The 144,179-nt window shown below is 40.7% G+C and overlaps 5 protein-coding genes and 1 long non-coding RNA gene across 8 annotated transcripts in view; 4 read left to right on the forward strand and 2 right to left on the reverse strand.

Annotated features, from left to right (window-relative positions):
- Positions 1–15,724, forward strand: part of ankrd50l (ankyrin repeat domain 50-like) — a 23,128-nt gene extending 7,404 nt beyond the window's left edge. For all 3 annotated transcript variants that reach the window (XM_042426226.1, XM_042426228.1, XM_042426227.1), the window contains exons 3-5: positions 9,899–10,116; positions 10,938–14,496; positions 14,871–15,724. In XM_042426226.1, coding sequence (XP_042282160.1) covers positions 9,899–10,116; positions 10,938–14,485 — 3,766 coding nt within the window. In that variant the 3' untranslated portion in view covers positions 14,486–14,496; positions 14,871–15,724. The remainder of the gene's footprint in view (positions 1–9,898; positions 10,117–10,937; positions 14,497–14,870) is intronic.
- Positions 15,725–32,854: 17,130 nt separating this feature from the next.
- fhip1b (FHF complex subunit HOOK interacting protein 1B) lies at positions 32,855–59,236 on the reverse strand. Its single transcript, XM_042426235.1, has 12 exons — positions 57,837–59,236; positions 52,576–53,069; positions 50,240–50,644; positions 49,490–49,720; positions 45,735–45,980; positions 44,924–45,091; positions 43,927–44,006; positions 43,180–43,349; positions 41,501–42,898; positions 39,613–39,791; positions 38,752–38,911; positions 32,855–37,907 (listed from the first exon to the last, which is right to left on the reverse strand). Exons 2-12 carry the CDS (start codon positions 52,702–52,704, stop codon positions 37,603–37,605), a joined length of 3,471 nt encoding a protein of 1,156 aa, XP_042282169.1. The 5' UTR covers positions 52,705–53,069; positions 57,837–59,236; the 3' UTR covers positions 32,855–37,602.
- A 1,202-nt stretch (positions 59,237–60,438) lies between these two features.
- Positions 60,439–69,575, forward strand: cnga4 (cyclic nucleotide gated channel subunit alpha 4). Its single transcript, XM_042426251.1, has 7 exons — positions 60,439–60,991; positions 61,645–61,746; positions 61,846–61,952; positions 62,489–63,072; positions 63,255–63,500; positions 65,868–66,033; positions 68,735–69,575. Exons 1-7 carry the CDS (start codon positions 60,837–60,839, stop codon positions 69,538–69,540), a joined length of 2,166 nt encoding a protein of 721 aa, XP_042282185.1. The 5' UTR covers positions 60,439–60,836; the 3' UTR covers positions 69,541–69,575.
- A 2,704-nt stretch (positions 69,576–72,279) lies between these two features.
- trappc10 (trafficking protein particle complex subunit 10) lies at positions 72,280–96,489 on the forward strand. The gene is made up of 23 exons (XM_042426234.1): positions 72,280–72,476; positions 77,043–77,124; positions 78,524–78,659; positions 82,395–82,594; positions 82,750–82,945; positions 83,052–83,163; positions 83,354–83,601; positions 84,061–84,207; positions 84,552–84,666; positions 85,030–85,106; positions 85,349–85,440; positions 85,953–86,093; positions 86,540–86,649; positions 87,268–87,800; positions 87,984–88,125; positions 89,347–89,505; positions 89,672–89,901; positions 91,429–91,529; positions 91,754–91,877; positions 92,241–92,405; positions 92,615–92,795; positions 93,683–93,877; positions 93,991–96,489. The coding sequence occupies exons 1-23, from the start codon at positions 72,416–72,418 to the stop codon at positions 94,236–94,238; spliced, it is 3,795 nt and encodes a 1,264-aa protein (XP_042282168.1). The 5' UTR covers positions 72,280–72,415; the 3' UTR covers positions 94,239–96,489.
- A 2,811-nt stretch (positions 96,490–99,300) lies between these two features.
- On the forward strand, positions 99,301–102,351 carry gdf3 (growth differentiation factor 3). Its single transcript, XM_042426260.1, has 2 exons — positions 99,301–99,716; positions 101,241–102,351. Exons 1-2 carry the CDS (start codon positions 99,323–99,325, stop codon positions 102,092–102,094), a joined length of 1,248 nt encoding a protein of 415 aa, XP_042282194.1. The 5' UTR covers positions 99,301–99,322; the 3' UTR covers positions 102,095–102,351.
- A 34,266-nt stretch (positions 102,352–136,617) lies between these two features.
- LOC121906996 lies at positions 136,618–142,704 on the reverse strand. The gene is made up of 4 exons (XR_006098779.1): positions 142,609–142,704; positions 141,719–142,029; positions 138,192–138,407; positions 136,618–137,100 (listed from the first exon to the last, which is right to left on the reverse strand). It is a non-coding gene; the product is annotated as an uncharacterized LOC121906996 (long non-coding RNA).
- Between the last annotated feature and the right edge of the window lie 1,475 nt (positions 142,705–144,179).

Genomic DNA, 144,179 nt, shown 5'->3' on the forward strand with positions numbered 1-144,179 from the left:
TTTCTTAAAGTTAATCCACACCTTCTAGCCAATCAGAATCCTGGATTTTCAGTGGCCATTGAATATGACACTATACACTATGAGAAATGGTGTCGACTGTCAGAGATTCTGCTATAACATTTATACCGAGGTAGATATCTTCTTTTTGCATCAATGTGATGAAGTACTTACATGTGTCAGGTATTTAATTTGCTGAATCGGCCCAAAAAATGTTCCTTTGTTCCACATTCACATATTAACACATATCATGGAGGCTTTTATCCATATGACCTGCTCCTAGATACTGGTATATATTACCATATAGAGAATGTATTAAAAAAAAAAATCATGAATAAAATCAATCAAACTGATGCATGAAAATTTTTTGTAGGTTGTTGTAAAACTAAAATAATTTGAGCTTTTATTTACAGTTTGACATCACTAATATGTATACACTAATGATCAAATTCCACTGAAAACTGATAAACAGATTAATTATCAGCCACAGTATCAGCAACACTGCAATAAAACGCCCATGTAGATAATTATAAAAAAATCTGCTCTCTGCCTAGAAAAATGAGTGAGTGAGTGTCAAACACATTGGCAGCTCCTGCTCATGTCGTGGTAAAAAGCCTGAACACTTTCCTAACCCATAAAAGCTTTAAGGCTGAAACCATTTTCTTCTAAATAGAGGTGATTCTCTGCAGGTGTTTAGACTGTCAACAAGCTGTCAATGTAAAGCCATGTGGTTCACTATCAGCGAAGTAAAGACAGGCAGAGACAGTCACAGGAAAAAAGACTGCACCACCTATTCTTCCTCGTCTTATATTTATTCCTCCTCTCATAATGCAGCCCATTCACTGCACACACAATGGGCCTCCAGTGTGAATGAATGCTACAGTGTTATTTACGACACAACATCCTTTCAGAGAGGGGGGGAAAAAAAGAACAAAGAGGTGAAAAATGCCTCCCCTACCCCGGTGACTGTCTCAGCTGCAGTCAGTGAGGTCACCCTCCTCACCAGGACTTTTTCACTCTCTCCCGGTGTGTTTACTCTGCGATGAGTTGGAGCCCTTTTACACTCCTCCCGTGTTTGCTCTTCTCTGGTGTGAAGTACCGAGCTGGATTCCACATTCCCCTCAGACTGGCTCACAGCCAGCAGCTGTTTGTGTTTGGAGCTCTGCGGGCGAAACGCCGCCATGTGAGAACAGCCGTTGACAAACTGATGAAACACAGGCTTGAATTGGCAGTGAAAGGGCGTACATGGGCCGTATGCCTTGAGCCCGTTGGTAGCTCTCTGTAGTCACCAACTCGTTAACCCTTCGCTGAACTTTAATGTAATGCCTGACCCTCTGCCTGGAAGCTTCTGCCTTTAGATTTAAAGTTCAAAAGGTTCCTCTCTTTCTGGGAGTTCAAATCATAACGGCAGAAACTCTTGTGCTTTCTCCTCTGATTGCTGATTTGGGTGTGATACAGGTCACTTTCACACCTATACTGTAGTTTGGTAAATCTGGTTCATTCTGTGAAGCTTCCTTCTTGCAAAGAAATAATTGATTATGAGCATAGTTGGCAAGACTACAGCTGGACTTCATACTGTACAGTATGTGATAAATAGTGATGTGAAAATCCTCACAGTCATGTGCTGACATACATATCTGATGCCATGGCTACCATGTGATCTTTCATATTTTTATAGATTGCTTATTCAGATGGTTTTCTTTTAACTTCACAGCAGTTGATTAAATAATGGTAAAATCACATATCTACTATCATAAAATTTGGTAGTTGGACTATTAAGCTTTCACACCACCAATGATTTGCACCAGAGTTTGCTTAAAAGGGTACTCCACTGATTCAGCGTTGCTCTCCTATAACACTAAAGATAGTCTTTTTTATTCCGCACATTCTTCTTCCTTGTCAAATCCTGGCGCCTACATTACCCACACTGCTGACAGTTTGATTGGTGATTCGGGTGTGTTATGCTCGTAGTGATTAATATAGCCTCAAGTGCTAAGTTCAAGCAGAGATGAGGAGCAGGCTACAGAGGGCTGGCAACCTCACTTCTTTATAACTTCACACCTCGACATTTTAAAAAAAAAAAAAAAATTAATTTTCAAGCTTGTAATCTTCAGCCCCAAATGATGCAAGTTATCAGATTTTCTACATCTCCTCTGGAGCTACAAAAGGCTTTATACAACTTTTAGGCAGTAGTACACCTTGAGACCTGTAAACAAACTTTGATGGGTAAAATTGGTGGTGTTCTCCTTTTAACAGCTATCACACCAGCCTAAATGAACCAAACCAAACAGACAAATGCACCAGATTTTGTTTGAGCTACAGCTAACATGTTACTGTAGGTGTGAAACTCACCATTTTGTAGACTCTCCTCCTGCCAACTCTGCTACCTGGCTCGACGAGGTTTTCAAATGTAAACATTGAGGAAAAGGTGGAGTGTATGAACACCAGCTATGATCCCAACCACACAGACAAGCTGGACCATGTCTGTGTTCATTTCTGCATCCATCTCAACATTGGAGGAAACACCAAGGTAAACGTAAAGGGATTGAACACAAGCTGTTATTCTGGCCACATGGAACTTTTCTCAAGCATCCTGCTAGCCACTGTACAGGTGTTGGATAATAAACCAGATGACCTCCGTGCACAGATCAGTTGCCAACAGGATATCAGGAACTGTAATGTCCTTTGGTTCACTGAAACTTGGCTAAATCTCGGAATACCGGACAGCGCCATTCAACCAGGTGACTCCTTTTCTGTATTTGACAGAGGATTCTGGCAAGAAAAAAGGAGGAGGCGTGTGCTTTATGATGAATAAAGATTGGTGTGACAATGGGAATATTGAAATGCTATCCCATTCCTGCTCACCTGATCTGGAGTTATTGTCAATCAAATGCAGACCGCACTTTCTACCAAGGGAATTTACATCAGTCGTTATCACAGTGGTTTACAACCCACCACAGGCGAGTACAGAGGCTGCCCTGTCGGATCTTTGCCGAGACTTGAACTGCTCACAGATTGGTAATCCTGATGTTGCGCTCATCATAGCTGGAGACTTCAAACAGGCTAACCTTTAGAAGGTTATGCCAGACTTCCATCAACATATTGACTGCGCCACAAGGGGAGTAAACACTCTGGATCACTGCTACACACCATTCAAAAATGGCTACAGAGCAGAATTGCTACCTGCGTTTGGGAAAAGCGACCATGCAGCCATCTTGCTGAGGTCAAACTATGTAAACAAACTATGATGCATGCCCCCAGTGATGCGAGAGGTCAGGAAATGAGGAGGCCAGTCAGCGGCTGCCCTACAGTCTGCACTACATAAGCGGTCTTTAGCACGTCCCAGGACACCACTGTTGACGTCACCGATGACATCAGTGGATTCACTGAGTCTGTGGTGGATTTAATTTGTGAAACAACAGAAGCAACTGTACAAAAAACTACAGTTAAATCATTCCAGGACCAGAAACCATAGATTACCAAAACCATCTGGGATGCCATAAACACACACACTGCAGCCTGTGACTGATGGACAATTATAAAGCAGCCTACAATGTAGGAAGAGCAGTAAAGGAGGCAAAAGGGGACTACGGGAAGAAAATGGAACTACAATTCCAGGAGGGCAATCCCAGAAGCATGTGTCAAGGTCTAAGAACTACAATATGACAGATAGTGGACTTTGGGAAGAAGCAGGGAAGGAATTATGCCCCCCTCAATATCAACGGGTCCTCAGTGGAGAGGGTGGACAGCTTCAAGTATCTTGGTGTCCACATCACTGAGGGGCTGACCTGGGCACTGCATACTGACTCGGTGGTGAGAAAGGCAAGGCAGAGACTGTTTCAACTCAGACACTTCAGGAAATTCCAGGTATCCCCTCAAATACTGAAGAATTTCTACTGCACCATTGAGAGCGTCCTGACGGGGAACATCACTGCCTGGTACGGAAACAGCACCGAACAGGACTGCAAGGCCCTGCAAAGGTTCGTTCCGCTGAACACACAATAGGCGGTGCTCTACCCCGCCTAAAAGATATTTACACCAGGCGCTGCAAGAATAAGGCTAAGAGAATTATTAAGGATCCCAACCCGGATAACGGCCTTTTCTCCCTGCGGCGGTCGGGAAGAAGGTGCCGGATACATCAGGCCAGCACTGAGAGGCTCAGGAAGAGCTTCTGCCCTCAGGCTACTAGGATCCTAAATGAGGTCACTGCCTAAGACTGCCCCCCCCCCCCAATCACATACATATATTTATCACTATTCCTATTCTATTTAAACTCTTGCACAAATTGAAGGAACTGACATTTACTTTTAGTATTTTTATATTGTTAGTCTGTGACTCATTGTTAGTGCTGCCTATCTTGACCAGAGCACTTTTGAAAAATAGATTTTTTTTAGATTTCTTTCATCTGAATAAGGCTCTCCTGGTCAAGTATAGTTCAAATAACAATGGAATAATAAAATACATGCATATCATTAAACGGTGTAGTGTTGCTAAAAAGGAATTTTATTGCCAGGTCATCTCTGCCTGTAAAAAATAAGAAATAAAAACAAATCTATAGTTTTCTCACTGATCTTCCCTCCTGAACTTAGCTCAATAGCAATGCAATTTTATGTATATAAAACCTTAAAATGCATGTAACATGTATAGAAGAATATAATAGATTAATTACAAGAAAAAGCAACAGTTACAAAAGAAGAAAGGATACAAGACAACCCCCCCACCCAGCCAAATACAGTAAAGAACCAGACTTGCACAGATACACATATACAGTCAGGTGCACACAAACAGTAAGTCTTCATGAGTCTGAGGAAACAGAAAAGCTTTTGTTTTTGTTTCTTGAGAACAAGACCAAAGTAATCTGGGTCTAATTCTAGGTTAGAAGTTAGAAGATGACTTAAGAGGTGTGACTTGGCTGTAGTCAGTGAGCAGGTCAGAAATAAACTGGGCAAAGTTAATTCTGTGTTGCACTAGGAGCCAGTGAAGTGATTTAAGTAATTGAGTGATATGTTTGGCAGAGAGCCAGCCTCCTTATTTTGAGAGGTTTGATTGTAACATGCTCCTCTGCACAAGTCCAGATAAAGTTGAGGGTCACCCACAAACCCACAATCAGGGTCATGTGGGCTAGATGGAGAGGAAAACCTCTAACAGCAATAAAAGGTTCACTTCCTCTTCTGTAGAACTGAGTATATGCCTGGAGAGGGAGTGTCACTTTAATCAGATGACTAAAGCAAACAGAGGTATGATAAGCTTGTTGTGACCCAGAAGTAGCTGTGACCCAGGGCAGGGTTTAAAGCTGCTTTTAATTGCAGGATATGCTCAATGATAAAAGTCAAGGCTATTGTGTTGTTTAAGTAATGAAATGATTCACTGACATTAAGGCTTGGTCTTTAAATATTCTCTAAAGAAGTTTAATGTGTAAGTAACTGGCTAAAGAAACATACTATACATCAGGATGAATCATGTTTTGTACTGAAAAAAGTAAATTATTTTAATTCATCATATAAATTAAGCAAACATGTCAAACATTTGCTGGATCCAGTCTCTCAGATTTGAATATTTGTTTCTTTTCTCTGTTTTACGTCATTGTGAATTGAACATCTTTGAATTTTGGACTGCTGGTTGCATAAAAAAGGCCATTTAAAGACATTACCTTGGAATGTGGGAGCTTGGGGTGGGCGTTTTTGGCTGGACCGCAACAGCGCGGCCAACCCTATAACGCATGTCCTTGAGTAAGTGACTAAGTGAATGATGAAGTTACTTTGATCTCAGTTTAGTGAGGGGCGGCTGCTCTGAAGGTGAGCTTGATTTTACTGTAACTGCGATAACTGGACGGAGGTAAGCCTCCTGAATTTGCGCCCAATTTATAATTTCCACTCGACTGAGAAAGAGGCAGAAAAAAGGCACCCAGAGGCATGAGAGAGAGCGCAGAGTTAAAGCACCCCAAATAACAATCACTCTAACAAAACACTCAATACAGAGTGAAAAACAAGAGACATCCGCAGAGTGAAACAGATGACAGAGCAGGGGGAGTTAATAATAATTAGAATACTTATAATTAGAAGTAAAATCAGTTCTCTTTCAAATCAAACATCCCAAGATATGAGTGGAAAGTGTTGTTCTTGCAACTGCATTTATAACCTCTTTTTTACTCAAATGTAGCTTAACCATGTCATGTGATATGTTACTTCAGTACACTTTAACAATAAATATTACTGAGACCACAACAGAAAATTACAGATGAACATTTAATATCTAGGAATTCACATTATTGACACTACCACTGACTGTCCCTGTAACACACTGGCCACAATCACACAGCCATATACTAGGTTTTGACCTAGTCTTGTTTCAATAAAAAACAACATATCAATAGATGAATCAGTAATGAAAATATGCTGCCAAGTAGCCTCAATGAGATTTTAAAAAAAATGTTAATCGGAAGTGTGAAATGACCACAGTGGTTCCCTTAGTTTTTTTATAGGGGTGATGGGCTACCTGGCTTGAAAGACCACCTCTACTAACATCATAAAAAAAGTAAAATATATTAACCTTCAGCAGAAAAGCCCAGAGGCAATATATCACATAGTTAATGTCATATATTTAAAGAACGTGGCTGTTGTGTAGGCTGTCATCCAATGACTAAATTCATCGTGAAACGAGATGCGTCAGGATATGGGTGGCTCACCGCCTCTGCTGAATCATTTCTTGGTGATATCTTATCACCAATAAACGATGCAGCTCTTCCTAACAAGTGACATTAAATTACATTTCCAGTGTGTGGGAGTCAAATATATAAATTGTATGTATGAAGTTGAATGGACCTCATTGTTCTTTGAGTCTTTCAGATCGAGGTGCAATTACTAATGTAAGAATTTTGATTGCAACTCAAACAAGGCCGATTTGATTGAAGTATCATTTACATTTGAAGTCTTAATCATTATGGATGACTCATCTTACTGTACCTACTCCCTACGCACATGTTAATCCTGAAACTGATATGTAGTTACTGACCTCAGCGTGTTCAGTTGATGATCCTGCAGCTTTAAGTTACTCTTTCAGTTTCACAGCTTTCCACATTAGCCAGCTAACGTTTTCATGTATTTCTGGCATAGCAGCTTTGTTTACAGCTCAGATGACCTCTTTCCAGCGCTTTATAAACACTTCTGGAGCTGTTTCCTTCCTGCTAGTGTAACCGCATATTCTGCTTTTACAAAGTTGGAAACTTTGCTCATTTGGATATTATTAGGCATTAACATCCCATATGCAAAATGCTCTGTTGATCATTTTTAGGCTGAAAAGTCTTTTTTCATACTATGTTTTTCACAGATTGAAGGTTGTTTCATTTTTTCTTTTTAATCTTTTTTTGGTGACTAAAGGTGACTGGACCCTTTAGTCATTCTTAAACATAGACATTAACACTAATAACAGTACACATACACACACACCCTATGTTTATTGCAGGATAATTGACGGGAGTTCAGCCTCTATGTAACCCATTTATACCAGACTGCTGTCACAGTTTAATTGCTGTTTGTCACCTTTAAAACAAGATCCTCTTCTGCATGTGTTCTGTACAAATCACTGCTGAACAGAACACAGAATTAAATCAGAGTCGGTGCACATATATTAACTAAACTTGTAGTTGACTTTCTAGTCAGTAAATGTGATGTTTGTAATGGAGAATCAGCATGTCACTGTGCTGTAGGTACAGTGGTGTCTATTTGTTTATTGACACTAATATATTCATTAAATGCAACGTATCAGATTTTATAAGGGACTCCGTTGTTATCTGTGGTGTTTTTACAGTCCACCAACCTCTACCAAGATAGACAGTCAGTCCATGTCTGACCTGAGAAATACTGGAAACTAACAAATAAGAAAGATAAACATCAGGAAATTTAAGATTTTTCTTAATTTGTTCATTTCATGAAAAGATTCTAAAAGCTTTGATGCTTGAGGATGTTAGAAGTCAATGTTAGTTTTCATTATAGGATTAGAATCAGTAATCCATTAATTATATCTTCTCAACCCTGACCAGGTCTAAGATCTCCCACTGCTTAGCTTTGTTAGGACAGGGTGAACAGCGCTTTCTATAATAACTAGGATTACTGCATACTCAGCACCAGTGTAGGTGTTAGAAAACAGTTGATTTTTGGTTTTGGCTCAGGCACATTTCTACTGCAGCAACAGTGGCCATCCGGCAGACGTTATCTTCGTTCTCAAGAGCTCCCACTTCCTTCATACAACTCACACTTCCATGATGTTGTGATGAGGTTTTCATTCTCCAGCAGCTCTGTACCTTATGTTAGCTGCAGGATTTCATTCTCCTCATTTAAACTTGCCTCAGGTCTTAAGTCTAGGTGTAACTGGAATCCAAGAAACCCTTTGTTGTTTGTGCTTCTACACTGGGTTCATTCATTCATTTTTACATTCAGGACTTGCATTGCTTGTCCTTCCGCTCTCTCTCCCTGCCTTTCCTGCCCCGGATCTGTCTAACAAGAAGCAGGAAAGACAATTCTGTAAACTAAGATAATCAGTTAATCAGTGAATTCCACCTGCATTATATACAATGTATGTATTATGTTTTTATTTAATTATTGTATTGTTTTAATATTTTAATTGGTTTGTGAAGCGAGTTTAGGCTGCAACTGTGCATGAAATGAGTTACTATTATTATATTTGTTATTTGGTCAGGAGTAAAAGGAGTTACAGTAGTGTACAGCTAAGTGAGAGGAAATAAAGCTTTGACTTCGAGCATGTCACACTGAGGAAGTTTAGGATTTAAAGGTCAGGAAATGAATGTAGTCTGTGGGAGGACCTCAAAGAGAGATATAAAAGTATGCAGTGGTATGTGAAGATTGTGTGTGTGTTCATAACCTGTGTACACATCAACCCACATGTGTGTATGTGTGTGAGTGTGGCCAGGGTGAAGCAGGACATTTCAGAGGTTCCATTAACCTGAGTCACCATCAGATCACAGCGGGACGTTGGTGCTGATTATGCTCAATAAAGACAGTTACACTGTGATTTCATTTTTTGCCAAACTTAGCATTTGTTTCTGTTTTTTCTTCTTCTTCTTCTTCTTTTTTGGCTGTTTCAGTGCTTCTCTCTTAGCCAGATCTGTCTTGAAAAAAAGATTTTAATCTCAACGAGACATTTACTTGTTTAAATGGGGGAACATTTTAAAATAAATTAAATCATGCTCTAATGTTTAATTGCAGTAGAAGATATTACAGTATTTTACATCATAGCTGTTTTATAAAGTTAAAGGTTTGAGGTAAATGCTCTTACAGAATCTCTCACAGTGCCCTCAGTAAAAAGGAGGGTGCCAAATTCAAGCCATCACTCGGGCTAAGGTCAGTTGTTAATTTCGTAAACTATAGCTGATAGAAGCATCTTGCATTGATTGTCAGTTGGCCCTCTTGTGATGTTTGTTCGACCGGAATTAGGAAATTAGTGTAGCTCTGTGTAGAGTTGTTTTATGCTATTCACACTGACTGTATCTAAAAGGCTGAGAGGTATGCTAAGATTGTTTCTAAAATATCTTAAATGGAAAATGAAAGTAAAAAGGCAACAATACCTGTCTGTGCTTGAATTGGAATTGCCTGAAGTCATGGCAAAACTGCTGCCTGCATAGTGATGGAATGATTTCATGTAGTGTCACTGACTTTATATGCGAGAGGTTTGACTTGCTGTGTTTATCTGTCATGTAATCACACTGCAGTCAGTATAAAAAAAAAAAACAGTCAGTTTATGTCTTTTCACTCTCTATCGCTCACCCACCTCCAATTTTTGACTTTCATCTCCCTCATCTGTCCACGACTCCTGCATTTTTTTATACGGATGTTTTAAATCTTTAATCTCTTCCTCTGTTTCTGTTTCTTTTCTCATATGTTCATAGATCAGTTTTGGAACCCCTGTTGGACCTTCCTCCTCCTGCCCAATCGCTGATGCTTGTGGTGGACTCCCTGGATGTAGGATATGGGATGGGAGAGGGAGATGGAAAGAGCGGCTCTATCGCAGAGCTCCTGGCTGCCAATCAACACCTGCTGCCTGGCTGGCTGCTGCTGGTCTGCTCTGTCCGCCGCCACAACAAGGCTATCTGCAAAATGTTTTCAGGTATGAAGAAAGAATGACTCATCTTATAGTGTGTTGCACTTTAAGATAATATATTGTAAATATGAGTCTGTGAGGGGATAGTCACGTATGTGGTAGATATCAGGCAGTCATGATCAGACGGTGAAATCACTATTTGAAATGATTGTTTTCTTATTTGATCAAATTTGATCACTTATCAAGTCATTTTTAATAACTATGGATCGACATACAATACACAAACAATAGCTCTAAAAATTACTGTCAAGGCACACGGGAGATAGCCCTGATCATGATGTCCACATTCTGTTTTACTCATCATGATAAAATCATTATTGCAGGTGATCGTAACATTCACATTAACTCTGCATCCAATGATTGTGCAACTACTGATTAAAAAATACAGTTATATGCTAAGGCTTAAATCAGTGGCTACAGTTCTGATGAAGCAGGTTTGTGTACACATCCACATTTTGAAAAAAATGTAATGGCCTTAAAAAAAACAGAAGATAAAAATACCATTATATGGTTGTCAATAAGAAATGGATTAAGAAATGGATAGAAAGGCCATGCTAGGCAGAATGAGGAAAGAAAAAGCAAAAATGCAGATCCTAATGTTATTTCATACAGTAGATTCTGGTGATTTTAGCATTCCCTGTGCCATCTGCTTTCTTATTTTGGTAGTTTTGAACAATTTGTTCACAGTATCACATGGTGATTATCAGTGAGAGACAGATTGAAAAACCAAATTAGCATAATGTAGGACTGATAAGAGTCTATACCAGACAAATATGCAAAACTATCTTTCTGTTTAAAAAAAACTGTTGCTATCTCCTTTGTTGTAGGTTTTCGTAAGCTCTGTCTGGATGATCTGCGGAAGCCCCCACCGGTCCGCGATGTGCAGCAGTATATCCTCTGCCGGCTGGATGAAGAAGCAGCACTTCGCCGCCAGCTCACCCCTGACACTGCTGACATGCTGAATCTGCTGCACATCAAGAGTGGCGGCTGCTTTCTCTTCCTTGAGCGTGTGCTGGACGGCGTGGCAGCTGCCCTAGTGGGTCTGCGGGAGATCCGGGACATCCCCGGGACTCTCAATGGCCTCTACCTTTGGCTGTGCCAGAGACTCTTTCCCCGGGGGCTCTTCATCTACATAAAGCCACTCCTTAATGTGCTCTTAGCTGCCCCGAGGCCCCTCACACCCCAGCAGCTGTTCACAGCAGCCTGGACACATGACACCTCTCTCAGCATCCAGGACTTCCAGAACAAGCTCCGGACACTCTCTCCACTCTTAATTGATGGCCCTGGGGGCAGCAAACTACTTTTTCATGCCAGCTTTGCTGAGTGGCTGACAGATGTCAAATATTGTACACAGAAGTACCTGTGTAGCAGAACAGAGGGTCACAGCATGCTCGCCATGGCTCTGACTCTGCAGGGACCCCACTTGGACATTGAGGACACTTGCCAGCTAGCCACACATTTAGTTTGCTCAGGTCACCATAAAGATAATCCTTCATTATTGGCACTGTGGATGCTGTGGGCAGGTGTGCCTGCTGTTACTCCTAGCTGCAGCAGTGCCCTCAGTACATCCTTAACTCAGCCTCCTGTTGTGGTCAGTCAGGAAGTCCTCCAGCTGTTAATGAGGAGCGGGCTCATCTCTACAGCCTGTTTTACAAATGCACACCCAAGTGTTGGAGTGCTTTGTATAGGTGAAGATGGAACTAATGGACAACAGGTATTTGAAAGGGAGGGCTCTATAAAGAAGCTGCTGGACAGTGGGGTGTCTGTAAACCAGTTTGGTTCTACAGATGGACAGAACTTGCTGGCCAGTGCAGCCCTCGAGGGTTCTGCAAATGTAGCCAAACTTCTCCTGACACACGGATCTGATCCACTGATCAGTGATCATCAGGGTCAAACGCCACTGACCTTGGCCTCCAGGCAGGGCCATGTTGAAGTTTTGTCTGTGCTTCTGGAATGGGCCAAGAACCAGCAGCCAGAAACTGCAGTGCGGATGATGGAGCATGTCGACAATGAAGGCTGGACAGCACTGCGCTCTGCAGCTTGGGGAGGACACAGCGAGGCAGTTAGGCTTCTGCTGGATGCACGAGCAGATGTGGATGGATGTGACGGTGAGGGCCGGACTGCTCTCAGAGCTGCAGCCTGGGGGGGTCATGAGGAAACAGTCCTGACCCTGCTGGACTATGGTGCACAGGTTGACAAAGCTGACAGCAAAGGCCGGACACCGCTTATTGCTGCTGCTTATATGGGACATCATGAAGCTGTGGAGATATTGCTGGACCACAATGCAGAAGTTAACTTAGCTGATGGAGATGGGCGCACTGCCCTGTCAGTTGCTGCCCTCTGTGTCCCTACAGCAGCAGGGGTCAAAGGTTATGGGGAGGTAGCAGGTCGGTTACTGGAGCGTGGAGCAGATCCAGGACACAGAGATCATGATGGAATGACACCACTGCTTCTTGCAGCCTATGAGGGCCATGACGACATAGTTGAGCTTCTGTTAGAAGCTGGTGCTGATGTAGATGAGACTGCTGGCCCTGATGGCAATGCCCCAGCTGCAGCTGCTGTTACTCCCCTGCTGGCTGCTGCAGCAATGGGCCACATGAAGACAGTGTCACGGCTGCTTTTCTGGGGAGCAGCTGTGGACGCCATTGATTGTGAAGGCAGGACGGCACTCTGCCTGGCAGCAGCAAGGGGCAGCACTGAGGTTGTCCGCGCCCTCCTGGACCGAGGCCTGGACGAGAACCACAAGGATGACCTCGGCTGGACTCCACTGCATGCTGCTGCCTGTGAAGGTCATCGAGCTGTGTGTGCTGCTTTGACAGAGCGAGGCAGCATGGCACGTGTCGGAGAGATGGACATTGAAGGACGTACTCCTCTTATATTGGCTGCCCAAGAAGGTCACTGGAGCACTGTCAGGCTGTTGTTGGACAGACGTTCTCCTATTGACCATAGGGCGTACGATGGACATTCTGCTTTGAGTGCTGCTCTGCTGGAGAGCCATGCTGAGGTGGCAGAGCTGCTCATGAGGCGAGGGGCTGACACTGATGTCCGGGACGCTGAGGGACGGCCTTTACTCTACCTCCTGGTGTTGGAGAATCGTCTTGAAATGGCTATGCTCCTCATTGAGAAAGGGGGGGTGCCCCTGGAGTCCCGAGATTCTGAGGGCCGTACAGCGATTCATGTGGCCTCCTGGCAGGGATGTGTGGAGATGGTAGACCTACTTTTGAAGCATGGGGCGAACCCCAATGCACAGGATACAGAGGGGAGACCACCAATGCATTCAGTGGCTTGGACAGGGCATGCTGAAGTGGGATGTTGTCTCCTAGGAGCCAGTGGAGTCAATATAGACCTTGCTTGCCACCAGGGAGCAACAGCTCTGAGCATCGCTGCCCAGGAGGGACATGCTAACATTGTTGCAATGCTTCTGGAAAGAGGTGCAAATCCCAACCACATGGATAAATATGGCCGTAGTCCAGTCAAAGTGGCCGGGAAACACAGGCACTTCAATATTGTCAGGCTTTTGGAGAACTATGGAGCCAAGCCATACCTAGGCCTGCTGCCTCACTCCAGTACTGTCTCCCCTGCAAAACCCAACAAGATCCCTTCCTCAGGCATCTCAGAGAGTAATGGAGGTGAAGCCGCAGCTGCTACCTCCTCCTCTTCAGTATCTTCTCCAGGCTCCACTGCAGAACGATTTCACTCCATGCAGAGCTCCCAGACCTCATCTACCTGCCACTCGCTAGCCACGGTGCAGACAGTTCCAGCTGACAGCCTCAGCTTTATCCAGCAGATCCAACAGCACTCACTGCCCCGCAGTCGTAGCCGTCCGTCTACCCTCCCTCCAGGGAGCTCAGGCATGGGCAGCCTCCATGGAAGCAGCCAGAGGCATCCCAAAGGCAGCCCTCCCCCTACTGTTTGCACAGTGACTGCCATAGTGCACAACTGTGAACTGCCTCAGAAAGGCTTGTCATCTGGACTTGAATATCATGACAAAATGAACAAACAAAACTTAATAACAGCAGACAGGACTACTTACACAGGTGGTAAATGGCACTCAGTCATGGCTTCCCTGGGGATAATGCCAGGGCAAGACAGCCCTGCAGTAGGTGCTAAAAACAGAGAGAATCCCCCTCTTGGCTACCCATACAGGTTACAGAGCCCACTTCAAGGGGAAGCTTGGGATTCTTTACCCCAGAAGAACATTTTGTCACCTTCTTGCTACAGTTTTACGCCAGCCCCACCTTGTAGTGCCTTGCCAGAGGATGTTATGGTCACTATGACAACCACAGACCCCCAGCTTAATCTTAAACAGGCCATCAAACTGCAGTTTGAAGGTCCCACCAGTTCAGCCTTATACAAAAGAGAGACACCCTTGTGACTGGTGCTCAAGTAAGTGACTTAAGTTAGTCATTGCTATACTTTCTTCACATACATTTTTCTTTTACTTTGTTAGAATATGTGGATTAGTGCTGAAACAATTAGTTAATTGACAGTAAAACTGCCAAATACTCTCTGGTTCCAGTGTCTCCAATTTGAGGATTTGCTGCTTTTCTTAATTTTAAAAATGATAAATTAGGGTTGAGTGATTTAGTTATTTAGAAAAACGTAATCAATAATGAAAATAATCACTAGTTGCAGTCCCAGTGTTGTTCTTTACAGGTTATTTTGTGGTATCAAAACAATAATAGTTTTCTCTGGTGGCATACATTCAGAACATTCTAAGGAGTCAAATATTTAATGACATTATCTTGTTTTTTTCACAGTTAAGGGGAAGGTGGTTTTCACCATGTACAATGACTTTATGGGTTCAGATGAGAGAGGAAGGAGAGAGGTGATCTCTTTCTCCACCCACCTTCAGAAAACCAGAGGAAGAACGAACTGAATGACATCAAAGCTTACTTACATTCCTGCCTTTCCATTGCCTGTTGTATATGTTGAACAGGGCTCTCACAGACAAGATGATGCTGATTTGTTTAAAATGTAAAGCACAACTGTGTTCATTTTCAATGTGGATCTTATTTTCCCATTTTTGTCATAGTGTCATCAGCACCAGAATGACAAAAAGACTTTTTCTTATTTTGTTTTAATTTATTTGGCCCTATAAGACTGAGTCTAGAGCCATATGTTTTTAACAAGACACTGTTAGCTCTATAGTGACTCACTGTTATGGGGAAAAGTCTCCAGGTTATGTTCTGAATTGTTCAAGCAGTAAACAACTTTGTTTAAGAGCTTTAAGCATGTGGCCTTGATCTTTATTGAAGCCTTTGATATTTACTATAAACTGGATTACATCCCCCATACATCCTTTGCTGACAACCAAAAACAGTTTGCAGAAAAGCAAACCAACCAAAGCCCAACCCAGTGCGGGGTTTATGATACAAACTATAAAAGACAGCCAAGTTTACTGAACCAACTTGGCTCTCTCACAGTGTGCCTGTGAGCAAGCTGGAAGGAAAATGAAAATTGGACTATAAAAACTGAGGGTGGATGTAGGAGGGTTGTTAATTCCAAACTCGTATGTGGCCTAAAGACATTTCTAGTTCTTTATCATTTTTCATTGGATTAATATTTAAATACATTCATTAATTAAAATGGCAAACTGTGCCGTAATTATCTACTTTGCCCTGTGTGCTTATTTGAGACTGCATGTGCAAATGTGTACTCTTATTGTATTTCATGCACTTTACTACTAAATGTCATGGAGGGCTTCTGATGTGGTAGCACCAAGCAGAGATGAAAGACTGGCAGCGGGCTGATGGTAGCCACCTGGGATGATACAACAAGCACTTCTGGACAGTTTTGAAACTGAAGAAAGGAAGGCTCTGGGCACAGGTCCAATAGTTATTCATCCTCAGTTTTTGTGATATTTTGTATCAGTAAAACCTTTTATATATTTGGACCTTTGGAACTACGTTTCAGAACTGCATTTCCCATGTGTACTTGCATGAAAAAGTGCAGGTGTGTTCTATTTGATGTCATTAAAAGGTTTAAGTTCCTCTTTTGTCAAACATTTGCCCTGCCCAATAAAAGTTCAGCTTTATTATTTAATACAATGGAAACCGCTTAAAGTGATCGCATCTGTCCGGCTCAAATTGATCACTATAAGCAGATGATTATTATAACCAAATCTTTTTTCTTTTTCTTTATTTCTCATGCAGATTGCCATCTAATTGGCATTTGTATATTAATTACATGAATATAAAGTAATGAAATGGACAGCATTGCTATTTACTGAATTTAATGACTGTTTTGTCTGTTTTGTTTTTGAGCCTGAAAAGCAAACCACTTAACCGGCAAGCTAAACTGCACTCCCACCTAGTCGAGCTGGAGACTGCTAGACAAGACGCAAAATGAGCACTGTAAGCGGACTACTTGATTACTATAAGGAAATTATTTTAACAGCATTTGTATAGGAATGATTCTGTCCCAAGCTTTTTGATCCATATAAGCGGTTGATGACTGCAACAATGATCACTATAAGTGGTTTCCACTGTACTGGTATTGGACTGAAGTGTGCAGAGCCTTTCTTTCACCATATTTGATGCTTTTGCCCTTCCTGCACTTGACATTGTGCCCTGAGTGCAATGATCTTCTCAAAAGGATAAAGGTGAAGTTGAAATACTGCTCTTAAGAGTCATATCTTTTCACTTATTTACTTAGCTCCAGCACAATTCATCATACACAAGAGATTTTTACAGTCAATTGTACATATGACCTGGTCAGATCCTCTGCTTAGTCTCAGCACCTACTCTTAATGATGAATTATTTTGTGTTTCAGAATAGCCTCCCCAAGCTTTCAAACCTCCCCCTTACTTAGCCTCTTGCAAGGCTCTGTCCCGCTTGTAATTCTGTATATATCTCATTCATCAGTCTCTTTGAAAAACTGAAGCTTTTTTCTGAGGTAAAATTTGAAGACCTCATCACTGTAACTGACAATTACTTTGTTAGTCATCCAGTTAACATTCCCCACAGTCCCAAGAATTTGGCCATGTTAGCTGTAGCTTTTGGATGTGAACACAATATGAATTACTATTTTCCAATAATGTGTCATTTTCTGTCCAGTACTGTAGTAGATACCCATTTAGCTTAGACTAAATGACTATATGAGAAAGCAAATGGACATTGCACAAATATATTATAATGACTGATTGAGGGTCATAAAATGCTGCTTGTGAACCCAGGCTAACAGTAATGACCTATATTTAGACCCTTAATCAAATCACAATTTTACTGCACAGCTGTCTGAAAATGGGCATGGCTTAGCTAATACAGTGCGATGGAGCTACAGAGAGAAACTGAGCTGTAGAGGACCGTGGCCTCCACACACACTTCCCTCACCCGTCCTGCTAGCTACTATAACCCACAAGTAGTCAAGTGCAGTTTTATATCTAGTTGCCCAAAATCACATTTGCCTGGATACATTTTTGTATAATTTACACCCCTGAGGACGTAAGAGAATCATAAAATAATAATAATTCTATTTGTATAGCACTTTTCAAGCTAGGAGCACAAAGTGCTCTCCATAGACAACATAAATAACTATCACAAATATAAAAAGACAAACACAAGAACAGCTAAATACAAGCACACAATTAAAAAGACTATAAAAGAAATTTACAAATAAATCATCCAAAAAAAAGGTAAAAAAAAAAAAAAACAAGTGAAACTATTACTATAAACATAAAATCAGGTGGTTGCACAATAGATCTGTGTTATGTAAACAAAAGACTAATTGTCATGCAAAAGGAAAGTCTGTAAAAATGTGTCTTACAACAGGATTTAAAAGCAGCAACAGTGTCAGCAGACCAAATACTCACTGGAAGACTGTTCCAGATCATCAAAACACAGGGATTTTGATATAAAGATACTCAAAAAATGATTTTTTAACATATATTTGGTATGTAACAAGAGATAAGTGAACAACACAGGGACACACTGTGTTGGTAAGGCATGTTGATGACACCTTGTGTTGTGTGATTGGCCAAATTAAGCGATCACAGAGAGATGGAGGCAGAATGTTGCTGTTTGTTACACTGAATGCAACCGTATCTGTGATGGTTATAAGCCATGTGTTTACCAAAAAGCTCTTCTTCCCTCGCATATTTGTTCCACTCTGATGAGCATTTTAAAAAGTTCTGTTTCAAGGCTGATATGTGGTAGGAGGGCCAACAACTAGAAAAAGATGTGCTTTGAAAATCATATACTTCAATGAAGACATAGTTTTCTGTGTGGCTTCTTGCTGCATTCAGCAGCAGTGTTTACTGCCATAGCCAGCACTGTCACCAAGGTGACAAAGAAATAGCACCGTGTACGTGCTGCAGCCTACGTTTGTATGCATAGGCAAGTCACTCTACTCCAAGTCGTGCTGACAGCTGTGTTCCTGCTTTTATAAGGACAAACTGGAAAGGTCAGCAGTATCTTTCATCCACTCTGCCTCCGTTTAATCCCTCTGCAAGAAACAAACTGTCTGCATGTAAGGTAAGTACAAAAGACTTGTTTTGGAAATGTGTTTGTGTGTATTTGTGAAAAGGATCACATGACTTGCTTGATAGGATCTAAAGGTAAACAAAAGGTGTTTGCAGGTGTACAGAGACTAAAGAACACTATGGGAAACAGACTAGAGCCTCTTACACTATGTTTTATGTGGGAGGCCAGTCATTTCCATAATTCTTCCTCCACAGCTCAAGTGTGAATTAAAGCAATAACATCAATGAATATAGCATGCACAAGGTTATAATGTTACATGCACTAATCTGTACTGTAACAGTGTATTTACTTTGTATAAGACAATACAATCAAATTGTTAGCCAATCAACTGCAAAATAAGTTTTAAAATCCAGAATTTAAGCAGCTTATGAGAGAATTATGAGTGATCTCTTTTGGTGTAACTCATTCTCTAGCTGTGCTGCAGCTGTAGTGAGCAGGAAAAAGCTAATCTCTGCAAAGATTGGACAGATTTTTTTGGCTAATATTAGGTGAAAGGTGAGGGGGAAATTATCTGGAAGCAAATGAGCTTTCTGAATAAGACTATGGACTTGGTTAGGGAAAAGTGGATAGCTACAGTAACTGAGGAACAGGAATGCTAGATGGTGGACAGACAGGATGAGCAGCTGGCTAGGAAACAAGGCTCACTGGAGAACAATGAAGAAACAGGATAGTTCATCAGTTAGGAAACAGCGAATGGGAAACAGGTGGACCTGCAGACAAGGAAACAGGAAGATTTATTCTGCAGAGAAGGAGATGCATTTCACAGAGAGAAGAGGCAGAGAGACATTCTGCAGACGAATGATAAGAGGGTTGCTATTAGTGAAATATGTCTCTTTAGTAGGCAGTGGCAGGAAAATACGACAGTGTGGCCTCTCTTTGCATCCCCCCCAGTGTGCTTTTTAACCTGGCCTGAGTATTTTGTATAACAACCTGACCAACCTTCACTTGGAGGTATCCATACCACCACCCCAAATTGACTTTGGTGAGGTAGTGCCACAGTGCTTGACCCAGCAGTAAGAACTAAAACTAGCAAGCCTAATATTCAATAATATTGATATAATCCAGTGGTAGAGGCCTCTTAATAGCATGTATATAAAATACTCTATACATATAAAATGTAATGTATATAAAATATATATACAAAATACTCTACTTTGAATAATAATTTGTGTGTGATATGATTTTTTAAAAAGTTCAGTTATCATGTTAAATTCCTTCAAATGGCATCTACTCCTCTTCTCCCTCATTAAAAATCCCAGAATATATCAATATGCAAATATATTTCATTTCAGAAGTTTAATTGCTGGACACAAAACGTCTCCCACTTCACTGTAAAGTCCATTCTCAGTGGCTTCATGTTTCCACATCACACTTGTTTAAGTTGCATACAAGATCATGATTGGCTCCAAACTAGTTGTGATGTCACGCATTCACATACATCACTCTGCACAGTGAAGTTCAACTCAAACATCCAGCTGAAGAAGAAAAACATATTTTCGGGTGGAAGGGGACTTTAAGTAAAAGTACATAAGTATTTGCAACAAAATGTAGTGAAAGTGGTGGTTTGGTCCCTCTGACTGATATATTATTATATATGACAACATTAAATTATTAATACTGAAGCATCAGTGTTAGAGCAGCATGTTACTGTTGTAGCTGCTGGAGGTGGAGCTAGTTTCAACTGAATCTGACAGTCAGCAAGACATGGCACAATTAAAATACTGTTGGATATTTTTTTGTTTTTTTTAAAGATGCTGATATTTGCTATGTTTCATCAGCAATGACAAATATTAGCTAGCTAGCTCATGTGTCTACTGCTAGCTACAGCACCTGTATCTGTTGGCCTGCCAAACAAATATAATGGCAACCCTAGCAGTGCAGAGCAGATGGTGTATGATGGTGCAGTCCAGGGGGACTGTGGAGCATTCCCAGCAAATACACAGAGCTGGATGGTTCAGGGGTTCTGAGGATGTGGAGCCTCTCCAGGAAATACAAATAGCTGCCTGTCTTGAAAGCTTAAAACTATTGAGGTAACAGAGGGGTGACTTACACTGATCCCATATTGATACATTTTATGGAACTGCACCAAGAACCAGTCGACATTACTGCTTGCACCTTTCAAAAACAGACCTGTTTGGGTCCAGGAGCACAGGGTGGGGAGGAATGCTAAATCCAAGGAAGTATCATTGTTTGGGTTCAAAGTGGCTAACTGGCTGTAGGTGTGGTAGCACAGTGCTAACCCAGCCTCTACTGGCCATGATACTTGAGGACGGTGCAATTCTTCACACTGTGTTTGTAATTCAGCTTAGGGTGCGTTTTCGACAGTTATGTGAAATATATAATTTTGTCTAATTACTGTAGTTAAATACCTGTTTTGACCTGCTGTTACGACTTGTTACCCACTGTGCACAAGATCAAGAAACTTGTCTGAACTACACATAACTGTACAGTACAAACCATAGTTCAAAAGTTTTTTTGAGGAAGAAGACTGTAATGAATGAAATCTCGGCTTATGTGCTATTTCGTTTGCACTGCAGACATTACAGTAGCTTCAATATGATAAGAATGCAAGTGCCCAAATGCCATACTGCTGTTGTTTGAGGATCAATAACCTGTTGTACAGAGTCATTCTATAGCTGGGGGTACATTTCATGTCCATTGATGATAATTATATTTTTACTCACTATTTTCTTCAAAAATATATTTTATTTATTTAGGAAAGTCATGTTATAACATCACACAAATATTCTGTGCACTCTATGTTTCATTTAGCTTGAAATTGTCATGATGTTCCTAAACTGACAGTTTTTGCCATGTCCGTTTTTTCAGTTGAGTGACACTTGGTTTTAAAATAATAGAATAAATACAACTAGAGTCAACATTATCTAATTTTTTTATATTTCAAAATTCTAAATACTTAGGCTATGGATAGTTTTTTTTTTTTTAAATTGAGTTTCATAGTAAAATTAAGTTAATAGCTTAGTTTATTAATGTTAAAACAGAACACTGCTCTGCAACTAAAAAATAGTTGTCAAAAAAACATGTAACCAGAGTCAAATGATGTCATTTTCACCAGTAGTGGACATTTTGAACACATTGTGTTGAGTGTTGTCTCTCTCCTTTTTTTTTCAATATTTGGCTATTTAGGTACATAGTTATGGTTTACAATTTTTTAATGATTTTAATTCAAATATATCTTCAAATTTGAAGAAAAATGAAAATGACATGTGGTCATCAAGGCAAGACCTAACATTGAATTTTTGGATCAAAATAGGTACATTGTCAACTACAGTATGTTACCTGTCAACTAAGTTACCAGTAGGGCCAACTGGGTCACATCAACTATGTTACCCAACAACTATGTCACACCTGATTTTTTTCACATTTAAATTGAGTAAAATGCTGCTTCTTATTTGTGATTTTTTTTAAAATCCTGTCCTTAATGAAAGCGCTGAACATATTACATGTATATCTGCAAAAAACACAACTCTTAAAGTTGTTTTAAAAAATTATTGTACATGTGGCAGAATAGTCCTTAAAATCGTATGTTACTCGATGTATAGGACTTAATAAATGTCTGTTATGGCATACAGTTTGTCCATAACATAATTCAAACTACCTCAGTAACTCAGTGAGGAAAACAGCCTTTTCCATGTTTCCAAGTTGTGAAGAGCGCATAGAGAGCGAAGTGCTGAAATGCTTATTAACAGCTGCAGGGGGAGTGAGGGGGTGTTTCATCTGTGGAGGGATGAGTTCCTCAGATGTGCAGGAAATTGACTGAAAATGCAAACAAAGCCCTTATGTTATTCTTCACTTAGCAGTATTGTATGAGTAAGTGGGTGTTAGACCCAAGAGATTCCTCCTTCAGTTCTTTCTCTGTGTGCAAGATCATTTTATGGTTATTCATTTTCATCAATATTAAAACTGTAATTTTAGTTGTGTACTGCAGATTTTGAGTCATGTTTTCACACTATAGTGCAAATGATGGCAGGCATACAGTATGTGTGTCAAATCAATTATGTAAAGTGATGTATGAGTGACATTTGTAGAAAATGCTTGATATGAAGTATTGAAAAATAATGATACTTTCTTCATACTGTAACTTATCGCAATATTCACATAAAGCAATATCCAAGTGACACCATACACAAATTAACTATAACATTTTCAAATACTACAAAAGGGATGTAAAACATGTCTATAATGTTACATAGTCAATTTTGACAGAAAAAATCATGATAATGTTTAATATATTTTTTATCTTATGGCTCCACCATTGTATTTCTGCAAAGACTTGTAATTTTGATGCTGTAAACTTACATTTTTGTTGACACTCCTGATGATAAGATTTGATAATACGAAGATTTACTACATTTGTTTGTCATATGACACAAAACAGCCTAATGAGGAAAAGATCACATTAAAAAGACAAAATTTGAGCCAACATTTTTTATTTACTGTTAACATGCAAGTCATCACAACAGTAGATTATCCTGGAATAAACATATCTTTAACACAATAATCTCCCTTCTTATCTTATAGTAATAACAACGAAATGACAACATATGAAACCAGCTTGTCTTTTCTAATAATGGCTCACATCCACAACTGTACACCCTGCTGATATATCGTGTCTGTCTCGATGTGTCATGGCTTAATCTAAAACAGCATGGGAGTAGAAAAGCACTCCAAACATTTACTTAACTAAAAAGTCATCAATACCACAATGGAAAAACAAAATACTCTATTACATACATAGTTTTTGTATTAAAAATGTTATTTTAAAAAGTAAACAATCAGTAGAAGTAAAAAGTAAAAAGAAAATAAATGTACTGACAGTGAAGATTGGTTTCTGTAACTGTGTTATATAACTTCTGCATTCATATTTAAGCAGTATTTTTATGTTTTACATCTAACTACTTCATGATACTATTCAGGGATTTTTGGACTACAGCAATGTATAATATTGTTGCTGTTGGGGGAAAACCTCAAACTCAAGTTGTGAGGATTTATATGCTTTGAAAACAGTCGAAGAATTATAGGGTCCTCTTGAGAAAAATGCCTAACCTCTTTCCATTTCTAAAACTCAAGATAATGTCTTAGGGATAATGTTTTATTCAGGGCTTGACATAGTGTCCTAGATTTTTTACCCAGCAAAATGATGTGACTCTTTATCTCATGCTGAATGTAAAATCTTCAGCTGAAAAGTAATGAGTAACCACAGTTTTTAGAGTGGAGTGAAAGGTACAACATTTCCCTCTGAGTGGTAGTGGAGTAAAAGTAGGCAGTATTCCCAAAAGGAAATGCTCAAGTAAAGTACCATTACTGCAAACATTATACTCAAGAATGTTCTAGGGTGAATGTAGTTAGTAAGTTCACACCTCTGCCTGATCCCAAATAAGCAATGGTCTCCTGAATGAAACATCTGCTTTAAACAGATATACCTCATAAAAGCTCATTTGAATGGCAGGTCTGGTTTTCATTGCTGATTATTCACCCACCCTGTACTTTCTGGCAGCAGTATATCCACCTGTTACATACAGAATCTATCAGTGGTGAATATGCATGACAGACACTGCTGGTGAAAGAAGGGAGTAGGAGGACTGAAAAACACCACTGTGGTCCTCTCGTTCTCAGTACAGATCAGTGACAGCGTGAAAAATTGTACACCAAGCAGGAATTACTTAAATCAATCGTGACAAGATGCCACTGAAATATTTAAACCATTCTGGTTTCAACACATCAAACTGAAAATGCCATGCTGGAAAATAAGGTAATCTCTGCCCCTTCTCTTGAAATTCTTAATTCAGTTCTGTTCTGTTAAGTTATGACAGCCTATGTGTGTGCATTTGTATTTCTCTTGGATCTTATGATCTTAGGGCTCACAGTTACTTTGTCAGTGCCCATCTCTGCAGATTAGCAGCTCTGGCTTAAAACTATGACAACAGGTGATGTGTCCTGGAGGGAGAAGGCAGAACACAGAACAGCACAGACATTTTATAGACTTACCAATAAAGAAACTCAGTTCTATTTGAACTTGAACAGTTAAGAGCAGCAGCTGAACTAAACCAAACTAAACTAATGCTACACTGAGCATTTTCAGTTCAGCTGTACCATTACAAGTGCTTTTTCAGTGGTAGATGCCTGAAACCTCAATATATGTGTCATTTCATGCGCGACTAAAGCAGAGTGGAGTCATGCAGAAAGGGATTCAGCCATGCACAGACTATACCCTTGGCTTGCATACTTTGACCACCCTTAAATATACACTGTGGATGCTTTACCCCAGATATCAAAATGAAAAGTTCATGAGAGCATAGTGAGTTTATGGCTGAATCAGCATGTGGAAGAGGAGAGATTCAGACATGACGGTATGAGACCACATCAGACGTGGAAAAGGGTTTGCTTCTTTCATGCTAGGAGTTTTAAAAACTTCTTTGTCTGTACACACTAGACTCTATTTCTAGTCCTGGGTTGCTTTGTAGTGATAAATCTTAATGCAGTGGTGCATGCTGTCAGACACAGCTAGGTGGCCCTCAGGCAGCAGGGTCAGGCCACGTGGACTACTCAAACCCTGGGTTACTATGGGCCACCCCACTCCCTGTGCTGGGTATAACAGTACTCTGTGCTGCTCCCCCCAGTCTGCTACCAGCACATTCCCATCTGTATCTATACAGATGCCCCAGGGGCAGACCAGGACAGGTCCCATTCCAGCACACACACCCAGGACTCTCACTGTGTTCCAGCTTGGTTCTAGCACTTTGATGCAAGGCACACGACCTGTTTCATTGCCCCTTTCGGACACAGCTACCATGCCTGAGCTTAAGCAAGCTGCCACCAAGTAGGGCCGGTGGAATCCAGTTACCACTGTGCGCTCAAGACGGGAGCCTGTCTTAGGGTCAAGCTTTAGGGCAATAAGGGTACCTTTCCGGATATCAGCTACCAAAAACTCATCCAGCCTTGTTACCGTCACACCCCTGGGAGCCTCAAGCTCATCTTTTGCAGAGCCCAAGCCTGACCCACCAAAGGTCTGGAGCAGGCGACCATGCCGGTTGAACACAAGCAGGGCTCGCTCTGCTGCACAGCTTATTGCAATTAGACCCTTAGCATTCACAGCAATGTCAAAGTAGTTCCTACATCGCCTGGCAGAGCCATCAGAAGTTGGGGAAGTCACTTGCTGGAGGACATTGCCCTGGGGGTCAGTCACCTGGTTAAAAGATTACATTTTATTTTCAAATCATTGGAACTACATTTGCTATAGCACACATACTGCTTGTTGTACATGTCAGAAACACATTTAACACAACACATACCTGAACACGTGCATTCCCACAGTCCACTATAAAGAGTTGGCCTTGTGGAGTGGCATGGACACCACTTGGCAGGGTAAGGTCCGCACGACCCGAACCCTGCTTCCCAAACCGTCTGATCAGATGGACTCCTCTGGGGTTGAATATTGTCAAGGACTGATCACCCTCCTCCTCTAACTCCACCAGGGCTGGCTCTCCTCTCTCTCTTCTGCCTCTCTTTGGCTCTTGAGAGGAACCATCTATGACAGACATGGATAAAGACCTACCCACCAGGGGTTGTTTTGAGCTAGCCACTGTGATTTTCTTCTGTGGCTGGTGCAGAGTATTATGACCTTGATGTGTAGGGTACGAGTGAGCTTGCCCCATATCAGAGACCCTCAGCCCCCTACTGAGAGTTGGTGAGGGTGAGCTTGACATGGAGTTGAAGTTGTTACACTTCACCCTCCACACTCCTATGTGCTCATTTGTCACACTGCTGATCAACGGACGTGTCTTGTGTGTCAAGTCCACTGCAGACTTTGATAGACGGCAATTGTAGTTCAAAGAGCCTCTGTTCATGCTGTAATCATGAGATGGGCTAACGATGAAGGTGTAGCTGGAGTCAAGGCTGTCTGTTGGGGATGGTGCTCGGCCAGAGTCACCAAGTGTCCCTAGAGAGTGTTCATCAGAGGACTGGCTGAGGCAAGAGTGAGGTCGGCCTCTGGAAGTGAGGTCTAGGCAGCTTTGGCTGATCAGAGTCTCTCTTGGACTCATCCTGGGAGATGTTAGGGTACTGTTGCCATACCTAAAATATCTGCTATTGGAATCTTGATTAACCTTTCCTTTATCTCCCTCCTGGATGTCTAAACTCAAGCAGTGACCAAGCTTAGCATGCTCACGTCTTCGTTCAGTTGAGGGGGACGGCTTCCGGCCAGAGACCACAGTAAGTTGCTTCCTCTGGTTCCTGGGAGAGTAGTGTTTTCCATTACTATTCATTTTATACACATGCTCCTTGCCTTCAGTATCCATGTTTTTGAGTACTGTAGGGACAGCCAGAAATACATCTTCCCCTTGTGGCTCAAAGGAAGCTGATTCTGTCTCATCATCCTGGGATGACTCCCAGTCAGACTGTTCAAACTTGGGAGGCGGGCAGAAAATCTTTGGTGAGGAGAGCATTGGTTCCTGCTCTGATTCCAGATCACATCGGGTAGAGAGACTAATCTTTCTGACCACCCTACCTGTTGGTGAGGTCCAACCCTGTCCTTGGGTGTTTTGCTCTTCTTCAGCACCACGCTGGCTTGTGTCCACACATTGCATCTCTTGTGAATGGAGAGCACACAACTGCCCCTGTGGCCCACAGCCTCCAACATGTAGGCTGAGGCTATGTTCTTGCACACGAATATCTCCAAAGGTGACAGCATTTGGTTGGGAGCTAGGTTTAAAGTTCACTTTCTTTAAGGAAACCGAGATTTCCCAGGGTTGAAGGAACTCCGTGACCTCCTTCAGCAGCAGGTTCTGGTTTGGCCCACTTTGATCTAGGCCTGACTGCTGACCCACCTCCTGGATTCGCTGCTGAAGAAGAGCTAGTTTACGAAGCCTTTGGTCCAACAGGGACTGGCTGACCCTGGCTGCTGCCATGTTCTCCCTCTGGATCTGCTCCAGGTTCCGTTGAGTGTCCCGATGGTCTTGCTCCACCCTCTCCAGCAGGCGTCGCTCTTCTCTGCGTGCTCCCAGGACAGCCCGCTCTACACCCCGCTTCACAGATTCTGTCTCAGTTGCATGACGCTCTTGCAGGCGATGAAGCTCTGCCTCTGCCTGGGCAAGGTCGCACCGTGCCTGTGTTACCCAGCAAGGAGGGGACTGAGGCAGGAAAGCAGGGGAATTGCCATCTGACTGACTATCAGAACCGGGGCTGTGGGGTGGAATAGGGGAGTTGGGATTGCTACCCAAAGGAGTTCCCACAAACATGATGGATGGATGGATCTTTACTTCTTTTCTAGCATTCAATTTAAGTTCCTGCGGAAAGAGATAATGAGGGGAAAGGGAGGATAAATGCACACACAAATGACAAAATCATGAGTACAATGGGTGCCTTATGAACCATGTTATGTCAGGTAGATTTTTACATGAAGATGATATTAGAATAAATCTGTACATAAAATGATTTTGATTTCATGCTGGAAAATCTCTGCTGTTTCCATTTTTGAAAATTCTCAACTAAATCAAAATCAACCAAAAGGTTTAGATAATGTAACCAAAGGAACTCTCCCCCTGAAATTTGATTGCCCAACTTGGAAATGACAAGCTTTGCCCACTCATATATGGCCCAATTACATTTACAATAGTTAAATATATTGTAGTTCAGAAGTGGTTCTTAAAACTCTTTAGTACTTTTTGAGGCTGTAACTTGTAGTTGGAGTGTGTAGCATATGAAACATTTAATTGCAATGGACATGACCATAGTCAGACATGAATTTCTCTGTAGTTTACGTGACAGACACACTAACAAAAAATACAGTTTACCAAATCCAGCATGACACCATATTTCCAAATTCAGCCCAGCAGAAACAACTGAGCAAGCACCTTTTCAACTACTGGCACCAGACAAGTCTTTTATTGAAGCTATTGCAATGCTGCCAAGTGAACAGCTGCTCATGAAAAGATGATACAGCTATGAAGGAAGGCCATAAGAGAGACAAAGCCGTGGACAGAAAGAACTAACATTGAGGAGGAAGACAGATTTGAGTTTTGCACCAAGAAATCTATTAGCATTTCAAATGGTGGCAGAAAGCCAGAAGCATCCAGAGTGAGGGCGAGAGTGGGAGGTAAAGAGACGTTCCAAGTGTCAACATAACAATACTTTTCAACTTCCCAGTTCTGCAAATAGACCCTGCTTTGATATTTTATTCATAAGCAGATCAAAGTGTTGTAGAGAAACAGCAGTGAAAGATGTCTGTCCTCTGTGTGATGTATGGTGATAATACTGGAGCTCCAAGGAGCCACCATATAATTAACAGAAAGTAGCATTCTTATTTGGGAATAAATCAGGATATTTGTGGCCCTAAACATTTTTTTAATGAATAGGAATGGGTACTGTTCCCAGTTCTATGTATGAATACTATATCATATTTTTTTTACTTTTTTATTTTAAATTTTTTAGAATTTGAAAAAAATAACAGATTACCTCCTTTAACAATTGTATTTAACATTGCTGAACAAGAACAATGCCTGTAATATATGCAGTCTAAAATGAACAAAGTTTTGACTCCTATTGCAAAATATCTATTTAAATATGTTGGTGTTTAACACTTATTAATACTCAAGGGTTTAATTTGGTCCCTCAGGTTCTGAACTGAAGAGTTTCAGCTTTGTAATTTCTGAGCTTCATGAAACTAAATACAGTATACAGCCGCAGCTGGTGAATGTGGAGCCAGGGATGCATAAGTATATGTGATGTGCTATTGTGTGTGTAGCTTTGTATTTTGTATTATGTGTCTTGTGTGTTTTTTGCTTCGTACTGTTTGTTATTGTGCTGTTATATGTTTTAATTGTGACCTGCCAAAGGGACTGCAGATGAAAATGAGCTATAAGCTAACTCTGGTACAGTACATTTCTGTTAAACACTGTACATAGTCCCAATAAATACATAAATAAAAATAAGTGCTATTGTTATGAATGTAACAAAAGCGAATTGGTATGCCATAGTGCTCATTTTGAACATGCAATGGAGATTATACAATAACTGTAAAAGATTATAGCAGTGCTAGAGTTGCAATAGAGCGGTGCAAGGTTAATGTATCATTTAAACCACAAACCATCAAATTTTTCATAATGAAAGACTAATCAGATAGTATATAGAAATATACTGTATTGTTGATCTAGGAAATGCACTGATGATTTTTCTGTTTTCAGCTGCTGGTTATAGAAACAAGATATTATATTTTGGAATAGTTCCTCACTTTCACTGACTGGACATGAACCCAGAAATGTTTCAGATAGAATAACTGTAAAGCTCTGAAAGTAACATGCAGGTTAACTCATGTATCAGACTATGTGAACTGTGGTGCATTTGGTTGAGAAAGAAATGTTTTTCTTTTAGTGTTATGGTGCACCCTATTGGCCAACCTGAAAGTGTTTTCCCACACATACAGCCTTTTTCAACCTAAACCAAAGGTCTGAGTTATAACTGTAGTTTAATTCAGTGATGTTCAACAGTTTAGAAACAATGAAGAATGTGCTAGATAAGAATAAAAAAGAAAAATAAAAAAAAGAAGAGGAGTTGTTATATTCTGTATATTTAAAATGGTTGTATATTGTGGTACAAAAAAGAAAAAAAAAATACAGTTCAGTGGGGGTGCAAAATGTTAGTCTGAACCTCCAAACTCTAGTTCATCAGCTATTAATCTAAACTCAATTTGACCTATGGACCCTATTTTCAACCACAAACTTAACTGGTAGATGTACTCTTAACTGCCATCTAGATCCTGGCCTTATTATCCCTCTAAATCAGTGATCAGTGATTTTTTTTCAGCTTTTATGGTTTTATGTCAGTGTTGAGTAGTCAGAAAGGCATTTATGAGGGGATTTTGAGTACATTTTCCACCACCACTGCCGGTCAAGTCATTTCTGTTGGAGGTAACTGACAGGCGTATCTGTGCCAGTCCCATCTCTTTGTGAAATAGACCAGGTCTCTGCTCACATTACCAAACTACATTATAGATGACAGGGGTCCAGTTGCTCATCCTGTGAGTGCTTGTTTGTGCGATAACTGAGTCGGATTAGAAGCACAGTTATTAAGCAACTCAGTCTTACTACTACATGTCTGTCTTAAAGAATTTGACTAATTTATTTGGCAAAACTATGAACACATTTAAAACTGTTGTAAATAATAACCTGTCCAAACTCTTTTCACGCCTACATTTTCATAGAAAATAGTAATGAAATCAGGGAAAACTAAATTCAACTGTACTTAACAATACAACCATTAAAGATCCCTCCAGACATGTTTTAGGAAATAATAACTTGTGTCAGATATGTTTTTTCCACAAAAAAGTTAAATTACCTTGTTAAAATCCTAAGAAAAAAATACATCTACCCCTTTTCTCTAATTAAAAATACAGAATCTATAAATATGCAAATATTCAGATAATATAAAAATATATTTCAAAAGTTGAACTGCTGGACACAACATGTCTCCTACTTCACTGCTGAGTCTATTTTCAGTGTTTATGCACTGGAGGCTTCAAGTTTCTATATGAGACTTTTGCAAGTTGCATTCTGGATGATGATTGGCCCCCAAACTAGTTGCGATGTCACAAATCATGTTCAAGTTCTATGTCTTAAACTCAAAGTGCGCACAGTCAAACTTTGCCTCTTCAGCAGATGAATGTGAAAACCAACTGCACATCCATCATTCTGCACAGTGACGCTCAATCATTCAACTGAAGGAACAAGAGGAAAAACATATGTTTGAGTGGAGGGGGCTTTAAAATATAATTTTGTAGAATAAAAAAAAAACACCACTGTGTCTTACCTGTAGTCAGGTGCCAGCACTGCTACAACCCCATGCTCCTCTATGGTTTACATCTCTTTACTCCCTCGCTTTGGCCCTGACCCTCCTTCTGTGCAGTTTCCCTATTTGTTGGCTGTTGCTAAGAGACAGCCAAGCCAACTCCGGTTTCCATTATATGCAAACTCAGAATGCAGTGTGTGCATCAACATGTGGCATTTCTAGTCTTCCCACTGTGTACTACTGTATATGCTTTACTCTGAATACTGCTGTATGTTTTAGAGAATGCACTTTAAATAAAGAGTCATTGGTGAGTGTTGTGAAAACAGTGTGCACTTTTGGTTTCCGTGCACTAAAATGGTAACTTGATACGGTTTAGTTCTGGTGGGGGTTTACTTTGCCATCTGCATGAATCATTGATTTCAAGGGTCAGTTGCAGTCTCACTATTTTGCACATCCTCAATTCTAAGTTTGAGCCGTTCCTTTCTGCATGTTCCTCATGTGATGTACTAGTGACTGACTCATTACTATTTTCATGAGCAATTGATTATTGTCTCAGTTGATCGATTGATTGATCATTGTCGGTCTATAAAATGTCAGCAAATAGCGAAAAATGCTCATTGAAAGTTCCCAGACACTCTGATGATGATGATGTCTTCAAATGTCTCCTTTTGTCCAACAAACAATCTAAAACTCAAAGATATTTAGTTCACTATTACAGAAAAAGAAGTAAACAAGCTTCTAACAGTAACCCATCCATGTCTGTCATTTCTGCACAGACTTGCTTCAGCGGATGAGGATGTACCTACTTTAGTATATGGTTGCCTGGACTCTGCTGCATTTACCACTCTGCTATTTTCTTCTCCATCTCTTCACCAGTAATGGAAGATGAGAAGAGGAGCGCCGAGTACATTACCACTGCCAGACGTCATCGTTAAAGCGTTTATTATATATTTTTGCTTTATTTAGCGACTACATGCGGTAATTAGAGTCGAAGATGCATCTGCACACACGGCAGACAGAGATCAGAAACACGGATAAGGTGTCGGAACAGTGTGTTGCTTTTTATCAGAGTAACCCTGTTTCTCATAACCGGGGGGCTTCTTCTGGTTTCTGTAACCAGAATATGATGTTTACATGTGCAAATAGATAAGTGGGATACTTCTAATACAACCTGGTATTTGAGCAGGGAGTATGTTAACATGTTAACTTATCAGTCGTTCACAACCTTCTCTTACATAAAATTATGTATATTTTTGCTTTTTTCCTTTGTGAAATACTGGATATTTTCAACTCTTTGGTTCAAACTCATGACCACACTAAGGCCATCGTTTGTGATGGGTAGATAATTTCTTAAAACACGAGCCAAAAAGGTTTGGACCCACTGTTTTTACCAGACTGGATATATGATGAGTTCATACAGTCATGAGACAACAAAGAAAAGACACCAGGACACGTGCGATATTGCTAGGCAAAGAATTTATAAATTAATAAAAACATTCCCTTTGTAGTGTTCTTCTGACAGCTTTTTCCCCACATTGTATTTTTGTCCTTTTTTTTCCTAATGATTTCAAAATATAGAAAAATATTTCTGACAACATTCATCGTTACATTACTTGAGCATGATTTTCATTCTGTCCTGTTGGTTATGTCACATACCTCTGCATTTTTGACCCATTGCTTTTTTTTTTTTTTTTTTACAGTATTTACACATTACACCAGTCCACGTCATCTCGTCTGCTTCAAACAGGGGACACCAGAGCATGTTTTGCATAGATCGCAGGGGAGAAATGTCAGAGGGAAAAGTCAAAGCTTTTCAAAGAAAGAGAGAGAGAAAAAAAAAAAAGAGAAGATGCTGTACATACTGTACATCCCGTGATAAGCATTACAAATCAACACATGACACAAATCTACATCAAACATGGCACAAAGTGTACATAATGTGGAAAGGAATCGACTGCAAGAGCAAATTCTAACCAGAGTCCTTCAGGTTTTCAAAATAAAACAGCCATAACGGTTTGAGTTGTAGCATTCATACAGTCGAAATGATTGGAAGAGATAAACTGTCTAACCGTTTATACCTGCAACTGAAACTGTGAAGTGAAATCTCATGAGTTGTGTTTGATTTCGTGTTGTGTCGGGGCGTTCCAACATCCAAAATTCAAGTGAAAGTCAGTGATGGTTAACCGCTTTGGCTTGCTGTGTGAAATGCGTGTACCCTTGAATATACTCACAACATGTGAATGTTCATCTGAAGGATTCTATTAGATCAGTTGTAGTGTTCAAACATCTGCCTAAAACACACAACAACAACAACAACAACAAAAAAAAAAAAACAGCAAATCTGTGACACATTACACATTATTTTGTGAAGCTTAGCTTTGGGTTTACTGCTCGCTGCTCTCTTTGTCGGTTAAAGTCTGGAAATCAACGTTTTATCAAATAGAGTAGAGCTGAGTAGAGCTGAGGTGGGACAGGGGAACAGCAACCGCCACGGCTGACTGTGATAGGCCAAGACGCTTGGCCTTGATATATTTTTGAGGCCCTGACTGGTTACTGTGAACAGATTATACATCTAACTATTTCTAAGAGAGTTTTTGGTTGGAATTTGGTTTTCTCAGTCACTTCATTACAGTGAGGTTTCTAGTGGCCATTAGAAGCATCGGCTTCAGCATTCAGTCGTAGTAGCTGCTTGGTCTAAAACTAAACACTTTTATTTCCCAAAAGTAAATTGAAATGATCAGTAATGGTGTTTGTCTGTCTGTCACCATGATTCTAACTGGTTTCTACAGTTGGAGGGTTCACTTTTCCACCAGCAGAGGAAGCCATTTGCTGCCGTTCAAATATGAAAAACCAACGTTGATAAAACTTGATAATCCGTCGCAATAAACATGAAGCCTTCATTACATTTGCCAGTTACATGTTTGCATATCAGCGCTGCCCAGCTCTGCTTACTGTGAGTCTGACAAGTGCAGGAGGAGATCAAAGTCTCTGGCAGGATAATAATGCCTTATAAAATCACCCCGTTACAAACTTTGTCACATCAACATCTTTGTAGTCTTAAAAATGAAATACAAGCAAGTATTTCTTTAAAAAGCAATGAGTGTGCATGGGCTACAACCCCAAAATCAGAAAAACAAAATCAGTAGCACAGGACCAATGCTAACACTGAGTTACTCCCTTTTTGTCATCAGGGCTGAGCCTCAGCAACACACCTCACCCTTATCTTACTGTTGTAGGTCTGGCCATTGGTTCTATTATTTAACTATGTCACAGCAACATTACTGGGCAATTTACCTGCTGAGAGCAGTGGTATTATAATATCTTCTGTCTTATCCTTAACATTTTCCTATAAAATTGTAGAGGGAGGGTGATAAAAAATACATTTTGTCGTGTTTGGCCATTTCACTTTTACTGTAACAGAATTAAACCAGGTATTGGCACCTTTTTTGTGTTTGTTGCATTTTCAACAGTTAAAAAGTGCTTTCTAAATCAGGTTTGTTCCAGTGTTCAGATTGTGTAACTTTAAGCTGTCTATGATTGCTTAAAACAGAGAAACTGGGAGTTTCAGGTATTCAGAGAGATTGTCTTTGGTGTCTACCGACGTATCACAGAAATACAGATAACTGACTGATGTATGAAACTGCTTAGTTACAATGTCCGACCTGTGTAGTAACTGAAGAAGAAGCTGAACGTTGACTTCAACAGAACTTCTAATAAAAACAATCTTGACAGTAAAAGTGAGGAGTAAGGCCCTCTGCCTTTTTTTTCCTCTGTGCAAGGGAAAAAAGGGAATCAAGGTTAAATGTTAATCTTGTTCCGAACACATGGATGTACTGTAGACTAGGTGAACAGATGGACGGACGGATGGCAGTGGGTAAAATACAGAAGATTTTTCTACTGTACCGATTTAAAATCAGCCGAGAGCAAACGTTCAGCCGCCGCTGATCTCTGCAGGCAGCCCGATGACTCACTAAACGCTACTGCATGGAAGCTAATTTGAGCTTGGCACTGTTGCACAAACCAATAAAACTTACCCTACACTACATTTAATTAAACACCTGGCTTTAACTGGCATGCAAAAAAAAAAAAAAATCTTCAAATGGTGCTTAAAAAACAAACAGTGGGGTGTTAGAAAATGTGTAGAAATTCCATAGAAAAGTGAGTTACAGCAGTGATGGAGAACATTTACAAAGATGACCACCATGGCTATGGCTTTGACAAGTTGGGAAGACCTCAACTTGTTGAGAGAGTCAAAACACTTGGAAACAAAAAAAAGGAAAAAAAAAAAAAAAGATGGCATGTTCATATGGGTCGATTTCAGTTTTCAGATGTAAGACTTTTGAGGATGGCAGGCAGTTTCTCTACTGCTAAAAAGTTGAGAGAGAATGGCTAGTATGTGCAAAAAACCTCATTATTTCACAAAAAAGCTGGGTCATAGGCAGGTGGATTTAAAATGCAGTCATCAGCTTTATTTTACAGGTCAGTCGTTTCCTAATCATTCAGTTTCCTGGATGAGTTTCTGAAAAAGAACTGGGAAACGATCAGGAATGATTAAGAATTGACATACCTGTAATATAAAGCATAGCTGTCATACAAAACTAACTACTACCGATGCAAAGCTTCTAAAGGATGCTTCATGTTGAGGAAGAAAGACGAGAGTTGAATAAAGTGAATACTCCTGTCCTGCCGAAAGCTTTTTAACACTGTGTGGCTGCACCTTCATTCAACCTCAGACACGAAAAATAAATTAAATGCCGACCACGACGCTGGCACCAGTTCCTCCACATGCTCGCATACACATTTATACTCGGTACCTATCAAATGAAGAGATCGTAGCTATTAAAAATGGGTGTTAGTGTTAAAAAATAGCAGCATGTTAAGTTCCGAGATGAACAGTCGTGTGTTCAGGTTGGCCTGTCTCACCAGACAGAGACAAAACCTTGAAGGTAGGGAAAACAACAAAAAAAAAATGGGAAAATTGAAATGGCATCTTAAAAGCTTCTTTTTTTTTAGCTCCCAGCTGAACAGACAGATCAGTTTAAAGAAAAGTCAGTGAATGCCTCATCAGGAGTTTTTTCAGCTGTCACTTTAAAGGGAATGGAAATCATGCCAACGCTCCCTAAAAAAAAACAAAAAAACAAATCTTTCCCTTCTCTTAGTGTTTCTTAAAAATACTAAATGACACACATTGTAAAGCAGTGTTGCCTTTTTCAATCTCACATCCTCTTTATGGCAACAGGTGAACGGCTTCCTGATGGAAAGGAGCCGTTCTTTAAAAACAAACAAAAAAAAAAATACACGACGACAGACACACCTGCTCCCACATGTTGCTGATATGTCTAGAAAACGGTGCGATTGCAGAAAACACACAAAATAAAATATATATAAAAAAAAAAAAAAAATGGCATGAATTACTTGAAATGTTTTTTTTCCCAGTACATTTGTGTTGGTCGTGTTGATATACAGGAGTGGAAGTGGCGCTCTCCCTCTCCGGTTTTTCCAGTTTTTCCATCTCGTTCTTTGATGACCAGTCTTTACAAGCATCGCGGCCCCTTTTTCTGTGCGCTTTTCTCTAAAATCGGCCAGTTCTTGATTGAGGATGAAAAAACCTCTGTGACGAAAGCAAGATGAGCTTATCGTACAGAGATGGCCGAAGCTGATTGAGCTAACTAGCCTACGCTTTAAATGCCAAACTATTTTTGGTGTCTGTCGTGAGTTTGTTGAGGATAAAACCTCCTCTGCTGTGCCGCCTGAAAGCACCCTTTCAACTTAAAACCTAAGAGTATCGACTAGCACCAGTATGTGCACCTATTTCTTTTATCTGTGGCTTTACTTTGTCGCTTTTTTACCATGAATATGGTACCATGGTACGTGTATATACAAGATCCCAAATCTCAAGCTATCTACTGAGATTTTCTGTGTATAGAATGTAAATATAATACATGATATGCACAATATCATTAAAGTTTACAGATGAGTAAAATCTCTCCAGTCCTATAGGTATCCTATAATGATTTTGGTACAAAAATGCCACTGCGTTCATCTTGCTTTTGTCTGTCGTAGCAGACAAACACTTCAGCGACAGAAAAGTCTCAGTGCTCCAGTCTGTCCTCTGGCCATTAGAGAATCCTTTATAACTCTGTTTACAGCTGAAACAAAAAAGAAACGGGGGGCTAAGAGCTGAACTGAGGAGTCTAATGTTTACGTCTATTCCTCTGGCTCCTGGCTGTGAGGGAAGGGTAGAGTGACAGCGTGCTCTTGAGCCAATGCAGCTAGCTCCTTGAGGAACTCACAGAAGATAACGGCGCAGTAGACGGCGTTCTTCACCCGAAGCGCCTCAGCTTGCTTCTCCAGGCCGGATGCGCCTCCACCTCCGCGGAACAGAGCGCTGTGCAGGGATTGGCCGCCGTCCCGTACGTGTGCCAGGGCCAGCTGAGCGGCGTGTCGAGCCCGGGTCGGGCTGTTGGTGTGACGAAGGATAAGGTCTCCGAGAGATGGCTTACGACTCTTCACTGGAACCAGAAGACATGACGTTCGTGAGTCATCGCAGCGCTAACGAGGATGTTGTCAAGTCAAGAATGAATGTTTCCACTTATGATACAGTATTTGACATTTGCTAACAATTTACAGCAAAACTATACATCTTAAGCTAAGCCTTCTCCTCTCAGATTAACCTTCAAAACTCAAAAAATGAATTCAGCTACAGCAGTGAAATAAACTATTTGTTTCCAATTCACTGATTCAGAAACTTTGCATCTTGAAAAAAGATAAAATAAGAGAATTCATATCACATAATCAACAGGACTCACCTCATTACACTTTGATGTTTTATTGCTTTTATGTTTTTGTATTTATTTATCAGGCTTGCATCTAAAACTATATATGGGTATGTACAGAATATTATGTCATTTAATTTTATTGCTCTTATGTCAATAATTTGTGGGTAAATCTCCTGGTTATATTTTCATTATTAAAGTTAATTTGTATGTGAAGCACTTAGTAACTGCTGCACTGTATGAATTGTGCAACAGTCTATAAATAAAATTGCCTCGACTTTAAAGGAAGATTTTAGATTAAATAATACAAAGATAACTTGTTACATCTTTTCTGTATTGTGGGGATGGAGGCAGTGACTGGTTGTATCAATCATCACATGTTTTAGTCTTTAATTACTATGCAAAGAGGTTTCTTACAAACTGTAGCAGGAACCGGATTCTGTTGTGGTTTAATGGCTGATAGAAAAGGCAGAACCCAACAATCAACCATCCACGTCTGCCTGATCTGATATCAGCAACATACATACTAAGAACATACAACACACGAACAGATAAGATAGTGTCTTGTTTCCATGCTCACCCAGTGAATCAGAGCGCCGCAGGGTGGGGACAGCAGGCGAGTCGGTCCAGTCCACTTTGCCTCGGGCCACCAGGTACTGTTGGGCTTTCTTCAGCATGGCAGGGAAGTCCTCATGGGAGGCTGCAAACGCCTCGATACGGTTCTTCACAGAACCTAGAACCTGAGGAGCGTTGGGGAACAAAGCTTCAGATGTTTGATTTGATTGTTTTTAAGGCCAATTCATTCTGTCTGCTTCCACAGACAGCTGCGGACTTGCACGCAGACCGCGGACGTGGTTCTGTTCATCTGCAGACACAGACCTGTTTGCTTTGCTAGCATGTGCAGCTGGCTTGTACAGTCCTCACGGTCACAAATATTGGGCTGTGCACGTACGTCCACAGAGGCGTCTGCACAGCCATGTGGACGTGGAGAGTATGAACAGGCCTTCAGTGATTCCTCAGTCAGTGTTGAATAAGAATAACCTGTGTTATGAGCTAACCTCAGAACCTTACAGCAGTGATGAGTGAGGACAGTTTGTCCTGACAGTGGAGCAACAGAGAAGGCCGCTGTCATTCAAATCTAAATAGTGGATCATTACTGTGCTCAGCAAACTTCATGTGACATACAGTAGGAGCTCTCTAGAAACTTTTTTTTACTAAAAAAAAAAAAAAAAAAACTCTGCAAAAATCATTGTGGGCCTGATGCTATTGGAACACAAGCTAGCACAGAAGTGAGGTGGGCTGCAAGAGGACAGTTCTGCCTAAAAACAGAAAACTCAATCACTTCAACTACAAATACAGAAACTATTTTGCTCAGACTTGCTTTAACAATGTAACACACTTGAAATGAAAGTTATAAGGCATTTCATAATGGGTGCGGTACCTGGATCAGTGACTTGACACTGGGCTGGAAGACCATGTTGGTGTTGAGCAGGAAGGAGCGTAGGAGGGGCTGAGGATAGCAGGCCAGCTGGGCTACGATGCCTGTCAGCAGGATGTTGACGTACAGCGAGTTTTGGAGCATGTTTTCCAGCTTGGCAAACAGAACCACCATGAACGGACCTGCAGAGAGAGAGAGAGAGAGAGAGAGAGAGAGAGAGAGATGGATGGTAGGAAAACACGTAACTCAAGCTCAGTTGCATGTGAACAAACTTGGGATGAGATCAGATGTGTGTTTGACAGCTTTTTTTAAATAAGTGCGGTGGCGTGGAGGCAGTCAGACTGTGAGATATAGATAGCAGGGTGTGCTAACAGCTTGTATGTCAAATGGGGCAATTCTTCAGCAGTGCTGCCACTGTGGTGCCACCTATGAACTGTGGACTTTGACTTCATGGAAAAATGGAGAACTGTACATTTGAAGTAAGATTATTACAAAGTACAACAACTGTCTTGGGGTGGATAGTCCTGATAGAAAAGTTATTCAAGTGCTGTTGAAGCATGAAGGTGGCATTCCTCACCGCTTCAGCTTTCATCATTTCAACCAGAACTTCCCCTCAGTGTAATTTCACAACTGCAAAACCAAACTAATCAACCGACTAACTTTAATTCTCAAGGTCTGAATCAGGTTTCTATCTCGTTATATGCATCATACACAAAAAAGATTTATTTATGGTATGTAAAGGATGGTACGGAGACGGCGATTCTGCCAGCCAATCAGTGCGCTGGATCATGTCAAAATCTTTTGTTATGTTGATAAACCTCAAACAGCCGGCAGTTTATCAGTGGAGTCTGCTAATAAAAGACTTCTAATGAAAGTATATGACTACCATGACAATACATGAAGAACAAAATCATCATCATATCCATTTGCTACAACGATGGCAGTAAGGGTGTAAAGATGAACTAGTCAGAGATACAGTATCAATATAAAAATCACTGATAAGAGATATTTCATGCAGAATCTCGGCCATCAAACACACAGTTCAACAAGTTGTATCATATAATGAATGATACAGCTGTCAATAACTCCTAACTCTCTTTCTCTCTGTATTCAGCGTTTGTGTGTGTGTGTGTGTGTGTGTGTGTGTGTGTGATCCGCCTCCTCTCACTGTAGCTTGTTACTCTCCTCAATCACATAAAGTTATCAACTCAAGGCAAGTAACACTGGTTATAACAGTTAAAGCTAATTCTGACTGGCACCAAGCTCATCATTACTGCAGGCATGAGCTGTTTTATTTGCGGCAACATGCGTCAATGCAGTGTTAATGAATTGATTAGAGATGCAACGATTGCAATTTTCTTGACCGGTTCTGATTTATTAAAAGTCTGACCTGCCGATTCAGATGTTCTTTCTTTATGAGAATTTAATATTAAATATTTCTATATATTCTTTCTAAGAACTATAATCAACAGCATCTACAAACATTCTTGTAACTTTTCTTCAATGCAATACTGAAATTCAACTGTTCATTAACTATTTAAATAACTTATAATTTTCTTCTTGAAATGGGACACGTTCACCACCGTGATGGTTTTTAAGTGTCTGATTCACTTAGTTGTTCCAAATGTTTTCTAGGTTGTTCCTCCATGGCTTATTCTGGACTTAAAAGGTATTAAAAATTATGAGCTTTGTGTCTTCTTCACTCACAGTGAAGAACTTCCACACCAACGCCTGTTGTCTGTTGCCTACTGCCTGTTATGTGTGTGTGACTGTGGCTGTCTGTGAAAGAATGAATGCATTATTTTGTGATTTTTTCATAACGGCTACGTTATGAGGCACAAATAAACACCCCCATAACCCTGCGGGAAGGTGCCAACATGCCTGATCTTACCTGTGTATGGCTGAGAGGCAGGCTGATTGAGAAGTCTGGGGGGACTGCAGATGCTCACTACAGAACTATCTCCCTTAACGTCACTGGTCAGCTTCACCTCCAGGCCCGAGGGCAGCTGTTGTTCCTCCTCCTGCCGCTCAGCGGTCAGGGACACTCTGGTGCTTTCCTCCTGCTGGCAGGCTGCTCTGTTGCGTTCTCTCACCCGGTCCTCCAGCTCCCTCAGCTCCTGGCTGAAGGCCTCGATGCTGATGCCCTGGCCGTTGGAGTCTGCTGGGAGCTGTGGATCTCCTGGTGCTTGCTCCAGCAGCTCCTCAATAAGACTCTCTACAGATTGTTGTGTCTGGTTGGCTTCTGGAAGATCTGAGGATGCGCTGTGCGGGTTTGAGGTGTCGCTGGTCAGCAGCTTGGTGTCCGACATTGGCTGTGTGATGGAGCTCGGAGAGGGAATCTGCTTAGGGCAGAGAGATTTTGCATCATTCATGTCACTGTTGCTAAATATTGACTGTGGGAGAGCAGTGCAGCTTTGGGAGGGGCATGTGACCAGGGATCCGTTTTGATTTGCATTTTCATCCAAATACTGCTGCTCGCCCAAGTCTCTCTTCACTTTCTTTACCTCCAGTCCTCTATCCCGACTGTCTGAGCAGCCATCCCCCGACCCCATCGTCCCGTTGTACATGGCCTGGTAACTAACAGTGATGGCAGAGGTTGGAATGTGAGGAGCCGGGGACGAGGTGGGGTGGGAGGTCGATAAAGGGGCGGCTGAAGACGAGGAGGAAGGGACGAGAGGAGGCACGGGTTTTGGCAGGAGCTCCTCTCTCTGCAGGCTGCGTTTCTTGGAGCGTGGCGTGAGGCTGATGCAGTTGTTTTTGCCGATGGTGACGTCCCACTCTCCACTGTCCCGCTCTGAGCTGCTCCATTCGGACCGTGCCGCCGCCACGATGGCTGCCCTCTGCTGACCTGGAGATGTGTTACTGGTTCCTCCTTGCTGGAAAGAGAAGTGCTCAGGGACCATTGCTATGGAAGGAGTGGAGGTAGCAGGAGGCGGGGGTGGAGGGGCCGCGTTCGGGGAGGGGTTTTCTCCGTCGTAAGGCGCCGACCAGTCACGGCAGGCCCAGGAGCAAAGCTCGATGCCTCGCCGGGCATCTTTGAGGTACTCTAGGTAGCCCGAGTCCCAGTCCAGACACTCTGTGTGGGCCTGCTGCTGGTGCATCGGGCTATCAGGGGACATTGGGTGAGGGCTGGGAGGACCCTGCTGCGGCGGCTCCACGCTGGTCGGGGTAGAGGGACCCCCTCCTCCTGATCCGCCCCCACTACTCTGTTGGCGAATGAAGAAGGCTAAGCGGGACGGTGTGCTGGGTCTGGGCGGGGCTGGAGACTCTGTGCTGGGGCTGTTCAGCACTGCAGGCAGACAAAACAGAAGCAAATGTGTCAGAAAGAAAAACATAAATGTGCAGGAAACACTGAACTTTTACCATCCTTTCCTCTCATTGGAGTCACCATGAAATTGACTTTTAGTAGGGAGGCAATCTATGACTCATCATCTTCACAAAAGGTGGCACAGAATAAGAGACGGATGCAGTGGCGGCAGGATTGTCATTAAAAATTAAAAATGTTTTTGGGGTGTTGACATCCAGTTATAAATGTCAAATATTCATTATTCACAGGCGTTTGTTGGTCACCTTTGCCCCAGAATGCAGAGTCCTCGTCCCGCTCAGCAGAGGGCACTGCACTCAGCCGGCAACACTCTGGGATCAGTGCCAGGAACTTGTCTGCTGACTTTCCATACATGTCAGTCTCCCTGATGGCACGACGCTGACTCAGCATTACATGGGTACAGGGCAGCAGATACCTGGTACCAAACCACACACACACACACACACACACACACACACACACACACACACACACACACACACACACGCACACACACACACACACACACGCACGCACGCACAGATGCACACACAAATCTTTAATTTGATTTTAGGTAGTGCAGCCCATTCAGGCTCTCAGATAAAAGTAGTTATTTGGATCTTAACTGATAACTGTAGTTATTGTGTCTATCAAGATTCTCAATCATCCTAATGATGAAACATTCATATAAACTGGATTTGCTGACAAAATATTAGTAAAAATTCGAAAAAAATCTTCTTTTCAAGCATTTATCTTCCAATATGTAAATGTATTTTACAGATAAATAAAACTGGTGAAGCTAAATAGCCAGACACACCTTAAAAAAAAAAAAAATCAAATGATGGAGGGACAAAAATACTAGAATTGTACACACTGCTGTACCTTCCAACAACTCATAGAGAAAGGCTGAATGACTGAGTATGTAGGCGAGATATTTTCCACATTATGTTTTGCATATAAAAATAGAAATAAAAATAAAACCTTTAGGAAGACTTGCTCAGATGTGCACGTACCTGAGAACAAGCTGCAGCATGATGTCTTCGCAGTTCAGGGAGAGAAGAGTCCTGAAGAGGCTCAATGATACCATGCAGAGCTGCAACACAGAGGTCAGAAGTTACAGTTATTATCCAGAGACTAGATCATGTATATCAAAACCAATTTGACCAATGCCAACCAAAAACCAATGCACTACTTTTACTTTCAGAAAATAGGGAGAGACAGCAGGTCAACAGTATCTGTCACATAGAAGTGATATACATCATCTGAAAGCTGGGAGCCTGAAGATTGATTTGAGATGCAGCTCAGCACTGTGTGTCACAACAGGGTCATTTTATACAGTGAGGTCAAGTTTAAAAAAAAATGGTTTCACTACAATGAAATGACTACTTTGGGGACTAACACCATCACACAAGAGTCTCAGCTTTCCAGTCATACCCAATTTATTTTTATTTATCTGCGATTAAATAAGCACATATACTGTATATTTCCACCCCTTAAAGTCTCCATGCCAACCGTTTGCCATGAATATTTCTATAGATCTGCTCCTGCCCACGCTGTATAAATAAAGCTTGAATGAATGAATGAACCGATCATAGATTTTCAACGTCCACTTTCAAAGGGAGAAACTTGCAACATGATATCAGGATGAATCATGTGTTTTTTTTCCTAAACACACGACTGTTTCCCAGTGACTAGAATTTGTTTATTTTGAGGGTTCAGAATTTATTAAACTGAGGACTGTGTGCACACATTTGACTGTGGGTTGATTTACCAAATAAGAACAATGTGCAACAACCAATAGAAGCAGCAAACTTGATGACATTTACTTTTCTGTGTTTGCTCTGAAAAAAAACAAATACTTCTTTATTCTGCTGGAATCATTTTCAATCAATTTTTTTGTTTGAAGCCCACTCACCACCCACGCATCTAGGTTCATATGAGGTCCTCAAGGCTCCATCACAAACACACACACACACACACACACATATATATATATATATATATACAGACCCTTGAATTACTGCTGATGCGTGTGAGAAGTGTGTCCAGGATGGTATCGTTGTCGTGGCGATGCAGCAGGATGAAGCGCAGGAAGGTTTTGAGGAGGGATGTCTCCGTCACGCTCCGCAGGAAAAGGTCCAGGTACGCGGTGCTAGCGATCATCTCATCCACAGATGACTATGAACCAAACACACACACAAGTTTGTCTCAAAACTGCATAAGAAGGCGATTTGACAACGGTCCTCTGAATAAGATGAAGTCTAAGATTAAAAACATGCAGAAGGACAATTTGTTCAAACATTGTGAAACAGCTGTTTGCTTTGATTCTCTTGAGTCATCTTTTGAAGAAAGTCCAGCAAACAAATCTGTTCACACAATTGTTCTTACTCTCCTGCAAAAAACACTTCCACAACAAAAGAAGGATTCCAGTAACTCAAGAGGAGCAATAACAAAGTGGTCATCTTCAAATATGGCACATCATTTGTGGTACACCCCACCCTGTTTTCCTTAAAGGATCAGTTGACACAGTTCTCTGTTTTCACACAGAAATTGCACTTTTTCCCCACATACTCCTAGTGGAATCTAGTAATGCAGATAGTTTCTGACGCACAACAGAATTTGAAAGTCTTAACATCAGTGTGTCTTTCTGGGAACAATGTCCAAAGAAAACTCAAAGACCTCCCTAACATCTGTTAACCATAGCAAATATTTTCAAACAACAAATTAGTCACTATTCCAACTGTTGACAGAGAGCTCTGTGATTATCCAGAGGAGTCTTGACCTTGTTTCTGGGAAGACCTGCCACTCATCCCTTTCCTACCTTGTGCAGGGCGGGACCCATGACGGGTACAAGGAAGCCGTTGTGGAGGTAGTCCAGAAGCTGGGAGCGGACCAGGGGATGAGAGACCTGCACCACAGCATTGCAGAACTCAAGCGAGTTCATGAACAGCACGAGTGACGACACGCCCATCCAGTCCTCCCGCCGCAGGGCGTGCCAGTCGTCACCTCGAACCTCAATCTTCCTGGGCAGAGAGGAGTAGAGGGCGCTGAGGCCTGTGGCCAACACCTGAGGAGAGACACAGAGGCTACAGGTCAGACCGCTGAACCTCGACAGCCCCGGTGCAGCTGGTGAGCATAGAGTTCCCATGGAAACATGTGTGCATCCTGGTGCTAAGGAGTACAACTGCATACGTCGAAAAGGTAGTATAAAGCCTTTTGTGTCTCCAGAGGGAGCCGCATGAAATCTGATACATTTCCTCAAGTGATGTCACTTGAGTCAGTGTTGGTTGGGGCTGGAGACTACAAGTGTGAAAAATGAAAAAAACCTGGGGATGAGGAGTTAGAAAGAAGTCAAGTTGACAGACCTCTGTAGCCCATTCTTCTTCTGTGCTGGAGGCTAGCAGCTCCAGGCTACATTAGCTGCTACTAGCAGCATAACACACCTGAATCTCCAACTGAACTGTCATCTGTTAAGTTGCATCATGGGTAATGTAGGTGTCAGGTTTTGACAAGGGGACGAATGCATGGAATAAAAAATATGATATCTCTGGTTCTGCTGCATCAATTTTGATATTTCTTTTCCAAAAAGTGCCATGCTAAACCAGCGGAGACTTTTAAGGCTCGTTGTTTTCAGTTTTTACAGATTTTCACAGATAAATACTTGGATTTTTTTTATACAACAACAACAAAAAAACCCTGAATGATGAGCTTGATATATCCTAACTATTATCTAAATATTATCACTGACAACTGAAGAGACAATTATAATTGATGGACCGCATTTACTGTATAAAGCAATATACAACAGGTCTCTCATTCACCCACGCACGCACACACACACACGCACGCACACACACACACACACACACACGCACACACACGCACACACACGCACACACAGTCATGAAGGTGTCCTGGTATTTGGGCTCAGTGTCTTGCTCAAGGAGCTGGAGATTAAGACAAAAGATTGCTCAACCCCACCCTCCATGTTTATTCTAGGAAACGATATGTTTCTAATATACATAATACTGACCAGTGTTCTCTTGTGTCTGATGAAAACACAGTTTGTTTTAATAACAGTGTGAGTGAGTGTACGGGCAACAACTCAGCAAACTTCAGTGGTTGGAAAATGGAAGTTGGACATGCAATAAGTCTTCCCAGTATGAACTGTCCAGAGGTAATGGAAGAGTCCCGATTTAAAGCCATCTCAGGTGAGGCATACTTTAGTGTGTTGACGACAGCAGATAATTTTTATTTTTGCTTGCATGATATGTAAAAATAAATACAATGGGCATAAAAACCTGGACCTGGTAGTGGGAATACTTCATTGAACCCAGCCCATTAGAAAAGAGATGCAGTGTGTGTGTGATAAACACTGCTCGCTGTGCACTAAGAGGTCCATTATGCTGGTCTAAGAATCTACTGCTACATCCTTAATGTCAAAACAAGGTCGACTGCAGAGTGTGAGAGAGAATGCATGGGCAGAAAACAGTGTGATTGAGGCAGAGAGGAGCATTTGCTCCTTGATGCCACCTCCACTGGTCTCTCTAGTCAGTAAGTAGGTCAGACTGAAGCTGCTGGAAGGAGGACGAGCAGAAAATAGCTGAGCCAGCTCTTTCACAGCACAGTGTACAGGCAGAGCAAAAGATAAGAGAACTGACCAAAGCATTAAACCACACGCATCATAGACTAGATTGGATATGTAACACTGTTCACTCTCATAATGCAGTTTTGAAGCTTCGATGTCGCTCCGTTGCGACACTTTAATTAGACATACAAGTGCAATCAGTGAAATATGGCTCCTTAGTACCTCCCAGTGGCAGCTGGAGAGAACTACAACAGGCAAACACTGGTACTCAGTCTTCCTTCACAGCCTTCTTTAATATTTTCTCTTGTTTACAGACCATGTGATAAAACACTGAGTGTATGTTCACCACTAGAAACCCAAAGTTCAATCCTGAAATTTAAATGATCGTTTAAAATACGATCATCATTTGATTGTTATCATCTACTAGGAGCCCTGCAATATCCCATCATGTGGTTAAGTCTCAGTGAAATGTTGATTAGCTATGTTGGAAGTTTATACAGTATTTATTTGTGTGGTGCAGCAGCAGTAAGGAGTTCTACTAAAGACAAACACAAGCAGCTTGTGAAATTCAGTTAGGTGGTTCTTTTTTCTTTTTTTTTTTTTTTTTTTTTTAGACATTTACAGGAAATGTTCAAGGTTGAGACAGAGCTGAGAGGATGTAGATAAGTATTAATGTTCTGTCAGAGTCATCTCCTTCCCCTTCCATTATCACATGCCATCTCTAATGCATCAGAACTACACAGCACGCGGGCACACACACACACACACACACACACACACACACACACACACACGCACACACACGCACACACACGCACACACACGCACACACACGCACACACACACACACACACACACACACACACACACACAAGTTTGCCCAGCTATCCTTGTTAGGACATTGCATTGACTTCCATTCATTGTGGACAGCCTAACCCAAAACCTAACCAGTTCATGCCTAACCCTAACTTTAACTAACCTCAATTCACACTTTACCCCTAACCTTTACCAGGAAATGGCGTTTTGCCTCATTAGGACCAGGCTTTGGTCCCCATGAGGACTACTGGTCCTGACAAGATCGGTGTTTATACCGGAAAAGGTCCCAATGAGGTGACAAAAACGTGCACACACGGCCCAGAATGACATCATCAAATTGCCTCTTTTGTCCGAGTGACAGTCTAAAACCCAAAGATATTTGATTCACAATGACACAGAACAGAGAACAGAACAGTAAATCCTCACACCTGAGAAGCTAGAACCAGACACTTGACATTTTTGCTTGATAAATACCTACAATCATCATCTGATTATCAAAATTGATGCTATTTTTTGGATGACTGACTAAACAATTAATCAGTTTTGCATTATTAAAGCATGGGTCATATTCATGTGTATATCTGCTTGTAACCCTCTTTGTGTTCTGGTATAAACCCTCAGTGTGTTCTATGCAATCACAAAATAAGGAATATGTTAAAAACAAGTAAACAACATATAAACAAGTTGTCCCGACAGGTGGAGTCCATTATCACCCTTATACAACGGCCAATTACTGTGCTTCAATTATCAGTTATAATTAACTTCTAAAATAGCAAGACATTTTAGTAGTGTTGCTATGGTTACCTGCAGTTTGATATACCCTGCACATATTATAAAATGGAAGTTAACTATTGAACAGAACTATGTTTACTGGATCCCAATGTATAACCTCTACTGCTACCTGCCAAACATTCAGAAATGAGGATTTTCTGTGGTCTTGGCATGTTGGAATTATCTTTCAACTTTACTTAAAAATCAGAAAATGAGAAAATATGCAATCCATCATAACTAAGTGACAGGTAGTTACAACCAGGTTTTTATAAAGGCTCAACCCTAACCCACATGTTAACCACACTCTACAAACCCCCCAGTTAACATCTAAAACACAACACTTTCCATGACCACATAGTTTGTTTTAAAAACAAAACCATTTCATGAGCACCGTTCCTCACCGGGCAGAAGTAGGAGTTCTCAGCGATGTAGCGTGCCACCGCCTCATGGCTGGCCGAGGCCGCCATGACCAGCAGCAGTGCGTCTCTGGCCTGCTGTCCGATGGCTCCGTCCCGGTGGATGAACGGCACGAGGAGGGAGAAGATCAGCAGATTGGTGGAGCCCTGCTGGGCCGGTGCTGCTCGGAACAGCATCTCTAAAACCACCGGCTGCCGGGCCATGGACACACAGACCTGACGGGATTCACGGAGTCACAATTAAAGACCGCAGTATGAAAAAAAGTGATGAAACAGTGATACAAATTCTAAGAATCTTCAGCCATGGTGGCGGCTCTGTGGGGCTGTACTTGGGCGCAGTAATGATAACATCAGCATGCTAACATCCTCACAATGATTATAATAAATAATTCTATTTATTTCATCAGATTTTAGTGCAGAGCCACAATGTAGCATTCTCTTTCCTGTGCTTTTTCCATGCATACTGCTGCCAAATTACAGAGGCAAACTCCCTGCATGCAAACGTCCACCAAGTGTTCTCCTTTCCTCCTTTCTGGGGTTGCCTAGCGACACAACTCGAATCAAAGTCTACTTCAGTCATTCAACATGTGCTCCTTTCTGATTGTCCTTCCTGACTGTGTGAGAGTAATGTGTGTGTGTCTCTAGTCTTTGTGGGTTTAAATAATCTTTTCAGGTCTGTTATTTTTTTTACATGTAGTGTACACATTAGAGAAGTAACAAACAGTAGGAGTGTACCTGATTAAGCAGCAGTACCAAGCTGTTTTCTAGGGCTGAAGGACAACCGAGTTCTGGGTCGGCACATGCTCCCAGCAGCCTCAGCAGGGGATGGAGGACGGCTGTGTGCTGCAGCAGGGGCTGCTGGGACTGACCGATGAGCATTTCAAACAGCTTGAGCAGAGCCCCCTGGCTGTCTGGGTCCAGGCCGCGGCGGAGGTGCCACTGAACCACGCACTCCAGAATATTCTCAGTGACCACCATCTCCAGTATGGGGCCCATGGGTGTCACGTTGGCAGCGCCCTCCGAGCCCTCGGCGGGCCGTTCTTCCGCCAGCAGACATAACATCTGATCGGTGTGATTCCTCACCGCTGTCAGGTCATCGCTGGAGGAGGACGGCTCGTGCTGCTCCAACACCCAGGAGACCTGAATAAAGGAAGAGAGAGAGTTTGTTTTGGTGTCATGTTCAACTCTTAACACTGGCTGTCCTACTGTGAGCCACTACAAAATAACTAAACTCTTACAGGACTTTTATTCCATTTTAATTATGTTTAACAACTTCTGGGTTGTGTAAACAGACAACAGTGGGGTTATTAGACTGGTTAAGATCCTTTAAATGTAGTTTATTGTCATGGCATATAGAAGAATCTCAGAATCTTCCTTCCTTTGATGTGTTGGCTGTACCTTCCACCCTTAATAACAGATGTAAATTATTACTATATTATTAATATAGTGTTATGTCATTTACAGATATTCCCAATGCAATAAAATCACATTTTGATGGATAAAAAGTCATTCCTGGCACTAAAATACATATATTTACTCACATGCTATTCTCCACAAAATTAGACAAAATAAGAGCTGCAACTATTATTTTTATTATTGATTAAGCTGCTTATTTTCTTGATTCATCGATTAGTCGTTTGGTGTATAAAACGTCACATTTGAGAAGCTGGAATCAGAGAATTTTTAGATTTTTTTTCTTAAAAAATTACTCAAAATGATAAATCACTTATCAAAATAGTTGATAACTGTTGCAGCTCTACGGAATAACGAAGCCAGGGTTTCATAACATTTACTGAGAGGTCTATCAGTCAGTTTGACTACAGCTATGATGACTGTGCTCATCTGCGTGCAGATAACAATCATGTATGTGTGGTGAATATATGAGCTGAAAGCCAGAGCCTCATGAAAGACCATGTTGCTGGGAACCAGTTTGGTGAATGTTTCGCAACCGACATGCTTGTACAAACACGCTTTCACACAAAACCATTTGTTATATTTGTTTTATTTTCTCATATGCAACTCTAAAGCCTTCTGAAAAATATAATAATAAACTTTATTATATAACACTTTTTAGAGCTTAAAAACTAAAAACATGGCGGATTGACATTTTAAGAAATTGTTAGGCAGTGACAAGACTGTGTAACCTATAAAACTATCAATCAGTGATTGGACATCAGCCAGTCACACTGTTAAAGTACTCTGATTACTCTCACCGGCCCCCCCGGCGCTGCCAACTGAACGTGTGAACATCCACAGTGCTGTAGGTGTCTGGACAGATAATCATTCACTAAAACAAAGACGGAGCCTGAGAACTCCAACTGCTTTCTCCTCCGTTTACTATTCACAGAAAGTGAACTTTTACCTTTTTATCTCCGCGCTGCTCTACACACGGCAGAGACGACTAAACATGCAGCATTTTCTTTCAACTGTTGTAAATGACTTTGATAGTGCGGGGGTGTGACAGCTTTACTGCTGTAAACCAATCATCAACTGAAAATCCATCATTATTTATCCAGCAAAAACAATATCTGGTTCTGGCTTTTCAAATGTGAATATGTTTTGATTTTTTCATCATTATCAATTGAATATTTTTGGACAGTTGGCTGAACAAATCACATCATTTGAAGTCACCTTGAGCTCCTGTTTTCTAACATTAAATAGACTAAACAGTAAAACAAAATAAAATTATTGTTATTTGCAGGCCTAAACAGGTTAAATTCACTGCAGTCTGACAGCTCTGCAGCAAAATAGTTGAGCAATGCAAGCAGTGAGACATTAACACAAGTTTTTTTTTAAAAATGCCCATTTACCGTAATCGTCTAAAACACTTCTTTTGAAATAAAACAAAGATGATCACACCGTGTCCTACTGCATGCACACACAATTACAGTGAGTACTTTCAAATAAGTGGTTTGGATAATATTGCTCAAGTGTTTGCAAGTGTGAAGTATGAAGTTGGTGAGTAAAATGTTATTCTGCAAAACTAGCATCGAAGTTGAGCCCACAAATGATCAAAAACTAAATATGCAGTTTCATGAAAATCCAAGAGAAGAGGAGCATCTCCAGCTCACCTGTCTCCAGTGGTTCTCGAACACCATGAGGCAGGTCTCCGGGTCAGCGGTGCAGGGGCTGGAGGGGGTAGCGCTCCGACTGGACCGACTCCCGGGACCCCGCGGGTTCAACCTGCTCAGCCAGCTCATACTGGAGCGCGGTGGGAGGCAGGTCAAAGGTCACAAGAACTCAAGAGGTGAGGAAAAGGGAGCTCCGTCAGAACGGTCAGAGGCGACGGAAGACAAAAAGAAATTAAAAAGGGAAGAAAAGGAAAAGATGATGCGGGGAGGAGGGGGAGATGGGGAGACGGGGGAGGAGAGGAGGGGGGAGAACGGGGAGGGAGAGTGTATCCACACGGAGAGAAGGAGGTCGGCTGTCACTGCCGCTCAGTGTACGTTTAGGAAAAGCCCGCTGCTGCTTTAGAAACTGTGTAACCCTGTCCTCCCTGTAGACCCTGTCATCCAGTCTGAAGCCAACACCACCCCATAGCCAGTCAGGACGGGCACTCTGTGCTCTGTAAACAGACAGAAACAAACAGAACATTCAACATGTTAATCAAGACTTTTCACAACCTTTCAGACTCTTATTATCATGGATGATTTGGGTTTTGATTGTTGGTTTAAGAAAAGAAGTGATTTGAACGCATCATCTTAGATTATCTGATGGGCATTTTTCACAGTTTTCACACATTTCTTAGATTTAACTATTGATAGAAAAATTATCTAACTAACTGGAAATTGACACAATTGCTAATTACATCCCTAAAATCTGTTCAGCAAAAAGCCTGACAGCTGACAAACTTCTATCATCTCTCAATCATGTCATCCAAACACCCATCCATTCACAAATCCATCATCTGTACCCAAGAGCATCTGCGTAGCTCAGCCTTACAGTATGCTGTTACCACGGAAACCATGCAGTCCTTCAATGAACAGCCAATTCACCTTGTGCATGCAAAACCCAAGCAAATTCAGTATTTTAATCATAACTAAAATTTAAAAAGTTAATTATTTCATTCAGAAATATTGGCACCGCTCAGTGTTGCTGCTCGTACTCCAACTGCCCTTTTTGACCCCAAAAAAGATAAAACACAACAATTCATCACAAGTCACAGGCTTTACCAGGGTTTCCACCAGTGCATCGCAAGCCCAGCAGCCCAGTTGACCCTCCACTCCTGGCCTAAACATCTGGGATTTTTTTAAAAATGTATCTTAAGATGTTTTCTAAACTAAAATGTGTTATACAAATAGCATAGCTCCTTCAAGGAATATCTCAGTGCGTAAGGAGTGTGCGGTCTAGAGAGAGCGAGAGCGTGTGTGTGTGTGACGGTGAGGCTGCAGCTAATGGAGCGAGCCGCCTACCATCAGAGAGCAGGTTGAGCAGTTTCTGCTGAAAACATGCACCGACACCCGGGATGACATGAGAGCAGCTGACCAGATGTCTCACTCTGCTACTATGTGCTGCGACCCACCCACCCCTCCACCCCGCCGGGCCTGACAACTTTTCTAGCAGAAAACCCGAGCTTTACTAAATTTGATGAGACTCTACGTGTAAGGCACTAAACAAACCCATGTCTCAATCGACTAAAAACCGTTGTAGCACACAGATGATATCAAGTAGAAACATGGAAGCTGTTGCCTGAGAGCAGATTAAAATCTCTAAATCTATGCGGTCAGGGCTGAGGACATATGTAAAGTGTGTTTGTGATAACTCTTACTAAAATTTGGTGGATCGGTTTTACATAATATCGCAGCGGAGTAATGATAACAGAGGAAGCGGCCACGGTGAACTGATGAAGAGCTGCAGGCGACGGGCGCTTATTTAAATCCCCGACATGTCATCGTTATCACTGACACCTTTCCTGTCTCACTTTTTTTGTTATACTGAAGATATACTGACTGCTGGAACACCGGCACAAATGGAACCAACGTTCGGCGGATGCACAAATACTGACTCTGACACTGCGCGCTGTCTTTTAATGTTAACTATCCATAAGCCCTTAGTTTACAAGGACGACTTCTCCGATGGTTCTGTGTAACAAAGCATCTGGTGCGTCAGGTTAGCCGAACATCTTGTAAGTATCAAATGCTCTCCACCTGATGAGTTTCTCCACATCAGAGATACATGCATCACTCCTGTGTCTCTGCTCCACATATCTGCCAGAAGTAGTGTACTTAGTGATTTATTGTGAGGATTATTTGGGACCCAGTGAACAGATGGATCCAGAGTGGAGAAGTGCATTATGCTGCAGGATTGTTTTACACATTTTGATGTCCTTTTTTTTTTTTGTTTTGGAGTGATTCTGGGTCTTCATTGTAACTGCTGTGAATCCAACCTGACCACAGCTGCTGCCCCCCCTTGAAGGAGCAAACCACAAATATTCACCTTTCAACACTACAGGCCCGTTTTATACTCAAAAGATTTTCAGCAGTGTATTCCTATAAGAGAAACCCAGTTATCACAGTTAGATTTCTCTCACTGTATTACATTTAGTTCAAAGTTCATGTCAAAAGCGTCTCTCAATGGCTCTTGAAATCCATTTCTATGAAACTGTTTGCTTTCATTCTCCAAGTTACTCTGGTGAGTCAAAAGGACAATGAATGGGTTAATGAGTTGAGTGCCACACTGTTTAAATGGAAGTGTAGATAAGTGGACTTTTAAGTGGATTACAAAAGTATTTGTTTTTACTTGTGGCCACATGATGTGGACTGAAGTCACATGACTTGGTCTCGGGTCAGACACGAGTAACAGATTTGATGACTTCTGGCTCGGCTTTCCTAAATCAATAAGTCTCCATGTTTTGCTTTATTGAATTTCTCATACAACAGTTATATGAGTAGCTGAACACAAACAGCACTGAAACATGCAGCTAAAATGTAACATCCAAGCTGGGTTTTTTTTTAATAATTAACCCTCCCTCAGCAGGTGAGACAAAGTTAAAGATACTGAGAGAAAATCCAATCATTTCTGTGAATACACCGAATGAATCCATACCCAGACAAGAAAGCAGAAAAAACACTCGACCCGTAAAGAGTCAAAGCAGATACATCTACAGCAAAATGACTGAAAACGAGCTCACAGAAAACACAGGCTAACTATGATTCACCATAAATGCAATTACCTTAAATACACGTCAGCCTTGTCTGCCTCACCGTGAGACTTCTGAGATATCCTGACATGCAGCGCTCAGCTCACATGAGCTTTTATCACAGGGAAATTCAAAATGTGTTTTATTTTTCAGGTCACACACTTAAGCATCATAAAACCAGCTCAAAGTTCAACTACAGATTCCAGCATAGGGAGGCTGCCTTCATAAAGACAGTGTATTAAAGGTTAGTGATCAAACACACCAGACCACAGCTCCTCTGGACTGTTATCGTATCACACCAAAAAAAGTCTAAAGGCCTCATAATATTCTCTTATGTTAGGAAAGTGGAGCTTGTTTTCCAAAAGTTTCTGTGGCTTCCTAATATCAACAAACTAACAGCCGTGCATGCTTTCTGCAGGAACTGTCCAGGTGTGCACAGGTGTGAAAATGTCCTCCACATTCCTCACATTTCTATTGCTGTCACTGTCCATGTTAACAACTGAACCACACCGATCACCTCTGTGTTTGCAGCAATAGAACGAGGGGAGTCTTCAGAGGGGGGGGGGGGGACGGGACAAGAGCGACCAAAATCTGGATCGAGTTCTGACGACGGCTGCGACAGATACGAGCAGATGTGGTCTTTCCATTCACCTACTGTGCATGTTAAATCAGTGGCGAAGCTGATCTTAAACACAGCAGAAAATGTGGATAGCTGTAAAAGGAATATTTGACTTCCTGTAGCCTGTTTACTGATCCCAACACGTCCGCTCTGTAACCACCACCCCTCACTATGACAACCAGCATCTCAACCCCAGCTTCAAAAGGTAGAAAACCATTTACAAAATAATGTGCAACTTAGCTTTTCTGATGTAGTCAACAACATCATCCAAACATATTCTGTTAGAATAGATTTCTGCTTTAAAGTGCACTGCTATGGCAAACCACTATATAACAGAAAACAGGCTATAATTGTCATAATCTACTTAGTTGGGTACCAATACCAAAACTTTTTCTTTTAATATCTTATATGTTTTTATTAAAGAATCCTTATTTATACTCAACAAAGTAAGTCAAACCTCCCAAATGCTTCCATCTGTCTTAATAAAACAAAAGCTATACAAGAACTGACATACAGACATAAAACACAGTCTATGGTTGATCAGTCCAAAATCCAAAGATAATCAATTTCCTATCACAGAGGACAAAAAAAAACAATCTGGAATCAGTATTTTTTTTGGCATTTTTGCTTATAAAATAACTTAATCAACAATCAGAATTGTTGCAGATGAATTTTGTGTCAACTGATCAATTAATAGACTAATAATTTCAGCTCTGACACGTTCTAAAAATTAAAATTGAGATGTGGTTGAAAGTTAGTTGTAGGTGGACCTTAAGTTAAGATTGTCAAACTAGAAAGAAAATCATTTACCTCTTTCCTATCAGGAAATATGTATTCATAGTCAGGAAGAGTCTGACCAAGCATTTACTGCTTTCCATACTTGAAAAGTTTTTAACACTAATGTGAGTGGACACTCAAAAAGTATTCATATTAGATCCAGATCTATGCTTGAGTGCATTCATAAATGGATCATGATATTATCTGTTAAAGTACTGTCATCAGAGTGTAACTTTAGCCCTCAACGCCTTTGATAACGAGAATTGATCCACTCAAGTGTTCAGGTGTCTTCAGATTGCAGATTATTGAAGAGTTCATTGCCATTGCTGCAGCTGACAAGCTTAAACATAACAGCTAAAGCACTCCTGGTACCAGAGTTTCAAGGAAAACGATATCCAATTATTTCAGTCAGGACGCGGATCATGCAAAGTCAGGCATCAATCACTGCAGTGTTTTGAGTCATGTGTCCCCTCCAGCCTGACAGACTGTTAGCGCACCTATGGCTCCTGACTGCAACCACAAAATAGTACGACAAATGCAATGACCTTGCCTTTAAACTGGCTGGTTTATTCAAGTTACCTTAATCGCATTTGTGCTTTATTTACCCCTGATCTTTAAGTCACCATCCCACAGCCAGATCTCACATTAGCCAGGCGAAGCTGGCGAGATGATGTAGCAAGCTAGTTGGTACTGCAAAGATAATTAGCTGGTTACGAAATGTCAACCATGGATATAGTTTATTCATCTTGTTAACGTGCTGATGCTCTTCTCTACTAAGTTATTAAGAAGTTACTCACCTTATATATATGTAGGAGTCTCAACAGTTGCTGCGAGGTGCTGATTTCCACGGGTACCTGCTAGCTGGTTGCTAGTAAGTTAGCGCTGGTGGGTTGCTAACGACTAGCTGCTAATGAATTCCACAATGTCAGAGCAGTTAACGGATGGACAGCGCTCAAGTTATCCGAAGACAACTGGCGAGCTAGACAATACTGAGTCGGGCAAGCTAAAACATTAACCACTCCTTCATTCGGGCTGCTGTGCATCCTGTTAGCGAGAGATAAACATCCCATTTGATGATTTCTCAAATACTCTTCCCTCTCCCGCAGCCATCTTACTTAAACTCCTCCCACACGACACCCACAGCGACGCCGCTCCTCGCCGCTCCTCAACGCTCCACATCGCTCCTTACAGCTCCTCACCGCTCCTCACCGCTCCTTACTACTCTTAACCGTTCCCCGCCGCTCCTCACCGCTCCACGCCGCTCCTTGCCGCTCCTCACTGCTGTATGCCAAAAATTAAAGAGCAAACACTGTGACCCAATTCCATACTAACTCTATCAAGTGTACGCTGTGTACTAGTGTTGACAGGGCACCATTTTGACAGTTAGTGCACAAGAAACTAATTTAAAAAAAGATAAATCAATTCTGAATCCAGTTTATGAGCATCTTGGATATAGCTAGTAGTATGACAAAACTATCCAAGTCAACTTAATAGCTTTTTGCATAGCTTTCAACTGTATCATTCATTTTTCCTCAGTTTGTCAGTTTGCTTGGTTGTCATGGAGATAGACATAATGTTTGGGCAGTTGCTGTTGTGATTCCACAGGCTACTTTTAGGCTGCATTTCAGCTGGCTTAAAGGGGCACTCCAGCTATTTGGTAACGCACTATCATAAAGTTGGGGGAACACACACAAGACAGATTAAAAGTCAAAACTGATGCTGTAGAGGCTGATACCCTGCCCATTAAGGCCAACACACAAGCTCCAAAACACTTGATCCTACATTTCCCATAATGCAACGCTATAGTGTCTTTTATTAGATCCTCTCTGCCCCCTAAATACCCACTTCTTTTAAACCCCTCACCTCCAGTTTATACTGCAGGTTTCCTGATTCCTGTTTAAAAATAGAGATGATAGAGATATATAGATAACTGATAACATGTATGTCGTAATTTTTTTCACTTTGGAAAGTACCCCAGAGAGCGACAAAAGACATTGTACAACAGTTTTCACAGGTTGAATAGTGCTACACGTGATGGGTAAACTGAACTACATGTGAAAAAACAGTGAAGTGCCTCTTTAAAAGTTAAAAAAGTTCATTCTTGAGTTTGGAAATAGTTTGACCAACTGCTGATGAACTGTGTGATATTGCTGAAAGCTTTGGAAAAAGCTAGTAAGTGGAAGTGAAAGCTTTGGAAAAAGCTAGTAAGTGGAAGTGGTAAATGAGTTAGGATTGTTTCTGTGAAACTTCTTATGGTGGTTGGTGGTATGGTGGTAGAACAGAACAGAAATATTGTCAACAAAGCATACAAACGTTTGAATGGTGTAAACAAGCGGCAACCTCTGGGGCTGAAAAATTAAGCCAAAACTGCAGTTCCTCGAATGGCCACTGGAGACTGGCTCCAAAAGTGAGTCAGTCCCCATAGACCCCCATGTTAAACTGCTCAACTTTACAGCAGAAATTAACATGTTTACAGCCTGGTACACAAAACAGTTTTGGTCTCTATAGCTAATTTCCCCTTTCATGACAACTGTACGGGGGGTGAATTTTCAAATTACTCACCCGTTTGAATTTCATTAAGGCTTAAATTTGAGTTACACGTGGGTGCCATTACAGGCAAGTCACTACCACAGCGACAACATTGGTTAAGTAAGGTAACCATGATCCATATTCACAGGGTATAGGCGTAGCCGTAGCCGTCATTATTTCAGCGTGTTTTCTGTTAATGAAAGTTAATTGTAATATTTTGGTCACCTAAAAAGTCTTGTTCAGCATTTGGTTGTACTTAAAGACCTTCTAAGGAGTTGGATGTTCAGTTTTTTCCAGTAAGTACATTTAGTTTTAATGGTTGTAAGCCTGTTTTTTGCTGGCGAAAATTAGCATTAACATTGACATTATTACTGTTAACCATAGACTGTAATCGAACCGTGCTAACCAAGCTAGCAGCTAGCGTTAGAGTCAGCTCCACCCTCTCCTCCAAATATGGTCACTTCTGGTTCCAAAAATCCAAGATGGCGATGGTCAAAATGCAAACTCAAGGCTTCAAAACACAAGTCCACAAACCAATGGCTGATGTCATGGTGGCTACATCCATTACAGTCTACAGGTGTTACTAGTCAAGTATGGATTTAAATCCGTGGTAAAAATGGAGCAAATTTTAACTAGATTGTGTTGCATAAATGTAAATGTATTTTAATTCCTCTTAAGATGTAATTAAATCTTTTCATTAAACTCAATTTGTACATTTCCACACCAGCATATCCACATGCTTATATGTCCATAACTTCTTAATTTCCATATCAAATTTACTTTTTTCATTCTTTTATGTGAACAGTTAATTGTGACCAGACTTTTTTCTATTAGAAATAAAAAATATTTTCTTTCTTAATGTAGCATACGTGTAGAACCGACACAGTGCATTCTGTATATTTTTATTGACAGTGACACATTTTCTGTCATTTGGGCTCTATACTCCAGTCATTGTTGTCTAAAGCAGTCTCTAAGATGTGTAGAGGAGGACTTCTCCCTTTTGCTAGGGGGGGGAGGAAGAAATTCCCAGAGGACACATGGCATCTGTTGTGGGTTTCTTCCATAGAGACCAGCATCACGAGGCAGTGCGTAGGTAGACCTGGTTTGTTGTTAGGTGAACCACGTAATGATGTCTGATGCACATCAACACATTGTCTGAATTATTGTCCAATACGTTTTAACGCTCAGGCAGAAGGGAAACCAAAATTAAGAGCAGTAGCCATACTCACTTTGAGAAAATGTTTTAGTTGAGGACAAAAGACTGCAGAATGGATAAAACAGGTGATGTAAGTATTAGGAGTAATGAATGGCAGAGACTGCTCAGGTGGCATCGGAGGCAGAAAGTGAAGGACGAAGGAGAAGATGGCGTCAACAAGGACGAAGGGAAACGTAGCAGCAATCTGGGTCAGAAGTTGAAAGTTAAGTGAGTAATTAAGTATGGGTTAGACAATTTTGGAAAAAAAAGTTTTATTCTTTATAACAATTCTTAATATGGAGATAAACAGATGATAGTAGTAACTGAAGACAACTAGATTTAGTGTGATGATACTTATTTACATAATTTATTCATTTATTCAGACTTCATCACTTCTGAATTGGTGAAGAACTAACCAACCTCTTGTGGATGAGAGATTAAAAACTCTTAAGTCCAGCTACCTCTAATGTACTCTAAAAACATGTCCTTCAATTGTATATTCTAACATTGTTCTTGGATCTTCAGGATTAATTATGGGATAAAAAAAGTATGCCAAATCATAGGCTTTCTAGTGTTTTTATGGCATGTAAGAAAGAATTCAAAATAACCAAGTTAAAAGTTAAAATCATGTTCATCCCACTATGGCAGGTGTTTTCATTTTAGAATTCAACTAGAGCAAAATCCTATAATTTTCAGATACAGAGATGTAATTTCAAGCACTTAAGATGTAATTTAGATTTTTGTAAAAATTTAACTAAATTCATTTGGACATGATAACTATGAACCACAATACATTTGTAATTCCCCTCATGTATGACTGATCAGGGAGTAAATCTGTGTCATTTCCCTCTCCCTTGTCTCCTTCATCATTTCTCACTCAGTTGGAAAGAATGGATGGTTGATCCAGCAGAACAGTTTTATTATGTCTGGCTACAGGTCATGATCCTCCCCATTGTCTACAACTGGGTGATCATCATTTTGAGGTACATGCACGGAATATGATGAATATCATATAATAATCATATAACCTGTAATCATTTGACATCCCCTGAGACCGATTCTTATTGGTTATGTTTTCTTAGGACATGCTTCACTACAATTGCACTGAGCTACCTACCTGTGTGGCTTACACTGGACTATCTGTCAGACCTCATGTATATGGCTGACATGATCATCACTGTTCACACAGGTGAATTATTTATTTTTTAAGATTTTTGATTGATTTGATTTTTGTCACATTGTACAGTCATACTAAATATGAAGTATAAAGTAACACTATATAGAAGAAAGTGTAGATACAGTCAAAAAAGAAGCAATAGAAAATCAGGTCATGGACAACACCAACATGTCCTGCAAAATGATGCTAAATAATACGGAAGTGCATGAGAAAAAGCAAGCGGGCATGCCTCACGTCAGCTAAAGTCCATGGTTCAAAGTAATAAAGGTAATACAAATTAAATGGATATAATGCCTTATAAATGCCTTATAAATGGATAGAAATAACCCTCACATGTCCAACTCTTCAATAATACAACTGTCTTGAGTTGTTAGATGACTTGAACACTTGAAAGTTAGAAACATAGGAATTACTATTGCTTTCTTCCAATCATGACGTGAACGCTGTTTATTCTTGAAAATGAGGTCAGCCCAAGCTTTGATAGGGTAATTGTAACAGCACTGGAGGTGCACAATGGGATTTGTTAAACCTTGTGCTTCCCTCTCCAGGCTACTTGGAGCAGGGTATTCTGATCAAGGACCTATCTCAGCTGAGGAAGCACTACCTGCACTCTAAGTATTTCTTAAGGGACCTAGCCTCCTTGCTGCCCACTGACTTCTTCTACTTTGTCTTTGGCATCCAAACGCCAATGGTGAGGATTAATCGCCTTCTGCGTACGCCACGACTCAACGAGGCCCTGGATCGCATGGAGACGAGAACCTCCTACCCTAACACCTTCCGTATCTCCAAGCTCATGATCTACATCTTTGTGTTGATCCACTGGAATGCCTGTCTCTACTTTGCACTGTCCAATTACATCGGCTTTGGAAGCGATCGTTGGGTATACCCCAACATCACTGACCCAGAGTTTGCCTCCATGCGGCGTCAATACTTTTACTGCTTCTGGTTCTCTGCCCAGATTTTCACCACAGTGGGAGACACTCCTCTACCAAAGCGAGAAGAGGAGTACTTGTTTATGATTACAGACCTGCTTATTGCTGTGCTGGTATTTGCCTCAATTGTTGGCAATGTTGGCAATGTCATCACCAGTCTAAGGGACCGCGATAATGTCTTCTTCCCTAACCATGAGCTGGTAAGTTGCATAATAGAAACCTGCCTGCTTCTCAAATGGCTACACCACAGGGTCATTTTCTTATCACACAAAGTAAACAGAAAGAAAGGAATGTGGAAAAGCTTCTTATCTGATGACATTTCGTAGCTAGCTGCTTGTTATTCTTATTTTATGGAAAATTATTTCCTCTTTCCCTCTTTCAGGTGAAGGGTTACCTGCGTAGCCATCACATTAGCAAGGAGCTTCGACAGCGCATTGACAGCTGGTACCAGCATCTTCACATCAACAAGAAGATCATGCGAGAGAATGAAATCCTGCAGCAGCTGCCTGTACATCTGAGGACAGTGATTGCTGTCAGCGTTCATCTTCCCACACTCTCCAAAGTCACCATCTTCCAGAGCTGCGAGAAAAGTCTGCTGGAGGAGCTGGTGCTTAAACTAACACCTCAGGTCAGGGGGGAAAAATGATGGAAATCAAAGGGCACAAGTGGCTCAAGTTGTAGATAGTGAGTGTTCAGAACAGGATGTTGTGGTGGGGATATGTACTCTAGCTATGGGTACTAGAGAGGAAACAAAATAACATGAGACAGGAGTGTATGAGGGGTTTGCATTTTTGATGCAGTGTCAGTTTGAACTAGGGACATGTGATAATATCGGCATGTCATTGGTATTGGCCGATAAAGACTTTAAAATGAAATATCGGCATCGACCCAAAATGAACATTTCTGCCAATATGACAGGCCGATTCGTCACCTTCTCTTCTGCTGCCGTTTCAATCTTACAGCCCCGGAACTTCCTCCACAGGCTCCACTTCACTCAGCTGCCTGACAGACCCGCTGCTTCTTCCCACGTTAACATGAACGACAAACGGGGGGTCATTACTTCAATTGGATCCACACAGAGAGCTGGGGCTAGCAGGGAGGCTAGAAAAGGCTAGCTGGCGGTGCTTCCCTCTGGCCAAGCTGCGGCTAATGGTCCGCTACCCTCCCAGCTCCAGTTTGTTATTCAGGTTAAAGTGAGAAGAAGCAGCAGGTCTGTCAGGCAACTGAGTAAAGTGTACAGTGACCAGATGTCCTGGTTTGTCAGGGATTGTCCCGGTCTACAATTAAAATAATAATTATAATATTATACTTGTTTTCAGCGCTTACGTAGACATTTATCATGTTCTGTTCCACTCATTATTACCTAATCCAAAATAAAAACAGAAACAGTGCATCTGAATTCAACACTGATTTGTCTGTATGTGTGTCAATTTTTTGCTTTGTACTGTTTGTTATTGTGCTGTTGTATGTTTTGATTGTGGGGGACTATGGATGCAAATTAGCTTCAAGCTAACTCCAGTGCAGTGCATCTTTAATGTTTAAAACTGCACACTGTCCCAATCAATTAATCAAATCAAATTGTCGAGGCTGTTGTTGCTAGCCTGTGACACTTGCTGCTCTTTCTGACAGAACCTGTCAGTATGCTAACGGTTCGCTATCATGCCAAGTAGAGATTTGGTCTTTTCTAAAGAGCTCCAGGAGGCTTACTCCTTCCTTCATCAAGTACTCGGCAATGAAAATTCTGCATTCTGCATACACTGCAACAGTACATTTTCAGTCACCACAAAGAGATTTGTACCTTGTTTTGTTTTTTTTTTAAAAAAAGCTGGCAGTGAATGTGTCACAGTCGGCCATTTAATTAACTGCGCTTGTGCAAACTGACAAATATCTTGGTGGATTTTCGAAATTTTTATTAATCCTGTCTGTCTGATAAACTTAAAGAAAAGTCTGCTGCTCAACCCACTTGGCAGGTTCATTAAAGTTTTAATGCTGATGTCCTGAACTCCAGTCTTCCTAAGTTCTTCCTCCATATATTGTCTTTCTTGATCATACCTAGTATTATCTATGACTGCATGTGTAATAGTCTCCTCAGCCAGGTGGAAAAAAATATGTACATATATCGGTATCGGCATTGGCAATCTGCCACAATGAGTTAGAAAATATCGGCATATCACACATCTGCAAAAAATCCAATAGCATGTATCCCTAGTTTGAACACATCCTTGATGATCCATATGTGCGAAACACTGTTGATATGTAATATGTGTGGTGACTCTTTCTTCCTAAATTAAGTGCAATTTCCTGCCATTTCATTCCATTTCAATTATGAGCCAACTGTACCATTGTCCCATTTATACAGTTCTTTTTTTGGAAAAAAAGAGAGATTGCAAGACTGAAAATGTTGCACTGTGTCATGGGATGGGAAAACCAAGGCTCAGCGCTGCACTAGAGAATTCACCTGACAATTGGTTTACATGCTGTAGCAGTTTTAGTATGAGTTCATATTGATATGATTCTTTGCTCAGCCTAAATTTCGGAAATCACAGGCTGTTGGACCCAGATCTGTAGACTCACAGCTAAGAGTGGTTCAATGTAGGTTAAAAGAGTTGCCCAAACATTATCAATATCTAAATATGTGTCCTATCATGTTTAGACAGATCAGAGATTAGAGATTCTTTAGGTAGAAACTCTGTAATAGTCAACATGGGAGGTAACAATTTGGGAATGGAAGCAAAGATGTGAGACTGGGACAGAATGAGATAGCAACAACAAAAACCATGGGACCCAGTGGAAAGGGGAAGGGACCAGGCAAGGCATTGTGTTGTGATGCTCTTTGTCTTCAGCTCTGTCATAAAGTACAATTTTAATGTTCCTCTGTGAATTTGTGTTCTTTTTTTTGTGTCATTGCTTCTACTTTGTCCACACTGTCAGCCTACATTGAGAGAAAAAAAAGATGTTCAAGTTTGAAGAGATTGTCATGTATTTTGTCTTGCAGGTGTTCAGTCCAGGAGAGTATGTTTGCAGGAAGGGAGATGTGGGTCATGAAATGTACATAATCAAAGAGGGAAAACTTGCAGTCGTAGCAGATGACGGGGTCACAGAGTTTGCTGTGCTGAGTGAGGGGAATTTCTTTGGAGAAATTAGTATCCTCAATATAAAAGGTAAGTCAAGTGTTAAGTACTATGCACATATTCATATAACATTTATCAATTCATGTAGGAAGGAAAAATGATCCAATTCATGACACAATTATAGCAAAAAGCTGCTGCTGAATAGCATTTTATTTTAGTTGAAAAAAATACACTTGAAAAAGGAAGTTTAGTTGACTCAACAGTGCAACAATTAAGAACACTAGACTATTACAGGTGATTCAAACTGAAAAACATTATTTGGTACCAAAAGAAGAGACACCCTGTGGTGTATGTATTAGCAAGGCTCAAACCTTGCCCACTGTGTTAAAACTGGTCAAGATTGGAAAATTTGGCAGCTTGTAGGTTGTAGTTGATCTTGGTATTGGTCAGAGTTTCAGAGACTGTGCATGGGAAGATTCTGTACACAGCTCATAAAAAGGAAATAACTAGTGTATTGAGGTGGAGCAATGAGGTTGGGGAACCAGCGTGCAAATGAAGTGTAAAATAACATGAGTATGTGGTGTGAAATGCATGTTTTGAAATAGGAAGATGATATTCATTTTGTCATTAGTGCAGTGAAGTTGAGAAAGAGGAGTTGTTATGCTTTGATAGGATACACACTGTGGCTCTTAAAAATTGGACTGAATTAATGGCCAGGATGAAACACTGATAAAAGAAGGTGCCCACTTGATAACCTCAATCATTTTCCCACCTTTAAAGCTTGAATAAGTGAGTGGTAAATGTTGCTGCCTGTCTTACAGTTGGTACAGTTGGAGTTCCACAAGGTTCAATTCTTGGGTCTCTGCTATTCAAACTCTATGTTATTTTCTGATTTATATGCTTATTATATGCTTTACCCCAACTCATTCAAGCTGCCAACATAACTACATAATACAGCTCTTAGGATTTTGAAAGGTGTACAACGTTTTATTTTTAACAGAGGTGTGAAGCAGTTTCCGCTGATGAAATTTAATTTATTTTTAGTTTCATTTACTTCTCCATAAGTGAAATAGACTTAAATTGTTAACCAACTAATTTTCAACTGCAGACCTTTGGCAAGATGTTGTAAAACCAATGAGGACAGGTTAAGACACTTAAATGACAACAATAGCGACAAAACCAGCATTCTCTACACAGTGCACAAGCCCTGCAGAGCAACAGGAAGCAGCAAAACATTGCATCAACAAAGCATAAATGCGTTAACCACTTTAGCAATGCAGAGCAGCAGTAAGCATTGATACTGTAAAGTACAATGTCAACAACCATAATATTAATTTTAATAAAATGTAAATAGAAATAGTTTGAAAGTCAGTAAAATGATACCATCCAACATTAAACCTACAAGCCATGCAGCACAGAGTCACAAGACACAACTGTTACAAATATTAATAACATATTGTAAATAAAATACTAATAGATACAGCCAATTAATATTCATCCTTTTGTATTGACTTAAATATAGCTGTGTACCTTTAAAGGAAAGGTTCAGGTTTTTCAGGTCTGTCTTAATATAATAATGACGTGCCCATATGTATGTAGAAAGAGGTCTTCATCGCTATAACAATTCCTACTCTCCACACTGACCCTGAAGCTATTCCCCAGGAATGCAACTAAACTGTAAGAAATAGGGGACAAAATCCATAGCCCTCATTCTGTGCAAAAATGGATTCCAAAGTTCAGCTGAAGCTAATATTGCTTGCTTCAGCAGTCTGACTCCCAAAGTTACAGTCTGTTTAGTATGAAAAATCACTCTTTTTGTCACTCCAGAACGTTCCTTGCTAAGCTATGACGGAGAGATACATTCTAGTTGTCATGTGGAGATTTGCTGTTGGAATCAGCTTTTTACTCATGTTACAAAGTGAACCACATATTTATTTACACTTACCCTTCGTCAGCTGTTGTCAGCCAGGGATGACACGACCGTGTTCATCAGGTGTTTTCTTAAAACTCCCTATTCTACTGACGCTTGCAAACTCTGTATTTATGTTAATTTTGGCAGCTGTTGTCATCTCTTGTTTCTTTCACAACACCTCAGATAAACACAGACATGAACCATATTTGATGTCAGGCTCAGAGGCAGGAACAATTCAAGGTCTGGAGGACAACAAGAAAAGCTGGAGATCGGCTCTGAGGTGTCACATACGCACCAAAACACTCAAAGAGTTCAGAGCGGGTTGTTACCAAAATATTAGTGTCCAAAAACACTGCAAAAGTACTCTATCAATGCTATCAAATCTGCAAAGAAAAAGACTCACTTCAAAGTTTTCTCTGAGCACGTCTCCAGTAGTAAAAGCCGGGTAACATCAATAGACTTACACACAATACCAGAATGTATCCCTCTACCACAGCTCAGCGAGGAACTTCATTCCACAGAAACAAAAAGTGGGAATTCCTACTAATTTAGCTAACTCAGACTGCTGAAGCCTCATATTAGCTTCAGCTGGACTTTGGAATGCACATTTGTCCCTCTTCTCTTACAGTGTAGTCAGAGAGAATAGCTTCAGGGCCTGTATGGAGAGTAGTAAGACCCATTTCCATGTACATATGGACATGTCAGTATTGTATTAAGAAAGACTTGCAAAAACCCAAACTATCCCTAACCTCTGAAATGGGTTTGTCTTGGATAATGGAACATGGGTTGCTCACATCACATCCTTTTCATTGATTTTTGTTTTTTAAAAATGTTGCTGATTATTTCAAATTTGAATTAAATGACAACGTTTTGTTTTAGGTAACAGGTCAGGCAATCGTCGCACTGCCAACATCCGAAGCATCGGCTACTCTGACCTGTTCAGCTTGTCCAAAGAAGACCTGACAGATGTGCTGTCCGAGTTCCCTGCAGCCAAACGGCACCTGGAGGAGAAAGGCAGACAGATCCTCACCAAGATGGGCATGTTGGAGGAGAGCGGGGAAGCAGAGGAGGGGGAGGCAGAGAAAATCGAAACCAAGATTACAAGGCTGGAGAGCAACTTGGAGATCCTACAGACGAAACTAGCTCGACTTATGGTGGAATTAGAGTCAAGCAACCGCAAGATGCAGGCCAGGGTGAAGCAGCTGGAGTGGGAGGTGGCAGCCCTGCACACCCAGCAGCCAGAGAAGGAAGATGGGGAAGAAAGAGAACAGGGAAGATGTGAAGGTGTAGGAGGGGAGGTTGTATGGGAGCGAGAAGAGGCAGAAGGAGAAGAAGAGGAAAATGTAGAGGCAAAGGTTAAAAAGCAAGGGCAGAGAGAGGATAGTAATGACATCACCAAAGAGGGTGATGGAGAGAGCACTAAAAGTACAAAGGAAGATGTGGAAAATATGATGGAGGGAAATAAATGTGGGGACCTGGGTAATCAGGAAAATAAAAAAGGGAATAATGGGGAGAAAAACAGAGAGAAAGGTGACGACAGACCTGGGAAAGGGGATGGAGCTGAGGTTGTACATGAAGATAAAGAAGAAGAGAAAGAATCTCAAGAGAAGATAGAAAAGGCTAAAGAAGATTCAGAAAAAAGAGGGATGGGAAAAAAGAAGGATGAAGGGCAGGAAGATGAATAAAAAGCAAAGTAACTGAAAGAGAGAATGAAGTAAAAAAAAAAGACTATGTGTGTTTTTTTTTCTGTTTAATTTTAATAAAATATTCGAAACCTCAACAATCTTTGACACACTTCCTGCAATACCGCTTTATACACCTAGATGGTAGTATTGTATGCAACACTGTAGAGAAATCAAGTACTGTTTGTTTATGCACATACAAGGACTCTGGTTTAGTGGATCTCAGTGTGCTTAAACAAAATAACAGCACAACAATCTTCAGAAATGTACACAAAGAATGACTATATACAGGTGAAACCGTTTCTGTGAGTTGTAAACAGGATACAAATAGTGCAAAGAAGTGAAGAGTGCTGAGAGAAATATTAAATGGTAAACAACTTTTTTATTTTATACACATATAGAAGGTGGTTATGTACAGTATATACAGCCTGTTCAACTATACAATAGTGAGTGAAATGTATTGCACATTTTGTATTTAAGACTCATTAAATATATGTAATTTGTAGGTACATAGGGTATTATAGTGTTTCTGGGTTATTGCACAGTGCCACAGTCAGTTCACTGTTCATAAGTGTGACGGTGAGAGGGAGGAAACTGTTCCTGTGTCTGGAGGTTTTTGTTAACAGTGCTCTGCAGCGCCTACAGAGGGGAGTGGATGGAGCTGTTTATGTCCAGGGTGTGAAAATAGGCTGATCAAACCAGCAGTTTGGTTCTAGTTTACTCACTGTGCTCTTTAGCAGTCAGCTCCCCCTGCTGTCCATAAGCTGCCTCTGCACCTCAGCCGTCTCAAGCCCGCCCTGCAGCCTTTAGACCACGCCTCCTCATTTACATACAGCTTGAAAAGCCAAACGTCAAATGGTAAAGTGCAAATGAAAATAAATAAATAAATGAATAAATTAGTTTTTTCTGTTTAATTTAAGTATTTACATTTAAGTTTTTCCATTTTGAGTGTCATATTTGATGTTTCTCTTTTCCTATTTCCATTGCCATTTTCAATTTCATCTTTACAATTGAAGCTTTCTGTCTGAGTATTTCTATTTAAGCTTTTGCATTATAAATTTTACTTTTTTCATTGTCGCTTTACATTTTCAAATGATCGTTTTACATTTTAAATTTGCTTTTTCCTTTTATGTTGAATTATGCCCTGATTATTTTTATTGGTGCAGTAAAATAATAATATCTTTAATTTGATCTCTTTTACTTTTCTAATTGGACTTTTAATTTTAATGATGACCAAAAAATATCCACTATACTCTCAATGGTGGAGATGAGCCATGCTAAAAGCTGTTGTAATTTTCGCTGTAGGACATGTCACTTTATTAAGTTTGAATATTTTTTTCAGGCATGAAAGTATTCATGTAGATTCCCAATATGTGGTCAGTTTATCCAAATAACACCTGCTTCTTAAATCTGCTGCGATACATTTGGGAGCTGCTGGCAGCCTGACTCCGCTGATCAGCCGGTCAACATCCGTCATCATCCCTGGGAGAAAATGATCTGATGAACTGATCTGCAGCTCTGATGATTTACCGCTGGCTCTGATGTCTCTGCAGCATTTTGATATATGATATAACTCCTTTAGGAAGATAAATGTTGGTTCTCACAGATGAAATATAACACTCGTAGCTGCCACGTTAGTTTGTCTGAATGTAAAGTGAAGCTTCATGTTTTAACTGGACAGAACAACAGTGCTGCCTCTGGGGCTCTATAAGTACAGATATCATCACATTTACATGAATATAAATGTATTAAAATGAACAGATCAGTCTATATTAACTTTCGCTTTATTTTATTAAGCGCTTCACTGAAAAGTCCATTCCCAGTGTGTGTGCACTGGAGGTTTCAAGTTTCTACATCACACTCGTGTCAGTTGGATACTGGACCATGATTAGCTTCCAAACTAGTTGTGATGTCGCAAATCATGCTCATAGGTACACGCCTCAAAGGATAGGTACATTTTTTTTTTTAAAGTCTGTCTTAAAACAACAGTCAGGTAACTATTAAAACAGGTTTTTCTTGATGTAATAATTCCTGCTGTTCATACTGTTCATAACAAATTAGTCTCATCAATGGGATATCTGTCAGAGTTACAGCCTATTTAATATAAAGTTTCCTCTTTTTGTTACTATCCTTCCACTGCAGCTCAAAAGGGAAACACTGTCTGGGAAACACAAAGAGGGAACTTAACACCAAAGAGACTGTTACTTTATCCACTTTATTTGATAAACTCAGATAAACCTTTTAATACATTTTTGCACTATAGGAGGTGTATTAGGAAGGGATCTTTTTATATCCCGTTTTAACAGGTGGAGTGATTGCAGCAAGGAAAACCTGTTTCAAAGCTCATATGGGCATCTGACTAATATTTTAAGACAGATTTTCAAAATTGTGAGTCTGTCCTTTAAACTCAGATTTAAGGTAAGGACATAGACTGTAAAAAAAATAAGGTTAGAGAGGGTTAGCACAGCACAGCCAGACTCTCTCCAGAAGATGAATATGCCAACTGCCCTCTAGTGTCAAACTCTGAACATTCACAGCACAGTGAAGCTCAAACATCCAACTGTAGTGACAACAGAAAAACAACCATTTTTCAAAGGGGGGCTTTAAGCAAAGGATCTCAGCACTGTTTCCATCACTGTAAGAAAGACAAAAGACCTACATTTTAAGTCCAAGTCAAACTCTTTAATAATACACCTGTAATTTAGAGTGTCAAAAAAATCATAGGTTGGTCCTTTAATGACGCACAGTTTACGCACTTCCCGGAAGTGCAGTGGGGGACACAGGCCCCGTCGATTCAATGCAACTGCACACATAAGCACTTACTAATAATAAAGCCCTGTTTGTATGTCATTTCCATGGAGTGCTGCCGCTAACACATATGGAGTGTCAAGAGGAAAAGCCGATCATCTATACTATGGAAAACAAGCCGATTGTAACATGTGAGTGTTTATTAAACGTCCAGTCTTATTTTTTCAGGTCTTGACAATTAGCTTGCTGGCTATATTCATTAGCCTGCGTTAGCTACGCCAGCAGGTAGCACAGTACTAACGAGACACTGCGTGTGTGTGTGTGTGTGTGTCTGTGGCGTTTGGCTGCTTAATTTCTGCTTGTCAATGCTGTATTATTTGCACACTTCTACACTACACTGCTGTCTGTGCTAAATGTACTAATTGACGGAATCTCTCAGCTAGCTAGTAGCGAGACTGATTAACAGGCCTAAGCTAACGATATAACGTCACGGCTAGTTGCTGCAGCTTTGGGAAGGATATCACCTTGTTCTCCGCTGGACAGCCACAGTTTCCCCCTGTAAACAGCTCAGACAGCAGTCGCCGTTGACGTTTGGGCGATGGGGTCAGTTTGCCATTCATAATCCCCCTTGGAGTGTTATGGAAGCTGCTTGTACAGGTTATTTTAAGAGCCGACCCTGGCAGTGGGCACCACGCTCCGCTGCACCCCGCAGGCTGCTCCATTTTTAGGACAGAGTGGTCCAGAGGTGCTCCAGCTCAGAGGCACCGGGGAATCTGAATATGAAAAGAAGTCATAGGTGTGACAGTTAACCTTAGGCAGTGGGATTTGTTGGTAGATTCAAAGTCAGTCAGTCTAAGTCAGAGGTTGCTTAAAGTGAGATCCAGGAGCACCTAGATTCCCTGACGGGGTGTCAGGTGTGTGCCTTTCGTGTAGTCATTGTTTTCACATTTGAGACATCCCCTCCAGACATGTATTAAGGCATACAGACATACTCTGCTTGGAACAATAATGTGTGTCTGATATGGGTTTTCTACACATCAAAAAAATTCTTAAATTGGCATCTACTCTCTCTCCCTCATTAAAACCCCAGAATCTATGAATATGCAAATATATGTCATATAAAAAGTTTAACTGCTGGATACAAGATGTCTGCTACTTCACTGTAAAGTCCATTCTTAGTGTATGCGCGCTGGAATCTTCAAGTTTCCACATCACACTTGTGTATATCAAACATCTAACTGGAGGAACAAGAAGAAAAACATATTTTTGAGTGGAGGGGGACTTTAAGTATAGATGGTTATATTGGCATCACAGAAATAAGCCACTGAATCCCAAATAAAAACAAAGACAACCTGGCAGGTCGTATAAAAAAACCTGACAACAATAAATCCAATTAAATTGATGCATTTGAATTTTTGATTTTGTTTTTGTGAAATTTTTATATCATGAAAATCAAGTTAGTATAACATGTTTTGTCCTGAAGCTTAAACTCCACTTTATTGAAGCATTTGGTACTGACAGTCCACAGCTCTATGTGATAACCTGCCTTTTAAAAATATGCACGACAATAACAGCCTTGGGAAAAAGATTCAAGATGTTAACCCCGGTGTACAATATATAGAATATTAACCAATTTCTTACAACTCTCCATCCTTAGGTTGAAGTAAACATATCAAACTTTTCTCTTTTCCTGTTGCTGTCTTTGATCAAGGAATGGTGAAACTGGCAACAGTTGTGATTCACTTTACTCTGGAGGAACTCTGTTTTTATAAAGGAAGGGTACAAATTCTCAACTGTAATAATGATGATTACACGAGAGGCTTAAACTAGGGTTGTGGTAGACGGATGCTCTGGTGACTCGGAATATAAAAATAAATTGTTGACAGTTTATCTTTGGCTGTGGAATTTTATTGTTAGTTTTACCAAGTATGTGACTGGCTGGAGACAAGAAAACACCAGAGTTGTGTGAGGGTGCTGCAGGTGTTGGAGGCTTTTCTCAGCTATCTCATTGTTTATGTTGGTTTCCCTTTGAGATCAGACTGCAGACTGTGTATGTCACTCAAATGAAGGGCGGTGTTTAGAAACTGTAGGAGGGACTCGCTCATCTTCTTCTTATTGTTAATATGTACGCTGAAGTCTTTTGACGTATGCCATACTACGGACCGTGTTGCACGCCACACGTCAAAGCTATTTATCCAGGTGTTAAAAGTAGAGAGCGAGGCTAATTGATTTACGCTGCAGTCTTTATGTGTCAGCGCAGTGAAAGGTTTTTGGCTTTACTGAAGCTCAGTGGATTCAAATGCAACAGCGACTGTGAGCTTTAAGTGCTGACTCTCACCTCACAGGATACTTGAGACTGTTTACATCCATACTGGCTGAACTAACAGTGTAGGATTAGTAGTCCTGTGTGCCCTTCGGGGTGTATTTATAAAAAGGGGCTTCTGTTTAGTTCATGAGATATGTGGCCTAGTTCCAGTAGTAGCTTTAGAAAACGCCTCAGTCCTACCAAGACACAACAATACAGTCAGCGCTTATCAAAACACACTCAACAGGTTGAGCGTTTTCCGGAACAGGACACCAGCTGTCAAATTAACAGCAGTGATAGGAGGCGAGGTGAGAGCCTGGTCAACAGGATTGATAGTGAAACATACGGGAGAGAAGACTGACTGAAGATGAACATCAACACCCTTATCTCATAGTCATTATTCCATCAAATGATCCGAGCTCAAGCGCAGCGCCGACGACAAAACGGTTGAAATGCTTAAAGACTAGATTGTGTCGTATTGAGCAAGTGGATTTTTACTTCAAAGCAAAGATGTCGGTGAAACAAAGTGTTGCTTCACTTTTAAAAAAAAATAAGGCCTTGCTGTATGGGAGGTGTCCTCAGGACGGCTCTGGTTAGGTGTGAGCAGCAAGTAATCTGGTGAAAATGTTTGTCTTTCTGATGGGAATGGCTGATACAGTTTGTGTGGCTGCAAGGCTGCTATGAAAGGACTGAGCAATATACTGTAATAGCAGGTGCAGGTAGGGGGTATTTTTTATTATGATACCAGCTTTGTGATGTTAACAAAATGTGAGGATAGAACGTCTGGTGGTGTAACAGTCTACTAGTGCTTACAAATTAATGTCACAATATATCATGACACTGTCTGGCACTGTGGTGTACCAATATACTGACACTTCTTGTTAGTGAGGCAGAAATATTTCTTTTACTGCAGACGTTTGAACTCTAGACGTTCCTGCTTTCTGTTCATTCAGACTTTTATAGCTTTTGCTGTGTGTGTGTGTGTGTGTGTGTGTGTGTGTGGGTGTGTGTGTGTTAAAATGGCTCTGACTCTGTGAACTTTTGTACATATGTACCGCACATAAATGTATAGCGATGACGCAGTGGTAAAACAGTGTCTAAAGATAGAGGCTGTTGCATGCTGTGCAAATTAAAGCCCTGAGACAATCATGTTATTTTGAGCTGTGATAAAGGTGACTTGAACCGAGCTGTCGTCACAACTGAAAGCTCTTCATCACGCAGCCGATATATATATATATATATATATATATATATATATATATATACAGCATAGATTTAACTCCTGCTTCGTATAAAAGAGCGATACCTCACAGATGTCGTCATGTATCACATCACACACGTGGTTCTATTTTGGTTTGAAACAGCTGTGCAGAAAAGTGCATTTGTCAGTTCAGCCACACGCTGTCAGCACGAAGCACAACAACAGCAGGAAGCATGAAATGTGCAGAGACGTATGAATGGATTGAAATACACAGACTGTTTCTAAGGGTTTTTTATATTTGGGCATTTACCAGACGGTTAGCAGAAAAGACATAAATGACTGGCAAAAAAAATCAATAAATAATCAGTTACACAGTTAAGATGAAAATATTCTAAATGTGTTGTTGCTCTGTGATGTCAGTTGAAATGGTTCTTTTAAATACGGGCTTCCAGACTAATTTAGCTAATTAGTCTGGAGCCTTTATTCTGTTGTAAGTGACAAAACTAGACTTGTCAATATTAGAAAGAGGAAAGTATCCTGACACACACCTCCATCAGTGGTAAAACAAGTTTAATCGTTGGAGGAAGCTCATCATTTAGATCTTCCTGTTCAACAGGAGAGCAGATGAAGAGGCAGAGAGCACTACAGGACGTTGACCCGTACATGGTCTGATGGACTCTGGGCTGTAGGATATGAGTGCAGCAAATCAGACACAGTCATTGCCAAACAACATCCTGGACTACATTGTCAAAACACGTTTTTTTTTGGCCAACAGTCCCATCATTTCCTTCAGGCTCGCTGTTGTTTTGGAACTTGATGGCTGGAGTGTGAGGAGAGCAAACACAAAAACCGCTGTTGTTTGTGTCAAATCTGCACTTTGTTCACATATTTTCTTTCGTTGTTTTACTTTTTAGCGTTTCCACCTTTTCACACTCTACCCCACTTTTCCCTTCAGTCATTGGATAGTTTCTTTCTAGTTGCATGATTATAATAACGTGATGTTTCATTTGTAGAAAATGAGCTCTGCAAGTGCTTCCCAATTATGTATAAACTTAATTTGCCCAAAATATCCTTCATTTTCCTTTCACTTTCAACCCTCAAGGAGTGGAACTATTATTTATCAAAATCAGGGAACATATTTTCCTCATCATAGTTGATGTGAGAATGACTAGATTATATCTCAGGTTTTTGTGAGCTATTTGAATTCTCCATTTTTTAAAATTTATATCTTCAATCCTCTTTTCCTCACAGGTGCTGGAGACCAGGGCTTGTTTACGTCTCTCTATACCTCATTGGCCCAACAGCTTCCCAGGGAGCCAATGGAATGGAGGAGGTGAGTGCTGAATATGTGTTGGAAAAACAGAGTGGCAAATATCAGCGCATGAATAGCCTCTTTATATGAAGCAACTGAAAAACACGATGTGTGTGTGAGGTACTTTTTCCTCGCCCTCGTTCTCTGTGATTTAAGTGATGTCATGAATGTGCTGGTGATTTTGGATGATTTATATGATAATGCACTGGAGTCTAATGCGGTCTAAATGGGGATAACACACTGTTCAGGATGTTTTACATGATGGCTAAGTGGAAAATAAAGCCTTGAATTTTATAAGCTGAAACAGGAAGTGAAGTCGCTGTATTGATATTCCATTTAAGTGTCAACCCCTCCCTTTCAAGCATGTAGGAGAACCCACAGTGGTCACCAAACTCGTGAAAAATGTGAAAGGCTCTAGAGCCAGTGTTTAGTTTGTCCGTTGTGGGCTACTGTAGAAACATGGCAGTGCAACATGGAGGGCTCCGTGGAAGAGGACCTGCTCCCTATGTAGATATAAAGTAGAGATGCACCAATCCAACTTCTTCAGTTCTGTTACCAATACCTGGGCTTTGAGTATCAGCTGATACTGAGTACTGATCTGATACCAGTGTTTAATGAATAAGCTGTCTGCTTCACTGTGTGGAATAGACTGGATGTGTAAGACAACATCAGGCCTGACTTAAACATTGCTTCCCTAACTTTGTCAAACAGAATGTAACAAATGAATTGAATTGTTATATATAAATAACTGAATTGTTATTTATTAAAATAATGGTATCTGATACCAGATCGGCCCATTGTCACTGATACCTGATCCAGTGTTGGTGCATCTTTAATATAAAGGAGGAAAACACAATGATTCTTATTTTCAGGTGATTATACACTAATTAAAATATACTTATGATCATTATATTCCGTTTCTGCCAATAGATCCTCCTAAATCTTACACACTGGTCCTTTAAATGAGACTAACCACGCTGAATGAACACAACGCTGGGGGCTCTTGTACTGAAGGTTAAAGGGAAGGAAGTAATGTTAAAGGAAAATTCAGATATTTAACATCCTGGTCACAGTTTTACAGTAACAGCATAGGCTATGGAGCAACTGAACAAGTTGTGAATGTATAGTATTAATCAAAACTACATCAATAAACAGAGTTTCCTCTTAAATTTCACCTTCTATCAGCTGTTTGTGAGAACGCTGTGACAGACACAGGGGTCATTATTCATCTTTATTTCACAGTTCCACTGTGTTTTACGGTGTTGAAGGTGAAAGTAAAGTCTATGAACAGCATGCAGACATAGAAATTCCGCAGATGTGATATAGTCATATTTTGCCATGGGGCAATAAAAATGCAATTCATTACACAGTAAATACGGTATACTTGCTTCAGTAAAACTCTGCTCTGTTTTCCCTGCAGGACGTACGGCCGCGCACCAAAAATGATCCACCTTGAGGCTAATTTTGTCCAGTTTAAAGAGGAGCTCCTCCCCAAGGAGGGCAACAAGGCTCTTCTCACCTTCCCCTTCCTCCACATCTACTGGACTGACTGCTGTGTGAGTAGCTTGGAAGCATGACAGCACACACACACACACACACACACACACACACACACACACACACACACATATACACACCCTGTTCAACACCCTCAATCATTCAGTACTCAGTATTTGAACTGGCAGTACTGTGAAACATGAGGTATCACACTGTATATCATCAGACTGTTAAGGTACAAGGGAGGCCTGTTTAAATAACTTCTTACAGCTCTCATATCTTGCTGGTAGATGAGCTGCACTGGAAGCACATTTAATAAACAGTCTTCCTCAGTCAGTCTTCCTCCTCTTTTTTCTCAGTAAGCAACAGAATGGTGCATTTTTGGCATGCTTTGGCAAGCAGTGGGGCTGAATGAACATGTCAGATATATATCCGGATTTCAGTTTCAGTGTTGCTGACTCGTTGATGTTGTTGATAACTGAGAGGCTGATTAGTTGTTGATCATTTCTGTGTGTGTTGTCTGACAGCTATGACATATAGAGTATAAAATAATGTTTTGATACCTGCAAACTACGGCTGCTGGTCATTCTTGTGCTGCTGCATTCAGACTTTGGAGCAAATAACTTTTTTTTTTTACGGTCATGATCATGAAGTCACCTGACACAGAACTCTTGTACTGTGTGATTATTATGTTTACACACTAAATGAGCTGTCACAGAGAGAGTTTTTAATATCGCTGCTACTCAACTGTTTAGGACATCTTCTGACCTGGAAGTCACAAGAGCAGAATCTTGTTAAAGTTTGTTTACTCCATGTGTGCTTGTTTACCCTCTAAGAATAGATGAGTTCTTATAGGCATCCTATCTGGGCAAAAATAGGTCACACACAGCTCTGTATGCAAGATATGCAAACTCATAGTGTGATATATATATATGTTCACTGAGTCAACATCATGTTGACATAAATCTTATGATACCAGTGTGTGTGTATATTGAAGAAAAGCCCTTTGTCTTCCACATGAGTCATCCCTCTGTTCACACCTCATCATGAGAAAGGTGTCAAATATCCACAATGGAGAACATTTTAGAAAAGTTCAGTTTACAGTGTAGAAACACCAGCTTCATGTGGATGAAATCAAATCAATCAGATGTATCTGCGTTATTATGCACACGGCTCGCTCGATGCACTTTTAGCCTTCAGTCACCATCAGTTGACAGCTACTTTGTAAGACTGCTTCAGGAACGCAGACGGGGGGAAAAACAAGAAGGGAAGCAGGAACCTGCTGCTGCTGACGGAGCAGTTGGTTAGTTTAAGGAAGTGCTGTCACCGGCTCATGACTTATGACATTTTCTAAAGGGTTTGCCTCTAGTGCAGTGAGCCTGTGTGTATGTGCACAGTATAGAGACAGTAACATTAACACCTGCACAGTAAACACTACCTTTGTGAGACTGACACTGTTCAGTTTGTGGGGCTGTGTCAGAGACAAACAGTTACACAAAGAGAAAATAACTCCATATGATTCCTTTGTTTTGTCAGATTTTCCTTTCTTTTAATCGCCACATTTATGAATTGACCAGTAAACACTGTCCAGTTAAACAGTACATCAATTTTGTCCTGGTGGAAAATTTCTAAACTTCTTAAATTGTCTCTGACAGCTGATTGGATCACGGCGACCATATTTTCTAGATGTAAAGCATGATATGGACCTTTGGCAGGCTGCAGATTCTCTAAAAGGAAAGAGCTCTTTGTTTTTGTCAGACCTGTTTTACATGTGTCACCTATATTCATGTAAAGTAATAGCTGCTGTGGTTTAGATGCTTGTTCCATGTGCAGACAATGAGTGGGTAGTTAGAGGAAAGTAAGCTCCAGTTAAGACAACATATGATCAACACAAAAACACAAAGCAGAGGAACCATGCATTTCAGAAAAGTAAAAAAAGAATATCTGTTTAATTGGTGCACAATTGCAGGCACTGAGAGGCAAAAAAGAAACACTTCCTTTTCATTTTCAAGGAGCAGCAAATCCTTTAATTGAAAGCGTGACAGTGTCACAGGTGGTGAGGACAGGTGGCACTGGGCAGCTTTTAGAACAGTTCACTGTGACCTGGACAGGCTGTAAAACCAACAGCGCACCAACGACTCACACTTAACATCTGTATCTCCTCATGATAAGTTGCACTTTATTTGCATTTTACTGCAGAAATGAAACTATGACATTTAATTAGTCTCAAACCTGCGCACATAAAAACCAGGTGCGTGCATATGATACGAGTGCACAGAACAGTATCCATGTCTGCATACACACATGTGGTCCCGCGAGCACGGGACTGTGACGAGCCCGAGCTTAACCCTCCCTACACACTCGCAACTGCTCAACACTCACTCGCCAAGTTGACTTTTGAGACTGTGGAGGCAGGGATGGAACAGACATTCCACTCCTTTGATTGGTCCCTTAGAATACTGACTATGACCTTTGATTAGCTGTTTGGTTTGATCACAGAAAAAAGGCGATTTCACTGATATTTATCCATCCAGACCTTTAGACCAGGGCTGTATTCCAGCTGGATGAGGTAACACATTGGTGATTGAGCCTATGACCCGCTGATGAAAGCTCCTGCATTTGCAGTATTATGATTATTATGAACCAGGTGTCGGTGGCGACTTTCCTGCCATGCATTCAAATCATAAGCGGCGCTGTTAGTGACACGTTTTCCATCATGCAGTGGTTGATCTGCCAGAGAGAGAAGGTGGACCTAATGCAACAGACTCACTCTTCAATATGCTTGTGTTAGCGTGACGTCACACACGAAACACATAAACACAACTGGTTTTTATGTGCGGTGCAGGTTTTGAGACTAATTAAATACCATATAAAACTCTGATCAGATGCAGCTATGTCACTTGTTGATTGGGATGTAGATCCGTTACTCACAACAACCCCTATACAAAAATCAATGCAAACCTTCAGTGGCATGGATACATTAATCACTTATATCTATATCATCCACCTGATCACCAATATTCAGTAACCCCCCCAAATGATCCTGTTAAGAAGCACCACAAATACAAACTGTACAAGTTCACTCCCAAAACATTGTGTAACACCAGGCTCCAGTGCCTCTTCCTGCCAGCGATTGTTACATAATAACTGACTCATCAAATTATATCCCACCTCTACTCAATTCCAGCCAATTTAAAACAAACACCACCCTCAAGCAGCAGCAGCAGCCATCTGCAGCCCTTCACACAGCAAACCCTACAGATCAGTAGCTTTACCATAATGTGAACTTGCTGGCCAGCATTCTTGTCTGTAGTTTCCGTCCTCTGATGTGGAAACATCCTCATTGGGCGCATCGTGCATGTGATTTAAAGGAGAAGTATCGTTTCCTGTTCCTTCATCATGGTTCTTATATAATCCTGTTCATATGAAATACATCCGTGATGGGTTTTTTCTGTCTCAAATTTTCCCAAATCCACCAAATGAGAACTAAAAAAATCCCTCTAACAGTGTGATGGTGTTGGCACATTTGGCAGCATCAACAAGAGTCTTGCATGCAGTATTCTCTCAAGTATAATTTTCATTTTTTTAACATAATTTGGAGAGTGAGTGGATTATTTTCACTAACCTCCTGCTGCAAAGAATGGTTATTTGCTACATGGATTCATAAAACACTTTGGTTTTTGTTGGGAAGCAGTATATCTTAAGTTTTTAAAGACTGCCCACCATATTGTTCTGCATGATAAATATATCTCCATAGGTGGCCTGAATAATAAAACCACTGTGTGTTCTTGTAGGATACGGAGGCGTATAAGAGCTCAGTGAAGGAGGATATGCTGCGCTGGCAGAACAGCTTGCGGACACACGGCTCAGCGGACTGGGTCATCATCGTTGTGGAGACCAACGATACTAAGAAGAAGAACAAGACCAACATCCTGCCTCGGTCCTCCATCGTAGACAAGATCCGCAGCGATTTCTGCAACAAGCAGAATGACAGGTGAGGAGACTCCTTTTGTTCCTCCTTTCGCTGCTGTAACAGTAGAGAGTGATTGTTCTGCTCCGTTAAAGAATGATGTGATCACATGTCGTGCAGAAATGATTAATCGGTTAGTTGACTGACATGAAATTAATAGACACTGCTCTTTGATCCAGGTGTGTGGTGCTGTCGGATCCTCTGAAGGACTCATCTCGGTCTCAGGAATCCTGGAATTCCTTGCTGCTGAAGCTACGAACCCTCCTCCTCATGTCCTTCACCAAGAACCTGGGCCGCTTCGAAGACGACATGCGTACGCTCCGAGAGAAACGCACCCAGCCTGGCTGGAGCTTCTGTGAATACTTCATGGTCCAGGTAGGAGGTTAAGCAACCCCCAGAATTCTCAGTGTAGCTTTTAGTTGGGGGGAAAATATTCAGCGTGTTCAAGCGACTGTGTGTTTTTGTGTGTTACATTGTGCAGGAGGAGCTGGCCTTTGTTTTTGAGATGCTGCAGCAGTTTGAGGATGCCTTGGTCCAGTATGACGAACTAGATGCTCTTTTTACCCAGTATGTCCTTAACTTTGGAGCTGGAGGTACGTATCCAGCACCTGAGTGGATATTGTTGCACATTCTTTGATGGTGCTACTACAATACATGTGTTGAATAGCTTTACTGAGTAAGAAAGTAACACAATTATGAGCCAGAGGGTTAGAGTTTTAGTTCCTCTGAACTGGTATTTTCCATATGAAACCATCAGTCTGACCAGTCTGTCTCCTTCCACAGACACAGCTAACTGGCTCGGCTCATTTTGCGCCCCGGTGCGCAGCTGGAGCGGCTTACTGCTCCGACGGCCTATCGACATGGAGAAGAGGGACGGGATCCAACGAGGGGAGGCCAGCCTACTAGACTTGAGGAGCTACCTGTTCTCCCGCCAGTGTACCTTACTCATCTTCCTCCAGAGGCCCTGGGAGGTCACCCAGAGAGCCCTGGAGCTGCTGCACAACTGCGTCCAGGAGCTACGCCTGCTGGAGGTAACCTGACCGCTACAGGCCTAAAGTCATGACATGGCTTCAGATAGAGGGCTTTAACTTTCTGCCCGCTTTGACTGGGAAGATATCTGGTGTGCAAACTTGACATTTTGGCTTGTGGCTCTAGAGGAAAGCTGATAGTGTTCAAAATAGAAATGATTCATTCTCTCTAGAGTATGAATGTGACAATCTGCCTGTTAGAGTGTGATATTTGTTGTGTTCAAGGGGAAATTTAGGCCTGATTGTGCCACAAGTGAGCCACCAAAAACATCAGAAATCATCATCTGGGGAACATGAATATTCACAGCTTTCAAGGATATCTAGCTGTTGTTAGATAAGATGACAGGGTGTCACCGAAATCACCCAAATCTGTTGGTTTACAACGACATAAACTGAAACCGACTGAACGCTGCTGTCGACTGATAAGCTAACAAATTGTTACATGTTGCTGCTGTGGTTCAGGTGTCGGTGCTGGAGGGGGCGCTGGACTGCTGGGTGTTCCTCAGCTGCTTGGAGGTTCTGCACAGGATCGAGGGCTGCTGTGATCAGGCCCAGCTGGCTGCAAACTGCTCCCATACTGTGGGCCTTTGGGCCTACGCTACTGACAAGGTAACGGAGATGTTGTGTTCTGTAGCTGGATCACTTGTGTAACTTCCAGGATGTGTCATGACACCTTCAGTGGACCATATGTTGCTTTGAATCTTTTTTTTTTTTTTTTTACTAAAAGCAACACTCTGCATTTGGTCATTTCAATACCTAATCAATATCATTGAAAGTAACAGGGTCAGTGGTTTTCATACTGGTGCATTGCAGGAGTAAATGTCTGACTCTGACATTTAAGAGGATGATGTATCTACTCATTCATTTACATAACGAGTGTTAAATATCTGGTAAAATGTCTTTTCTCTTACAGATTTTCAAAGAAATGTCTTTTTTTCTGTCTGTCCCTCCAGCTGAAGTCGCTTGGTGAACTCTGTGGCCTGGTGTCAGAGAAGGGGCCAACGTCTGAGGACCTGAACAGGACTGTGGATCTGCTGGCCGGACTGGGGGATGAGAGGCCTGAGACTGGTATGTTTCCAGACTGCTGTTACCTGAACCTAGTAGCCTAACAGTCAGGTGTGTGTGTAGCTTATCACTGCTTGTAGCTTTTGTAGTGTGTCCTTCGTCGCTGGCCCAAGTCAGTGTCCATCAGCTCCTCATCAGCTGATTCAACACTGACCGGTTGTCTGAGGCTGTTTAGCCTTTGCAGTGTTTTCACTCCCGGCTTTTAAAGCAATGCTTCTGCTGGTATATATGGACACTATTTCTCTGAAGTCAGTTTGATGTTTCAGGACCTTTAGGGTTGGGATTTAATTGTTGATTAGGATGTAATTTGAAAGACAAGAAGTAACTGTGTGCCTTGTTTTAATTCTGCTTTGTCGTCCTCCACAGTCAACAGTTTGCAGAGCCCTTACAAAAAGCTGAAAGAAGCTTTGTCGTCTGTGGAAGCTTTTGAAAGGCACTATCTTGTAAGTCATTTCCTTGCCGCAGCTCGGTGTTGTATTTCAATAGCTGGCATGAAAGGAAGTTAACACACAGTCTCTGAACTCCTGGCCCAATTTTTCAATCATTATTTTTTCTGATGTAATCTTTGAGAAACTTAACTTACGTAACAGTTGAGTTGATTGTCTTTCTCTTCTCTTATTCCTTTGCCTCTCACCCACCGCCTCCGCCTCTGCCCCCCCTCCATATTGGACCCCTCTTGCATCAGGAACTATCTCATGCTGCTATGGAGATGTACAGGGCCATCGGTCGACTGAGGTCTGCCAGACTGGTGGGAAAAAGCCTGGCTGAGTTCTACATGTAAGGAAGAGAGAAGCTGATAGTTCAATCAGGGTGCACACAGGTCTCAAACTGGCACATCCGTACTGCTCTTTGCAGTTATTCTGACTGAATAAGCCTCTTCTCCAGAACTGTCAATCAATCACAGCTTACAAACACCCAGATAGTCCTGAGAAGAGGTCTAATCAGGCAGAAAAATGAAAACTCCAATCTTGGTTTACGATGGGTGTGTAGGGGATTTAAAATAAATGTGAAGCCATAAAAGTGCAGCTCAAAGGAACATCTTAAACACACATATTAGAAGTACAACTCATGCACTGACACTTTTGCTGTGCTGGAATTAAGTTTGCAAATATATATTCTGTCTTATATAAAGGCGTGAGGGCTACAGTCAAAATGAATGTGACTAAATATCTGTTATCTCTGTTGCATTAGAAAGATCTGTCCACAAGCACACATCCGGTGCTTTCCTATAGATTTGAAAAGCACGGTCATGATGAGTTTGTGTGTGTGTGTGTGTGTGTCTTTATTAGGAGGAAGGGGGACCCTGAGCGGGCAGAGACCTTCTTACAGGAAGCTCTTAAGTCATATGTATCAGAGGGCTGGAGCCTCCCTGTCACTCACACCAGGAAACAGATTGCTGAGTGTCAGAAACTGCTGGGCAGAACTGTAGAGTATCCTTTTAAAGATGAGAGTGTCAGACCACCAATACATAGATGCAGAGATATTAGAATTCATCCCAGAAGTAGCTCTCTGTAGTAGAGAAACATTTACACATGAAGCCATCATTTGATCCATTTACATACACTGCAGTAGTTTAATTAGTCTGTGTTTGACAGTAAGATGACTGTGATCAGGTGTAAATTAACCTTAAATTGATCATATTTTTAAATGACTGCTTTTACACACCTTACTGTAAATTTACATTATAACATATATATACAGTATATTCAATAATATATATCAGGCTGGCACATCAGGGATGCAAAATGTTTGCTCACACAAAGGAAAGACAGCAGAGGTTCCTGTGTTTAAGGTGTTCCTGTACAACCTCAGTGAATGCAGCAGGTGTGTTCTGGTATCCTCTGTAGTGTTTGGTTTCCTTGACAACCCACCGCAGCTACCTGCAGACCAGTGCCTTGTTGGCAGGTGATGTGAATCTGACCACGGAGGAGAGGAAGCACTTTTGTCAGGAAATTCTGACCTTTGCTGGCAAGTCTGGAGATCAGTGTAAGTATTTAAAGGAATATACCACCTAATATACTCTTTATCATCAGTCTGCAGTGCTGAATGCTTTCTAGCTTAGTGTTCCCCCTTTGCTTCAACCTACCACCTCTGTTTCTACAGTTAATGATGTTTGAGATTTCCCACAGTGCTTTTAGACAACCTCAATAGAAAGGGTCTCAACTTGTTGCTTTCATTCAACATTGGGCTCATGGCATGTGAGATCATCCAAATAATACATTAATATGTGGCTGGTATTTTGTTTGTGCTCACTCCCAGTAAACAGGTTCTAAATCAATATATAAGGTAAAATAATATTCAGCTATAGCAACAATATTAACATCTGCTTCATGTTACATTACCAGTTAAATAGCACTGGTGAACCTAACAGTTGTGTAAACTCTGTGGATATGGTACAACAGTGATGATGCACTTCAGGGTGGAGCAAACACCACACATCCAGTGTTCTTTGCTCCTTGTCCATTGTTTTCTTATATCAACACACCTCATTGTGCATTATCACTGACATACTCGTTCCTTAGCTGTAAACATCCACAGTATTTTTCTTTCTGTGAAAAAAATCTGTTCTTCATCAACACTGAATTCTGTTTTCCTCCTCCACAGCTAACAAAGTGACTCTCAGCATGGGCGTTTTTTCTCAGCTCACACGGCTACAGTTCCGTCCAGCCACAGCCTCCGTGCACTCTGGAGCCGTCCTGCAGGTGGAGCTCACTCTGCGATGTTTGATGCCCGTGTCGGTGCACATACAGCAACTAGCTGCTAGCATTCACTTTGACCTGGAACACGCTGGGACTCACGGAAGATCTAAGGGAGCTCAGAGACAAACGAACCCAGGGACAGTAGACTTTAACCAGAGTAACTCGTCAGCGGGCCCTCCCTCCCTCTCAGCTGGAGGCCCTCCTTTAGAGCTGGACGAGATTCAGGACAGGAGTCCTTCGGACAATTCTCTCAACTCTACAGGGGTGGTGTGTAAGAACACTCACCTGATCATGCGTCGTCACGACAGCAACTCACCGCCGGATACGCCCAACTGTGTCAGCCCTCCTACCGTTACCATGAAGGAAGGAGCACAGATGCTCAAAGTGCAGGACGTAACGTTAGAGCCTGGGAATAACAGCATCATATTTACAGCACCAGTAAGACACACTTCTCTGCTTTTTCATCTGAGAAAACATGATTTAAAAAAGATTTGAAATATATCTGTTGATTGTTTTTTTTTTCACTATCCCTCTCTCAACCTTTACTGACATGTTCTATAAAACCGTCCATTTATTTTCTTACTCTCTGTCTTTTGTCTGTCACACTGTTTTTCTCGGTAGAGTGGACAACCAGGTACTTACACGTTGCGTCAGCTGTGTGCCACAGTAGGTCAGGTGCAGTTCGTGCTTCCTCACATCTACCCATCAGTCCAGTATGAAGTCTATTCTCAGGAGCCCCAGCTGACCGTGGAGCCTCTCTCAGGTCTGATTCTTTTTATATGATGGCAGTGATTTCTCCAAATCATTTGCAATTTTTTGTGTTTGTCTGCTCATACACCATGAAACTAACACCGAAACTACACTTTGTGACCTTTTCACTAGAAAACGAAAATAAAATAGGAGCTGCAGCTTGTTTATCCTTCTTATTGCAAGAATAAACCAAAAATAGAGTTTTCAGACCGAAACATGGCAGCCTGAGGTGTTTGTCTTCAGGCTTTTCCAGGAAAGCTGGTTAATATAAATGTTTGTGAGGTTTTCACCTGAGCCCTCAGAGTAGCAAATCAGTCCTACCTGCAACTAGCCAAACATTCTCAGAGTGACACTCTTCTGGTCCTGCTTTTAGGACTATGAGTAAAAGCACAGTGGAAGAGGAGATTTTGCCTGTGCAATATGTGCAAGATGCAGCACTGTTATAGGAACTGTAAAACAATGTGGTTGAATGGGGCTGATTTCAAACTATTAAGTCAAATGACCTTCTATTTTAATGCACTTCATAGGCTACATTTATTTTTATATCATTTTATAATCTATTTTTGCATATATAACCTTGGTAGATTACATAAGTTTTTACCTATACACATAAAACTAGTGGTGCTATTCTCTGCACTTCAGATTTTACCACTGTCTAATATTTCAAACTGAGACTGTCAGCAGTACAGCAGCAGTGACGTCACACTATCTTCTTACCTGACAGCAGCCTTACTTGTGTAGGATGCTTCATAAATGTGTCTCAAGTCCTACTTTGAGTATTTTTAGTCCCAGTTTAACTTTCACCCCAATTCCTAGGAGTGATTCTGTGAAGTATGATAAATATTGGCCTAGGAATAAAGACAATAAAAAAGATCAGTGTGCAGATCCTATTTTCTTTACTGTAAGTGATTCATGCAGTTAAATACCACTCGCTTAAGGCAGACAGTAGTTCAAGTTCACTATGGGGGGAAGTTCAAGTTCAATATTTCTCCAATGATTGATTAGTACAAACAGAAATGTTCCACAGCAGACCTGGTATTGTATCTGAAATATCTCTAATCCAGTCCATATAGAATCAGATTGAATAGGGATCACCTGAGACACAATAACCACCATGTCAGTCAACTTAAGCTGCTGTGTGTGTGTTTTTGTGTGTGTGTGTGTGTGTGTGTGTTTGTTTGTTTGTTTGTTTGTTTGTTTGTGTTGCTCACCGCGGCTGTTGTTCTGTTTTCAGAGCCGCTGCTGGCCGGTCTGCCTCAGATGGTGAAGTTCACTCTGTTGACGGGTCACTACGCTGTGAAGAAAGGAGACGCTCTGCAGCTCAGCAACACAGACACCATGCCCATCCTGCCCTCCACCAGCTGCACCGCCCGCATCAGCAACCCCGCTGCTGGTGCGTAATTTCCCCGCTTTATCGTGCACATGCTGACTCAGCTGTGGTAACCTGGTTTCTGTTCAGCCCGGATAATGAAACCGGGTTCAGCAGAGAGCTGACACCAACCAGGAAGACTCACACACGTCTTCTCGCTCACTTTTCTGTCTCCCTTTCATATGTTCAGAGGTGGTGGGTGAAAGCGTCCTCTCCATCCAATCATCTGAGAAGGTGACCAGCATCAGCCTGCCCCCCACCCCTCCCTACCACACCCTGGAGTTCCAGCTGGAGGTTCTGTGTGTCATCCCGTCCGGGTTGGACCGGCCCGCCAACGAGAGGCTGACCAACGGAGAGGTCCGCCACCGGCCACGCAGCTACAGTCATCCCGACACGCCCATGACCGCCATCGACCAGAGGGTGAGACCATCCAGACAAATACAGACTGGTAGAATACCAGATGAGTTACAGCTTCAGTTTCAGAGCAAAGGAAATAGTTACATTTTGCAATTTTTATTGAGCAGTAGGAATGTTAAACATGTCATGCCACTTGTGTCAGAGTAGTAGTTCCTCTTTTTGTTTTGTTTTTGTCTCTTTTTTTCCCTCATTTTGATGATATAGCTTTGTACTGCACCTTTCAAATCTAATTTTCAATTTTCAGTCAGTATGACTCATTGTCAGTTTCTATGGCGAGGACTTCAAATATTTATTTTGATTTACATTTAATCTATCAGTCATTCTTTTTTCATGTAATGGATTAGTGTAAAAAATGTTAAATGTATTGGCCGATGCCTGAAATCTACTCTCACATCGCTTATTTTGTCTACATGAGAAAGATATTTAATTTTCTAAAGATAAAAAAACAACAAATCCTTAAATTAGAGAATCTGGGACTAAAAAATCTTCAGTATTTGATCAAATTTGTCTTTACAAAATTATCTATTACATAATTAGTTTCAGTACTAGCTATGGCTGCTCATGCTATTCTCAGCCTTTTCTCCAATTGATTTTTGTATTTACACATATGCAAAACCTACAAATTAATATATACATAAACAACAGAAAATGTGATGCAGAGGGTCTTGATCAGGGAACTCTCCAGTACATACTTCAATCCATTAGAAAAGGAGAAAACACTAAAAGGATGAAGAGAAGAAGAAAAAGGTTGCACACACCAGCAGACATCCATTTATACAAGTACACAAAGTAATTAAACAAAATTAAAATGACTTATTATTAGTGGGCAGTTTACAAAGATAATCTATAAGGATGACACTGCAGAAATAAAAATAAACCTTTAACAGCTTTCTTTAATTGTGAAGGTGCTAAGTTTAAAACATGAGGTGGCAGAGCTTTCCATATTTGGAATCGACATTCAGTTTGTTTTTTAAAAAGTGCCTTACTTTCTCCTCTGTTTCTGATTACATGGACTGCAGTTGTCTTTGGAGTAATCCAACCTTCTTTTCCACACAGAGGAACTCATTGATTTGAGCTTTGGGAGACTTGCAGGCAGGATTTTTTTAGCTCTTGGACCTCTTTCATGATTCCATGAATCAGCAGCAGTTGTAGTCTTCATGATCAGCTTGGTGAAAGATGTAAAGTTCTCCTCTTGTCTGTTCAGCATTTCCACATAGAAGTGTTTCTGCTGTTCAAGCATATTCTTCAAAACTCCCCATAGCAACAAAGTCTTCATCGCTGGAGGCGTTCTTTTTGTTGCTGCCGTGAGACATAACGGTTTAAGGCAATTAACATGTACTAGTAGATGCATTCTCCCCAGTTAGACGTTTGCACAGGACTGTATGAACATATAATGTATCATTTTTCTTAAAACTATTGGACAGTCTTACTTAGAGACATATCCACTCCATTATGTCTACAAGCAGTCATTAGACTCCCATTGTACTTTGAGAGGTTGGATAGTAAATTCATAGCTGTGTTTGTCCACAGATGTCTATCGACTGTCCGTGGTCGATCTACTCCACGCTGCTCGCCCTCACCTTCTACATCCCCTTCAAGACCAAACACTCACTGCTTTCTGCTGGTAACAGGTGAGCCGTTGTCTCATAGAAATGTCTCTATGTGTCCAAAATAAGAGTTCACTCACACATATAAACTGTTTGATTTCATAGTCAGATCAGAAGTCGATGATAATTCTCTAAAAAGTAGAATCTCTATAATACTAATCTGCCACTTTGAGCCAACACGTATGTTTAGATAACATCATTCTACATCAACATACATCTGATCTCTGACCTTTGACCCGACCACACAGAAAGTACATCCAGGTGTGCGTGCAGAACATGTCAGACGTGAACTTCACGCTGGCAGAAGTGAAGCTGACAGAGAAGCAGCATGCCTCGCTGGAGCTCCAGTCCCTCAACACTAAAACAAAACAGGTGAGCAGGAAAAAAAAAAACAAACAAACAAATGTCAGTGACTGAAGGATGGATCAGTTCACATTTAATTTGTACCACACTTTTCATTCATAGTGAAATTCGGAAGTGCTACAGTATTAAACCAACAACAGAAAGAAAACAGTAATCAGAGTGAAGATTTATAGGCTTTTTTTATTATGTAAATGGTTCCAGCTTCTCTTCAGACTCATTGATTCAAGGACATAAACAGCCTTTTGAATTGTATCTACATTAGCGTGAACTCAGTTTTCTGAGTTGTGTTGATCGTAAGGAGCATCAAAGTGACATCGACCCATCCCCGTTAATCCATATTGTTGTCTGCTCTATATGTGTGTGTGTGTGTAGCTTTTATGCAGTAAGCACAGTGTGTTCTGCTTGTGGGAGGTGAGGTGGAAGGACGACCTGCCCTCTTGTCTCCAGTGTGTTTTCTCTGCTAACTTCTCTCCACTCAACCAAGACATCTCTGCCTTCAAACCCTTCCACTACCAGTTCCAGCTGGAGAGAGTCACCGTAAGTCCACTCAAACATGTGATAAGTGAAGCTGTCATTTTGTTGTCAGGATAAGTTTTGGATAAGTGATTGTGCAGGAGTGAAGGTGAAGTGAACTGGTTGATGTTAGTATGTATGAAAATATGATAGCATTTGGAGTAATCACTCCTTCCACAATAAGAGACCGTGCCACCATTAATAAAGCTTGTTCAATGTTCAAACCTTGTCAGACGTTGTACAGCGTGAGAGCTGAGATCCTGCCTCCTGCCGGCGAGCAGCACTGTCGCTCTGGTTTCCTGTGCGGGTTGGAGGTGTGCATCACACGACTGACTGAACCTGCAGAGGGAGAGATGGCAGAGGAGAGCAAGACTGACACTGACGGCCTCAAAACCACTAAACTGATGTATGAAGGTATGTTGGGAGAACACTTATTCAGGGTTTAAATGAGCTTAAACACACAAACACTAAACCATTTATTCATTTATTAATCATGTACATCATTTATCCAGTAGAACTTATGTCACTTTAATCTGTAACTAACGTTGTGGCTTTTAATTTGACAGATTAAATGCTTTGATCAATCAAAAACATACTGACCAAAAAAACACGTATCTTTGTCCCGTGTTATAAAAAAGGAAGCGAACCAAATATGATACTAGTACAAGTCAAAAAGAAAGCAAAAGCTGCAACAGTCTGTTGATACATTGATTGAAATTTAAAATTAATTGGCAACTATTTTTACTAATCAATTATTTTAACACTTTTTCAAATAAAAATGCTAAACATAAGCATTTGTAGTTTCCATGTGTGGATTTGCTGCTTTTCTCTTGCAAAGAGCTTTATTTCAGTCATTACTGATATCTGATATTTAATAGATGAAACAGTGAAATGATTACATTAAATAAATAATTGAAAATAATCACTAGATACAGCCAAAACTGAAAGTAAAACATTTCAATTTAGTTATGTCAGCTTTAGCTCATCATATCCAGTTTTCATCAGTTTTCACTGAAAACTTTCTAGAAGAAGAAGATTGATAACTTTGTAGATTTTGAACTTGTATTCATGTATATTGGTAGATTTATCTGCAGGCAGCACTCCTTCCCCTCACTAACACGTTGAGTAGGTCTGTCATCTCTTCAGTTCATGTTTACAGTCATTATTGTAAAGATACCAACTCTAGAACAGGAGAAACATCCCAGCTTAAGAGCATTATATTAAAGTGTGTGTGTGTGTGTATGTGTGTGTATGTGTGTGTATGTGTGTGTGTGTGTGTGTGTGTGTGTGTGTGTCCGCAGTGGCTGACAGCAGCAGTAACTGGGCGGTGTGTGGGAAGAGTTCAGGGATGGTGTCGATGCCCATGACAGCCAACGCCACCCATAAGGTGCAGATCGAGGTGATGCCTCTGTTCGCCGGACACCTGCCTTTCCCCAAGATCAAAGTGCTGAAGTACCTGCCGCACACCGCAGCAGTGGCCATCCAGCCAGACCCTGGTAAGACCACACACACACACACACACACACACACACACACACACACACAATCAACACAGAGTGCTGCAAATCCATTTCATCCCTCAATTCGTGTTTGTTCTCGCGCTCCTCAGACAGCTGCGTGGAGAACGACAGTCTGTCCCTGCTGGACAAGACGCTGGACGACCAGGGGGACACGGCGAGCATCCGCAGCCGGGGCAGCATTCACTCTGTGGGCAGCGGCGATCAGCAGCAGAAGGGCGTAGCGATGCCGCGGCTGGAGCCCTTCAGCCCCGGACAGGTATTCAACCACAGCCACACACGGCAGGTCCTGGTGCTGCCAGCCACAGACGACCACATCATGGAGGTCAACGCTACATGACCCTGGTGGCAAGACCGCCCGCCCCCTTCTTGTAGGACTGAACCCAGGCCCTGGATGGACTCTGCTGAGCTTTTGCTCCAGGGCAGATGGGATACATGAGTCCATGTCCGAGACTGCTGCAGATTGCCGATATGGACTCCCTCCTCCCTAAAGCATGAAACGTTCACATCACTGGAGACATTACGGACTAGACACAGTGAAGAGCCAATGACATCTGCTGATACATTTAAATAAAGATTTTTCTTTGCCATACTTTGTACATAGCTCATTGGATGGATTTATAGTTATAAATATATAAATATATATATGGACTGAATCATACGGGCGCCCGTCGTGCTCCTTTTGAACTGAAGAATAACACTCCTGATTGTCCCATGATGCACCAAAGCCCTGTGTGTGTATGCCTCAATCAGCTTCTCAAGTACTGTAACTCTGACTGAGTGTGTCCAGCTGTTAGTCTCATTTCTCCCGCAGTCTTCATTTTCACATCATGAGACTTCTGCCTTGATCATTACATTTGAGTCGCAGACATAAGCCGCTGTTTTTATTGAAGTCAAAAACCTTAACGCGTATCCGGAGACGAGTCCGTAATCATCACTTTTCACAACACTCCCTCCGGTGTACGGTGGAGATAAATTCAGGATCTGACTACACAAAATCAGTCTGACAATGGCCCCCGTTGTTCCTGACGCCATCTGCTTGTTTTATCACGAGCGGTGTGTCATAATGGAAGACAGCGTTTGCAGCTTCCGGGATGCCTCTTGAAATTAAAAGATTAGCGTGTCAGAATAATTCCGCTTTTGCTCGTCTGGTTTGAAAACTTGCACAATGTTGCCCATAGGAGAGCTCTTTCATTCATGACTGTATACACAGAGATATAAAAGAGGAATGTTAATGCTATGATACGCAACAGTGAAGTTGGTCCATGGTTCTGCCTATGCCTTGTGAAAGATGGCAAGCTGTTATTGGTTGAGGTCTTTCAAAATGCCAAATTCTTGTGTAGTCTGATTCTGACAGATCCCATGTGTCTAGAGTAGTGAACAGTTATCATTTCTGGTTGGTATCTTTGTTTGGAGTCACAGAATAGATTGAGAGACAAGTTTAAAATTCAACTTGTCTTTGTACTGGAGGGACTGGTTTCAGTACTGGTGAAATCAGCAGACTGTGATCAGAGTCAGTCTATGGATTCATTCCCAAAATGATCACGAGCCCAGCAATTAGACACGTCCCAAGTTCTCATGTGAAGTTCAGTAGCCTCTGACATCCTTATGTATTGTCTTATCAAAGTCATAGAAAAAGCTCCAAACCAATAAAATTCTAACAGATTTTTAAAAAATTTAAATTAATTTTGGTGCTTATCAGTTAATTTATCAACTGAATTTTTGTCCTCTGATGATTAGAGTCTCAGTCAATAATACATGCATTTTTTTGCTTGACAAAAAGGACAGAAAATCAAATCATTTATAATTTATAAGATAAAATTATTGAATCTTTCAAAAATATATATACAAATTTAGTTAGTCTTCATGATACCCACTTGTAAAAAAATATGAAACACATGAATATTGTTCAATGATTTTATATTTAACAAAAACAGTCATTTATGTTCTCTGACTCAAATACAAACATCAGCACAAAACTCTGATATAAAACCACTGATGACTCAACAGGCTCAGACTGTAGCGGTGTGTGTGTGTGTGTGTGTGTGTGTGTGTGTGTGTGTGTGTGTGTGTGTGTGTGTGTGTGTGTTTCTGTCCAGCTGTAGTTTGTGTGTATGTGTGAGGGTTTCTGTGGATGTTTCTGTTCGAGTGTGTTTGACCAGGTGAGACTTTTGAATAAGGATCAGCCAGTGCACATTATTGTCTATCTATTGTCTTACCTTTCAGTGGATTGTTCATATACAGTGTGTATATTTATTCTGTGTGTGTGTGTGCGTGTGTGTGTGCATGTGTTGCCAATTACGTGTCCGAGCTATGCACACATAAAATTAGCTGTTGAATAGATGAATGAAATAAATAAATACATTTATTTATTCATTCATTTATTTGAAAGAATGAATGTCAGCCCCCCACCCCACCCCACACACACCTCCCCCCAAACAGACAGACAGACACACACACTCACACACAAACAGTGTAACTACAGCCTCATGCTCCTCTTCTTCGACCACTGTACATACTGATGTGTAAATAATGATTCAAATCAAAATCATCTTTGATTGCCAACTATATTAAAAAATCATTGGAACTGACTTGATGGTGTGATATTTAACAAGATATTAGTGAGGAAATTATACAAGGTCAACATTAACGGTCCATTCCTGATTTACAAAATATATACTGCATGGCCAAAAGTATGTGGACACCTGACCATTGCACCCATATGTGACAGTTTAACATGTCATTCCTAAACCACAGGTATTAATCTGCTGCTATAACAGCCGTCACTCTTCTGGTTTCAGACTTACCAGCAGATGTTGGAACCTGGCTGCAGGGATTTACTCCCATTCAGCCACAAGAGCATCAGTGATAAGGACTGGCTCACAGTCTTTTGACACAATAGTAGGAAGAAGACTACTGTCAAAAATACTGTATGCTGTGGGATTAAAGGGGAACATTGCAAATTTTACATATCAGTGTAATGTGTTTACAGGTGTTGAGGAGTACTGCTGCATAGGTGAACAAAGTTGTATGAAGCTTTTTGTAGCTCCACAAAGAGCAGCAGGAAATCTGACAGATTGCCTCAAGTGATGTCACTTGAGTCAGCGTCAGTTGGCTGAAGACTACAAGTGTGAAAATGAAAAAATTCTGGGGGTGTAGAGTTAGAAAGAAGTGAGTTTAGCAGACCTCTGTAGCCCACTCCTCATCTCTGCTGGAGGCTGGCAGCTCCAGCTACATGCTGCTACTAGCATAACATACAAATCTGTACAGTTGAGTGAATCCAGTTGAGTTGCATCGTGGGCTGCGTAGGCACCAGGTTTTGACAAGGAAGAAGGATATGTGGAATAAAAAAGAATATATCTGGTTCTCCTGCATTGATTTTAATATTATATGTCATATTATAGTGTACAATGCTAAATCAGTGGAGTACTCTTAAGATTTTCTTTCACTGGAACCAAGCAGTGCATCTCAAACCAAGAAAAATGACCTCAGACTAAGCATACTGAAAAGTGTATGGACAGGGGTGTCAACAAACTTTTGGTGGCCATATAGTCAAGTGACATGTTTAAAAATCTCATATTTTTACAGAGTAGTTAACTAACGGCATGAAACTTTTCAATAAATAAGTGAGCACAACTAAGCAGCAGCAGATCAAGTTAAGTGAAAAGTTGTTTAAGTCCCGGTGTTTGAAGTAAAATCTTTAAATAAAAATTCAGAAAAACTTTTTTGTGGTTAAGGGGAACAGTGATGACACTGACTTGCTGGATATTTTAAATCTGTGATTCCCAAGCTGGGACACACCAGGAGGATCCCAAGATAAGTCTGGGCCGCAAGACAAAGAGGGATAAGATCTTCATTTTCTTCTGATTGTACTTTCTTCCTATGAACACTCCAATTCAGGACTCTGAGAATCCCTCACATGAAACAATGTAGGGAAGAAAAATCTCTCATGTCAGCGTCCACACTGAGGCCTTACAGTGTCATGAGAGACTGAAAGCAGACATTACTTTGTTTTAGGGGTCACAGGCTAAAAATATTGGGACCACTGCTTTGTTTAAAAATCAGGAGAGGTAAAAAACATGTAAAACACATTCAGCGCTGCAGGTTTGTGGAATCACAGTAACAAAGTACCTCCAATGAACACTAGATGGTGTCATACACTCAGTGCTGAAGCAGATGAAGCTCTGAACACAGCTTCACTGAAAAAACCTGCATGTTGTTGCTATGCAGTTCTAGATTATTTTTTTTTCTTTTGATCATTTTAGCCACAATAGCTGTGTGCAGGAATTTAGTGGAATCAACTAATCTTCTGTCATTAATGCAACATAAATATATACATTTGATTAATTCAGTTTCAAATGTCTAGCTTTCATCTTCAAACCTTTTTAGAATAAATATGAGTTCACCTCACTTGACTTTGTGTTGAATGAATGAACCACTGAGATTTCACTTAACTCATTCAATTAAGTTTCTAAAGAAACATTATTAGCACGTTAGCAGACTTCCCAGCATGCATTGTTTGAGTCTAAACTCTCCAGAGAAAACACACTTGATGAAACTTGCTGTGTGTCTTTAATACATGTTAAGATTAGTCATGGTTTCTTTTCATAATAAGGAAAATAATACAAACTATGATGAAGGTTGAGTTTAACAAAGTGAGAGAAGCCTTGTGTGTTATCTTTGTACAGACTGTGATTCAAAGTAACTCCATCAGCAACAACACAGCTGAAAGTTCTTTGTGACAAAATACAATTAGTCTTCAAACTGAAAACATGTAAAGAAAATCTGACTGTAATGTTTGTCTGTGTCACTGAACATGTTGATTCAACTGAATACCTCAGGTTTACTGAACTTGTTATCTCTTTTACTCACTTAGTTTTACATTTTCACGGCTTATGAAGTGTCTTTTGAACTAAATATTTAACCTAAAATTTATGTTTGTAAGTTGAATCAACTGAAAACGCTTTACAGTACAACACTGTTTCTATCTCCTGACTGGTATTAACAGTGTTTTCACTGGGACTATTTCTTTGTTTGAAAGTAGCCCTCTTGAAAACTGTTCACAGTCAAGTCTTTGTTTCTGGGAACAGATGCTGCTTTTGACATTTTTAAAGTCAGTTTTTGATGTTTTGCGCACCACATATTAAATTGTGGCAGATATCTTAACATGTTTTTGTTTTTTTTAATTAAATTAATTTAATGTATTTATTTAGCCATTTATTATTTTGGTGAACTGATCCTTTAATCACAGAACAAGCCTCATACTGCATAACTGTGAAAATTATTCACGTAAACATTTTTCAACAGTGCAGACTGGTTTTTGTAGTTTTTAGATGAGAAACTTACCTGACATCAGTCAGCCTGTCTTCCCGCCCCTCTCACCGGCTTATCTGTAGCCTGTCTGCCCGCGTCATTAGCATAATTATGCAGCCGCACACCGGGAGGTTTCACAGTGAAAACAAACGCCCCTCGGCCCCGCGGAGCAGGCGTACAGGTGAGGGCCCAGCAGAGCTGAGTCGACAGTCAAACATGAGGTCAAACATGTTGCCTGTGGTGCTGGTGGCGGTGTGTTTTCTCGGTGTGTGTGCTCTGTCACATGTGGAGGAGATGAAGAGCCAGGAGCGGTTGTTCCTCAGCTCTCTGGGGCTCTCCGGGCGGCCCCGGCCCGCAGGAAGCCACCAACCCCGGCGACGCGTCCCCTCCCCGCTCTGGAGGATGTTCCGGAGGTCCGAGAACATCCAGGCCCAGGAGAGCGACCCCTGCACGGTGTCTGAGTACGGAGTCCGCGGTAACATCATCCGATACGTACAAGACCAAGGTAGGCACACTGTCACCATGTTTATTGATTTAAAGGCCCAGTAGTCTCCTGAGTCCAGCAATTAGACAGGTTCCTTTTTAAACATATTTTGTAATTTTTAATTATTTATTTCTTTATTTGCTTATCAATCATTTGCTTATCAATCCAGAATATCCCCCAGTCAATAATAGCTGTAAAATCTGGGTGGCCCTCAACTAATATTAATTAGGATTTGACTCAAATAATTGTCATGAATTATGTTTTTAAGGTGCAGCACACATTCATCTCTTAACAACAAATGAAGCATAATTATTTAGATGAACCACAATTAAACATTAGATAAACATCTGTTCCATTGTAGAGCTCATACATGACAACCATAGCTAAATTCATTTCTCACAACATGACAGAGGTTTGTATGTGAAGCTACATCTGTTATACCAAACATATCATTCACTGTTGGTCAAAGTTAAATACAGGGCTGCAACTAACAATTATTCTTATTATGAATTAATCTACCGATTTATTTTCTCATCTAATCATCTTGTCTGTAGAATGTAAGAAAATAGTGAATAATATCCGTTATAGTACCTCACAGCACCAGGTGATGTCTGTAGATGTCTTGTTTTGTCCGACTAACAATCCAAAACCCAAACATTCAGTTAAGCATCACGTACGACAAAGAAAAGCAGTAAATCTTCACATTTGAGAAGCTGAAACCAACTCATTTTTTCTTTTTTGCTTAAAAAATGAACAAAACGTATCAATTATCAAAACAGTTGGCAATTAATTTACTGTAGATGGACTAATCAATTAATTGACTGATCTTTGCAGCTCTAGTTGAATAACTGAAAAAACTGAAATTGCATAATCACTATCATTTCCAGCATCAACGTGCACAGCTTTAAAGAACATTGACAACAGGATACAGTTTTGCTCTAAGTTAGATTTTAGTACTTTTGTAGTTGAATTATTGAAGTATCTTTCATAATTCCTCTGTACTGACAACATTCATCTCAGTTGAGCCAATAACATTCAAATGCTCTAAATGTTATTTTTGTAATTGGCCTCATGGTGGCCAAAGTTCAGTGTGTCTGTACCTGTCTTCAACTCTGGCATGTCATTGGTCCTCGAGAAATCAGGTTTAGTCATAGAAATGAAATACTGACAGGCTGCAGAGTAAATACTATTATTTAATGATCAGTGTTATTCAGTAAGACAGAGTGCAAAGAATCAAAACACATTTCAATTTTTTTGTTTTTTCTCTTTCAAAACCAATAACAAAAGCCTAAAACAAGCCAGTTAAAGGCTCTTTATATGAAGGCGTGAGGGATGTTTGCAATAAATTAAATCAGAAATGTGCTTCAGTAAAACTTAGCTGAAGAGCTAAAAATGCAGACGGTAAAAATACACTCTGCATTTGAGTAAAGTAACATGTGTCTTGTCTCCCTGTTTTTGAAATAAAGAACTTTAAAACCTTTAAAGTTGTGTGACTAAGAGTGAGGTCCTTGTTAAAAGTCTGATGTCCGTGTTGCTGTCGTGCAGGCAGGCTGCTGTCTGGCTGGAGCAGCAGCTGTCAGGCGTGTCTGGAGAAGCAGCTTTTCTTCAACATGTCTGTCCTGCAGCCTGTGGAGCTGCTGTCTCTGGCTCAGCTGGAAGTCAAGTTCCACTGGAATCTCTTCAGCTCTGCAGAGCTCCTGCAGGGGCCCCGGGCCCTCAGTGTGTCTCTGTATAAAGTAATCCGAGCTACACTGAGGGGAGCCAATCCTCAAGCCAACCGCAGACTCCTGCTGTCCCAGTCCGTCCAGCTGCAGCCTGAACCCACCTCCATCACCATGGACCTGACCTCGCTGGCAGAGAGCTGGCGCAAACCGGGACGTAACTACGGTTTGGCTTTAGAGCTGTTGCCTCTCAGTGCAGACCCAGAGGAGCTTCTTCCTTTTCACCCTGGTAACTCTCTCTCATTGGAACCAGCCTTCACCCTGCCTCTGATCCAGGCCTCGCTGGTGGCCGTGTCTCTCAACCCCCACCAGTGTCGCTCCCGACAGAGGAGAAGCACCATCCACCTCCCCGTGACGCCCAGCAACGTTTGCAAGGCTCGCCGCCTCTACATCGACTTCAAAGACGTAGGCTGGCAGGACTGGATCATTGCTCCGCAGGGCTACATGGCCAACTACTGCCACGGCGAGTGCCCGTTCCCTCTCAGCGAGAGCCTGAACGGCACCAACCACGCCATCCTGCAGACCCTGGTTCACTCCCTGGACCCGCACGGCACGCCACAACCCTGCTGCGTCCCCATCCGCCTCTCCCCGATCTCCATGCTCTACTACGACAACAACGACAACGTAGTGCTTCGGCATTACCAGGACATGGTGGTGGATGAGTGTGGGTGTCGATGAGGTTGGTGGACGTTTCAAATATCCACCAGTTCATTTTTAGCTTCTTGGTCCAAGTTTAAGAGTCAAAGTTTTAATGTCACTTATTATTGTTTGTGACGCTGTTTTCAACGTAAGATGAATTTTCTATGTGGTTAATGATTCTAAAGAATGTCAAACTATTTGTATTTGTCTTGTTTCTCAGGGACATTTAGAAATATTTCTTAATGTGAAGGTTGATATTAATAAAATTTGCAATAAAGCCCCACTGAAGGACTGAATTTTTGTGTTTTCTTTATTAATCCATGCTCAAAGTCCAGTTATCTTGTATTTCACATTTGCATTGACTTTAATGGGAGATAACTCTCCCATGTTTCATGTTTTTTATCATTTAACACCTGACTGTTTTTTTGTCTGTATAAGAAGTCATCAAGAAGGTTGGCTGTCATCCAGTGAGTTTGTATTTCCAACATTTTTCATGTAGTTGCTTCCATCAGATAACAGTTTAGTGATGCATAGTATGACAGATAGTATGAATTAAGGTCTTTTTAAAGCACTTTGGTAGCTTGTTGCCATCAATGTGTGAGTGTAGGATAAAAGCATTGCAGTCCAAATACAGTCCAGACCCTCATTCATTGATTGAATTTGGTCATTTTACTATGAGAATCACTTTGACTAATCAATGAATTGTCTAGTTTTATAAAATGTGAGGTAATTGTGCCCATCACAAGTTCTCAGAGCCCGAGGGGCTGTTTGTTCGATCTGACCAACAGTTCAAAACCCAAAGATAAAGACAATGAGACAAAATAGAAAAAAGTATCAAATCCCCACATTTGCAAAGCTGGAATCAGCAACGCCTTGGCTTTTTTGCACAATTTCTATCGATTGACTAATCAATTCATCTATCCATCCATCTATTCAAGACATTATTGTAGCCTGAAGGTAAAACTTGCATCTTGGAAAACATTTTAATTTCAAATGTCTAGTGAAATAAACAGAAAACGGAGTTTCAGAATCCTTAATACATCCTCATGCGAGCATATTTAACATTTAGTAAGTGTTGGAATGTAATGTTCACTGCTTCCTGTGGATTATTGTGTAAAAGTAAAAAAAAAAATACTGCCATTAGTACAGAGTACTGTAGAGTGTCACCAGTGATTTAAATGTTTCACTGACAGAGACCAGCTCCTCTTTTATCTACTAAATGAGAAATTAACTCTCTTATCTCACCTTCCTCCCTGATAGCACCCCACCCCCTACCCCACACAGCCAGACAGACGCTGGGGTTGCCATGACGACGGCTGCTCGTCAAAGCAATTGGGACAGGCTGACAGGTTGTAGTAATTAGTGAGAGAGAGTTTGGGGTGTAAAGGTGGAGGAGAGAAGAGGAGGAAAGTGAGAATGTTCCCTTACCTTTGAAAAAGCTTTCTAGACTGTTCCTTCACAAGTTATGAGAGTATTATTGTTCATTCTTGAAACACTCTAAAACAGAGGTGTCTTAGAGGGGAAACTGTTCCCACACTGTATAACAGCACATACTGTATGTTCTGTATCTGCTTGTTCCAACACTTAATTGAATGTATGTGATGTTTACAGTGACTCAAATATTTAAATCTCAGAAAGGAGGATAAGTTGTTTTTTTTAAATTTCTGCAACACTACATCAAATGGAAATATTGTGGATGCTGCGAGCATCATTTCCTACAAATATCCATAAAACAAACAACTTATTTCAGGATTTTTTATATATTTGGAATCTGAACAACACCTCAGGAACCACTTACTAGAGTTGAGGAGGTTGAATAAAGTGTTGTCTAATGTACACCACAGCTGGCCATTTGGGTGCTCTAAGCAAAAATTGCTTTGTGGTGACTAAAAGTCTGAGCATTTTACTCTTATCTTAGTCAAAGAAATCGGTAACTGTTTGAGAATAATTATAGTCAAAGAAACAAACTGTTGACATTTTAGTCTTTTTTAGCCATCAGATTATATTGAACATTTCAGTCAATTTTATTTCACATAAGATTTTATCTTTTCATTATCTGATGAAAAACACAGGTTGAATGATTAAGAATGCAGCTGTGCAGAAAGTGTCTGACCTGGTGGTATCAATTTAAGGAAAATATCCAGACATGGAACATGTTCAGATTTGCATATTTATTTTGAACCGACACGATTCAACAACAGAGACCCAATATTCTGTTTAAAACTATTATAAAACAAAGAGATACAGACAATAAAACATTTTGAAACCATTTTTGTTTGCCCAAAGTACAAAGTTGTCTTTCTTTTCTGAACAAAGGAAGTAAAAGTAGTCAGCCTAATAGAATTGAGAAGAATACTGTACACACACCAACTGCAATCTGCTGGCATTAAAAAAAATAGATCTGAGGTCATTAATTTGACCCGCTACAGTTTCACATCAGCATCCCTCCGCATTTAACCGACACTTATGACACCCGCACACACACACACACGTTGTTTTCTCTTCTCTGCCCTCGACTCCTGTTGCCTTTTTGGGGCCATTCTTTCTGAAATTGTTGCGTTACCATCAGGCTTGAGTTTGTCAGGCGCAATCAAACAAACCACAGGAAGATCGGGGAGGGGGGGCACCATAATTCGTTTTACTATTTTGAGCAATTATGTATATCTTGTATTGCCTATAATGGTCTAATGATGCCTATTGTAGTTGTGTTACATCTTAAATTTAAATAATTCATCATTACAATTATTATGAGGCTGGTGGTGCCCCCTCCAGCACTTGGTGCCCTACACGCAGCATGTTATGCGCATGTATGTAGTGGCAGCACTGGCACACCATGTAGACATGTGCATACATACAAAAAGTATTGAAAAGTTTATTGGAAAATGTTATGTTTCTGATATATGTTGAAAGCCTAAGAATGAAACAAATGTTGCATTTTTAATAAATTTGGTGCTGACAATGTGCAGGAATTCACTACTTTCCTTTGAAAAAATTTAGAAATAAGCATAACTGCTGGAAAGTAGAGCTACTAGAGTGACCTTTTTTTTTTTTTTTTTTTAAAAGGGGGTAGCCACTCCAGTGTTCAAATATTGCATTTCCATAAAGTTAGGAAACTCACAAGAGCAAGATTTTTTATAAGAACAGAGGAATGGTCAAAATCTGAGCTGTAGAGACTGAGGACTGCAGGCTTTTTGTGCCTTGTATAGGTCAAACTCCAAAAACACAGGATCCTACATTTCCCATAATTCAACCATAAGGCTTTCCATGAACAGTACCCTCTAACCCTGCCTGGTTATTGTTATTATTTTGCCAACATCTCTGATGTAAAACATCACTGAACAGAAACAGGATGAATGAAAGAGAGCGAGTGGAACCACAGAGCCAAATGATCTTTATTAAGCTATACAGTGTCACTCATACTAAAGTCTGAGGACCCTGAGCTTCTTCAACACTCTCAGAAAACAAGGTACAGAGTTGAGCCTTTTGTCACTCAGTCTGGGGCAAAAGATACAAATCATTTAACTTGCTAGCCATGCTAGCGGTGTGGCACTAGCATGTTGGTCGCTTGGCTGGTCCACCACTTTGGTCCCATTTAAACCTGATATTACCATGTGATCTGTATCTAGACAATGACATACAATGGGTCATCAAGAAAAAACATGCCAGCGATTACCGCATTTCCTCTAATAGTGGCCGGGGCCTTTATTTAGCTCAACTGCAGAGGGTACCAGGCCTTTATTGGAAGCAGGCTCATATTAGAGAGAGGCCTTATTTATAATTCCCTCTGTTTGATAAGTGTATTTGCTCATATTTTAGTACCAAACATCCTTGTTTTCTGATTTGCTTCCGTTTTCTCTGTTAAATATCTGTTACTGCATTACTGGTAAACCACTTACTCCGACATGTGGAATAATTCTATAATTCTAGCACTTGAGTTCCACCTGGAACATTTTGGCAGTGCACTACTTAGCAGGTATCATGCTCATGTATGTATGCTTGCTGACTTAGCCAAGTTACCCTGGTTACCCCCATATTTACTAGTTATCCCCATATTTAAACAATATCAAAAATTGTCAAGAATAAAACCTTTCCTGCTGCATTTCTATGACTTGCTCCTGTAAAATACACTGTAGTAACTTCTATAGAAAGGTACAAATCTTACTGTTTGTTTACACAATATACACATTTCTTACACTCTCAACAATTAAAAAACGACATATACACAATAAAAAAAAGAGATCGCAAAGTGTCTACTACTTCTCCTCAAGTCTGCATGTTGATGTGTCCTTGGGCAAGATACTAAACCCCATATTGCTCCCGGAGGCTGTGCCATCGGTGTGTGAGTGTGTGTGTGTGTGTGTGAATGATTAGACTCCTCCTGTTGAGCAGTCACCTTGCATGGCAGCCTCTGCCATCAGTGTATGAATGTGTGTGTAAATGGGTGAATGTTGGTATGTAGTGTAAAGTGCTTTGAGATAGAAGAGTAAAAAGGCGCTATATAAATGCAGCCTATTTACCATTTGTTGCCATAAAAATATGCATCATGTGTTAGCTTTTGTTAGTGTTTTTTTTTTATATCTTGGTTAGTCTGATTGACACATCAATTCTGCTGGTAGGATTTGCTTTTCTATGTAAAATGATGTTGGTAAAGTTGACTGTGTGAAGAATTTTGAAGATGGGGACTCAGTGCTGAACCATGCATCTAACCAGTCATAAAAACTATAATTGAAGTCCCTGGGCTATGTGTAGGATTAGAAATGTTCTGACTTTGGTGTTACCTGGTGGTACTATCCACAATACACAGATCTGAGCCTTGGACAAGGATAAATGGGCTGAGAGCAACACATAGACTGCACCAATTTTCACTTTGATTGCTAGCTAACGTCATCAGAATCATTTGAAAGATGATGCAATGGCAAATAAGATTCTACACATAGTGGTTCTAACTAGCAATGATTCCAGTGATTCAGTCATGATCAAATTGTGATCTATCAGATCATTTTGGATATAAAAACTCTCTTCTAGGGACACAAATTAAGAGGTGTTCTGCAGGGTTTAGACACCTCTTTAAACTTGAACATTAATTAAAAGAATGACTTTAAATTTAATCAAAATCAACAAGTAATGACTTAGTTAACAAAGAGCTAGTTGCTTGAAGAATTAAGGGATTAAGCTATAACGCCAAACAAATTCAGGCATTTCTGCTTGGTGAAGTGCACTGTTCATACTTAAATGGATACACACACACATACTTGTTAAGTCATGCTTTCATTTCCTGGTGTCTCTCTTCCTCCTCCTGCAGTTTCACTCTCCCACATGTGCACAGTCAATGAGAAATGAATAATCAATACCAGTCATGATGGAGCCTGTGGAGCCAGTATGACTCAGCCATCCGGACTGGATGTGGCTTCTTCCGTCCATCTGTATTTCTGTCTGCGTTCCATCTATCCATTCCAATTTTTCCACCAAGGTTTTTTAATCTTGATGCTAAAAATACAATGATAGTTTAAACAACATCGTTCTTCCAAAATCTAGTAGAAACTGTGAAACCAGAGGAGTGGAAGCTGTTATGGCAGCAGATGAATGAACATGGTTTTGGAATGACATGGTCAACAATCACACAGTCCTTCATGTCATAAACATACACAGAAGACTTTGTTAAACAATCTGTAGGGATTTATGTTGAAATGGGTGTTGCTTTGATATTTGTCTACATATCAGTGCAAATGTTTACTTTGACTTGGCTTTAGAGTAATGTTTGGAAATGTTAGAGTATTTTTACAAGCGTGATTTGGTGCTTTTTTCCTGGTAAAGGATCTGAATACTACTGACAGGATATATAACAGGATATGAACCAACAGGGGGCAATGTGGCTTCAGCTGAAGCTCAGAGCTGACCTGGCTGCTGTAACTGTCTTTGTATCTACTGGTGTGATCAGTGTGTGTGTGTGTGTGTGTGTGTGTGTGTGTGTGTGAATACTCTCAGCATGAGGTAGCTGGTTAGCGGTGGATATGTGCTGAGCTGACCACTGCAGAGCCCATCAGCAGTGAATCTCAGTGAGGATTTGGATGTGTGTGTAGGTGTAGTTACCTTGTGAGGCAGCTGGATTCGTGAGATCACAAGATCACGTGAGAATCATCCGGTGCGTCAGGTTATACATGTAGGGCTTAATGTAGAGTTTTGATCAGTTTTTATAGTCATAATGATCAATGGGGTTGATTGACAGGTATTTAAATATACAGACAACACTTAACATGATCATTAATGTTTTCAAGGATGTATTTATAGATGTATATTTTTTGAATATATGTGTTTTTGTGTGTATATTTTAACAAATTATAATACTTTAGATATGCACAAATAATTTTTAAAAGATATGATAAAAATGATAAAAAAGAGACTTAAAGACTTAAAGCTGCTATAATCAATATTTTTGTATGAACACTAGACCACATCACTGCTTGTATCTGAAAGATGTCGACCGTACAGACGAACCCATGTTAACCCACACCTGACTCTGCTGCTGCTCTCAGCTCTACAGAGCTTCATAGCGTCCTTTCTGCTATCAACTTAAAAGTTGACAGTGTCACAGCTTTGTTTCTGCTGCCCCCAAGTGGCCAAAAAATGTACTATTTCAGGTTATAGGATTATACCTTTTTATAAATGTGTATAGGACTATAAGAGTGAAGGCAACATGAATCTATTACGATTTTGAAGAGGAGCATAGATACCCAAGTACAGTTTGTCATGTTTTCAGATGTGTGTTTTTGTGCTATATTGATAACTAGCAGTGTGTGTTAACTAAGCACCAAAATCATTTTAGGCTAGGATACACTTAACATTGTTATGATATGCAGCCTCAGGTGTTAAATAGTGAATCAGTTATATATTGGGTAGTAACATTAGAATTTATGAATTTATGAAGCGGCAACCTCTGGGGCTGTAAAATGAAGCCAATGCGGAAGTGCCAAAAACTGCAGTTCCTTGAAAGGCCACTTGAGGCTCCAAAAGCGAGTCATTCCCCATAGACCCCCATGTTAAAATGCCCAACTTTACAGCAGAATTAAACGTGTTTACAGCCTGGTACAAAAAACGGTTTTGGTCACTATAGCTAATTTCCACTTTCATGACAACAGTACGGGGGGTGAATTTTTTTATAACTCACCCGTTTAAGTTTTATTAAGCCGTAAAGTTATGCATAATGAAGGACATGGCTGCTTTGAATGACAGGTCCGCCAGCCACTAGGTGGCTAGTTTCAGCCATTTGGCCCGCCTCTTTGCCCATTTTTGATTGGCTGGAAGTTAGGCAGCGTCAGGCACTGCCAACATGGCGACAGCCGGAGCGGCTCGCTTTGAGCTTCAAAACCACTCTTCAGAAACCAACGGATGACGTCACGGTTACTACATCCATATTTTTATACAGTCTATAACGAGATCACAAAATCCTAATGTAGAGTTAGGTGTGCCAGTGTTGTTGTAGTTCTCTACAGCTGCTGCTAGATGTAACTTAAGAGCCATATTTACTGCTAGCACCTTTACATAAGTGATAATGAGCAGAGAGGACAGTGAGGAACTTATTCTATCTCAGGCATACACACTCATCGTTCCATTGACCTCCATAGTGAGTACAGTAATACAGTCTGATACGACAAGCACTCTGACTAATGTTCTGTCGCCACACACACACACACACACATACACACTTACACTTCTTGGCACCCATATTTCTAATCCTTTTACAGTCTGTGTCACACTGACACACATTTGGCACACACACTCTGTCATCTAATCAATGATAATGGAATCTGTGTGTATCCTGCCTAGTAACACAAGCCTGTGTGTGTCATGAACATGCTAACCTACCACTTTCGGTTGCACACTTACACATGTTTGCATGTCGGAACATGTACATGCAATCAACAGCACACTGAACCAGATGTTACACAGTAGATCATGTTGTCACTGTGCCAAGAAAATCCCAAAAGAGAATTCATTAGGCTCAAAGCTTCACTAATCAATATTACACTAACAATGAATCAAATAACTGTATGATGTAGAAAGGGTTGCACTCAGTGATGAATCCAACACAGCAGGCAGCTGTTTTCATCAAACATGCTCTGATACACCCACAGTACACTACCTGCTCCGCACCAAACAGCAGACAGACACAGTGAGAGACTAGCTGGTAAAGAAAGTGGAGCATTTAGCAGCTACAGATATTTTTCTAAGGAGTCAGTGGAGATCTAACCAGAGGTAAAAAGAGAGTGAATATTGAACTTACATTCATCAGGTGGACACAGACTCAACTCCAAATGAATGTTGCTTCATGTCTGCTGGACGTGTAAACAGGCAATTCTTTGCTGACACATTGGCCATAACAACTTTATAAAGTAATAATATGTGTTCTGCCCCCAAATGACCAAAAATAATAAATGCAGGACAAGGACATATTCACAATTTTTCAAGTCTATCTTAAAACAATGGTCCTGTTCATACTGGCCATTAGAAGATCCCTTCAAAATGCATTTACAATGTACATGATGGGGACAAAATCCACAGTCCTCCTTTTGTGCAAAATGTATTTCAAAGTTTATCTGAAGCTAATATGAAGCTTCAACCGTCCAAATGAGTCAAATCAAGTAGCTCAACAGGGAAACACTGTCTGAGGGAATTTGATGCTAAAAAGACTGTAAATGTGTCAGATATCCACTTGATATGACTAACTCAGACTGCTGAAGCCTCATATAAGCTTCACATCAACTTTTAAATGCTTTTTTGCACTAAATGACTGCGTGGATATGACGCTGTGGATTTTGGTCCCCATCACTTACATTGAAAGTAGGGATGTCAACGGTTAACCGTTAATTGCTGAGATTATTTTTGACCGGTTAGGCGTGTCAGTCTATAGGTTAATTAGCATACACACTCTACGTGTTCACAACATCAGATTTTTTTTTTTGAATGTAAAACAGAGCACTACGGGTTGTTTGTAGCCTTAATGTTGCTAGGCTAGCGAGTGTCTTAAAGTCTGTTAATAGTGAATGTGTTAGAGTCAGTCAGCCCTGAAAGTGTTTCGTTAGTTCAATTGCAGGAGTTTCTGAAGGCTCATGTAACATGTTTTTCTGCCACAGAGGAAATAAATTCATGACGAGTGAATACAAATCCAAAGTGTCTTCCAAGGTCTCCACCGCAGAAACGGAATATGTCAAGCAGCCAAATACCACTGTCGCAGCTCAAAAAGACAAACAGGCAGTCTTATAAATGCTCACTGCTAGAGGAAATAATTTTTGACCGCTCCCAAGAGCCTGGCAGGAGAGTGTGTCAGTAACATTATGTAACTATACTATTATGTAAGTTATATTCGTGAACATTATTTTTCCAGTTGTTGGAAAAGGGGGGGTCGTCTTATAATCAGGGTCGCCTTATATTCAGGCCAATACGGTACTAGCACTATGCTTTACCACATTTAGGACAAGCACCCGACTGTCATTGAAAGAGCTAGTTTGGTACCTTGAGCCTAAGTACGTCATGCCATCGAGAGCTACTGTGACTAAATGCACTGAAAACACTTTAAGGAGAAGAAGGATGAGCTAAAAGCACAAACAAAAGCTGCGTCACAGCTTTTCTTAAAGATGAACCGGTTAGTTACCAGTTAATGGGTGTCGGTCTATCAAAAGCAAAATTAACCAAAACTGACATCCTGACATCTGAAAGCACATTTGAAGGGGAGAAAAGTTTTGCCAGCTTATTGACTTTCTCCCTAGATTTGGTGATTTATAAGACCCCTTTAGCGACTTTTACCTAAAAAAGCCTAACAACATATACAGCAACTTTTTGGGCAGACCGTAACTCCTCTCCTTGAAGAGAGTCACCAGTATTTCTCAGTGAATGTACACTAATGTGGCTGTCTGGACTGACTGTGTTCAGTGGGTGGGACAGAGCAGCAGCATCTTCAGTGGACCGATCATCAACCAATCACCAGTCCTCATTGTTTGAACTCCTTCTCCTTTGTTTTTATCCTAAAATAGTGAGTTTATTCCAGTGTCTGGATCCTCTCTATTCATGGCACTTCAGTTCCCCAGTCTATTCAACAGTCTGCATAAAAATGATGCAGACTGATATAGCTAATGAAATTTTCACTTTGTTTGACCTTGTTTTCTTAACTTTCATTTTTAAAAACCTTGTATGTGGTTGCGTTATGACGTCATATATGTGCAAAACATAGCTTGTGACGTCATCTAGCGACTTTTCAAACAGGTTTTAGCTAATTTGCACTGAAAATAGTTGCTAACACTGATCTGCACTGTTCTCTCCATTTTTCAGCAAAAGTTGCTCCCAACAACAGCTTTGTGAATGGGTCTTAAGAGGAAAGAACTCTTAACTCTGAACTTTTTGGTGCCATTTAGGAGAACTCCTGGTGGTAAAATAAAATACTCTGTGAACACGGCCCTTGGATGTCAGCATGAGTTGTGGCCAGTGGAGTCCTGTAATGAGGTGACAGCAGGTTCCAGCAGCACACACTTTAACACCTCACATGAACACACACACACAGACAGAGGTGAGACCATTACCCCTGACCCTTCATCCTGCATCTGTGTGTGTGTGTGTGTGTATTCATAGTGGGAATGGACATGGCAACTGTGTTTTATTAACAAACCACACTACTCAGCTCCTGTTTCATGCTGATACAGTTCAACACATTCACATTCATTCTTACACAAATATGATTCTACTGGGCATCTAACATCAGTGTCACTTATTCAGACTCACTAAGATCTTACACGGTCACTGACCCTCTCTGGGTTAATGCGTCCTGCCATATTTATGAAAAACATTTTTGTTCAGTGGAATAGCTCCATGACAGGAAGTGTAAAGTCTGACTTGACCTCCATTTACTTAATTGCTGCAGAATGAATCAGCCCTGTTGATCTCATGCTGCTATTAAATACTTTTGCAACTTGTTAAAAAAATGACGTGAGGTCATTCTGTTGTTCTGAGGTAATTTAGCTTTTTGATGGCTAGTAGGATCTATAGATGCAAGACTGTGAAATGATAGTGTATATGTCGTGTAATGCTTAAAGTGTGTAATCTGCTGGTACAGTATTTACTCCACTGTAGTGCATTTTGTTTTAAATGTATGTTTTGGGGAAAAAGACAGATCTTTCCTGCTACTCCAGGTGATGGACCTGCAATAAGCAAGAATGTTCCATATTTAACAATATGAGCCTCACCACCAGCAAGCTAATAAAATGATTTCATATTTATATTGATATTTTCTCTAAATATCAAATTATTTAGACAGACAGTTGCAAACACTCAAATGGGTCTTTCCAACAGCCAAATAAGTTAGCTGATGGAAGGCAAAACAGAAAACACAAATTCTTCAAAAATCAATTCAAGGTATGTTTTCATACCAGACCATAGCAAAGTTTTAGCAAAATCAATACACAGGCTCATGAAACTTGCTTAAGGTCTGTAATGCATCACGGTGAAATTTAGACTTTTCAGATCAATCTGCAATTTAAAATGATAATATAACTTGGACTGTAATCACTATTTGAGCAAAATCATACACATTTATGTGCTCCAGGCCGGATTGAAATCACTGATCAGCACACGCAATATCAAAATCACAACCTCCCTCGGAGAACTAAATCCCATCTGATTGAGGCTTTAGTCTGTCTGAGTCCGAGGTGATGAAGGGGAGTCGCTGCCAGGAAACCTTTTCACATCTTGCACACACACACACAGCAATAACCTGAACCAGAGGAACAACAGATATAGATGACGGGAAGACCTATATATAGATCTGGTGGCAGTTGAACTTTGTGTGTATGTGTGTGTGTTTGCTGGTTTTTCTCCACTGGGACTCTCAGACCAGCATGAGCAAGCAACCAGTCGGATTTACAGTCGGATTTACAGCATATTGATTAAATTAGCATTCGTTCCACAGCCTGAATATTAACACACACACACACACACAAACACACACATGCACACGCATGCACACAGGCCTATTAGGAATTCACACACACACACACACACACACATACAAGAACAGGCTCACACAATAACCAAGAAAAGATTAATTTCCCCTCAGAGAAAGAAAATTGACTCAACAGAAAAAAATGTCTGTTATGACAACCGAGGCGCATCTGGTTCGTAGGTCAGTGAAAATTGGCAGCAGGTGATGATCACCTGTACACTCCCTGAGGAAGGAAAGGGCGTTTTTTTTTTCTTTTCTCAGAAAAATAAGGGGCTTCCTGGCCCCTCCCTGTAAAATACAGCAGTATGTGTGACTATTACATAAAATTAAATAAGCCTGGTTCTCTGAAGATGTACAGGTTTTGTTTTGACAGAGCAGAGAAATAATGAGCTCACACAGGAATGTCAGGGAATGGATGAGGACAAGTGAGGGAGGACTGCTGAATATGAACATACACTGTACACAATATACTTGACTACAACTCTCTCCTTTACATTATATACAGTGTAGCAATCCATAACCAGTTCTCCCAGTGTAAGTTAAACTACTAAACCACACTCATATAAACTGCTGAACTCTATTAAAAACATCTTGGTTAGATACTGTTGAAACAATCTTATTAACATTCATGAAATACCTTCTTTTACCCACCTAGCAGGGAACTAATGATGTGCTTTAATGAGGCTTTTGGGATCATTTGCAAAACTTCCTTGTTTCCTCTTTAGAGATCAAGATCAAGACATACTTCATTTGTCTTGATGAGGAAATTTGTTATGGACTCCACGCTACAGTTCCAGAATAAATGAACAAATAAATAGCACAGAGCAACAACACGACACACATGACAAAAAACAAGCACACATCATGAAAGAGAACCATTCATTGTAGTCATTTATAGTCAATTCCTTTGGTCTCTTTGCTGCTCTCCTTTTTGACAATTTTCATTCACAAATTTCCTGCCTCTGTCAATTTTACTAAATTTGTTTAAATTCTAAAAACCTAACATATGTCTGTATCTAATGAGCAACCATGTCAACTCTCTTCCCAACATTGTAGACATCAATCATTAACTGAATACGGATCTTTAAAGCTGTGTTCATTGAATTATTTTATTTTATTTTTGGCCACTTGGGGGCAGCAGGACCAGCAACATTACCACTCATTCACCAATCATGGTTGTGTCTACCTGATGAATGTAAGTTTAAAGCCTCATTTGAATGGGATTACTCTCTTTAGGTGATGGTAGGATGATTTTAACATTACCTACGCTGGTCAGCGATTTTAATTGAGTCTGGAGCTCGTATGTGGGTAATTTTTCACCCCCCACCTCAGTAATAATTACAGCTGAAATTACCTACTGTTCTTCAGCTGGTCCTCATGTAATTAAAATCCCATTTGGAGCAACTTCCTTATATCTTCAGCTGGATCTGATAGATGGAAACATGCTAATACCAACATGTAGGCCTGTTTGGGAACCAGTATGATGTCAAAACATACGACCATTAGGAGAGCAGGACCCCATACAAGCTCATTAAATGGACCACTTGCACCCCCACGCCTGTAATGTTAATCGCTTCTGAATGGGGTTAAAAGTCTCCTTTCAGCTCTGGTTTGGTCTCCACCAACTCCTGAGAAAAAGATCTAGCTTTTTAGCTGCTAGATATTCCACTTTCCCCACCAGCTAGTCACTAGCTTGTGTTTGGTGCTGAGCAGGTAGATACAGTTGGTTTATCAGAGATTGTTTGCTGAGGCTGTGCCATAAAAACAAAACTATGAGCTAAAAGACTCTACAAAGCTCCATTTAGATGAGGGGAACTTTAGAGCCAGATCCTTTTGGGTTTGTCACTATGAACAACCCCTTCCACATAGCACATATTCATTTGATCCATTGATCCATATTTGATCCCTATAAAAATGCTGATTAGTGCATGTTTAAATATCACTGCAAACCAGACATTTTGCCTTTCAAGTATTTTGCATCCCTCCATCTCCCCCAACTCCACTTTCAGCCAATAAGGTTCTATCATCAGAGTCCAGACCAGAAGATTCTGCAGCTCCTCTATCTTGATGGGCTTGTGAAAAATGTGAAGTTGCTCATTTAATTTTATATTTCCAAGAATATGTGGCTGAGGATATTTAATATGAAAAAACATAGTCTTCCTCAATTAATATTGAGGATCCAATAAAGCACTCCAACATTTTTGTGTATGCGTGTGTGTGTGTGTGTGTGCACGCATCAAATCTTGTACTAATCTTATCTTGTGCACAGGATTAAGACGGGGTTATCAAACTGGACTTTTCATTTCACATCCGTATATCAGGTAGTTCCAACCAAGCAATCTGATTGGTCAACTAAACATTTAGAATGTGATCGAATCAGCATGATGTCATGCTAACAACAACAGTTGCTTCTGGGTAGACAACTGGCAGTTGATTTGAGTTGCGGAGATATGTGAAATTGGCCAACCTGTATATTTCTGTTGTTATTTTCAGCCATAAATGTAACGTTTGAATATATATAATTAAACATGGTGGTCCAACCTATCTGATGTTTCTGCTGTGCTTATTTTATGTACTGTGTTGCTTTGCTAGTGTCTTTTGTTTGTTTTGTTTTGTGGGGATCAGTGGTAAAACCCAGAGCAGACTTTGATGTTTGGTGTCTTTTTTTTGTGAATCTGGATTGAACTGAACTGATTTGGGGTCGTGGGAAAAACAAAACTGATCCTTTACCGAGTGGATTGAACTCTAGCTAAATCTGTCCATGGACATTTATTTTTTTTCAGCAGATATCTTAGTTAGAAGATTGAGCGAGCAAAGCAGTTGTGTGTATGTGTGGTATTTATTCTGTTTGGGAAATCCCACGATCTCTAGAAAGCATTAGCTCAAGTTGGCTCGTTGACTCAACAGGGACTAGAAATCATCTCTGTTGCTAGGTCGCTACTAAGGGTCGGCCTACTCGCTGGAGTAATAAACTAGGTTTCATCACATAGGAGTCTACAGACGTAACCGATGCGTACTGAGTGAATTTCCCCACAATATGAATACATTTTGTGTATATCTATTATTTTGTTGGTAACTGTTATATAATTGCTATATTACATTCAAGGGTGTGCTTTACCATCATTGTTGGCACTTCAATGATGCGTACGAATGCTTGCGCCTTGTTCCTGACCGCATCACTGTCTGCCAACAATGATGGTAAAGGACACCTCTCGTGTAATATTGCTTAATATAATCCCTGCACATGTCATTACATATATTTAATGGACTTTCATTCAACCTCCACTGTTCCATAATAAAATTATTTATGCACGTCACATTTAAATTTGCTCTTAGCACCTTCATATATTTCATACACTTCATTTCTTTGTCCATAGCACAGTCCATATTTTCTTTGTACAATCAATATTTAATTTCAAGTTTTATATCCTATTTCAAAACTATTACTATTCCATTCTGTAAACAGATTTTAAAATTTCAATTCAATTTTAATATTACTTTGTTTATTTCATTATTATTTTTATTACTGCATTACTTTTGTCCATTTTATTCTTCTGTGTTGCGTTTTTGCGAGCAAATGCCAAGACACATTCTTTATATGCTTGTATTGGCTAATAAAACAGATTCTGACTGAATGGGCTATGTCATTCTGACATAAAATCCCAAAACCATGAATCATAAAGATACAAAAAAAAAATCTCCAGTGCTGTGTAAATAGTAGCCTATGCATGCGTCAGTATTTGACAACATGGGAATGAGAGCGGGTTAGTCTTTTCAGCTCTAACCCTAACCCTAACCCTAACCCAAGCCCTTCAGTCCTTCCTCCAAGCCCGTAGTAATGCCCTAGATTGTCAGCAGTATAGTACCTTTCAATGTTAAAATATATAATCCAGCTCAAATCTTAACCAATTACATCTGTGATTTATTATTGAACTATTAATGAAATATTGAGCACAATGTGCTGTCTCACCATCACATTCACAGCCCCCAGAGTGCAGAAGAGAGGGCCAGGCTGTACGGTGCTCACACTCAAGGTCAGCATTAGAGCAGCACAGTGCTGCTGAAATGTCAGGATGATTTTCATCTCATCCACATTAACTATAATGAAATTATCATCATCAGTTGTAGAAATCCAAGATGACATCAAATAAGTAAAGAATTGCAGAACAGAGAACTAATAGATTTTTAATATCTTATAATACTGCACATATATCACCAAGTGTGATTTTAGTTTTCAAATAGTTATTGTGTGTAAAATTGCTGCAGTGAACACGACTTCTTCACCACCTACACTCATATATGGCCTCTGTAAATTAGAGAAACACCTGTATGCTGGTTTTTGGGGTAAATATAAATGAATACAGTGTTTATTGTATTATAGATATTGAATGTGTTGTCTCATCAGTCATGTATGTGCCTATATACAGTAGATGCTTAACAAATACCACGCAGTGAGCTTCGGTGACCATGTACCTCCACTAATCCATACCCTGACAGTGTGCAGCAATGCACTTTTTGGCATCTACCTCCATGTCTGATCACTTTGTTTAATTGCGGAAATTGTTTCATTTGTCACACCAACTGCATTAATAGCTGCTGCAGCTGTCAGCCTCTCACACTTCCTTCTGTTACTGCTGCCGTTCTCCACAAGAACAACATATACATCAGTATTCATGAGGGCTTTTGCATTGACTATTTATTATTAACTAGTGCAGTGTCCATTAAAAACATGCCTGTTTAGAACAGGCTGATTTCTCAATACCCAGAGAACAATGCCTGTCCCCTAAATGCCTCTCATACAGACTATCAGTAGATGCTACAATTTACCGATGCTCCCTAAATGCCTCACACGCAGAATATCCGGAGACTACAATTTTGAGTTGAGCTGAAGTTGATCAGATAAACTGTGGTGCCTGTTCAAAACGTGCCTGAGACATCCTGCACTATGTCTTGAATGTACATGCCACACAGTTCAATAGTAGAGCTTAAGTCTCTTAAACTTTTTCAAGTTATTAACACTACAGATGTTGACATTGCACTTGATTCCCCGTCAATCCACCTGCTAGGTAGGAAGTAGATCGGATGAACGGTTCTCAAGATATGCGAAGGACAAACATACAGACAGACAGACAAAGATTCCTTGCTTTATATAGAGAGATTTTGGAAGTGAAAGGGGTGGGATATGAGGTTTGTCCACACGCACACATTTTCAAGTTGATTGTGATTTATAAAGGGAAATATACATGCATTCATGCATGCACAGTTTTATAAATCTGATTAGTTTTTGGTGCATGCCATTTTTTGCTTTTGTATGCATGTATACTTTTGGTATGGATCCTATGCACTGTTATATAAATGAGGCCCTTGTTCCCTTGATTTCCCTCCCTTCTACAAAAGATAAGAAAATTCAACCCTTCACCATAAATTAAATCCTGCTATGCTCTCGTCATGCTGAATGCAGACTAATGATTAGAACTTCACTGGCTGCACAGGTGGGACTTACACCACTGAGACACTTTATCAGCAGGCAAAGCGTAATAACATTTTCAGGGTTATTTTTCTGGTATCTGCCAAGGCAACAGCAAATTTCAACCTGTCTATCCTGAAATCAGTTATCTCTGACCATCTGCTTCTCCTGGCAGGTTAAAAGCAAACAATCAAACTAAACATGATTGTTTGTGAAACCTGAGAAACCATGTGCCACTGAGGGCTAGTGAGTTCAGAGAACAGCAGAGCTTCAACCAGAGAGGATGGAAATAAGCAGATGTCTCACCTTGACTGAGGTTCAAATGCTTCCACACTTTTGTTGGAGCCTTTGTATTGAAATCACATCTCTTGTTGTACACACGTTTCTCCAATTTAGTCTGTTCACTGTTTGACAAACCAGGGAGTGTAACAGATCCCAGACAGCAGCAAAGACAGTAAGGTGAGAAACAAATTATAACCGTGTGTTCAGACAGGATGCAAAGCAAATTGGGGTGGCACAGTGGAATTCAAAGTCAATAGTAAGGGAACAGACACAGAGTTGGCTTCATCAATGGACAAGAGAATAGAAATAATAAGAGAAATACGAGAGGAGGTGAAAGAGAATAAAGTTATTGTTAAAACCAGAGATTGGTCGGAGTCTGAGTTGTCTCACAAAAACATGTACTTACACAGCAAATTCACTGGAGTCAAAATTCTAGTGTTAGGCTATTTTAGAATGAAGTTATGGGGTTCTGGTGCTGGTTCTGAGGAATTAACTCTGTACCAGTGAGAGAACCTGAGATGTCATTCACTCAGCTACAAGCAGGCTGCAGACACAGCAACTGAAAACCCTCCTTCTTATTTCTGGTGACTTTAATCATGCCTCTCCATCCTCCACTCCACTCACATTCACTCAATATGTTACATGCCACACCAGAGACAATAAAATACTGAATTTATTTTATGCCAACACCAAGGAAGCATATAACTCATCACCTCTCCCTCCTCTAAGAAGATCTGATCACAACCTGGTACACTTCCTGCCTGTGTACAAACCTCATGCACAGGCAGCCAGCTGTCACTCACACATTGAAAAGATGGTCCGACGAGCCTGATGAGGCTTTGAAGGACTGTTTTGATTCAACTATGTGGGGAGTTTTTTGTGATGCTCATGGGGAGGACATTGATAGTCTCACACACTGTATAACGGACTATATCAACTTCTGTGTGGAGAATGCCATACCCACCAGGACTCTACAGTGTTTTTCCAACAACCAACCTTGGATTACTCCTGACATAAAGGCTCTCCTCAAGGAGAAAGGAGGGCCTTTATGTCAGGAAATAAGGAGGAGCTGAAGAATGTGCAGAGGGAGCTGAGGTGGAGGATCAGGGAGGGAAAAAAACAGCTACAGGAGGATAATGGAGGATCAGTTGCAGTCGAACAATGTCAGCGAAGTCTGAAGGGGTCTTAAAACCATCTCTGGTTACAAGGAACCCAACTCCCAGTCTGTGAGGGACTGTCCCTCACAACAAACCAGGTGAGAAAGAACTCAGGAGGATCAAGGCAAGAAAGGCTGCGAGTCTGGATGGCATCAGCTCAAGGCTTCCCAAGTCCTGTGCAGACCAGCTGTGAGGGATAGTTTTCAACCTGAGCCTTAAGCTGGGGAGAGTGCCACAGCTGTGGAAATATCCTTCGTAGTACCAGTGCCAAAGACCCCACACCAGAAGGACCTCAACAGCTACAGACATTGTAGCACTGACATCACACCTGATGAAGACTGGAGATGCTGGTCCTTATCCATCTTTGCCTCCTGGTGAGCCCATCAATGGACCCTCTACAGTTTACCTATCAACCTGGCATTGGGGGTGGATGACTCTGTCCTCTACCTCCTACATAGATCCCTCTCTCACCTGGAAAGGCTGGGAGCACTGTGTACATTCATGTTTTTTGAGTTTTCCAGTGCCTTCAATACCATACAGTCCACACTTCTGAGGGACAAGTTAGAGTGCACAGGGGTGGACCACCACCTCACAACATGGATCCTCCTGGACTACCTCACCAACTGACCACAGTATGTGAGGATATGGGACTGTGATTCCGACATGGTTGTCTGCAGCACAGGGGCCCCGCAGGGAATAGTTCTGGCTCCCTTCCTCTTTACCCTCTACACTGCAGACTTCACGCACAACTCGGTTATTTGCCACCTACAAAAGTTCTCTGATGACTCTGCAATTGTCGGCCTTGTCACAGACGGGGACAACATGGAATACAGAGAACTGACCCAGGGCTTTGTGGATTGGTGCCAGCGGAACCACCTCCAGATCAATGCAGGGAAAACCAAAGAGCTGATGGTGGACTTCGCGGGTGCAAACACTCTCCTCCTGTACCAGTGAACATCCAGGGAATGGACATTGAGATGGTGAAGTTTTACAACTACTTGGGTGTTCACCTGAATAATACACAGGACTGGACAGACAACACAAATGCACTGTATAAGAAAGGACAGAGCAAATTCTATCTGCTGAGGAGACACAGGTCTTTTGGAATGCAGGGGCACTCCCGACTATGTGGTGGCATCATCCATCTTCTATGGAGTGGTTTGCTGGGGCAGCAGCATCTCCACTGCTGACAGGGAGAGACTTAACATACTGGTTAAGAATGTGTCCTTTCAAGTTTGGATTTACTTGCTCATCATTAGCATTATGCTATAATGATGACTGAAACTAGATTACTGCTCCTGGTCTAAATCAGAACTGCTTACCATAACTCTGGAAAGGAGAAATATTTACATTTGCCTTTTTTATGTGTATGCTATCAGAATTACTCAAATTTGTACTGACCCCCATGTAACTCTGGAGAGGATCCTTTCGATCCAAAGAATAACCCATTAAATTTTGATAGACACAGAGCCAAATCCAGACCATAATGTTTGGCCTTGTTAGAGGTATACATTGTAGTAAATGCCACTCTAATTCATTGTTGTCATCTGTGTGGCTGATAAAACAGATCCTGCTGACAAAACCTGGAGGGAGAAGATTTGATTGTAAAGATGAGCAGAACTGTGTGAAATAGGACAGCTTGCCCCAGTGATTAGGCAGTCACAGCCATGTATTGGTACTTTTCTTTTTTTCATTTTAAATAAATTCCCATGCTGAATGATTACTAAAATTAAGGAAGGTAGTCAGAGATGTGTGGATTTGGGGCTGAATTACCAGTAGTTTGTTACTAGTCACCTTGTTGGATTGTGAAAGGACATCAGCAGTTGAGACTGGAGAAAAAAACACCAATGACATTGTTGGTCTGAGCCCTGCAGTAGACTCATATTACTGTAGTAATGTGATAATTGTCCCATCCCTATGAAGTGATATCAGGTTCTTGGGTAAGTGAGCAAACAACAATTTTTATTTTTTTTCTCTGCAGGAGAATCCCAAAGCAAATTACTGAAGATGAATATGCATGAGGAATATTCACATTGTTCCCTGCATTAAAAGACCCCCTCTCCAGAAAAGGATATGGAAGTTGTGTATTTACCTTAATCGCATATTTGTTTTTAAAATTAATTTTTGCATTTAGAAATTATGGTGTCAAGATTACTTGGTGATGCACTTGACACTGTACAGGGCCTCTTTGATTATTAATGCTCAAATGCATTCAGTTGCCAGTTTATTAGGTCCACCTAGATAAAATGTCTGTTTCGGAATCACCCTAAATTTTGATTCTTCTGATTCTAAATTCTGACTATTTTGATTCCTGACTTTTATTTATTCTATGAACAAATTGTTAAAAGGGGGTTACTGCTATTTGCTGATTATTGAATTTGTTGAAGTTGAATTTGGATTATGCCTCTGTCTTTGCTAAGGAACACTTAGCAAAATGCTGGATTTCTGGCTTGGCTGCTCAAGACAATTCAGAGAAAGACGAAACTTGTGTCCCAGGAACCAAAAACACAAACCGCAGGAGGAGGTCGTCCAAGACAGGAAAGGGAAGTGTCTGTGATTGGTGGTCAGCTAGATGAAGAGCCTTGTAAAGAAGTCATATCCGTGATGAACCACACTAGTGACAGAGAAATCATCCTGCAGAAGATGAAGGAGACCTTTGAGTATAGACAGCGCCTCATCAACAACCCCAATGAATCACACACTGTACTCTCTGTGTTTCCAAGGCTGCTGGATACTAAAGGGCTGGTCAGTATTAGCGTCCATTTCTGTTACCACAATTCATAGCTAAAAGCTTATCATTTGATTGTCAGATCATGTACAGTATATTGAACTAAAAACATAATTTTCTCCGCATTGCTGCAGATACTTCAAGATTTTAGCCACCCCTTTGGACCAGAAATAGCCACCAAACTGTTGGAGAAGTGGCATACTTCCTATAAAAGAAAGGTGATCAGAGAAGCAAAGAGCCTTACTTCCGCACCAATACTCCAGAGTTTGCTGAAGTCTGCTAGAAATCATTACAATGATGAATCCTCTGAGGGTCATCCAGGTATTCAGTTAAAGGCCACATTAAATCATTTTGAATTTGTCAGGTCACACACAGTACTTATAATGGAACTTAATACAGCTCAGAAAACCTGAAGAGGTTGCAGTAACCACCTACTGTAGGTTAAGTTGAAGTTTGAAAAGGGAACATAGTTGTGATCAAAATAAAGCCAATGCCTTTTTTGCTTCCTACAGAGTTGGACAGTGATATGGCATCTTTCTTACTGCTCTTGCATATACTTCCACCTCAGCCCATGAAAAAGACACTGAAGATCAGCACATCTCAGGCCATGGGCCACCTAGTTGTGTTTCACAAGGTATGTACTGGACCACAGTATGTGCTTTAAGTGGGGAACGTAGGTCAGACTAAAAGAACACAATGTGATGTATTGTATGAATACCCAGAGAACCAGAAGGGGCATCAGGGATTCTGGGACCAGCAAGCAGACCATCAGTGCACACATACATCACATACATTGTGATGTATAAGAAACTCATCCCCTGCCAGGGAACCACTTCATTGGCAGCCTTTGAGGAACTCTTTAAAGTGCACTTTGTTTTCAGTGTAAGCTACGACAATGCTCCATTCCTTCAGACAACAGTCTACAATATCGATGTCGACACCACTAAAGAATGTCCAAAGGTAAAAGAATTAAGAGCCAAGTTCTTGAACAATGCATAGGTGTCACATTTGTAGATCATTGCATGATGCACCTAGTGCAGAACCTTAACTTTTTGCATGGATTATATCCTGGCAAAAAATGTTTTCCTTTTTGTGCTCAGTCTACATCATTTGTGTTGACACAACAAAAGAAAGCTTAAAGGCAAAAGTGTTAAAGCCACGTTCATGAATAAGAGCTCAGAGCCAAGTTCTTGAACCATAGGTGTCACATTTGTAGATCGTGGCATGATGCACCTAGTGCATGAATTCAACACCTGAAGTTTTTGCAGGGATTATATGCTCGCAAAAATTTTGTTCTTTTTTGTGCTCAAGAAGGATGTTCATTGCAGTTCAAATATTTTTCACATTTTCAAAAGCATTTAAATAGTTGTCATAGCACTGTTAACATTGGCCCAAGCAATGATGTTAATAGGCAAACACCACATCAGTCAGACTTAAGTGAGCAGATCTCACAAGAGGATGCCTCTGATATGGTCCTAGATGGGATAAATCAACCCTCTACATCTCATATGTCAAAAGACCAGGTAAAAGAAATGTGTGCTTCGATTTTAACAAAATTACAGGGGAGTGGTGTTGCCAACAGTGTCGTATTATCTGTTGTAGAAACCATGGACGAGTATATCAGTGAAGTTCATGAAAATCTTAAAGAACAAGTGTTAAAGTGCAGTGCCTGTTGAGAATCTCAGTAGAAGTGATTTGAGTATCGTAGTGGTCGAGAAGTGGAATAAAGAACGAGGAGGTCAGAGATGTAGCTGGGGGCAAGATTCTGCCCTTCTGAATTTTACAGGAAACCAGTGGAGGGAAGCACGAACAGAGGTAATGTGGGACCTATGGCTGGTTCTGGTTATAAGTCTGGCTGCTGCATTTTGGACTAACTGTAATTGTTTTAGAGCTGACTGATTGAGGCACATATAGAGGGAGTTACAATAGTCTAGCTGGGAGAAAATGAATGGGTGGATAAATCGTTCAAGATCAGTAGAGGACAATATAGGTCTTATTTTCACAATATTTAAATGAAGGAAACAGAACTGGACAAACTTATTAACATAATGGTCAAATGTCGTATACTGGTTGAAGATGATATCAAGATTCTTAGCAGTAGATTTAATGTTTTGGTAAAGTGGACGAATAAATTGAGTAGCCGCAGTGGCAAATTTATCAGTTATTATCAATTTAATATGAATGAAACTATGCTATGCAACCTATCAAGTAAGATGGCATGATCGAAAGTATTGAAGGCAGCAGTTAAATCAAGTAGGATGAAAATGGAATATTTACCTTTGTCATGAGAATATCATTAGTTACTCTTAATAATGCTGTCTCAGTAATGTGCTTGTGACGAAAGCCGGATTGAAATTTATCAAAGATTTTATAATCCTCTCTAGATTGGGGATTGGTCCATAATTCTCTAACTGGGCTGGGTTTAGAGAGGTTTTTTTTAAGGAGAGGCTGGACATTGGTGATTTTAAAATAATCAGGTACAGACCCAGAAGAAATGAGAGAGTAATTAATGATGGAGAGCAGACTGGGACCTACTACAGGAGGGACAGATTCAAGAAATTTAGTGAGGATCATATCACATGAGCTAGAGGAGGGATGCATGTGGGCTACAGTGTTTAAAAGGGACTGGAGGGAAATAGGAGAAAATTCAGACAGTAAAATTGGACAGCTGAATGGAGCGGATGGTTACACTGTAGGTGTGATCTTGCCAACAAAGAAAGATAAGAAGTTTTCACAGTCAGTAGAAGAAGAGGCAGGAATGGCAGGAAGAGAGGGATTTACAAGCTTGTTGATAGTGCTAAACAGAAACCTTGGGTTATTTCTAATTAAGTCAGAAAAGTAAGCCATTCGCTCATCTTAAATAGTTTGATTCACTTCAAGCAATAACTCCTTCAAATGGAGATGATGACCTTCAAGATTAGTTTTTTTCCATCTATGTTCTGCCTTCCTATATTCATTCTTTGCTGTCTGATACTGTCATTGATCCAGGGAGTTGTGTTAATAACTGGGACAGACCTAGAAATGAATGGAGCAGAAAAATCAAGAGCTGATGTAAATCATTAAACTAACTAATAAAATCATTAATATTAGTGAAGTGAGGAGGTCAATTGATCAGACAAGAGAAATAGCTCAAAAACTGTTGCAGTAGATAGTAAATGTACATCAAAGATAATACATTTATGGTCAGACACAAACTTAATCTTATTCAAGGAGTTAAGAGGCAGATTTGTAAAGAATTATTAACTTCAAACCACACCACATTTCAACTGATCATTTTAACCCAAACCATCTTTCCCTAATCCTAACCAAGTGGTTTTTGTGCCTAAACCTAACCAGACCTGAACCACAGTGTTGTTACACCATAAAACGAAACAAGAATATTTTGACGCAGCTCACAAGAGTTTCACAAATCTAGGGTTACCATCTAGACACTACTGGAACTCGGTGGGGCCAGTGGGAGAAGCACTACTGCGTATATTCAGTGGGCTGCTTAGGCTACCCCCGAAAGTAAACCCATATGCACCAGAGGAGCTATTGTTATTGGACTGAATAGGCACCATCTTTGGGTCTGGTATCCAGATCTACATCCATGGAAGGCATTTCAGGGGGGTGTGATTCGGCCTCTTAACCCGACCGACAGTCCCCCGCCGCTGAGCCGAGTAAACCCAGAAGCCATGATGGAGGTAAAGTAGACGAAACCAGCTGGTAATTAGCAGCTACAGCCATAACCATGGCACTTTCAGAGCAATGCAGGTTGGTAATGCAGCAGCCTGGGAAGGTTGGGGTCGCATGTTAGATTAGGTTGGGGTTGGGATGTGTGTATGTGCTGGAAGCATTAGCAATTCGCAGGATAATATTAGCATTAGCGATTTCATTGTCTCACCAGCACTTTAAACAACACGCCCACACCAACACAGCCTCTTGCATTGTTTTACACCGGACTGTTTTCAGTCTGAATGTAGCTGAAGAGTACCTGAACATTGCTGAAAAACAAGAACAAGTCAAAAAATATAGAATATAGAATACAATGAGAACTATATAAGAGCACTTGCCAGCCAATCAGAAACAATTATTTGCTGTGGGCGTGATATAAACTTGTCAGTGTTATGTGGAGTTTAATATGTCTTAATCATTTGTTAGCAGGGAACATTAATCAGAGCTTTTGAGCAGTTATAGTGTTCATCATTTTTAGGGTTATGTGAGTGTGTGTCTGTGACCTTTTTGTTTTGTTTTTTTTAGTGTAATTTAAATATCATTAACATATTCAATTCATATTCATATAGGCCTATTATCTATATTTATGTATTCAACATCTTTGCCTTTTTACTTGAAGTGCATCTCATATCTTAATGTGCACGTTGTAATGAAACTGTATCCCCTCCTCTGCCTCCCTCCTCCTTTTACAGCTTTCCTCACCGCTGCAAGATGTAACATAATGCAGTTATCACCATGGAGATCACTCGGAGATGGACTCTCTGGACAATGTCAAGAGTCCCTAAGTCTCTCTTTCTCTCTCTCTCTCTCTCTGTGAAGATTTGATTCCAGGCTTGAGAGCTGCTGAGAGCCAAAGCAGATGGATGAATCCTAAATGCCCACACTAGAATACAGACTTTGGAAAGTCAAATTCAAGGGCAGGATTTTCAACATTATGAAATTATGAAACATTGGCTCAGCAGTTTTGTTTGTTTGTTCTTTAAGAAACCTTTAACACTGTAGGCCATAAAATATTATTCTATCACTTTAAAGGATGCAGAAATTCACTGGCTGATAAGACCTGAACAAGAAACACAACAGGATAGATTTTTTTTTTGACTAACATTATTTTTGGACCAACAGCAAACTGTCCTGACACTGTTTGTTTCTGTAGAGTCCAGAAAGGCAGAAGCTTCAGCAAATGTTTTATATTCATGTTTTATACAGTTTTTCTCTGATTCAAAAAGACTAGAAAAATAAAAGACAGTAAAAGACAAACAACTATGGTCTGCTACTTTTTTAAAGTTTACTGGGAATCCACATTAAAAATGAAACTTTAGTGGTGCATGAGTGCTCCATTGAACTCCAACCTTTGTTACAGCAGCTGGTCAGACTGTCTTCACCAGGCTGACTGACAGCAGATATTTCCTGAACTAAAATAGTTTTGATGTAGGTTCCAGAGGGAGAAATCAGCATTTTTTTTTATTTTACTGATTCATTGATTTTATTTCCTTGCTTGCTAAACCGTGAAACCAGCAAGCTCAAAACAACACTGGGATATCTTTAATAATTTCACAATGTATTAGCAATTGTCTGGAGATAATGGAGTCAGTGTGGATTGATGCATTTGAGAAAATGGAAGCTTATCTGTTCCGTGAATCAGGGGCTTCAACACTGGTGCTTTCAAGTTTTCCATTCAAGTCCTGTGGGGACTTAGCAGCTAATGACAGGAGCCCCACTGGACATCATGTGACATCATGCACACTGTTTTCTTACCATGCTATCATCAGTGCGCACAAAAATAAAAGATACAGAGGATTTTCTTTCGTAAGTGATAACCCTCTCTAAGGTGTCTTGGCATATATGATTTTGTGAATGCCTCTAATCCTTCTGTTGTGTTCTTTACCTTAAGTTGCATGGGCCATTTGCTTTGTCTTGATTGTTACAGCTCCCTTTTATAGTCTACTGTAATAAAGTATGATTAAATTAAAGTCTATTAATGGTACTCTATGAGATAATAGAGCCGAGAGGGCGGGTTGAAACAGCTGTGAGCATGCTCTCGTAGCTCGGGGAGAACAGAGATGGAGACAGAGATTGAAAGAGAGAGGAGAATGAGAAGGAAATAAGGTCCAGTGCGTCCTAGAATAGAAAAAGAAAATCCATTTATTCTGAGAGGCCTGCAGGGCTGGAGGTAGCAGGAGTCCACTGTTACTCTACTACACGCACGCACACACACACACACACACACACAAACATAGACCTCTCATCCTAGTGGAGAAAATTAATTCTTTTCCTCCCCCCCCATCCCCACCCCCCTGCCCCCCTTTAGATTTTTGCCTCTGTCAGCACAACCACCATAACTCCAACCTGGGCAAATATCCCATATCCCTTATCACACACACACGCACACACACACACGGTCACCTGCCTGAGGGGTTGTGATGCTCTTTCACTCTTTGCAGGGGTCTCTGTTTCCTGTCTGCCCGGCCACAGAGGATAGGAGGCCATCAATAATCCTGAGGAGAGGAGATGAGACTAAGTGGAAAAAAGAGGAGAAGAACTGAGAAGAGGAAAGGAGAGAGGAAACAAGGGAAGGAGAGGAGAGAAAGTAGGAAAGAGGAAATGAGGAAATGAGAAAAAGAGAGGAGAGAGGTGTAGTGAAGCAGATGTAACTTTGGGCATTTCTCTGATCCAGGTGCTGCTTATTGGCAGGTGAACAGCAAACATGGACCACAACATGTATACACACACACACACACACACACACACACACACACACACACACACACACAAAGGAATAAATAAGGAGAACAGATTTTTTTTTGTCCTCCTCTTCATTACGCTCCTTGCTGAGTTGATTCTCCATCCCCCCTTCTCTCCATATTACCTCAAATCCTCTTCTCCTCTGCTCCCCTCTGTTCCATCTGCTTCTCTTGCCCAAACTAAATCTTTCTTCCACTTGCCTCCTCTCCCTCCTTCTCCTATCCACCTATCCTTCTGTTCCTGTCAACCTATTTCCTTCTCTAATCCGCCAACCTTCAAACCACCTCTGCACCTCCCTCTAAAGGCAAGGCCATTTTATTTATATAGCACCATTCAGACACAAGGCAATTCAAAGTGCTTTAGAAGGGCATAAAAATACATTGGAAATAAGACATTAAGAAGACATTAAGATTACATTTAAAAGACATTAAAACAATAAGACAAAAATACAATAAAATTGCATTTAAAAGATAATAAAAACAAAAACAAGCAAATGAATAGTTAAAGATTAAAATGAAGTTACGTATTTAATCCTTATTGTTCATATTCTGACCCCTCATAGTATGGAGCAGGGTCATTTTCGACCCAGCTCAAGTATCCCTTTATATTTAGTCCCTATACCACATTTTAAACCACAAATATATTTTGCATCCATATATGTCATCAGTCATTAATAAATGGGTGAATTATCTTTCATTAATGATTCAGAGAGCATTTATAGAGAAAATACATTCACAATCACACTATATTATGATCTTGTTATCTAAAACAGGAGAACAAAACAGCCATAAATATTTCTATGAATTTCATTGAAAGTGAAGGATGCAACAACATTTTTGAATGGTAGGTGTCATTATAACCATTAAAACCATCAATCAACACTGCCTGTAAACCACATACCCTCTTTTTCTGTCAACAAACTGGTTTGCAAATTTCAAACTAACAAAACTACAAAAAAACATTATTAAAAATTATTTTTACAGTCCTTTTTTGTTGTGCAGAAGTTGCATGTCCCTCTTTTGTCCCCTTTTGACAATTGACTGTGGGACTGCAGACTGATCAGGGCAATATTTGGTCTACTGTGCTGCTGTGGCTGGCGTGTGGGGAAGGTGGCGTCAGCTTTGCATGAGAGGAGTCACAAGGACCTTTCCTCCATTTTCTCTATGTTGTCCTCCTCTTCTAATACCTTTCCTTCAGCTCACTGTCCCCTTTTTCATCTTGGAACAACAGATCCACCAAATCACTCCTTCCATTCGACCAAATCAGTGAAAATGGGGCCCAGGTACTTTTTATAGTCCTATGAAAACTACCCTCCACTATATTGGACAACCACTATGTTGGTTGCCTGCAAATTGATGAGTTTGATTTGTTACTTTGTACAGGCTTGTTTGCAGGTGCAGATGCCCACCTGGGTGGGAACCCTGGCAAATGTAGCAATATGTTGGTAACATTCAGTTCTCGTGACAGTGTCAAGGTTCCCCTTGAACGCTGTCCTCACTGTCCCAATGTTAGAAATACAGAGACATGCCAATTTATAGTTTCACTTTATATTTATTCAAACTTATAGTTTTAAGATTCCACATGACCACTCTTTACCTTGATTTGACCCTATCTGGTGACTTTAAAATTCCTTTGAATAAATATGGGTCAGATTTGACCTGGAAAACCCTCTATGTACAAATATTTATACCAGCAGCACAAAAATAAATAAATAAAAGAACACTTCCATTTTTGTATATACTGGGCCACTTTAGGAAAAATCATCAAATTCCAGGCTTAAAGAATTTCATTCAGAGTGTTTTTACTGCTTTCAAATGTCAAAATGGGTCAAATTTGACCCAAACAGTATGTAAGCGTTAATTTATTGGAAAGCCGCAGTAAACAATAATGTTTTAATTCCTGATTTAAATGAGCTGACAGTTTTAGCAGACCTGGGGTACTCAGGAAGCTTGTTCCACAGATGGGGAGCATAGAAACTAAAAGCTGCTTCACCTGGCTTGGTTTTGATCCTGGGAACACTGAGTAAACCTGTCCTTGATGACCTGAGGGGTCTGGATGCTTCGTAACATACAAGCAAATCAGAAATGTATTTGGGCCTGTGACCATTTAGTGCTTTATAGACTAGTAATAGGATTTTAAAATCTATCCTTTGACACACAGGAAGCCAATGCAGTGATTTAAGGACCGGTGTAATGTGCTCTATTTTCTTGGTGTCAGTGAGGACTCTGGCAGCAGCATTCTGGATGAGCTGCAGCTGTCTGATTGATTTTTTGCTAAGACCTGTGAAGACACCGTTACAGTAGTCTAGCCTGCTGAAAATAAACGCATGAACTAGTTTTTCTGTATCTTGTTTAGATTAAAAAAAAGTCCAGAAATACCCTCTGTTCTCCTCCACCACTGAAATATCACTTGTGTACACTGATATTAGCCCATACCTAAAACTCACACCAGAAATGTCACATCAGTGTATAGTGTTATCTTATCCACATTTCCACTCACCTTAATGCACATTTTCAATTTAAGTATAAAAACATGAGTGGAACTACCTGAAATTTGAGAAAAAAAGAATAAATACCACAAAAAAGAGATGTTATGAAGAGTTATGAAGTTAAATCTGATAAAGGCAGTAGAATGCACCATACTCACTGGTGATCCATTAATTCGGTAATCTTCTCATGTTCATCGATTCAACATGTGGTCTATGTTAAGCTGTACATTTTAAGGTTGCAGGCTGCAAACGTCAATCTGTGTTGCATTTGAAAGCAGCAGGCAGCACGTCACTGCTGTTCATCTGTATTGCTCTCAAAACAATAAATGTTGCAGTGTACAATAAAAATATACAGAGGTCAACTGCAATAAGACAAACCATTCATGACAATAGCTCAATCCTTTCAATCATGTTAATTGGCCTACATGTTTCAAAGTAAATTCAGGCCAATCTCTTAGTGCTGAAATTACTGAACTTCCACTTTTCCATCTAGCACATAGCAGCACAGTGTGACTGCTGCCTGAGAGTGATCATTTCATTTCCTTTTGGTCCTTCTGGCTTTTGCTTCTGATGGGATCCTTTTAAGGGGCACTTCGGAAATAATTACCCATCTGAAAGGAAAACCCTTAAGAGGATAAATGGAGTCCTTCACACCTCTGAAGATCCAACAGGCCACATAAACATGTCCATCCACATGTATGGGCTCCGTTTTGTGCAGGCTGTATATAAACACGGAGCGGACACACTGACAAAGCCTATAGTGCAATCCAGTGAAATAAATCCTGCCTTTGTGAAGTTTATAATGTTCGGTTTGGTTGACATAGTATGATTCAAGGTGTTGTTGTACAGTACATCCCCATGCACTGTAGACTCAAATATTTCAGTATTGTTGGACAACCACCCGAGTCTCACTGTGTGTCAAAAGTAGCCTCAGATATGGTGGCTGAGGAAGAAAATACAGAATAAAAAGCATATTAACCAATATCACAACACATATACAGTAGGTTAATAAAGACACTGCTGCAAATACAGAATACACAAATGCAGCAAGTCATGTTATTTTGTTTAAATTCTCTATGTTTGACCATTATTTGCTATAATACTCATTGTATTCTGTGGTAGTATATTTTTATTTGCACATGTGAAGCACCTTGTGACTCTGGCTTTGAAATGTGCTTTAAAAAAAAAAGGAGTTAACCGACTTACTCACTAAAAACTGACCAGCGACCAAACTGTGAGGTAACTGTGAGCCCAGAAATTTAGCTAAAAACAGATGAAGATGATTTTGTCATTTATTAAATGTACATGCTGTGGTCAGATTTTTAATCAGTGCTCTTAAAGGACCAGTGTGCAGGATTTAGTGGCATCTAGTGGTGAGGTTGCAGATTGCAACCAACCAAACGCCTCAGCCCTTCACCCTCCAAGCATGTAGGAGAACCTAGGGTAGCCGCAAAACTTGTGGAAAACATGAAAGGCCCTCTCTAGAGCCAGTGTTTTGTTTGTCCGTTCTGGGCTACTGTAGAAATATGGCGGTGCAACATAGCGGGCTCCATGGAAGAGGACCAGCTCTCTATGTAGATATAAAAGGCTCATTCTAAGGTAACTAAAACACAACAGTTCTTATTTTCAGGTGATTATGCACTAATTAAAACATACTTATGGATATTATATTCCATTTCTGCCAAGTCCATTCCACTAGCTGCCACCTAATTCTACGCACTGCACCTATAAAGGCTATAATACATGATTTTAATGTAATTATGAAATTTCCAAAGTCAGATTGTATCTTAGTGCTGTGTGGAGCACTCTGGGCTGGCTCTGTTCAAATATAACAAAATCCACCCCACAGCACCTCTAAAGCTCACTAATTAACACATTACATCTTGTTTGTTAAATCTGTACAAAAACAAAGGTGTAAAAACGACACATTGTGGTTTTACAGGGGGTTATGATCCATGCCAGGTTAACTGTTTCCCCATTTCCGGTCTATATGCTAAGCTAAGCTAACTGGCTGCTGGATGTAGCTTCAAATTCATCCTACAGACATAGCTGTATTGATTGTCCCATCAAACTCTCAGCAATAAAGCCCATAAGCACATTTCCCCATATCTCAAACTATTTCTTTTACCTTTTGGGCTTGTTAGGCTCTGCAGCCTATCCCAGCATGCACTGAGTGACAGGGGGTGCATACACCCTGGACAGGTTTTCCAACTGTCACAGGAGACAGGTAAACAAATTCAGACTTTCCAATTCACATGCCCTGCATGTCTTAATCCTGTGTTAGCCACACTATTCTGATTAATTGATGATTACTTGTTAATTAAAATGAACTGTCCAATTAGCTAGAGTTGCACGTTCAGTCTCAGAAGGGCTATAAAAGTCAACACAAGAGAACAAAGCATCAGCCCAGCTTCATCAGCGCCTCCACACAGGGGGGCCCATTTAGGTAAGAAAAGGCCCATGTCCAACTCTGGGCCCCCAGGGCTGACAGTGTTTATTGTTTCAGAGCTACCACAGATTCAAGCAGTGCCCCTGTCTCAGTGTAATGCTCTATAAATGTTCTGGCAAGTCTGTGATGGGTATAGCCTCTCATCAGTGACTAACACTAGTGGTAATTTTGGCTTTACACCCAAAGGAGGTCGGGAAAGTTTAATAAATCTTGATCTTGAGAGGAATGATAATGACCTCTTAAAAAAGGCTGAAATTGTCTCATCTATCTCGCTGCTAAAGTACTGATGCAATAATTTTCAATAAGAGTGGGGAAGATATACTGTATATATCGTAATCATTGTAGACACACACACTCACACTCTACTTCTGAATGCCTCCAGATAGAAAAAAAAGAGATAATTAGGGAAATAAAGTGAACGATGTATGAGCAATTTGTCTTATTACATTAGTGGTGTGAGGTAATATGAGATAGTGTTAGTAAAATGATCAACCATAAAAAACGTAGTCTGGATTAGAGGGAGAGAGAGACTACATTGGTGCCACTATATCCTGGACCTACTGACACATTGGAGACGGGGAGGAATTAGGTCAGGGCTTGAATGTAGAAGGTAATAGATGGCTACAGCAAAGATTTATGTGCGACACCCTCTCTCAAGAGAGAAATAGAGAGGGGGAGACAGAGGGAGAGAGAGAAAGAGAGATGGGAAGTTGGTATTGGAGCTAAATCAGACTGTCAGTTGGTGCTGAATTCTTCCTGAGGCGACAGAGGGAAGGAGGGAGGGAGGAAGAGAGAGAGATGGAGGGAAAGGAGAGCAGAGCACTAGAGAGAGAACTGGGACATGGAGAGGGAGAAGAATAATGATGGAGAAAGCAAAGAGGCTGAAAGAGGGATCAGGGTGGTGGAGTTCATGGGGCAGAAAACAGCACAGCCAGAGTGAGGACACAGCAGAGATCGGGAGGCTTTTAGATGATGTAACTTGCTCTCTGGTGGCAAAGGAGGAGGATTTCTGGTGTCCAGGGCTCCAGAAGCATAAGTTCTGGTCATTTTCTGCATAGATAATACAAGGTGACTGACAGTGGGAGCACTTCAAGACTCAGATGGACATGAAACTTTCCTGGTTGTACCATTAGCACAAAAAATATACCTGTTTTAAAATATGTTTATTTTATACAAAGCCAAAGGTTCAAGTCTCTGTACATAAAAACTTGAGGAAAGAAGTAAACTACAACTCCATGGATGTTTCTTGGTATCAAACATCCAATCAGTGGATCATATTGTGCACAATAAATGAAGAGTCAAAGTTTAAAATAATGATCTGTAGAAATTTGAGAAAACATTCAACGTTTAAAATCAGTTCACTTTCTTATTCTAGGTCTACTGTATGTTAGATGAATTCAGCAACTGTACCACAGTATTTGACTCCCACTTACAAAACAAGACACTCTGATTTGAGTCTCTGTCTTTAGCACTGTAGCTGCTGTGCAAAGTGAAAAGAAGTCCTAAGAGTGCTGAGCAAGAAACCACCAACAACCAAAGGCAGGTCTGAATGAGTTTATTCTTTCTGAGGACACATGTATCTACAGGAAATGAGGATTGAAGTTCAGGTTTGTACTCAAGGGCCCAGGGATACTGCACTCTGACTTGGACTGGCATCTCCACTCTGACATCTGGGAGTTCAGATCCTGGTCTCTTTTCTCTCCAGCTGCTGGTTGCTTCAAGCACGTTGGCTGCCTCCTGACTTGGAGCAATTGGGTTCCCCTCCTTGTTCCTCCACCTACAGCCTTGGCTCCTCAGAGATAATTAGTCTATTGCACAATCCCAATCCACTCAGCCACAGGTTAATTCCTCTCACACTTAGTTTCCCTCCATTAAAAGTCAGTTTGCTTAAAAACATGCCAGGCCAGGCTTGCAACTCCTGTGCACATGTGGTGCTCCTGATCCAGACGAGCTCCCTCAGTGACAGAGCACAGCTCCTCTCCGCTTCATGTTGAGAAGGTTTTTTTGTCCCCCGCCTATTGTCCTAGGCAGCCTTTATAAGGAAGAACACCAAGCAACACACCAATGAGATCAAGGTGTTATTCCAGAACGCAGGTTTAACAAACTCTGAATTCTGAACTTTGATTACCGTAAGATGGGAAACTTGGTTCCAGAGTTTTTGGTTCCAGAACAGCTGATCAGAGTTTGTTTAATCAACTCTGAGTATGTTCACTCTGAACTAAGCTTGTGTCTGTTGACTGAAAAAAGCCATTTTATGGACCTCCAATACTACGAATCACCATGGCAACAGGTAAATAAAAGTCAGACCCTCCATTTAATCCAGTGGAGGTAGTGTATGCAGTTAATGCAGGTGTATGTGGATGGTGCACAATTATCTTTAAAAAAAAGAGCCTGAGTCAGAGCAGGGAAAGTGTCAATAAGTTAACACAATACAGTTTTATTCAGTGTTGTGACTTACATTTCCTTAATGATGACAAAGTGGAATCTGACTGTGTATCAGGCTGCAGCTACATTACATTTTAAATATATTTGTTCATCTTTAATCTGACAGGGACAAAACACAGGAGGCAGCAACAAATGATTTAAAAAATATATAGATCAAAGACACAGAGACATGACTGTAAGCTCACAGTCTGATCCAGTAATAATGTGTTTGGTGATTTGTACTTGAAAAGGTGTTGCGGATAAAATACAGTGAATTTTAAATTTTAGACATCTGTATGTATCTTGGCTCAACAGCATTCAGTGATGCTGCTCACTCAGAAATATTAACATATAATCTCCAATTATATAGGAACGATGTTCCATCAGTGTTACCAATCACATCACATGATCTTGTCTACATGTCTAAACGATTATAGCAATTTTTTAAATGTAAACTGAGATTACACATTATGTACAATAAACATTTCAGTGCAAGAGCTGCTCTAACAAACTGACAGCTGTCTTGTGTGGACAGAGTCACAGTGTTATAACAGAAGGACATGCAGAGGTTTTATTCTGAGCTGAGGATAAATCCACTCTGTGTAATATTTGAATGTGAGAGAAAAAAACACTGTTCAAAGAAATGATTGATGTGCATAAAAGCGTTAATTTTAGATAGTCCTGAGCAACAAACTTTACCTTGTGAGGCAGATGGATTTGTGAGATCATGACATCACGCAAGAATCCATCTTGTCAGGCAATTTATGCACTTGTGTCCAATCAGCTTTGTGAATCCAGCCGCCTCTTAAGGTAAGATGGTGATAGACAGAAGGTTCATCCAATCACCTGCCAAGTAGTTTTTGAAAGTGCTTGCCCTTCCAAAAAGTTTCCATGGACAATTTCTCAGATGGTTCTCTGAAAAAGAAAACATCTGGTGCATCAGGTCATAAGAAACTAATATCCAACCAGGATTTTGATTTTGAAATTCAGTAAACCTCCGCTAATGAATGTGCTTCAATACGGGCTTTGATATGGACTGAATGAATGAGGAGATGAAACAGCATGTCTGTCTCTGTAAGAGGGAGGAGACAGAGAGAAACTCAGACTTTGTTGAAGAAAACCTGCCAGCGAGCAGGTTAGCTTAACTAAGTAAGTTACCATGGTAACTGACCCAGACTTTAAGTTAACTCTCTTTCTGGAACTGAAAACTCTGAGTTTCCTTCATCTCGTGCGTATGTGTGTGTGTGTGGTCCAGGTATTTCTCACGTTGTGGGAACGTAAATCTGTTTACACAGTCATGTTTTGGGGACTGGCCTTCCTTACGGGGACAAATAGCAAGACCCCTTAACATGAAATCCTTAATTTTAGGGTGAAAACTTGGATTAAAGTTAAGGTAGGTTTAGGGTTATGTTAAGGTTAGGGTAAGGGTTAAGGTTAGGCATGTGGTGGTTATGGTAAAGGTTAGGATAAGTCTCCAGGAAATGAATGTAAGTCAATGTAATGTCCTCTGAAGTGATGGAAACACGACTAAGTGTGTGTGTGTGTGTGTGTGTGTGTGTGTGTGTGTGTGTGTGTGTGCGTGCGTGCGTGTGTTTGTATGTGTGTTTGTGTGTGTGTTTGTGTGGGTGGATTCTCTGTACAGAGATACAAAGATACAGAGGAGAGAGAGCACAAGGTGGAGACAGTATTAACCAAAGGAAGACAGAAAGAGAAAAAGGGGGAAAAAATAACATAACTACAGTGCTCTTGGAGGGCATCTCTGGTTGGCCTCTAGGGACAAAGGGGTGCCAGTGTGGAACTGGGGCAGGTCAGGTCAGGACAGCTGGGTCAGGGCAGAATTTTGTGTATTGATTTTTTTTTATTTTCCTTTCCTATACTCCTTCCTTTTTATTTTTGTTTGTTTGCTTGTTTTATCCTTTTTTTATTCTTAATTTGTACATTTTTGTCCTCTTCCTTGCTTTCCTTGCTCTCACCTGTTCAGACCGCCACCAGGCCTGTAGGAGGTTTTACTGTGTTTTTTAATACTGCAGACACTATGAAGTTCAAGGCATATTTCCCACTGGAACAATAAAGTCTATCCTATCCTATTCTAAAACTGAACAACAAGGGAAAGCAGAATTTAGAAGGGGAGAGTCTCAATTAAAATGAACAAAATTAAAACAAAAACAAAGCAAAAATACATTCAGTATATGGTGGGTAAGTATGCGTAGTTGCATTTAATTTCATGGCTCTGCAAGAAGGTACTAAAATGGAGTAAAGACAGAAATAGAGGAGAAAAGACAAAAAAAACAGCAACTAAGAGGAAAGGATGGAGGGAAAAGAAAACAGTTGAAACATTGAAAGTTAGACCGTGCGGGGAAATGTGTGTGCTCAGGTTATTTTTTGATTTCCAGTTTAAAAAGATAGTTTTCTTGGTGATAATTAGGGCTGTGAGGAGAATACTAGAAGTACTGCTACGTAATTGTAATGCTGATAGGTTGCCTATGATGCAGACCTCCAGGGATAAAGGGATATGGCAGTCCAGTAAGTGAGATAATTGATCTGTAACTTGGAGCCAAAAGTGACTGATTCGTGTGCAGTGCCAAGGGGCATGCAAGTAAATGTCAGTGTGTGTTTTGTGAACAGTGTGTGCATCTGTCTGATTCATTAAATCCCATTTTGTGTAATTTCTCACCAGTTTAGTGTATTCTATGTAGAACCTTATACTGTATAAGCTGTAAGTTTGTGTTATTGCTCTTGTTGAAATTAATTTTACAGATTTGGGTCCAGAAGTTGGTATTGGTACTAAAAGAGAGGTTTCGTTCCCACTTTGAGAATGGGAGAGATATTGAAGAATCTGAGCTGCTGAGAATTATGTAAATTCTTGATAGGATTTTCTTTAGACCTGAGAGATTTAGCATTTTATGAATCAGAATTTGATGAATTAGACTGGTGAAAGTTCTACTGAGTTTTGATAGGATGGTTGGTTTTGATTGCAGGTACTCCAGAAACTGTGTATTCCCAATGCCGGATTTCTGGAGTAAATGTTGAAAATGAACAATGGTACTATTTTGAATAATATGGTGAAGATGTGTAATTCCTTTATCCTTCCAGGCAGTGAAATGTAATGTTTTTTATTGATAGAGAAGTCTGGGTTGTCTCAAATTGGTGAGCAGAGGGATGGTACGACTGTGGAGTGATTTGTGCTTTTGTGCTTTTCACCAAGCTGACAGAGTTGAAGGTATGGTCATGTTTTGAAAACAGTAATGTTGCTTGATGGTTTGGCTGATAAATGGCAAGTCTGATAAATGTATGTCATTGCATAATGCCTGTTCAGTTTCTAACCAGAAAGAATTGAGTCTGGGGTTGTTGAACAATTTTATAAGATATTTGAACTGATTGGCCAGGTGATATAATTTAAAGTTTGGGGCTTCTAATACCCCCTGGGATTTTGGTTTTTGTAAAGTTGAGAGTTTTATCAGTGGACTTTTGTTTTTCCGGTAAAATTTTAAGATAGCTGAGAAGGGAGATTTAAACCAGGAAGTGTTGGGAAAAATAGGGGTCATTAAAAATAAATAGTTGATTTTTTGTTGCTATTCCTCAAGAAAGGGAAACAGGTAAGTTGGTCCAGCGAATTAAGTCATTTTGTATTGATTTGAACAGTGGTGTGAAATTTAGATTGAACAGCTCTCACAGTTTGGGAGATTTATTGATGCCTAAATATTTAATATTGCCTGTTGGGAGATGATAAGTTGATGCCAGGATTTCCACATCACTTTCATCTATACCATGTGGTAAGATAGTGGATTTTGACCAATTCACTGAGTAGCTGGAGAGTTCTGAGAAAGATAACCATAAATTTATAACCATAAAGCATTCTTGCAGGGATGAGTGAGAGTCCTGAAGGAGCTATAACACATCATTTGCGTGAAGGAATAATTTTGTGCTCTGTAGTGGATGTCTGAATACTTTTGACATTGCCATTTTGCCATATTGCAGTGAAATTTTGTTAAATCAACTTCTTGGTAGTGATGGTGGCCCTTGGTGATGTGTATAATGCCTTTATCTAATCAATTTCTAAGACTCTCCAAACCTGAATTATTGTAAGGTTGCAAATAAAGATTTCCAATTAACTCTGTCAAATGCTTTTTCTGCATCAAGTGATAGAATCAAGGTGTTAGATTTTTGGTGATTTGAAAGCTGCATTAGGTTGAACAGCTTGCAAGTGTTGATAGATGACTGTCTACCTTTAATAAAACCTGTCTGATCGGGATATATGAGGTCCAGCACTTTTCTGACCAATACACACTCCAGCAGCTGCAGTCAGGGCCATTGATGTATATAGTGCAGGATTGTGGTTGATTCTTGATGCCTCTCCTCCTAATATGGCCTACTTCCTCAAGCCACATACTGTCCCAGCTTTTGAAGGGTGGAGTCTTCTCCCTGTCATTGTTTCCAGTATAACGGAACCCAGTCAACCTTCACAACCCCCACATATGCTGGTTCAAGAGTAGTCTGCAGGGATGTTGGGTCTTGAGGTTGTACCTGTGGTGATATTCTGGAGAGCACATCAGCATTAACATTTTCCTAGCATGGCCAGTACTTATTGTCAAAATTTTAGTTTGCAAGTTGCTCTGCCCACTGTTATACTGCTCCCACTTTGGCAGTGGATAGGTGGACCAGTGGGTTGTTTTCAGTGTAGACTGTGAACTGGGAGCCCCACATAAAGTCAACTGAATTTTTCAATCACTGTCCATTTCAAAGCCAGCAGTTCAAATTTGAAGGAACTATAATTAGAGTCATAACGCTCTGCAGGGGCTAAGCTTCTATTGGCATGGGCTACCACCCATTCCTTCCCCTCCTGTACTTGAGATAGCACCACCCCAAGGCCCATTACTGACATCAGTGTATAGCTGGAAGGGTAGTTTAAAATCTCCAAATGCTAGGTTGGGCGGTTCTAGCAGTTTCTGTTTCAGCAGGTGTTGGCAGTTGGCGGTTCTTATCACATTTTATAGGGATATTTCGTTTTTTTGTTCTTAGGTACTCCAATCAACAGAGAATTACGTGGCCTAGCAACACTTGCAAATCCACCAATGAACTGGTGATAATATCCTGCAGAGCCAAGAAAGGAGCATACCTGTTGGATTGTCTGTGGGACCAGCTAATTCTGCACACTGGCAATCTTGTCTTGGTCAGGGGCCACACTATCACTGCTCACAAGGTGTCCCAGGAATTTGACTTGCTTCTAGAATAGAACACATTTGTCTTGTCAAAGTTTCAAGCCATAACTTTTAAGTCAATCAAACACTGCTGGTGACTATACTATCACATCATCTAGATATATCAGGGCAGACTCTGTGATTAGACTCCCCTGGCAGCTTTGCATCAATCTCTGGAATGTTGCAGAGGCAATACAAGGATCAAATGGCATTCTTTCAAATTCGTACAGTCTAAAAGGGGTACAAAATGCCATTTTCTCTCTATCAACTTCAGAAACTTGCACTTGCCAATAGCCAATAGCCAAATTGAGTGTGGAGTAGTACTTGGCTTTTGTCAATGTTGTCAAAGTTTCTTCAATACTAGGAAGGGAGTGAGCATCTCTATGGATAACTGCATTTCCCGTTTCCAGCTGTGAGTTGGGACATTTTTAAAAAAAACGTAACGTGGTGTTTACTGTTGCCATGACAATGAGGTTGCCTAACTTAGGTAACCACTTTTCACGTGATCATTTTAATACAAACCATGATCTTTCTCTAACCCTAACCAAGTGGTTTTTGTGCCTAAACCTAACCAGACTTTAACCACAGCGTTGTCACATCATAACAGTGATTTGTAACAGTTTTGGAAAGCGGTATATTACACTCCAATGGGTTGTTCTGAAAACGTTCCAGTTGGTCATTCTGGAATGCAGGCACAAACGACCTATGTGGTCATTTAATTTGGAGGACTTGTTGGGTTTGATATACCCACAGACCCATATGTACTTTAATTGCCCTCTCACATACCAAGACACAGTCATTTTGTTCTTTCTTGTATTGTTACTCACACATACACACACACACGCACACTAATCAGTGTTTCACTTGCTGCTAGTGACCCATATTGAAGGCTACGTTAATGATGACTTAAACAAACAGTGCGTCATTAGCTCCCGTCAATAACTCTAAACAGCCACGAGACACATCACCCATTACAATTAAGTTAGAAATATTAGAACTGCTGCTATGACACACACTGTAACTGTGTGTGTGTGTGTGTGCGTGTGCGCGTGTGTGTGTGTATGTATGTGTGTGCTTGTGCTTGTGCTAATGAAGGTATTGAAATTGCCATTAATATGTGTGATGTCTCAACACTAGGAGAGCAATTGGGTTTATGAAAGGCTCATTGCTTTCCATATTTCAGCCTTAAGCAATATAAATGTTTATGTGTTTGCTCATTGACAAGTCCATTTAAAGCAGCTTCCAAAGCCCTGACAGCCCATAACTAATTCTCTGGCGCAGCCTTCTCACCAGGGTTACACTGACATGCTGGGCTCCTCATATAATGGTCTGATATTTTCCTTTTGCCTAAAACAGATACAATCCAGTCAATATCATCTATTCAGATACACTAAATGGCCAGAGGTTTATGGATACCTGAACCTTATACCAATATGTTGTTTAACATGTCATTCCACAACCATGGGCATTAATTTGCCCCTATAACAGC

This window comes from Thunnus maccoyii, chromosome 11 (genome assembly GCF_910596095.1).
Source record: "Thunnus maccoyii chromosome 11, fThuMac1.1, whole genome shotgun sequence".
In the NCBI taxonomy this organism is placed as follows: Eukaryota; Metazoa; Chordata; class Actinopteri; order Scombriformes; family Scombridae; genus Thunnus; species Thunnus maccoyii.

Bases quoted from the DNA above. Each gene is read 5' to 3' on its own strand.
- fhip1b (XM_042426235.1), bottom strand. From the start codon at position 52,704: ATGAGCTGGCTGAGCAGGTTGAACCCGCGGGGTCCCGGGAGTCGGTCC. The intron at 45,092-45,734 runs GTAGGAAAGGGA...TTTGGTTCATAG, and splicing joins TGGGTCCCGCCCTGCACAAG to TCATCTGTGGATGAGATGAT. The intron at 39,792-41,500 runs GTAAGATCAGGC...CTCTCTCTGCAG, and splicing joins TGCCTCTCAGCCATACACAG to GTCCGTTCATGGTGGTTCTG.
- cnga4 (XM_042426251.1), top strand. From the start codon at position 60,837: ATGGATAAAACAGGTGATGTAAGTATTAGGAGTAATGAATGGCAGAGA. The intron at 60,992-61,644 runs GTGAGTAATTAA...TTTCTCACTCAG, and splicing joins GGTCAGAAGTTGAAAGTTAA to TTGGAAAGAATGGATGGTTG. The intron at 61,953-62,488 runs GTGAATTATTTA...TTCCCTCTCCAG, and splicing joins GATCATCACTGTTCACACAG to GCTACTTGGAGCAGGGTATT.
- trappc10 (XM_042426234.1), top strand. From the start codon at position 72,416: ATGGAGTGTCAAGAGGAAAAGCCGATCATCTATACTATGGAAAACAAG. The intron at 82,946-83,051 runs GTAGGAGGTTAA...TACATTGTGCAG, and splicing joins GTGAATACTTCATGGTCCAG to GAGGAGCTGGCCTTTGTTTT. The intron at 83,602-84,060 runs GTAACCTGACCG...GCTGTGGTTCAG, and splicing joins AGGAGCTACGCCTGCTGGAG to GTGTCGGTGCTGGAGGGGGC.
- gdf3 (XM_042426260.1), top strand. From the start codon at position 99,323: ATGCAGCCGCACACCGGGAGGTTTCACAGTGAAAACAAACGCCCCTCG. The intron at 99,717-101,240 runs GTAGGCACACTG...GCTGTCGTGCAG, and splicing joins CCGATACGTACAAGACCAAG to GCAGGCTGCTGTCTGGCTGG.